Below are 144,179 nucleotides of genomic sequence, written 5' to 3' on the forward strand. Positions count from 1 at the left end.
GGCTGGATTTAGTAATTTTTAAAACGAGAGAGAGAGAGAGAGAGAGAGAGAATGTGCCACTCTCAAGGCCAGGAGACAGTGCCAGGAGATAGAGTTACAAGTGGTTGTGAGCTGCCTGGTGTGGCCGCTGGGAACCAAACGTGGACCTTCTGGAAGAACAACACGTATTCTTAACTCCTGAGCCATTTCAGCCCCTGAATTTTTAAAACTGTTATTATTTGATGAAAGGATCCCACAGCTAAAAGCCATTAGCTTAGCCCAATGCTTTCATCTGGAAAGAATCTTGTGTACATGCGCCTTTGTGCTCTATCCGCTAGTGGCCAGCATTGGCTAAGTCACCCAGCAAGCAATACAAAACACTTTCCACTTCCCTTTGAATTCGAAAACCTTAAATTTAGCAAACACGATGACTTAGTTGATTTTTTTCCATCTTAGGTATTTTGTTTGTTTTAGAAGTGAACTAATAGGGTAATGGCCACTTGGGTTACATGCGTGGCACACAGTAGGGAGTCAACTGGTGCCCGTTGGAAATAGTGTTTGAACAACTGATAAATACGCACACCTGCATGTTTCACCGCACAGATGGTCAGAGCCCTCAATCACTGGGAGCAGTGCCACAGCAGCATCTGTACCCAACCTTCACTGATTCAACGCATCTGGAGATGGGTGGCGAGTCTGTGGCTGGTAATGCTAGAGGCACGCTGGAAAGGACGACTACAGCATCACAGCGTGTTGCAGGGAGAACAGGGCATGTCCTCCTTGCAGAACCTGTCTTGGGAAGGATTTCGGCAGTATGCCTAGGGACGAATTACTGTTTTTAAAAGTACCAAAAACTCAAGGGCTGGAGAAATGGCTCAGGAGTTAAGAAAATGTACTGTTCTTCCAGAAGGGCCAAGTTTGGTTTCCACGCCCACATCAGGCAGCCCACACTCAACTTTCAGGAAGCCTTTCACCCTAAAGTGGAAGAAGAGAAGCGGGCGGCTGGGTCCTGACATTGTTCAATCCAGGGCTAGTAAAAGGTTCTGAGGAACTTTAGGATTTCCTTTTCGTTTCATTTTGTTTGTCTTTGAGACAGGATTTCTCTGTGTAGCCTTGGCTGTCCTGGACTCACTTGGTAGACCAGGCTGACCTCGAACTCACAATGATCCGCCGCCTGCCTCTGCCTCCGAGTGCTTAGATTACAGGTGTGTGCCACCTTGCTCAGTTTGGGATTTCCTTTTGTAAACAGAACTTACAAGTTACCATTGGGCAAGAACATGCTAATCTCTTTATTATTCTAATTTTAGTATATGTTCCTAGAGTATAGACCATGTGATTTCCTGTGAAGACAGTTTCTTTATGTAGTCTTAGGTGGCCTGGAGTTATGTAGACCAGGCTGGCATGAAATGTAGAGATTTACCCACCACTGCCTTCCCCCCCACCTCTGCCTTTTAAGCGCTGGGATTGGATCTTATGATTTCTAAAGTTTCTCCTAACTACTTAAGTCCTAGTCTGCATTCCTATGTTGGAAAACAATTTCACCCAAGAAATTATCTGTTTATGAGAAAATTGATGGGTGTGATTTCAACCAGTATTTATGAAGCCTCTATTATATTGCAATAGAGCCATAACAATGAGCATGGAAAATGTGGGATATGATGGAGAAAATAATTGAGGGCAGTGCAACACAGATTGCACTGGGAGGCTGTCACGTGCCGCTGTGGAGAGACAGCCCTGCCTGAAAATCTCTCCATCAGAAACCGATGCGAGGTAGCTGGACCTCATCATTGAATGCTGTAAGCCTCCACCCTCATGTCTCTCTGCCTGCTATTTGTGCTCTTACGTTTGTTTGCTAAACACTGAAATCTGCTCATTCAGAATTGAACGGTAACACAGATTATCTCCCCATACGCAATGTGTCTTTATACATTTCTAGATGCCAGGTTAATGCTTCTTAAGTAATCATAAATAAAAATACTGTGAAACATGAAACTTTCTTAAGTTAAATTTAATTTTACGTGTATGGGTGATCTGCCTGCATATCTGTCTGTGTAACACAGGCACAACTGCTGCCCAAAGAGGCCAGAAGAGTCTGGGTCCTCTGAAATCTGACTTATAAATGGTTGTGAGCTGCCATGTGGATGTTGGGAATTGAACCTGGGTCTTCTGGAAGAGCAGTCAGTTCTTTTATCCACTGAGTCATCTCTCCAGCCCCCTGAAACCTAACTTTTAAAGAGGTAGCTAGCGTAATGTGACAGACTGAGTCTGGATGATGATATAGGAAATTATATTCAATAATATACTAATGACAGAAAAGAGAACAAATTATTTATTTTATTAAAAATTTCCAATTTATAACCAAAATATACAACCACTACATTTAAAATCAGTTTTTACACTCACAGTTAAAGTGCTAAGAAAAACATTTACAAAACTGACATCAGTCTACTGTAAACAAAATAAATCTACAACAGCAGAGTGCAAAGCACGCCCAGCGACCGTGAAAGTACAGTCCATGCTCTCGCTGGGTGTGCTCGCCCTACACAGACCCCAACAACAGCAACTTTCCACTCAGTCTGGAAATGAACAGTTTCAGCCGACGTATGGAGAAGAAACATGAAGAACTAATGCCACAAGATACAAGTCTTTATCACAAACACTTTCTAACTAGATGTTTGTATGATAAAACAAGGTAAGAGTTTTAGAATTTAGAATCACCTCAGCAATTTAGTTCAAAACAGCATTTTAAAAACTAAATTGCTAAGTACCAGTTATTTAAAAGTTAAGTTTCAGAAGAATGAAAAAGGAGTTTTTCTACCTCCATGTCCCTTGAAAAACTGTTAACAGAAAACAGGGAAGGTCTTTTTTGAGCAAGCCTGGACAGTGTTCACCTGTAAAATTTCTATCTCTGACCAGAGCTGTCAATGTTGATGTGTTTTCTCTTTCAGCAAGACAGTAAAATTATAGACACTAATAACTTTATATGAACTGTCTGAATTTCCTACTTCCTAACAGTTGAGGCAGGTCACACTTTGGACATACTGATTAGAACAGCTGGAACTAGAAGGGAACTAGAAAGGTTTCAAGGTGAGCATTTGGGGAGCAGGTCAGATAAAGCAGGGCTCACTCAGGGTATCACTTGAGGGAATCGCCTAGGAAGAAGCGTACCAAGGCTCACAGAAATCAAAGTACCTTTCTCTAGCATAAGAATGCATCAAAGACAAAGACACCCGGAGTGCCTCTAAGAGTACCGAGTACCCAGAGTGCCTCTAAGAGTGTACTGGGTACCAAGTAACAATTGCTAGCAGCTATCTTAATTATTCACAACAATATGGAGTACTTTAGTCCGAGTATGAAATAACTTAGTTTATACCTTTTTGGAGCATAAAACTGGAGATTTCCTGTACAGGAGTTTAATATTCTTACATGTGTATTTATATTCATATAACTTTGTTCTCATAACCGGAAATCTAAGTATAAAGGAAATCTTTAGACGAAAGCTTATGGGAAACATGTTGACTCTGTAACATGGTAATCACTACTGTGCAGTGTCTATCAGAGGATAAACTCAGTAGTTAGCAAAAATGGACTACATATCACACTGGGGGATTATTCTGCCTCTAAATGGTATTTATCGACTACTCCTTTGACATTGTGACAGTAAGTCGGTTTATAAAAGCTTGAAAATCAAACAGAGACTTAGTGAAGAACTTGTGTAACTTAAGTGTTCTCAAAGGCATTTGCTTCAAATTGATAAAATATCTTTAAAAGCAGGAACTGGGCAACAAGACAAAGTAGGAGCTCTTGAGATGACCTAAGAGTTTATGTATTCTCCTCTTCTGGAAGCCTGGGAAGAGCTTGGATGAAAAGTTAACATCTGTTCTAAAATATCTCTGTTTGGTTTTTCCTTTAATACACACCGTGAAATTGCTAACACACGGTTACATTTTAACCCTTAAGCTAGCAATTTCACATGTTTCGGAGAATATTTTCCAACTATTCAGACAGTGAGAGCCTTGAGCCGGACTGTCAGAAAAATCACTGAGCAACAAAGAGTTGTCTGCTGAGACAAGAAAGTTAAGAGCCAGCTCCTTAAATAAATATGGGACTTAAATAATCTGTATTATAGAAAATGAAATAACTATTAATCATAATACATATTCATATAAAACCCCAAATTAACCATTAGATTAAAATATCAAAAACTATTTTATTTTCTCTTTTGGAGACAGGGTCTTATGTAGCTCAGGCTGGCCATGAACTCCTGGCAATCCTCTGGCCTTGTTTAGCCTCCTAAATGCTGGGATTATAAGACGTGCATCATCACAATGAGGCTGAAAACAACAAGTTCTTAATTAAAATTTTTAATTTTGAAGAATTAGCTTTTATAATAGTTCCTACAAACAAAATAAGCCAATGTGATGCTTGAAGTTGTCAGTGAACTTTTCTTTGAAAGTTGGAGGGGAGAATCTTTATCATGATGAAACAAAAATTTAGACTTCAGTGAGAAAATAAAAGTCAAGAACAAAATCCAGAAATTGAAAATAAAAGCAGAAAATTAGTTATAAGTTGGTATCTGTATTTAAGGACTGCAGATACTGTTCAGTGGCAGGAGGTCTGGATAATGAAGGAAAGGCCTGGTTCTATCATTAGTGACACACACAAACACAAGTGCATGAAGGAAGAAAGAGCAGGAGGAAGGGAAAAAAGATGTAAGCTGGTGTTAGGTGTTAAGTACATGGTAAGCATGGTGGGTAGCTCATGCCTGCAGGCTTGGCACTCAGGAGGCCCCGTGCAGGAGGACTGTAAGCTCCAGGCTAGCCTGGGCTGCATGGCAAGTTCAAGGCCTTGATACTTGATACAAAACACTAAAGCCTGGTGAGTTAGAGCAGTGGCCTAGTATATGCAAGGCTCTAGAGAAAATAATAAAACAAACAAAGAAACAATCAAATATAAAACTCGAATAGCTAGATGGTTCTGGGGGGATCTGGAATACTATAAAAAGAGAAATGATAAAAATTCAGATGTGTCAACTCCCGGCTAGGATATAGAAGAAAAAATAGCTGATGTCAGGAGAACTTCGAGACTCTGAGCGCCTTTCCCTCCTCTCTCTACTTCGTTTCTGACACAGTCTATGTTGCTCAGGTTGGTCTAGAATTTACTGTGCAACACAGGATGGCCTTAAATTTATAATCCTTCTGCCTTAGTCTCTCAAAGACTGGGATTCCACTGTGAGCCACCACACTTAGCGCAGACATTTTCACACCAGAGTTCATTTTATGATTTAAAGAATCTCATACTTACATTATTTTCAAGGCATATTCATCTCAGCTCAATATAAAAACCTACTGTGAAGCCAGGCATGGTGGCACACAGCTGGAATTCCAGAACTCATGGAGGCGGAGGCAGAGGCAGATGGATACCTGTTAGTTTGAGGCCATCCTGATCTATAAAGTGAGTCCAGGACAGAGAGACACCCTGTCTCAGAGGATGCCCCCACCCCCGAAAACAAAGGAACAAACAAAATCACCTCCCGAAAAAAAATCCCAAACCTATTGTGTTGTTCTCTTTTAAAAAATGATTTCATAGTAAATGCTTCTGCTGACAAGATTAGTTCTGGGAAAATGATGTAAGACAGGGCTGAAGGAAGAAATCTGCCAGCTTTTCAAAACTGAGGGTGAAAGGAACAGCTAGAGAAACAGAAAAATACAAGATGGGTAACTATAAATCATTTTAGGATTTCTTGGTTTTTGTTACAGAACTTCTCATCAATCTTCAAATAGTCATTGAAACTGGACTTCACATTGCATACATGCAACAGTAAGAACTTGGAGAGCCGGGGAAACTGAAAATAAATGTGTTGTTTTTAGAAACAATTTAAAATTTTTTAACAGTCATGGTTAACAGCAGGATACATTTGAGAAATGGGTTGCTAGGCAACTGGGTCACTTTGTCGTATCACAGGACGCACTCACCAAATTGCATAGCTATGATGTTACTAAGTGCGATGACCCTATGGGACTTGCTGTACAGACAGGAGGTCTGAAACAGGTCTTAAGCTTGTGATCCTCCTGCCTTAGGCTGCCATGTGTTTCCTAACTAAAAATGACTAAAATGTCATTATGCAGCATATGGCCACAGGACTCTCTGAGAGACTGAGCATCGAATTTAATCACTAGAAACCAGAGAAAAGACCTAAGGCAAGGAATGAAGTGTAGTTCAGAAAATCTACCAGGAGCTTAGGATGCATGTAGCTCAGGGTAGAATGACTGCACACGCAAGGCTGTGCAGTGGGAGGGGCTACAAGGTTGACAAGGTTAGAAAAAATAAAAACCACAGCAGAGACCAGTATACCAACCTTTATCTACTTTCTAACGTTATATACTCGTCATACTTCAGACCCAACGGTGCAGTGTAAATCTATAGTCCAAAGCACTCAAGACATTATATGAACTGATGCGGACAGTCAGAGCAAAGAAACGGATCTTTTAAAGTAACTGCGTTGGACGGAGGCTAGTGGTTAGCAGCGCTGGCTGACCTTTCCGAGTACTGGGGTTGGATTACCAGCACCCACATAGTGGCTCACAGCCCTCTATAACCTCAGTTTCAGGGGATCCAATACTCTCTTCTGGCATCCCTGAGAGCCAGGCATGCAAGTGGTGCATAGACACAGATGCAGACGGAACATCCATACACATAAGATTAGAAGAAAAAGTAAGTAGGATTTCACTGATCCAGTTCTTGGAAAGCATCAATGATTCACAAGAGAATTCTGTTCAAAGGATGAAGTTAGTGAACTCTATTTTATTAAAGAATACTTTAAAAATTTCACTGCATTTGTTTTGTTTCTGTGTGTACGTGTGGGCACATGCACACACACACCACAGCCCACATGTGGAGGTCAGAAGACAGCTCTGTGGGAGTCTGATCTCAACACCTTCTGGTCTCTGGAATGCAAACCAACGTTGTCATAGACCTGGCAGCAAACGCCTGTACCTGCTGAGTCACCTCACCGGCCCTATTAGGGAATAATCAAGGAAACTTTATGGTAGTATTTTCTGCAAAGGGAGGACAAACTAACAATAACAAATCACATTTATCTCTGATAATATTTTATGAATTTTGTTTTTAAACCTGGGACTGAACTCACGGCCCTGTCTATTGCGGGGCTAAATGCCAATCCTGCTAATACTTTAAAACAGGTAATCACTTTTCTGTGGCAATCTGGCAAATGCACGTATTTGATGAATATGAGGAGGCAGTTAAAGAATAACAATTAAATGGAAAAATCCTATTCAATTTATCTGAGTTCTTTTAGATTTTGTAATAAATCCTGTGGTGGTATGTGCATACCTTTAATCCCAGCTTTCGGGAGGCAGAGACAGACAGAGCTCTGAGTTTGAGGGCAGCCTTGTCTACAGAGTGAATTCCAGGATAGCCAGGGCTTCACAAAGAAAAATGAATAGTAGTAGTAGTAATAATAATAATAATAATAATGGATTTTATAATCAGATGAATGTTGGTAAAAGCTGACAGCCTTTTAATTAGCAAAGAGGCTAGTGCTGTAACTGATCAGTTCACTAATTTTATTTTGAACACATGCTAGGAAGGTGCTCTCCCAATGAACTCACTACAGCTCTACAGATTGCATTTGGTATGAGGCCTTGACTAAATACCTACATACATAACTAAGAGAACAAAGACCACACAATATCATGTCATTTCTTTTCTGTTTATCAATGTATTATGTTGATGTTTAAGATATTTTTCATTTAAAACCATCTCTGGTACTTATAACTTCTTTTAATTTTATTATCTGTAATATAATTTTCCTTTGATAAAACAAACAAACAAACAAACAAACAAACAAACCAACCAACCAACCACTTACGTTAGGGCATGGTGGCACTCTCGATATCCCAGCACTTGTCTGGCAGAGGGGGAAAAAACCACAAATTCGAAGCCAGACTGGGATATATACCTAAGACTTTCAGGTCAGCCTGAGGTATTTTGTGAGGGAGGACACTTTACTAACACTGGGAGTCCTGGAGTTTGAGCCCTCACACTGCAACAGAGCAACTAGCAACACCTCTCTCAGTATCTGTCAACTTAAGTTCAAGTTGCCTTAGCTGTGTAAGCTGATTAAGTAAAGACTGTTGAAAGGAGAGGCAAGACTAGGTATCAGCTTTTGTGACTCAAAATCCTAGAATATTTTAAAAAATAACACAATGCATTCTTACTAGTTATTAATTAAGGCCTGGTTAAAACAAAACCACTAAGATCTAAATTTTGAAAAGCCAGTCAGCATAATAATAAAAAAACAAACACAAAACAACCCCCCCAAAAAAAAACCCCTGCAAGTTTTCAAATATGAACAAGCCTGCTTACATACCAAAAGCTTAAGGCCACAATACTACTAATAAAACAGTAAATTTGTCTGCTTTAGGAAATATAGCAAGATTGAAAAAAAATACTAATTCAATAGTTAATGAGCAGAATGATGGAACACTGAATATTTATAAATAAAATATTTATCTTTATAAATAAAAATTTGTTAATCTTTGTTTGTTTATTTGAGACAAGGCCTCTCTATATAGTTCTGGCTGCCCTGGGCTCACTTATGTAGATCAGGTTGGCCTCAACACCTTACAGAAATCCTCCTGCCTCAGCCTCCTCAGTGCTGAGATTAAAGGTGTGCATTACTACTCCTGGTAAATTTAAAAAAAAAAAATTGAAGTACTAAAAAGTAAAAAACATTTTTAACCAAAGGAAAATGGTGCTGTGTCTAATAAACTAAATTATAAACAGTTCTGCCATACCAACAGAAAATCCATGAGAAGAGTAAGTTAGGTTTCTAGGTAGCTGCTTAAAAAGCTAAAGATAACTATCTTTCAACAGGTTTAAAAAGACTGAACTGAATGGGTTTTTTTACTGGCTTGGCCTTTGACCAAAATATTAGTGAAAACTTACAAAAAGAATCTTTAAAGCCAGATTTTCTTTCTATTTCTTTCAAGATTTATTTATTTATTTATTATTTATACAGCACACCAGAAGAGGGCACCAGATCTCATTATAGACGGTTGGGAGCCACCATGTGGTTGCTGGGAACTGAACCTTTGGAAGAGCAGCCAGTGCTTTTAACATCTGAGCCATCTCTCCAGCACTTAAAGCCAGATTTTCTAATTAGGGAACACAGGAATAAACACACTTACTAATGTATGCTCTTTATAAGTTAACCAAACACCTATGTTTACTAAGATGGTTGGCTCTGGACAGGCTTTTAATATTGCTCTTTTTCCAGAAGATTGGATCTTGAAAGATAAGCATTATTCTGTATGTTTGTGTCAGAGGCAGCAAGAAGACAGTGTTAGATCTCTGGAGCTGGAACTACAGGTAGCTGTGCGCACAGGGTGCTGGAAATGAGTTGGGGTCCTTTGAAAGAGCAGCAAGCACAATGAACCACTGAACCATTTCTCCAACCCTAACCTCTTCTCAGTTGTCACAAAAAGGCTTAAAAGAATGAGTTAGCCAGGTGGTGATGGTACATGCCTTTAATCCCAGGATGGGAGGAAGAGACTGGTGGAGCTCTGTGAGTTCAAGGCCAGCCTGGTCCACAGTGCGAGTTCCAGGACAGCCAGGGCTTCATAGGAAAAAACCCTGTCTTGAAAAACCAAAAACCAACCAAACAAAAAGAATCATGAGTTTACTTATAAATCTAGGTTCTCTAAAACTCCTATTCCTTGCATTTTGTTTTTGTGTGAAGCTGAAAAAGAATTCTTAAATACACAACTGCTTAAAACAATTCTGCAAACATTCTCATGGTCTAGGTTGGGTGCCCTATATTTAGTTGTTCATTAAACATTTACTGGAGAACTCACTCTGTATTAAGCCCTGTGCCAACTGTTATTCATCAAGTGCTCTCTCAAACAAATTACTGTTTTGAGCTTAATACTGCCTTGGATCTTTTGCCTAATTACCAAATAAAACAATATTGCTAAAAATCAAAGTACTTTAAAAACCCTTTTGATAATATACTAACATTTTAGAGGGAACTATCATTTTCTTGGTAGTCAACTGAACAAAGAAAACAGTATTAACAAATGCCAATCACAACAAAATTAAAATTACCCATATGGTTAAGAAAACTGTCCAGACTTGTTCAAGTCAATTTGAGCAGGTTAAGATTTGAAATCAACTGGTCTGTGATAGTTCTTCAATGGTCTCTTCAAATTAAAAAAAAAAAAAAAATTTTAACTTGGAACACTAGCATGATAAAGAACATGGCCCAAACTGAACAGTGTTACAACATTATGCAGACTGTGCAGAATGAGGGAATGATGGCTGAAGGTGACTGTAAGGCCAACAACATTCACATACACATCACCACTGGCTGAAGCAAGAGGAGATGCAAGTACACATGAAATCTGGAAGCACAAAGGTGAGACTCTCATGGCAATGTTCACTTCACTGTCTCCACTTGGCCCATTTTAAAAGACAACTGATTAACACTTGGCAATCTGCAGTAATGCAGACGGTGACAGACGTCTTTCGAGCTCAAACTGGTACACATCTATCTTAATTTTCTATTTTTGTTTGTGGATGTTTGTTTTGGTTGCTCATGCTGTTCTACGGAGCTTCTCAGACTGAGGCTTTGTGAGTTATTGATTTGTTTATAGACAAGTTATCAGTTGTACCTTGTAAGGCTTAAGGAGGGTTTACTAATTATCAGTAAAAAGGGACTTCCAGCCTCTCTGAGTGGCCACTCCAGTTCCAACGAGAAAGATAGGAGGACAGAGGAAAGAGAAAACATTTGGGGCCAAATGCCCACATGTGTCTTATGAAGTATGGGTATTTCCTACTGATACATACTTCAAAGAAGCAACATGACACAAATAAATCATGACTACCGGAAAATTGGCTCTTCTGTCATGTGGGCGCTCTTAGTGTTAAAGGGCGAGAGATGCAGACACATGAATTGGCCTGTGTCAAGAAATGTACTGTAGTAGACCTCAAAGGAAGCTCCTTAGTCCTCAAGAATCTTAATCCCACATATTTCATAATGCTTCACAGTTTCAAAGAGCTTCCAGATGGTTGTTCTTATTTGATCTTAATTTGACAACTTTGTGAGGTAGGTAGAGGAGATATATCTTCATCTTCAAACAAGGGAGCTAGGCTCTAGGAGGTTGACTTGTTCAAAGTTAAAAACTAGCATATGGCAAAGCCAGGCCTCTCCAGAGTCTAGAAAAAAAAAATTTTTTTTTTTTTCTGAGTGTGATTCTTGGATAACCTGCTAAGAATCTTCTGTGGCATTTTTAGAAATACAGATTTATAAAATCCCACTGCCTTCAATTTATTGAGTAAGAATCTCTAGAGCTGAGAGCTGAGAATTCCGCATTTTATAATGGATTGTAATAAAGAAACAACTGTGTATCAGGTAACAACGTAAAGTGTATCACTGAATCTGGCCCGGTTTTCCCATGACTGAATGTGATGGCATCAGCCCATCGTTAGGGAAAATCGAGCTTAAAAGAATGGGCTTCAAGCCTGGCTACACTAATAATCACCTGGAAAGGTGTTTGTTTTTAAAGCATCAACTCTCATCTGAGAGAAAGGCGTTGGCTATCAAGAATTTCCAGAATGATTCATACCTGCAATCAGGGCCGAGGATCACTTGCATTTTCTGAGTAACATATTAGCATTTTCCAGAATATTTCTTTCCACTCAGTTTCATACCCAATGAAGTTCACAGTTCATATCCTAAGTCATTTAAGCATTACAAGATAAAATGTCAAGAGTTTTTACTTGATATTTTTAGGACTAATAGGTATTCACAGAAAGAGTAACCATGCTTCACTTAGCTACAGTGATTTCCAAAAACCCAAATTAATTGCCATTTTGGACTTAGATTACATATTTTTGATGTAAACAACAATAATCCAGAAACTGAAAATAGGGATGTAGGACAAAAGCTGTAGTCAATTGGCTACTGGGGAATGTGAGTGCAGACAATCAGCTCACTACAGGAGGGCCTGGATAACAAGGTCTGATGGCTTTGGCAAGGTCACATCTCACTGTAGAAAAATACAACAATGAATACAGAGAAAATATGTTGCCATTTTGTACTTTGTTTACCACTAAAAACCCTTATAATGTGTGATGCTTATCTTACTGCATGCCTCCACAGAACATATCTGAACATGAAGTTGTCTATGAATCAATACTATATCCTGGGAGAAAATGACCACAAATTAAAATTTTTCTATCATGCATATGGATATTATAAAAACATAGCCCATAAAAGCAATATTTACAAAAGTAAAAAAATGATACAACTACAGGGGAAGTGCTCATCTCTGCCTTTACTCCAGTACTAATCCAAATTGTAAATATCTCTGGGGGAAGACAGACAGACTTTGAGAGAACCTTCTATAGGCCAACCATTACCTTTTGTGGCACTGTTATCCTATTACCTAAAATACCCTTGCTGGCTTATCAAAGTCTTCTACAGTTTAAAAACAGTTCCTTTATTTTCACTCAGTGGAAATAAACCTACAAAGTCCTAGTATTCATCTGAGAAATAAACCTTGCATAGAAATTTTCTGTAATTCTGAAACTTTGTTTTATTAACAGAGCTACCAGAATGTCATTTCACAACTAGTTTATATTATATGAAAGTTCACTACAAAGCAGTCACCACACATATAGGATTTCTCTAAATATAAAATAAGTGGGTTTATAAAAATGTTTACCAGACAATCATCTCTTCACAACCTAGAAAGAATTATTTTTGTGATGCCATGACTCTTAATGATTTGGATGTGTTCATGTTCCAAGTTTGATGTGATACAAAGAGCAAAGATCTACCTTCGCAGTGGGCATACTCTGCCCAACTGAAAGCTGGGTGACAGCGAGTTATAGCAGCCAGCCATGCGAAGGCCAAGACTAACGTTTCACCTTAGACAAGACTAAGCACTGGTGCCATCCTCTTCGATGACACGGTTCATGCTAGTGCCGTGTGTGATGTGAGTCATGGGGTTGTTACTGAGGTCTCGGATGCTGCTGTGTCGTGACTGCTCGTTGAGCCGGTGAGAACTGCTGTGCCTGGAGTGGTCCGTCAGCCGTGACATGCTGCCATGAGGTAGTCTCTCCTCCATTCCACGGTAACTGCAGGGCGTGTACCTGCACACAAAGGTTGATTTTGAAGTGGGGAAGAAAACACAATAGGACCCCTGGTTTTCATTAAGATGCCTTAATCACTGACGTGCTCAGTAAGTCAACCATGAGAAAGCAGGGACTGCTTAATGGTTATCCAGAGTAACTTCTTTATGCTGTAGAACCAGCTGATGTGGCTAACAGAAAGAGATAATCCACTTAGGATCAGAATGAAGGTCTGGTCCCTACAAAAGAGCAACAGGTAAATAAGTAAGGCTGGCCTACTTGGAGCTATGTTAAGGATGGATCTTTCTCTTATTCAAGCATGTTTCAAATACTGAGGGCTCAGAGAGATGAGGAAAGGGAAGGAGGCACCGCCCTCAGACTCTAGAAGGTAAGGTCAGCAGCAGTGCAAACTCCAGTCTTACTAAAAGGCTCGGAAGAGGGAACACAAAATCAGAGGAGAAATCAACAATAACTTAAATATCAGCTCCATCAGTCATGTGTAAATGATCTTAATTATTCTCTTCAGGGTTAGAGCTGTGAAGATACTAATTTGTAAAAGTTACATCTATTTGGAGGTTGTATCCTGACACTCTACAACCAATTCTCTCATCAGCAAATTACATACACCGCTAGTTGGATTCTGCACCATCAGCTGGGCTACACAGCCTACTACAGGTAAATGCAACAGTGGGCTGTTCAAATTTTCTCTTGTTGAAATCCTGACTCACTGAGACACATCAGAGGCAAAAATTAAAAACACAAGAAATCACTCAGCCACTGAAATGAGAAATTATTAGCTCTAGGTCAGTCAAAATCATGAAGACCAACTGCACATTTTTTTATTGGTCCATTTATAGAGCTCATATGGTATTTGTCAATCTTTCTGGCTTCACAGTGAGTTCTTTCAGGATAAGCACCACATTTTATCTTTTAATCTGCAGTACCTTGAGAAATGTTTTCTAAAATACTTCTGTTCATATATACACTCTTTTGTAAAACATAACTTAGGATAAAAGATCTCAAAGAGAACTGAGTATTCTTGATGACTTTAACGAACATGCTGCTTTTGTTTGCTTTTATAGTACAGGGGCAATTGGCCCTGGGCTACAACCCCTGCCTAGATAGAATGTTTTAAGTAATGTTTCTAAAAGTAAACAGGGCCAGGAATGCTTCTTAGGCCTATCATACCATCACTCAGGATGATGAGACAAGAGAACTGAGAGTTCAAGGCCAGCCTGAGCAACAGTGAAGCTCTGTCTCAAACAGCAAGGACAAGGGATGGATGCAGTGCAGTTGTACAGTGCTAGTCTAGATGTACATCCATGGGCTTCATCACTAATACTGCAAAATAAGGGAAAAAAACAACAATAACAACTCAGAATATAGCAAACTACTTTGGTTATTATCTGTCTGATTTGCTTTTAGAGCTGGGGATTAAAGTAAGGCCTTCAGTATACTGGGCAAGGAAGCTTCCATGGAGTAATGAGCCAGTCTTGCTTGCCCTTTCCTTTCTTCCTTTCTTCCTTTCTTCCTTCCTTCCTTCCTTCCTTCCTTCCTTCCTTCCTTCCTTCCTTCCTTCCTTCCTTCCTTCCTTCCTTCCTTCCTTTCTGAAGCAAGGTCTCTAAGTAATCCTAGTTGTCCTGGAATTCACTATGCAGACCAAATTTACAGACATTCTCTTGCCTGATCTTCTCAACAGCTGGGTTAAAGATGTGTGTCATCATGCCCAGCTCATTCCCTAACAATCATCAAAATAAATCATGCTTTAAAAAAAAACATTCACCTACTATTCTTTCATCATAATTATAAAAAATTACCATGACTTAAGGTGAATCATTTGTAAAATTAAAAGTTCTGAGAGAAAGACTCACCAACACTGCTGAGGTGGCTGGCTAGTGTTACAGCAGTGCTTGACAATGGATATATTCACTCAATTACAGAGTTTAAAACTGAAAAGTCCTTTGAAAACAAGCTTTTAAAAACTTATTTTAAATGACCAGACATGTTGGTACACACCTTTAGTTACAGCACTCAGGAGAAGGCAGAGGCAGGCTGATCTCCCCAAGTTCAAGGCCCAGCAAGGCTAACATAACCCTGTCTGAAAACACCAGCCTGCACAACAACAACAACAAAAATCCAACTCTATCTTTGTTTTCAGTTTTTATTTATTTGTTTGTCCAGTTTTTAGACAGGGTTTTTCTGTGTAGCCCTGACTATCTCAGAACTCATTCTGTACACCAGGCTAGTCTCAAACTCAAAGATCCCTCTGCCTTTGCTTCCTGAGTGCTGGGATTAAAGGCATGTATTACAATGCCTGGCTTGTTTCCAATTTGAATAAAGAAAATAAAAAGATTCTGTCTTAGTGTTTTGGGGGTAATGATAAAAGACCATGATCAAGAGTAACTTGAGGAGGAAAGGGTTTATTTCAGCCTTAGTTCATTATCCAGAAGTCAGGGCAGAAACTCAAAGCAGGACCCTGAAGGCAACAAGCCTCAAAGCAGAAGCCATGGAGGAACATTGCTTACTGGCTTCTTCCCCATGGTTTGCTGTCCAAGGGTGGTATTATCAAAAGTGGACTGGACCCTACCATAATATACCCAACAGTTTTGCCTACAGGCTAATCTTAAGGAGGCATTTTCTATATTGACAGTCCCTCTTCCTGAATGGCTCTAGCTTGTATCAAGCTGGCATAAAACTATCCAGGACACACACACATTTAAATGCTTTAAAAATTTCTCATATTAATGAATAAATACTTTAGCATGATGCAAATGCTTCTAATTTTAGAAATTGGAAGGCAGAGGCAGAAGGATCAACTCAGTGAATTTCAAGGCTAACCTGTACTACAAGAGACCTACCCTGTTTCCAAACGCTTAAAAAAAAAAAAAGACATTTTACATTTAGAACCTAGAGACATTTACATTTGTACTAAATGCTTTGGTAAAATAACTGGAATGCTTGCAAATACAAATATAGTACAATGGGCTTGTTAGAATCTACTTTAAAGTTATTATACATAAAAATTATCTTTTTTTCAGACTAAATATGACTTGCCAAGTTTTACCTCTCAATTTCAAATAAATATAGCTGATAATGAAAGCAAATGTTCTAGTAATGATAGACAAGTAATTTAAAATCAACAATAACAAAAAACAAGACCTGTGCGGTGGTGCATATTTGTAATTCTACTTAGGAGACTGAAGCAGGAGGATTGGCAAGTTTGGGGCATGCCTGGGCAATGTAGTAAGAAACTATTTCCAAGAAAAGGACAGGGAATCTGGGGAAATGGCTTAGTAGGTAAAGAACTCGCTGTGCAAGCATGAGGACCTGAGTTCAATGGCCAGAAACCACATAAAAGCTGGAATGGCTGTGCACACCAGTACCCCAGCACTGGGGAGGAAGAGATACACAGGTTCCTGGAGCTCACTGGCAGCTAACCCAATCAGTGAGTTTCAGGTTCAGTGACAGACTTCATCTCAAAAAGAATGAGGACACCCAATGTTGACTTCTACATACATGTATGTATGTAGACATATACCGACATGCACAGACAAGCACAAACACCACACATAGCAAAAAGAGGTTGATGGAAAGTGAAATTCAACAGTAAATTACTTGCTTACCATGTGCAAGGCCCTGGGTTTAAGCAAGAAGGGGAGGGGAGGAAAGAAAAGGGAAGAGAGGAAAAGACAGCAAAGGGTAGAGGGGAGAAGAGCAGAGAAAACTCAGTCATTTAAAGTAAGAATTGGGGACTTAAAGAAGACTGGCGTTCAGTTCCCAGGACCCACATCAGGCAGCTCATAACTGCCTGTAACTCCAGCTCCAGGAGATCTGATGCCCTCTTCTACCTCACATTCACACAGATACACACACATACATAAAAATAAGTCTTTCCCTGGTGTTTAGACTACAATCATGTGACATTTGCACCTGACTTATGTATGCTATTGGGACTGAACTCATGCCTGACTCCCTCCATAGAATACATTTTCAAGGAAAAATTACATTATATAATGTCTGAGAAACATATGACTATCTACGAAATTCTAAAATATAAATATTCTGTTCATGGATAAATAAGAGCCAACTATACAGAAAAAAGTTTGATTATAGTGTTTAATATAATTTCTGTACCTTTCAGGAGCCATTTTAACCAATGTGATTATATATTATGCAATATGAAAATACATTTTATATATCATAGTACATAAAATACAATTTTAGTATATGCTTATGCAAAATATTAGAAGGATCACTTTGCAATCACATAAATATATTGTATGGGTATTCCAGAATCAGTAAAAAAGTAATGATTTATGTTTCATTTCTCTTTATTATTTGCTGCCATTCATATAAAAAATTAAATCAAACACAGTTTCAGTAGTGTGCTATTATTCACTCAATTGCTTTCCCTTGCCAGGTCACCTCTGTACCAATCTAGTCACTCATTCCCAAACTTCTACCTACTTACTTTCTTTTCTGCACATCCTCTCACCTAAATACCAATAACTTGTTCTTTGAAGTGGTGTTTACAGGTAGGCGCATGTCGTAGAGAGATCAGTAATTATCTAAGTAGTGAATAAAGTGAGTCCTGGCTATCTATGACCCATGGGCAGGATACCTTGAGATAATAAGGCGGCCTGAAGACAGTTCCAATGTGTAGTTAAAGCATGTTGAAGCAGAAGTCGTCATGAGATGGCCTTTTGGGTTATGGGAATCCTTGTTCAGACTTTCAGTTTCAAAGTTCGTCTTGAAGTCTCCCACACCTGCCCCACAGTTCTGAGTATGGAGAAGTCTATGGATGAATGTTCACTGACCCAGATTCTGCCTCCAACAGACTCTACCCACATCATTCTGCTTCACATGAAGATACTATACTTTTCTATAAGGTTCTATACTCCTAGAATACAGAAGTTAAAAACGTTTACTATGTATCTATGTACAGAGCCATACACCTAGACGTACTACTATAATAATGTCTGTTCAATACTGCGAAGGATGAGGTCAGGGGGTCAAATATCATCGCTAGGAGTTCATGAAGTACATTCCAAAAGATGGATTCTCTATCAGCATCTTAAATTAAGACCCCAAACTGATGGTTTCATTATACTATCCTTCTCACGCTATTGTGAAGTGACTGTTCAAAAATTCAAGTCAGACTGCATTATTCTAGCACTCAAAGTCCTGCAGTAGCCTCTCACCGTCAGAGAGAAACTAAACCCCAGCATGGTTTTGTGCCCTGAAAGTTCCATGCTCTGGCTACACCCAGCACCAGACTCTGCCTGCCTGTTCTTGCCTCTGTGCATGCTGTTCCTTGTCTCTCGTTCCTAAGTGTCTCCTCTGAACTCTATTTGAAGTAGAAGTGCCATCAGTTGGGAACCTGTTTCCAGCTGCCCGTGATGAAGTAGATGGTGCTCTTCTCTAAGATCCTAAAGCATTGGGTACACATTTTTATCACACACATGCACACATAACACGCACACATGCAATTTATGTTCTCCATAAGAGGAAGAAGGAGCTGTCTTTCAGTATCTAGCTTATTTCATTTAAAATGATGGTCTCCAGTTCCACTCATTTTCCTGCAAAGAACGGTTTTATTCTTTTTTATGGTTAAATACAACCTCACTGTGCACACCCACTACATTTTATTTATCCATTCATCTGCTGATGAAAATCTAAGCTGATTCTACAACTTGACTAGTCTGAAGAGTGGCTCAGTAAGCACAGGTATGGGAGGTCTCTGAGCATGGCGACTTAGATCCCCCTTTCTATCTTCTCAGGAGCCATACAGGTGAGTCACAAAGCAGCTCTATTTTTAGTGTGCTGAGGGACCTCCACTGATGTCCACAGTGGCTGGAGTAATTTACATCCTCCCAGAAATGCTCCTCCCATCTCATGCCCATTCTTCCAACATTTATATTTGTTTTGTGAAATAAAAATATACCTTTCAGGTTTAGCTGCTTGTCTCTTCCTAGTGCTTGTCTACTCTCTGGTAAACTCTTATTATCTCTGAAATGACATAATGTGGCAGCTCTTAAGCAGTTCCTAGTTGTAGTATCCCAACCTCAAATTTAATGAGAGACTCACAGCCAGGCTTCTCTCAAGCGCTCTCTGTAAAGCATTTTCTGAGATGCTCCCCTTGATACCTAGTCTCTGCTTCCACTGCACCTAATAAACATGGGCTGGGTCCTGGGGTGCTGGGATATAGCATGCTCAAGGCCCTGGGTTTAAACCCTGGCACTCCTACAAATTAGCAGGGGCTGAAAATGGCTTAATGACCACATCTATTACCTCCTGCTTTGATAATTAAGGTTACTGAGATGCATCTTAGCTGACTGCATACTGCCACAGCAGGATGGAGCAGTGGTTGTCACTTTAACTGGAAAACCTAAAGCATTTACTATCTGGCTCCTTAGAAAAACACTTGCACGGCCCTGGGATATATTTTGCTTTATGTTTACATTTTACTTTATGCGCTTATTTGCATTTAACAACTGAAACTTGTATCTGACACTGAGACAGCTCTGTTTCTAGTGACTAGGCACTTTATCTCAGTAAACTTTTATGACATCACTAAAGGGGTGGCTATTACTATTTTTCCTTTATAGCTAAGGAAACTAAACTTTACATTCTAGATCTACACTATTATTTTTTTCAAGACTTATTTTTAATTATGTGTCAGGGTGTGTGTTCATGTTCTTGTAAAGGACAGAGGCTCAGGTCATATAGAGCTGGAGCTACAGTTTTGAGCTGCCTGCTGTGGGTGCAGGCAACTGAATTCAGGTCCTCTGGAAGATCAGCAAGTACTTTTATTTTATTCATTTTTTACTTTATTATTATTGTTGTTGTTGTTATTTTTTTTGGGGGGGAGGTTTCAGGACAAGGTTTCTCTGTGTAGCCCTGGCTGCCCTGGAACTCACTCTGTTGACCAGGCTGGCCTCAGACTCAGAGAGGTCTGCCTGCCTCTGCCTCCCAAGTGCTGGGACTAAAATAAAGGTGTGCACCAGTACCATCCACCTCCAGCAAGTACTTTTTAATCATTAAACCAGCTCTACAGCTTCCGAGATCCACATTCTTAACCATAAAACCAGATACAATCATATTTCTAGATTGGGAACCTATGAAATGCAAAGCTCATGTCATATAATTTCTGTATTCCCAGAGGCTCACACAGCACCACTATAGGAAATGTTAACTAAATTTTTCTTCCTCCCCATTTTTTTTCAAGATAGGGTTTCTCTGTATTCCTCTGGCTGACTTAAAACTCACTCCGTAGACCAGGTGGGCCTCAAACTCAGAGATCCTCCGGCCTCTGCCTCCCAGAGTACGGGGATTAAAGGTGTGAGACACCACAGCTCAATTAAATGCATCTTTATAAACTGGCCAGTCTGCCTCCTCTTACGTCCACCTAGTACATCATATTGCTTTTGTATCAGGTCTAAACCTCAAAATCGTTTGATTGGCTTTAAGTCCCGTAATCTGGGACTATAGCTAGCAAGTTGAAAAAGCTTAATAAAGTTCTACCTCTACTCAGAATTGGCTCCTGTCTCTTAATCTGTGTGATCCTAACTGAATACATAAAATAAACTAAGTTGCTCCCAGAACTTACCTGCCATCACGTGACCTGTGGAGACTGCCATGGTAGCTGCTCACTTTGCTGTGGACACTCCCAGCTTTGCTTCTTTGATCATCCACCATGGCCAGCTGAGTTGAAGAAGCATGTGTGGATGTCCCTTGAGTGGAAGTTCCTCTTGATTTTCTTATAATAGGAGTATTTGGGTCCCTTAGGAGTGACTGAGCAAAGTCAGGTTCCTGGAGCACCTGCCGGCTCTCATTCACTATCCTAGACAATATAAAAGGAAGTTTAAGATACAAGCTAACATTCCTATACACAACATTCCAACAAACAACACTGCTCTGCAAGACTAGTTGATGCCAGTCATGAAGTTAATTGCTCCCCAAATTAAGTCTTTGGAACCAATCTGAGGTAACACTTTCGGTAGAGGGTAGAATATAACAAAATTCCCTGTCAAAAACTGGGCTTGATGCCAGTAATCCTTGAATTTGGGATATTGAGATATGAGGATCAGAAAGTAATATTATCTTCAAGTTCAAAACTGGCCTGAATACATAAGACCTTGTCTCAAAACAACAAGAAAACAAACCCAATACTTCTCTGCCCTAACACAGTGTAACAGAAGAGCCTGTGTTAGAGTAAGAAAACCAAGATTGTAGTTCCAATTCTGTGAGCACCCAGATCTCAGCAAGTCACTACCCTGTGTTTCCTTTGTTTTATCTATGAAATGAAGGCTGGCAAATCCATTTCTAAAAGGTCCCTTTCAGATAAAGACATTTATGATCCTTCAGGTTCCAAAATATTTTTAAAAAATTATAAGAAAAAAGTGTTTTCTTTCTTGCTTTACGGGTATAATAAGGGGCTCATGACAACTGGATGAAATTTTTAACTTGCAAGAGCAGTTTAAAGCTCCATCATGATTCTGTGGCAGGAACAACTGTCTAGTGCTAGAACAAACATAAGTGGTCAACCTAAGAACAAAATAAAACAAAAAATTAAATTAAGCAACTATTCAATAAAGTCCCAAACAATTTAAAGGGACAAATTATCAGAAGTAAACGTTTTAAAATGTGGCTGAGAGTGGTGGCGCACTCCTTTGATCTCAGCTCTCGGGGAGCAGAGGCAGATGGATCGCTGAGTTCAAGGTCAACCAGTCTACAGAGTGAGTTCCAGAACAGCCAAGGATACACAGAGAAATCCTGTCTCAAAAAACAAACAAACAAACAAACAAATAAAAAAAACAACAAAAAAACCCCAAACAAACCAAAAAGAGTTTTTAAATGCTATGTAAAAAAGGGTAGACAGTAGATAGATGTGCACAATGATGAACAAAGCAGTAACTGGATTAACAAAAAATAAAATTAAATCACTGTAAAGAGTCTGTGAGAATCAGCTAACGTTAATATCAAATGGCTTAATTAAAAAAACAACCTCATTATGTAAAAACTGGATCATATACTGAAAAAGTCTTTGAGAAAGTACAGAAAGTTCTCAAATTAACAGGACCATTACAATTGCTGTTATTTTCAATTCTGAGTTGAAAGGCTGGAAACTGGTATCTGATGAGTACTTTACATGTATTTTCCTTTAATCCATTTCATGTTATTCTTGATATATAAATTATAATAGAGAACCAATAGATGATGAGTAAGTTCTTACAGAGAGAAAATGTCAACTCCAAAAGCAGCATCATATTTACTGAAAACACCAAGAACCACCAGAAATATATATATTATTTTTTTAATTTGGTTTTTTGAGACAAGGTTTTTCTATGTAGCCTTGGCTGTCCTAGAACTCATTCTGTAGACCAGGCTGGCCTCACACTCAGAAATCCACCTGAGTCTGCCTCCAGAGTGCTGGGATTAAAGGTGTACACAACCACCACCCAGAAAACAAAAAATATTTTAATTAAAATCAGGAATATGACATTATTTATTACCATTACTCTCAACTAACTCTCTCGATCACTTCAGACTACAATTAGATAAAAGAAGGCAAGCTAGTTCCAGGATAGCCAAGGCTACACAAAGAAACCCTGTCTTAAAAGCAAACAAACAAATGAAGAAATTAAGGTTATAAACTTTTAATGTGCACTAAACTAGGATGGTGTAATAGTCTATCACTTCACATGTTTGAGAGACCAGGAAAAGCAATGGAAAACTTTGAGCAGAAGTTGACTTTACCTCTTATATTCAACAGTGTAGCTATGGCCAGGCATTTAAGCTGTTCTTAGCTTTCTCATCTGAAAAAAAAGATGAGAATATACACCAACCTTCACAGGGAAGTCAGGAAGGCCAGGTAAATATAAAAAGCATCAGCTTGTTTTTAGATTCAAGAAAATTATACTTTGAATGTTCCACAATGTGTAGCCTTCCTTCCAGTGTTAAGGATTAGAACAGGAATGCACTTGCATGGCTCTACTCAACCATCTTCTCAAAATCAGACTGTCAGTTGTTTTATTTATTTACTTATTTTTTAAAGATGGAGTCTTCCTATGTTGCCCAGTCTGGACTTGAACACCTAATCCTCCTGCCTTAACCTAATCAATAACTAGGATGACAGGCGTGAGCCACTCTGTCCAGCTAGTTTTCCGTTTTAAAGTCATGATACTGTGCCAAAGATACTAGTCACTGCTGATAGTTACAATCTTATTAGGATACTTCTCCAAATCCAACACACACACACACACACACACACACACATACACAAGGGGCTGTTAATACTGTGGGAACTCATGAACTTACTCTTTTTTCCTCCGACCATGGAAAAAACTGGCCCATTCAAAGCATGTCTTTTTGCTTCCAACCCAAAATACAGAGGGGATCCCGACTATGAGAGCCATCAGATACTTCATCAGAAAGAGAATCAGGTCTGGGCGACTCATCTGAGTGACCTGCAGGGAGGAAGAGAAAAATCATCTTAAATGTATGCATCTACTAAAGGCAATTATAGAAATTATAAACACAAAAGACAACAGTGAAATTATGTTACAAATTTTAGTATCATTTATAAACTTCTAAAAATAATTTTCTTGGATCCTCCTTAGAGCAGTAAGTACCTGTAACTGAGCCATCTCTCCTACCCTAAGTCTTTTACATTTTTGACTAATTTTCTATCTACCTTTCAGTTTTACAGAGACACACTAACCATTCACATGACTGTGGACCTGTCTATTCTGACCATGTCAACTGTCATTTTATATTCTGCTAGTGAGGAAGGGAGCTCTGGCCATTTGTCTTACTTTGCTAATGCTTGTTTACCTTACATTTTGTCCAACTTTAACACTATTCATCAGCTATTTTGTTACGCATATCAACATGTTTCAACGATTCCCCAACCTCTCTTCATAGACTTTCATAGACTGTTCCCTGCCCCCAAGTCATGTTTGTGCTGGCTGTACCTTTTTAAAGCAATGTAAACTCCATGAAAATGAAGGTTTCTTTGCCCTCTAAATGCTTTATTCCCAGGACCTTAAGCACTGCCCAACACATGCTTGATACTCAATAAATCTTATGTATCTAAAATACATAGTCACACTTTTTAAATATTTTGGCAGGGTTTCGCTATGTATCTCTGGCTGCAGAAGTCCCTACTTGGACCAAAGTGAGCTCAAACCCACAGAGATTCACCTGCCTCCTGAGCGCTGGGATTAAGGGTGTGTGTCACCACATACCCTTCTTATGCTTGGTTTCATTAGGGAGAAATTATAGTTAAAATTATTTAGTACCATCCTCTTCACAAGACAGCACTCTCTTCCATAGCTACTAGTTTTTTTTCCAAAGTATTCAGAATAAGTTTCACAAACACACTATTTTATCTTCACTAGCTCTGCCCAAAACTACAGATTGCTCCCTTTGGGTTCCCTTCTTTTCCCACTGACACAATGCCCTTTGGATGCCTTCACAGGTAGTTTGACAAACCTTTGTCAAAATGCATCTCTGTTCTTAACCCTGAGTGGACACACAGAACAGCGATGTCAATATTTGTCAGCACCTTGCAGTCCACTGTTGGTGATGTCCTGCTGCTGCTGGAGAAAACCCTCCCTTACTCTGGAAACTTTCCACCTCTGGTAGTCTTTAACTTAGCACTCAATATTCCTTACTATACTTGACTTTTACTTATCTCTACTATTCTCATTGTAGTTTTAACCATTAAAAAAAATTCTCTGTATAGCCTTGTTTGTCCTGGAACTCACTTTGTATTCCATGCTGGCCTTGAACTTGGAGATCCACCTGTCTCTGCCTCCCACCATTGCCTGGCTTTAACCACATTTTTAATTCTGCGAAGTTCTCAGCCATTGTTAGCTCTTAGGCTATCACTTAGCCATGCTTATAGCCCCTTCCCCAACTGAGGCTTCTCAATCCTTCCTAACGCCCAACTGTGTCATTACATAGTTTTGAAGATCTTTCTCTATTCTTTACTCAAGGTAAACTCTTCAGAACCATTTTCCTTTTCATCCACTTTAGGCTTTACTGTTATCTGTTGATTAAATCTTTGTAACTTTGTATTTCACTTCTAGTCTGCTTAATCAGTTCTTATATTCAACTGTCTATCCTGATTTCATTACACTATCATTTTACTAAGCATTGTTTTATCTGTATTCTGAAGAATCTTAAACATGCTTATTTTTAAATAGCTAATATGACCCACTAAAATGAGCCTATTAGTATTTACTTTACCTGGGAAGAGTGCCATGTTTGGATAGTTAAGATTGTCGGATGCTTTTGTAGGTTTCCACCTTGTCCCACTCAGCCCTCTGCTAGGGTCTTACTGCTTATTGCAACATTTACTTCCTAAAATGAGGGCATTCCCTGCTCAGCCCTACTAACATCATTTCTCAACAGGAGACGAACATTCTTCAATATCATTTACTACGCAGTCCATATTAAAATTTCTACAGTCATCCCAAGAGTGCCTCCAGTCTTATCCTCCCCCTTACCCTCCTGTCCTTTTTTCTTTGAGACAGGCAGTCTAGAATTTTACTTGGCAAATCTGGAACAAGATCTCCTTCTGTATGGGCACCTAAGGGTCATGCAGAACCACCTTGTCAAAGTCTACTCATCAAAACCAAGTCAAGGACTATCTAATTCAAAGGAAAGGCACAAGAGGTATGCTCTCTATTTTAGTTTTGGAGGGTTTTATTGTTTTTTTTTTTTAAAGACAAAGTCTTAACTATGTTACCTTGGCTGACCTTGTATTCAGATATTTGACTGTGTTTGCTTCCCAAGAACTAGAATTAAAAGCATGTGCCACCATGACTGGCTCAATATTTCGCAATATTTCAAATGTAAAATTGTTACTTGTATAATCAAAATTGACAAAGTGTGTAATTCAAAAACTCTTAAAACATTCTAATGAAATGCTAAAAATTCATAAATACAATGTACAACTGATCACAGCACACATCAATATATGTTCTAAAATAATAATTACATTACCGGTAGTCTGTAGTATTCAGTTTATATTGTAAAGTTTTAAAGACATAAAAACAGGTTAGCGAACAACAAGATAGAAAATTTGTAAATGAACTAGTGTCTAAGATTTATGGAATACATTTACACATATCTCCCTGTGTAGTCTAATATTCGTTTTCTGAGATGGTACAGTATTTCTGCTTGTTTCTGAGGTTCTTATTATGGTCCAGCCTATCTAGGCTATTGTGTAGCCCAGGCTGGCCTTTTAACTTGCAGTCAAGTTAGCCTCCCAAGTGCTCAAATTAAAGGCCTGAGCCACCAACCTCCCACCTTTACATTTGTTATTTTGTTTTGAGAGTTTCTCTGTGTAGCCCCGCATGTCCTGCCTCTGCCTCCCAAGTCCTGGGATTCAGGTTGTATGCCACCATGAGCAGCTTTAATATATATATTTTAAAATACATACTTATTTTATATGTGTATGGGTATTCTACCTGCATGTGTATCTGTATGTAATTTGCATTCTTAGTTCCTACACAGGTCAGAGGATGACAATGATCATCCTGAAACTAGTGATATCTGGTGTTAGGCTGTCATGTAGGTGCTGGGAACTGAACCCAGGTCCTTGGCAAGAGCAAGTGCTCTTAGCCATTTCTCTAGACATCTGAGCTGTCCCTACAACCCCACAAAATTTTTAAAAAATATTTTCTTAAAATATAAAGAACAAATGTATGTTTCATAAAAAAAAATGATACACAAATAGTTACAACAATGCTTGTACCTAGTAAGTGTTTCATGGAGCACTGCTGTCTGCTGTGTGAGGCTGGGGAGATGGCTCAGCAGTTAAGAGCATTTTCTGACTTCAGTTCCTAATTCGCATGCTGGAGAGTCTCATAAACACTTTTAACTCCAGCTTCAGGGGACCTGACAACACCCTCTTCTGGTCCCCTCAAGCACCCAGATACATGTGGCATATACTCACCCAAACATAAATACAAATAAAGCTTAAAAAAGACAGTGTGTGGTGAAATAAAACCTGAAGACTGTAATCCCCTCTTGGAGGGTTCTACATTAGTCTGCTGAAGTTTCTGAAAAGTCCTGGAGTAAGAAAGCTGTTTACCTTGTTTTTTTTTCTACGCTTGTGAACAGTACAGAGCTGGAAAAGGCAAACTCTAGGCACTGTCCTATAGTCTATGCACCTATTCATCTCAGAATTTTTTTATTTTTATTTTTTGTTCTGAAACGGTGTCTTTTAACATGGACTCCCCTTGAACGAGCAAACATTCGTTGTCCTGGTTCCACTGCTTCTGTTTTTAAGACGAGGCTTCACTTTGAAGCCCAAGCTGGTCTTGAACTGTGGCAGTCCTCCTCTGCTACCTGAGTTCATAGTACAGGGTGAGCTACCACATGCACTTGGCCTTGAGCTGCTGTTTCTCCTGCCTCAACTTCCCAAACACTAAGGTTATAGATGTGCCACCAACACCCTGGCTGGAAAAACTTTGCAGTAAAACGAGACACTAATTTTTATGTCCAATTTTGTTGTCTTCTCCATGATTTAAAAATCCATCAAACCAGTTAACATGTAACCATGGATGTATGTATCTAGAAAGAGAGATGGGAAGGGGAATCCCTACACAGGTAGAGTACAGCAAGAATGAAGCAGCTGCGAAATACGCTTCAAATCACATTTGCTTGTATCCAATGGATGGTCAAATGAGGACTGATCAGAAAAAAAAAATATTTTAACTGTAGAGGGTGATTTAATTTCAAAATACAAAGAGGCGCTGGAGAGATGCCTCACAAGAGCACTAGCTGTTCTTCCAAAGGGTCTGGGTTTGATTCCTAGCACCCACATGATAACTGGTAACAACTTATAACTCCAGTTCTTGGGAATCAGATGCCTTTTTCTGCCTTCCCTGGGCACCAGCCATACACATAGACACACATGCAGCAAAAGCACTCACACACCTTAACAATGATGATGACGACGATAATGGAATTTAAATAGCAATACAAAGAAGAGGAGAATGGATAGTGACTTAAGAAACTGGCAAAGTTGTAAACAAGGAAGTACAGTGCAAGAGCTCATCAGAGATCACATAATCACTAGAAGTGTTTCGGCTGTCCAGTACTGGCCTAGAGCACTGTGTCTTCAAAAGTCACTTAAAAAGTGCCTTGAACTTGTGACTATAAGGGAACAAAGTTGAAATGAATTCTCATGGATTTTGTGTAAGCTCTTTATTTTATAGATATGGAATCAAAGCATAGGGACGTGAAATGATCCACCTTAAGGTTTATTTATCAGCACCTGCAGTCATTTAACTTTTGAGAGCTATGTCCTGCAGCAGAGGAGTCAGAAAACTGTGTGCCCTTGTTGGATTTCCATTCTAGGGGGCGGCAGGGTAGAGTGCTGCTACTACACAATGAGGAAATCTCAGGTGCTTATAGAGCAGTGAAAGAACTAAAGCACGGCAAGGGGCAAAGAAGAGATGAGCATTTGGGGTGTGAACTGACAGACAGGAATTAGATATTAGATCAGAGTGCTCAAGTTTTCTCCACAGGAATATATAAGTAGGAGTGAGAGTGTATTTTGGAGTGCAACAGAAAAATTGATAACAATAATCCTGAGAAAAATGTATTATTTTTGAAGAAAAAGTGGCCAGTAAAGTTAGAGCTGAGCATGCAAGGAGAATGGCAGGAGATATAGTCAGAGAAGTAGCAGGAACCAAATGATATCTGGTCCTGCAGGTAATGGTAAGAACACAAATTTTATTCCAGAACAACAGGAACATTGAAGGGCTTTGTCCAAAGGGGCAACCAAGTTCACTTATGTTCTCAAAGATTATTATGGCTACCATGCTGATGCCAACTGTAAAAGGATAAGAGTGCAAGTCAGAAGGCCACTGTGCAAGTAGCGAATGCCTGGCCAAGGGGAGAAGTGGGGGCTGTACAATGCTAATGGGTTGAACACAAACTGTGAGAGGAGGCAGGGCTCAAAGACGGCTGCAAAGTAAGAGTCTGGGTAACCTGGGAATGCAAATGCCATTCAGTGAATGGGGTTAACGGGAAGTGAGATCCAGGGAGCAGATTTTAGGAGAAATATTAGGAGTTCTAAATTAAGCTTGGAAACATCTTGCAGTTGGGCATTCTGGAGCTTAGATATGTGTCTACAACATGGGGGGGATTAAGACTATCCAAAAAGGAGTAGGGGAACAGGGCAGAGGCAAGAAATCCTGTTTTCCAAGTTCTTTGATCTAATGTCTTAAGCTGTACAATACAGTCTTTTATAAATCAACACTGCTCACATAATAGAAATGGTTGAATTAAAGGGAAGGAGTATAAAAAACAAAATCCACAATAATACCCAAAGCAACCATCAAAACCCTCATGTCTGCAAGCAGCACACAGGAGATTTGAAGGAGAGCAGGGACAAAGCACTGAACAGTTTGTATCAAAAGATCCCAGTAAGCCCAAAATTCCAGGGGAAACAAGCCAGCACCTGTGGATGGCAGGGGTGAAACAAGACAGTGACTCAAGAAATATGCTGAAGTGTTAGAACAGTAGTCCAAGACACTGGGGGAGAATGGTCAGTGATAACTGTAAAAAAAAAAGTGAAGAAGAGAAAAGAAAGGGAGCTTCCATTATATGACTGAGAAAAGGAGCTAGAGTTATATGTCATAAAGAACACAAAAACACTAAGGGTAGGTAGTATATAAACATAACACACAGGGCAAAGCCCATCAAATAAGTGTATATAAATAAAAGAAACATGTTCACTTTTATTTAAAACAGCCCTATGATGAACTGAATTAATAATTTTTTAAAGAAAAAAAAACTTGAAAAACTGATCCTTATATAGTAAAGGGGGCAAATGGGAAGCACTAAATTGTTTTTTTCTTTTATAAAAGTTCCTGAAAACACCAGAATCTGATATCAAATATAACCTGTCTTAGTTTTGTTTTTGTTGTGGTGATAAAATCCCCTGACAAAAACCAACTTTGGGACAGAGGGTTTATTTTAGTTCACAATTCCAGGTTACAGCCTACCATTCCAGGAAGGTCACAGCAGCAGGACCGTGACACAGGTGGCCACAAAACACCCACAGTCTGGGCAGGGAAACAATGGCTGCATCCATGCTCGGTGCTCAGCTAGCTCTCTACTTTTACATAGCCTAGGACCCAAGTTCATGCTGTTACCCATAGCAGGCTGGGTCTTCAGCATCATTTCTTGTAATTAAGATAATTCCCCACCAACACAGGCACAGGCCAACTGGATCTCGACCATCCCAGTTGAGACTGTCTTCCCATGTGTTTCTAGAACAGATTGCATCAGCTTGCCACTAAAAGCTAATGGTCACCTACCCCTAACAACTCAAGGCATCTGATGGATTTCTTTGGTTTGTCTCTAGGAAACCAAAGAGAATCCCAGGCAAAGGAGACACTCCCTGATTACTGTCCTTGATTTCTGTAGAATAGCCTGGCTAACCATAGACAACCTATATGTATTATCTTTTAAACACCTGATCTCCACAATAACTCTGATTTTAGCCAACAGTACTGCTTTATTTAAGCATCATATGGAAAACAGTCATCTCTATCTTGTTCTCCCTACTTAGATTCACACTCTAACAAAGCCCTGAGGTTAAATTCTTTTTAAGTAAATGGAAAAAGCACTCATATTAAGGAGAAAAACCCTTCCCTAAAAAGGCTTAGGAGGTCTCCTAAGGTAGATTCACATTATTTGGTGGTCTACACTACTGTTAAGACTTTGGCTTTGAATCAGGTAATCAGGTTGATGGAGTCTTCTTGGCTCTTTTTCCTTACCAAGAAAAATCTATATTTTTCTAATGGAGATATATACTGTGTTTGATTAACTTTTATTTGTCAAAATATGTTACTCACAATATACTGATACACTTGTATCGAGCCTGCAATCTACAAAAATTACTTACTATTCAGGTTCAGGCAGTCTGTCATACAAGTAACAGAGTAGGGATTTTTCTGTTTGTTATTTTCTCGGGAGCTGACGATAGAACCCAGGACCTTCTGTATGCTTAGACAAAGGTTCTACTAGTGAGCCATACCCACAGCAAACAGTTCTTAGAAGCCTCTAGTTACAGCTTTTATACACTTCTTAATTACATTATGCTGCTTTATCAGCCTTTACTTTTATTACACTCTGAAAAGTCAATTACTTGCCCTATTGACATAAAAGCCTATTATGATGCTATAGTTAATTAAGATAAAGTAGCACAGAGAGACAAGGAAGCCATGGAACAGGGTGGCAGCAAGTTCCACTGTGAACTCTTCATGTTTGACCAAGTGAACACTACAGAACAGTGGAACAAAGAAGATGAAGTCAGGAAACACTAACTGCTACTACCTATCAGGTGTGGTTTATAAACTAGAATTTGTCCCTTTCAGGAAAGCAATGGCTTTAAGTTAAAGTAGCACAAGGTTGAGCAAGTAAAGAGCTGTTAACAGCTCACCTTTTCATAGTTTTAGTTCTCTTCTCTCAATCTTTATTCTCCCATCCTTGGACCATCAATTTATTTTGCCACTGTGAAAAATGTGTAATAAAACAGGATTTCAACCTCCAGATTTTTCGTCAATCACTGTAAGGAAATAATCTGAACAGGAGACTGCCATCTTAAAATAAATTACTTCTTATAAAATTAAGAGCAGCCAATGTAACCAACGGTAACGAAGTTCAACAACTTGGGTTCAAATAAACTTTACAATGACTGCTGTACAGTAAAAAAGTAAGTAAAAAAATGAAATTTAATGATTAAACAACAAATCTGCATCTCATTATTCAAGCTCCTAATTACTCAAGTGAGAGATCAGAGGGCAAAAAGACAAAGGAGAACAGAACTTGCCTGATTCAGAACCCATTGCCCATTAGAGTGCAAATGCTCAGATGTTATTACAAAATATTACCACCTGACAGACTTGGCATGCATGTATCAATATGTGCAGCACCTGCTGTTTTTAGCTAACCCCCAAAACTTACTCCAAAGCTCAAAATGAAAATAGAAACAATACATTATCTCAATCCTATCATTTTTTTTTTTTTTACCTTGCTGGCATTATGAAGACATTATATTTGATTAAGCAAAGGACAACATCCTAAACTTTCATCCAATTACATGTGATTGGTGCTGATCATTACCGATGTTACTAATGTCATACAACAGGGAATGTCCAGAAAGTAGAAAAATAACACTGTCCACACAGACTACACAATTATAGATGTGGCAAGAGGGAGATCTTGGTGAACATAAGGAATGATAACCCTCATACATAGTGCAATAATGATGCTCATGCAGGCAGGGAGTGCAATTTCTCTCTTGGACTAAACAAAATGAAACAAAACAAAAAAACCTACTGTTTTTCTTCCTAAAGCAAAACACACAAAAATGTAAATTATTTTGCAAAGTTTTGTCTTTCTCAAACACAGACTAAAAAAATAATCAGGAAAGGAGAACTAGTTTGTTTTCACAGAACAAAAAACAAAACAAGGACTCTTCTTTACAAAGCACTGTCATAACCGATGACATCCTCAGCCTTGTACACAATGAAGACCATGCTCATAGATGAGACCTTTAAAACTTCCCCCCAAATTGTTCACAACTTTATGACTAAAGAAACAAACAAAAAACCCTACCAGTTGTGAGCTGCAATGTGGGTGCTAGGAACTGAACCTAGGCTCTCTGCTGAATCATTCTCCAGCCCCTTAAATGCTGTGTTTTATTTTAAGGTAGAATTAATAAAACGTGTATGGAAATCTGTTACAGTTGACTCTCTAGTCACTTCTAAACTTCAGGATCCAACATAAGATTTTTTTACTCAGAGACATTTTATCCTGGCTATGAAATGCTGGAAAAATAATCTTTGTAAGCTGGCCATGGTGGTGCACTCCTTTAATCCCAGCACTCTGGAGGCAGAGGCAGGTGGGTCTCTGTTGAGTTCAAGGCCAGCCTAGTCTCAAAGTGAGTCCAAGACAGCCAGGGCTACACGAAGAAACCCTGCCTTAAAAAAACAAAACAAAACAAAACAAAAACAAATATGTGTATCTTCGTATTTTATGTTTACAAACTACATATATATAAAATCTTTGTGAACTTAACAAACTTTGTGATTTTTGCTCTAGAAACTTTAAGCTGTTTTTACTAGATGTTTCCAGGTCTGTTTGTTGTTATTCGTGTAGTTTCTCCTGGTACATGCTAAGAAAGTGTTCATTTTCTAAGGAACAAAAGACAAGACCTCACACATAATTTTGTTTTAGTCACAGCATTATCTAAATCACAGTTATTTTCTGGGCTATGAACTCCCTCAAGACAATAGCTGTATCTTAATCACTCCCATCTCTGTAGCAACCATCAACAAGTTGGAAGAGTAGAGGTATAGTAATTTTGAATTAATGGGTTTTTTTTTTTTTTAAAGAAGGGAGAATAAGTCGTGGTTATGGGAAAGCAATTTTTTGATTCACTTAAGTTTACATATGAGAAAAATTTCAGAGACCAGGCTGTGGATGTAGCTCACTTAGTAGAGTACTTGCCTAACATGCAGGAAAGCCTGGGTTTGAACCCAAGGAACACATAAAGTAGGTGTGACAGCACACATCTGTAATATAGGGACTCGTGAGATAGTAGGATCACAAATTCAAGGTCATCATCCACCATAGTATATTTGAGGCCAGTTTGGACTACATGAGATCTTATCTCAAACAAACAAACAAACAAAAGAGCTGAAGAAATTATAAACTGGCTAATCTTTCACTTGAAAGATTGGTAGATACCTCCTTCAGAACATGAGAAAAACTATATATTTACAAGATGAATCCTTCACTCTCTGTCACAGTGCAAGAAGAGAAATTCCATTTTCCTCACAATTCTTTCCTAAGTATGGCTGGTTCCATTCAAACTGCCCAGCAAATGGAACATTCCTATTAGAAAATGAAACTAAAATCACAACAAATTAGATTTAATGTCATTCTGCTATTTTTATGTTTTCTGAATATAAACAATTCTACATAAACAACAGATGGTTTGTCTTGTGTGTCTGGAAGTGTAAATGTTTTGTTGATCTATAAAAGTTATTTTTTTAGATTCTGCAAGGCTCTGATGTGAACTTGATAGTCTCAGCTAAACTGCTTATAGTACCATGGCAACATACATTCTATGACTAAAACAAAAGCACTAGTGTCAGATTCCCTGGGACATGAGGCACTAAGTTAGATGAATCAAAGACATGAGGAAAAAAAGTGCTTTTGAAAATTAATGTTTAGAAGAAAATCTGATGATTACAGTAGAGAATACAGGAAGAATTATATACTTACCCAACAGTGAAATTACACCCTATACAACATACTCAGGTAAGAGATGAAAATCTCTTGTTTAATTAACAACTTAGAAGGTAATGTATTATTTCCTTACATGAATAAATGGTTAAAACTTGATAGGAATTCAACCCATTTGATTTGTCCCAGGATGGGTAAGTATATAATCCTATTACATTGCAGGACTGAATTCTAGGACTGTTGGGGTACATTATGTAAGGGGTGTCCATGTATATTCAAATGCTGGTTTCTGTGCCAGCACACAGCTGAGCACAGGCCTGGCTGTGGTACTGTTAAGCATCACCTGTCTCAATGTTTTGTAAACACTGTTCTCTATCACCTTCTGATTGGTTGAATAAAGAGACAGGCCTATATACAGCAAAAGCTGAAGGAAAGAATAGGCAGGACTTCTGGAGAGACAGGAACTCTGGGAAAGGAAGAGGCACCAAGGGATTCACTGACAAGACATGGGAAAGTTGGACAGATGAAGCTGGGGAGGTAAAGAACCACATGGCAGAACACAGATTAAACATAGGTTGTAAAGAGTTAGCTGGGAACAACAGTAAGCTAAGGCCTAATGCTATTATAACTATAAGTCTCTATGTCATTATTCAGATAGTGTGTCATTTTTATGTCTGCATAAAAAAGTCCGTATAGTTTTATAGGATTATCAACAACTTCTGGAGAATATAACTTTCACAAAATGCTTCAAATCTTTTAAGACACACTAAATAAATAAAAGGAATTGGTATTAAGGAAAAAAATAACAACCAGAAACCACCAAAATACCTGGGAAAATACTAACATGACACCTGCTCTGTAAGTAAATGTCACTGCTTTTACAGATGTTTTTTATTATTATACAAATTTCCCATAGAAGACAGAGCTGGCTTTCCCTGGAAAGAGAGTCTATATGGGTGCTGGGAACTGAACTCGGGTCCTCCACAAGAACAATACACTCTCTTAACCATTAAGCCATCTCTCTAACCCTTTCAGTCTTTTTCAATTGTGAAATAAGCGTTACTGAGTAAATTTAGGACTAAATATTCTTCTTAATTCTGGAGACAATATGCCACATATCCCAGCCCAGACTTGAAATCTCTATCCAGCCCAGAATGACGCTGAACTTCTGACCCTCCTGCTTTGACTTCCAGAGTGCTGGGATCACACACATGTACCACCAACAGTGGGTTTACCTGTTGTTGGGGATGAAACCTAGGGTTTGGTGCTTCCTGGACATTCTACCAAATGAGATATATCCTTGGCCCTAAATAATACTTTTTTACAATGTGACTAAATACACATAAAAAAAAAAATCTTACAAAGGAAAAAAAAAAAAAAAAAACTCTGGCTGGTACAAGTGTAGGCAGTAAAATTCCATTTTCAGGAAGAACATTCATTTCAAAATGAAATTTAAACTAACTTACATTTAGCTCATTTTATTCAAATCATAAGCTTCTATAAGCATTAAATTTACCTGGTATTTTAAACAATGTGATAAATTACTTCACAAACTGAATGTTTTAGATATTAGAGGCCAACACTATAATTTTTGTTAGAAGCCAAATAGCTTCTTTCTCACTTGCTTTGTACTGTTTGGTTATTTGGGGTCTCACCATGTAGCACAGGGCGTCCTTACACACTAATGCTTGGATTTTGGGTGTGAGCCACTCCACCTGGCTTACAATGTTAGTATTAATCAAATCCATTCAAATGCAATTTAGTCTAAGTTGCCTGAGGCAGCTACCCCACTACTGCTTCGAATACTTTAAAGCTTCCCGCTAGGAATTTTCATCAGTGCTTCCTACACGTTCCTTTAGGTGTGCTCAATATTACTTCAAAACAAGAATACATTATCACTGGAGCTCAAGGTCCCTCTAAAATGAAATTCTGAATGAAAACTAGTATCTTAATATTTGGTCGTTAAAAGTTATAAAGTAGGACAAATGTAGGATTCTGCTTACATCAGGTACTAGAATAGTCACACAAAGGAGGTAGAATGGTGGGTGCCAGAGAGTGTAGGGAGTTAAGTGTGGAGTCACTCTTAAACATATAGCCTCATTTTGAGGAAATAAAAGCATTTCTGGAAAAAAAATGCTAGGGAGGGTTACTAATCATGAATGTACTTACAACGGCACACTTAAAAACGCTTTATTAAATGGGACTAAAAGTGTAGCTCAGTGGGCGGAGCTTCTCTCCCCCTTCCATCTTCCAGCAAGCACAGATCCCTGAGTTCCATCCCTAGCATTTTATAATCATTCCTGGCTACTAGATCATTCCTGGCTACACAGTGAGTTCAAGGCAAATTTGGCCTACATAGATACTATCTTAAAAAGAAAAAAAAGTAAAAGGGTGAAGGGCTGGAGAGATGCTCAGCAGTTATGAGCACTGGCTGCTCTTCCAGAGGACCCTGGTTCAACTCCCAGCACCCACATGGCAGCTCACAACTGTCTGTAACTCCTGTTCCAGGGGATCCAACGCCCTCACACGTGCAGACACAACACCAATGAAAATAAAAATAGCTAAACATTTTAAAAGTCTTTAAAAAAGTAAAAGAGCAGTATGTATTTTTATATCCACATGTGGCCAGCCTTGTAGTCACTGAACTGTAGTTTGTATAAGTTACTTTTGCTGACCTCTTAGCTAATGTGACTAAGCAAGCCACATAACTTCAAGTGCTTTAGAATGAAGCCATACTATGTACTTTATGAGGTTACTGTGCATATCAAATGGTATCATAGGCTTTTACCCACCAGCAAGTCAGCATAACTAGTGGACTTTTAACAGTACTTCATCTTCTTGAACTAAACAGCAAGTTTAATTCAACATCCATTTACTCAAGTGAGATTAAAAACCATGAAATCACAAAAGAATTTATTAAACTGCATTCTTATTTAAAGAAGGTGATTATCTAAGAAAAATTAAATAACAAAAAAATTCAATGTATCATGCAAGTGTTCTTAACCATGAGATATGAGTGTGAAAAATGTCCCCACTGAATCTTAGAAAAGCTGGAGCAGTGTTGGAGTAATCCAGGATGGCTACTCTGGTCTCTGCTGATGAGGTTAATGGAGAATCTGGAAGCTTTTTGGCTAAGGATGGGTTTCAGGCTGGCATCTGGTGTCAAAACCTTAAATGGGCAATAGCAGGTTTTAAAACCATGAGTTGGCAAGGTGTTCATGTTCCACCAGCCTTACCCAACACTGGCAGAAAGGCTGTTCAAGAGCTACAGAAAACTCAGTGAAGACTAACAGACCCCTTAAACAAAAACAACCAACTTTCACCATGAAAAAGGTCACCGAGAAGCACAAAGTTCTGTTTCTGATGATACATATCCAGAAATACAATTCTCTAGACCAGCAGTTCTCAACCTGTAGGTCAAATGACCTTTGCACCGAGGTCACATATCAGATACCCTGCATATCAAATATTTACCTTATGATTCATAACAGCAGCAAAATTACAGTTATGAAGTAACAACAAAAATAAATTTATGGTTGGGGATCACCACAACATGAGGAACTAAATTGAAAGGTAGCAGCATTAGGAAGGTTGAGAACCACCGCTCTAGACTTCAAGTTTTGACCTGCTTGAAGAGCACCAGCTCACACACCTCCCCTTGAATGAAGTACCTCTCATTATCATAATCAAGGAGAGAGAGCTTGAGAAGGTGCAGAATCTCCTCTTCAACTATGATGATGCCCTTTCCAGCAAGGAAATCAATCTGCTGCGGCCTCTGTCCAGTGCTCTCCCCACCCTGAATGCTGTTTGTTAGGATTCGGATATAAGTTCTTACTTCTTTACCATTTGTGTATGTTGCATTAATAAAACATTTGTGAGCCAGGAAGCAGTTGCACATGACTTTAATCCCAGCACTTGGGAGGCAGAAGCACTCAGGTAAGTGAGTTCCAGGCCAGTCTGGTCTACAGAGCGAGTTCCAGAACAGCTAGGACTACAGAGAAACCCTGTCTGGAAAAAACAAAGCAAACCAAATGAAAACAACCAACCAAACAACAACAACAAAAAAACCAAAACCAAAACCAAACAGCAACAAAAATTGTGTGTGAAGGGAAAAAAGTTTTAGAAAATATTTCTACGGGAAAGAAAAAATGGTCGGATTCAACGTGAAGACAAACTTCTTTTTCTTTTTTTTTCCTTTTTGGTTTTTTCAAGACAGGGTTTTTCTGTGTGGCCTTGGCTGTCCTGGACTTGCTTTGTAGACCAGGCTGGCCTTGAACTCACAGAGATCCACCTGTTTCTGCGTCCCAGAGGGCTGGGATTACAAATATGCATCACCAACTTGCTTGAATAAAAACTTTTAATATAAGAAATTCTCATTTATTTTTTTATTATTTTACAATATCTGAAAAATTTAACATTTAGAAACATTTAAATTATTTTTTCTTTTTTAATTATTTATTATAACTTATTAACTTTGTTTTCTGGCTGTAGTCCCCTCCCTCGACTCCTCCTGGTCCCACCCTTCCTTGCTTTTCTCTCCCCCATGCCTCTCTCCCCTAGTCCATTGATATGAACTCAGTGGCTGGCTCTTTAATCACCTCCCCTTGTGGGAAAGGAGGTACAGCCTTACCAGGCCACAGAGGAAAACAAAGCAGCCAGTCCATTTGAGTCCTGATAAATTAGGGTCAGATAGAAGGGGAGGAGAACCTCCCCTATCAGTGGAATAAAAACTTAAGACAAACTAACCCAAAACCAACCCCCAAAAACCTAAACAAACAAACTCCATAAATCACAAAAGAAAAATCCGAAGATAATTTTGATGCAAATAACTGAAAATCAGCAACAAACAGTGACCCACTAGAGCAGTGAACAAAGCTAACAAATAGGCAAGTCACAAGGAGAAGCCACAAGCCCAATTGGTACATAGAAACATCATCTTATTACTAATACAGGGATGTAAACACTAAAGCTGAGGTACTTCAAAGGCTGGCAAAAACTTTCATGCCTGATACCCATAAGAGGGAAACAAATGTCTGACTATAAATTAAAATAGCCATTTGAGTTGAAGCTCTTTTTTCCTACAATGCACCAATTGCAGGTTTTGGTAAACAATTTATAGAGACCAGAAAGGGATATTACAAAGAATGTGGGTATATGGATGAAGAAGAAAAGCCATTTCTAAATAAATGGAAACAGCAATGTTGTGGACATGAATATGATGTTAACACAGCCAAAGCTCATAGAGGATGAGAATGACTCTTTTGTGGTATAGACTGTACAATGCTTTCATCTTTGTAAGAAACATCAGCTACTATGTTTAAAACTCATAACTTACAAGTGAGGGGGAAAATAACAATTGAACTTCTGTTGAATTTCTTAGCAGACTTGCTTACTAAAAGGTCTTAACACAATTCTCAGACTTGAAAGTAAAGGTGAGAGATGGCTGAATCATATCAACTGCTCCCCATATCTACATTAGCTATTATACAATTCTATGTCATTTTAGGGCTGGTGAAGAAATGTTTGTCTGTGAGGCAGTCTTTTACAACATCAAACCAGGCAAACTGTCATTCTCACTGTCTACTGTGTGCACTGACTCTGTGTTAACTCATACCCACACCTCAGCACTGCTGCTGCTATTTCTCTAAGATGGCCTTTCTTCTCCATTTCTGTATTCACATCTTTACTGCTGTCATTTACTAACTTGCAGAATATGCATTCAAAAAATTTGTAAATAGTTCTTGCTCTCAAAGAGATCACTGTCTAATAGAAAGAAAAGATACATGAACAAAAGCCCTTCAGTCTGAAATGTAAACATTTTAATAGTGTTTAGAGACCTGAAAGATCTCACTGGATGCAAAGAAGGCCTTTGACAAAATCTAACACTCCTTCATGATGAAAGTCCTGGAGAGATTAGGAATATTAGGGACATACCTCAACATACTAAACATAGTTTACAGCAAGCCCAACTTAAGGAGAAAAACTCAAAGCAATTCCACTAAAGCCAGGAACAAGACAAGGCTGCCCATTCTCTCCATGTCTATTCAATATAGTACATGAAGTTCTAGCTAGAGCAAAAAGACAACTGAAGGAGATTAGGAGAATACAAATGGGGAGGGAAGAAGTCAAAGTACTATTATTTGCAGGTGAGATAGTAGTATAAATAAGTAACCCTAAAATTTCTCCCAGGCAACTCATACAGCTGATGAGTTCCTTCAGCAAAATGGCTGGACCTAAGTTTAACTAAAAAAATCAGTAGCCCTCTTATTACAAATGACAAATGAACTGAGAAAAATATCAGGGAACAACACCTTTCATAATAGCCTCAGATAATATAAAATATCTTAGGCTAACTCTAACCAAGCCAAATGAAAAGACTTATATGCTAAAAGCTTCAAGGTATTGAAGAAAGAACTTAAAGAAGATATCAGAAGATGTAAAGATCTCCCATGCTCATGGATGGATAGGATTAACACAGTAAAAATGGCCATCCTACCAAGAGCAATGTACAAATTCAATGCAATCACTATCAATATTCCAAGACAATTCTTTACAGATCTTGAAAGGACAATTCTAACTTTCTATGGAAAAACAAAAACACAGAATAACTAAAAAAATAAAAAATAAGAACAATGTCCCTGATTTTAAATTATACTACAGAGCTATTGTAATGAAAACTTCATGGTATGGCATAAAAACACACATGATGATCATCAATGTCATTGAACTGAAGACCCAGACATAAATCCACACATCTATGGACACCTGATTTTTAATAAAGAAGCCAGAAATACACATTGAAAAAAAAAGACAGCATCTTCAACAAATGGTGCTAGTCAGACTGGATATTTGCACGTGGAAGAATGCAAATAGATACATAACTGTACAAAACTCACCTCCAAGTGGAACAAAGACTTCAACATAAAACCAGACACACTGAACCTGACTAAAGAGAAAGTGGGAAGTACACTTGAATACAATGGCACAGGAGACAACTTCCTGAACAGAACACCAATAGCTCAGACATTAAGATCAATAATTAACAAATGGTACCCCATGAAACTGAAAAGCTTCTGTAAGGCAAAGCACACAGTCAATAGGACAAAGCTGTAGTCTACAGAATGGGAAAAGAATTTTTTACCAACTCCACATACAATAGAAGACTAATATCCAAATTATAGAGAGAACCCAAAAAACTAGATAACAGCAAAACAAATAATCCAATTTTTTTAAATGATGTATAAATCTAAACAGAATTCTCAACAGAGGAATCTCAAATGGCTGAGACATACTAAGAAATGTTCAACATCTTTAGCCATCAGGGAAATGCAAATCAAAAACTACTTTGAAATTCCATTTTACACCTGCCAGAATAGCTAAAATAACAACACAAGTGACAACCCATGATGATAAGGATGTGGAGCAAGGGGTTCACTCCTCCATTGCTAGTGGGAGTGCAAACTTGTACAGCCACTTCGGAAATCAATATGGTGGTTTCTCAGAAACTTGGGAATTGATCTACCTCAAGACCCAGCTATAACACTCTTGAGTATATACCCAAAGGACTCTCCATCTTACCACAAGGATGCTTGCTCAACCATGTTCATTGTGGCTTTATTCAAAATGGCCAGAAACTGGACACAACCTAGATGTCCCTAAAGACAGATAAATGGATAAAGAAAATGTGGTATGTTTACACAATGGAGTATGTCTCAAATGTTTAAAAAGTGACATCATAAAATCTGCAGGCATATGAATGGAACTATAAAAAAAAAATCATTCTGAGTTAGGTAACCCAGAGTCAGAAAGATAAATATGATATGTATTCACACGTAAGTGGATATTAGCTGTTATGAAAACCAAGCTACAATCCGTAGACCCGGAGAGTAGATAAGTAAGAGGGGTCTTGGGGAAAGATGATGATCTCCCTGGGAGTAGGAAACAGAATAGATTTTACAAGCAGACTGGAGAAGGGATTGTCTTAATAGAGTCAAGGAAGTTTCCATTGCACTAGGTATTCACACCATCCCAAATGCCCCCAACTCCAGCTGTCTCTGAATTCTCTCCTTCTACCCATCTCCTCCTAACTCCCAGGCCCCAAGCTCAGGGAATCCCACAGAAGAGGAGGCGGAAAGATTGCAAGAGCCAGAGGGGATGGAGGAAACCAGGAGAACAAGGCCCTATAAATCAACTAAACAAGATATATATGAGCTCACAGCAACTGACGCAGCAAGCACAGGGCCTACATTATCTACACCAGGTGCTCCACATATATATTATAGCTGGTAGCTTAGTATTTTTATAGGACTCCTTAGTGTGAGAACTAGTGAGTCTTTGACTCTTGTGCCTGCTCTTGGGACTACTCCTCCTACTGGCCTGCCAAGTCCAACTTTGATTTGATAGTTTTTGCCACATTTTGTATTTTGTCATGTTTGACTGTTGTCTCTTAGAAGCCTGCTCTTTTATAATGAGAGACAGAAAGAATAGATCCGGAGGGAAGGGGAAGTGGGGAGGAACTGGGAGTAGAGGAAGAGAAACTATAACCAGAATATATTTATGAGAATAGAATCTATTTTCAATAAAAGAAGAAAAAGTTGTTGCTCTCAAAGAGTTCACTGTTTAGCAGGAAGAAAAGATACATGAACTCTGAGCCCTTTATTCTGAGCTGTAAGCACTTTAATAGTGTTAAGAAGGTCTGACAAGTGTCGTGGAGCTGTAACGTACATTTAGAGGACAGAAGAACAGATGCGGTCAGAACATTCTCCTAAGAAAACTTCTTGTGAGGGAATGAGAAAACGCTCAGCAGCTGAGGGCACTCATTACTTTTGGAAAGGATTCAGGTTTGGTTCCCAGCACCTACACATGACAGCTCACAACCACCTATAATCCTAGTTCCAGGGGATCTGACACCCTTTTCTGAACTCCACTGGCACTAGGTGTACATGCAGTGCACCTGTGTGTTATGTTAGCAAAACTTTCAGACACATAAAATTAAATAAATAAGCCCTAAAAAATAGAAAAAAGAAAACTCCTTGTAAAAAGAAGAAGATTAGGAACCATGTACAGGATGGAGTACTCTGAGCTGTTCTCAGCTATTCTAAGACTAAATACCAACTGGTCACACATTAAACATGGGCAAGTCACTCAGTATTTCAAATATTCAAACAAAACAGACATGTATGAAAATTTAAATTATATACAAAATCCAAATAAATGATCTTTAAATTTTTTCTAGATCTAAAATTCTGATTCTGTGACTCTTCTAACTCAAAGGTACACAATGAAACATTCAATATGCAAACAAGAAAAAATAAGGTCAAGAGTTTATGCAACTGATTTCTACTATTCCCATAAAACTTCAAATAATTACTAATTTGACACCAGTGAAATTTCCACAGAAGACATAACCCTTTTCTCAGAGTTGGAATAGTGTTTTCCCCTATATCCTTTACTTTCAAAGTATCAATAAATATTTTGTGGTAATAGAAATAAGTTACTTATTTAAGCTCATAGTATGTATAGGTAAATCATCTTTTAAATTGAATGTCTATACAAATACAAATATAATACTTACCAATTCTCTTTACTTTAAAACTTTAATGTACATGCTTAACTGCCATGAAGAATTAGAAAGAAAACCGCAGGTAAGATTACCTCTTCATAGTAACCGTCTTTTCACTATCACACATTATGAGAATTAATAACAAGGTTCCCTTACCTGGTATGGACACGGAATGTGATATTCTCTGCAGCGTTCCTGTATCCATGTTGTTTCCCAGATGCCGCGGTAAGCTTGCTCATAAAAGTAACATCCGATTACAACCAAGAGTGGTACAAGGTAAAGAATGCTGAAAACACCGATGCGGATCATGAACTTCACTAACTTATCTTGGTTTTCCTTTTCTAATGGGATCTCAATCCGAACTCTGTTTAGGGATATAATGCCGGCTAACAGGAGAGAAACCCCAACTACCACATACAGGCAGAGGGGAGCAAGAACGAAATATCTTAATGCATCAACATCGTACAGGCCGACAAAACACACGCCACTAATATTGTCACCTTCAATTTTATTCATCGCTAAAAGGATGATAGTCAGAGTTCCGGGGATGCCCCAGGCACTGGCATGAAACAGCAATGCTTTCTTCTCAATAGCTTCACTACCCCACTTTGGCACAGCTGCTAAAAACCATGTGATGGTAAGAATTACCCACCATACACTGCCAGCCATAGTGAAAAAATAGAGTACCATAAAAAGCATGGTACAGGCTTTGTTGTGAGATCCTTGTGTCACTGTGGAAGCCTTATACTGTGCAGGGCTGGATGCATTGCAGGCTACTCGGTCCTCAAGAAGAAACCCAATGAAGAAAATTAACGACACCATCATGTAGCAGACTGCATAAAATATAATAGGTCTTTCAGGGTAACGGAATCTTGTGACGTCAATCAGAAAGGTTAAAAAAGTGAACAGCGTGGCAGAGAGGCAGATGATTGAAATCAGGCCTATGAAATAACGAGCAAATGACAGTTCTTCTCTCCTAAAGTACATATTGGGACATGGTGGTGAACAATCTCGCACGTGCAGAAAGGAATAGCCAAGATCAGGATCAATTTTCAACTCTCGGGGACACCAAAAACCATAATCCCGCTGCACTGCAACTGGGGCTCCTTCAGTTGGATCTCCAACTAAATTCAAATCCACAAGCCGGGGGTACGGCTCATCACAATCTGGAAACCTAAAAAACAAAAGATGAGAACCATATTTATTTCCAGAGAAATCTGCTGCCACTTAACAATTTCAATTTCTAAATTTAGTCCCTATCATCTATTCCTGTCACTTGGGATAAATAGAAATAAAGAGAGTGGCATGTTCTGGTGGGCTTCAAGCAGATTTTAAACGACAAAGTAGTAAAGCTAAATTTGTTTTACCTTAAAAATCAGTAATCCACTAAAACTCAAGCCAGCCATCAACAATAAACAACATATATATGAAATATGTATATAGTACAATATCTGTAGTTTCCAAATGTGAAATGTGTGTGTACGTGTGTGTGTGCAATTATATTGTACCAAAAGAATATCAGCTAAAAGTTCAAACCTAAGATTTGAAAATCTTCCTTAAATGCCCAAGGTGCTGTGAGCTAGACCAGTAATAAACAACCTCACAAATGACTTTTAAATTTCATGCAGTCTTTAATTATCTTGGGGGAGCAATGCTGGGTTTAGAACCTAGGCTTTTATGAATGCCAAGCAAGCGCTCTACCACTTAAGCGATGCCCTAGGCCAGTCTCTGCTTATACTACTGAGTAACTAAAGGGCATATAAGGTCTTTAAATTCACCTAGCTTTTTTTTTTTTTTTTTACCATCTGACAACTTCTCTCCAACATACTGTAGCCTTTAATTTAGTTATTTCTAAACACAGCTGTGCATAAAATTAAGATTTTTTTTTAAAGAAAATCCTGTGTACCTTCACCACAAAACTAATTTCAGAAAGCTAAAAAACGTCCCCCGTAGGAATGCTTTCACTATATTACATAGATTTTGATGTGTTGTGTTTTCACTTTCATTTGACTCCAGGCATCTTGATTTTGCCAATGACCTATTCATCATTCTATATGGGTTGTTTAATCTACATAAGTCTATGTATTTTGTAGTTTCTCAGAGTGTTGATTTCTAGCTTTATTCCATTACAATCAGATGGAATACAAGAAATTATTTCAATTTTGCTGAGACTTGCTTAGTGAGACTCCAGGGAAAGTGAAGAAAGCAAGAACTGAACTCTGTGAAGAACTGTAACACAATGGACACCCAGGAAAGTGATCCAAGAAGAGAACAACTTGTTCTGACACAACAGCTCAGATATGATATTCCAAAGTTTAAAAAGGAGGGCAGGCTGAAGTGGCAGGAAATCAAATGAGACACAAGTTTAAATAAATGCCAGAATCTTATCTTAAATTTCTCTCAAATATCTCAACTTTAACATGCCTAAAATTTCTTTTATTTTCTTAGTTCTCTGCAAATTATCTTTGTTTAGCTTTCATTAATCAATCCCTATATCCAGTTATTTATGAACTATGCTGCTTTCCTCTCACTGCTTTCAGATCTGTCCCATTCTCACTACCTCGTTTGGTTCTATTTTTACTTATTTTTAACATGTATTAACTATGCTCCAACTGCTCTCTCTGTAAGCATTTTTGCTCAACCTGAATCTGTCTTCCCCATTGCTCTCTGCTACCTCTTAGATTGCTTAGGCTGAGTTAAATGAATATACTCTTTGACAGGCATAAATTAAACAAATACTGAGTGTTTTCAGTGTGCCAGACTCTTCTAGATGATGAAGGCAAGCAAAGAACAGAACAAAGTCCCTGTTCTTATGGAGCTAAAATTCTATCAGCAAAGTTGCTGAGGGGAACAAGGGAACATTTCTTTACCAGGACAACTTGCTACAAATAACAAAAAGAAGAGCTATAGTTTGGAAAAAAAACTAACAGTTGGGGAAGAAACTGATGATATCCATGAAGTTGAGGTGTTGGTATAATGTTCTTTTAAAATGTATATGCCTTACCCTTGTTAATTCAAATGCTGATTTCCCCACCCCCAACTCTCTGGTTTCAATCTGGATATTGCATTGTGATACTCACTATAAGCATCCTGTCTCAACCTTGTGTAAACAGGACACAAATAAAGCAACTAGATACAACGTTGTGCAATGGGAGGAGCCAGAGGACAGGAAAGAGGGGAGGAGCTAAAGAACAGGAAGGGGCGAGAAGGAGGAGAAGCGCAAGGAGAGGAGAGCATGAGGAGAGCAGAGCAGGAGAAGAGAGCTTGGAGGACTTGGAGCATGAACCAGACCTAAGATTTCACAAAAAGCAAGTATAATGTGGGAAATCTAAATGTTAGGAAACTGAGGGCTTGGAGATTTAGGAGGCAGTAAATATCGCCCAGCATTGTGTTCTAGGTTAACTAAAAACCCAGTCTCTGTGTGGTGATTTGGTTATACAGCTGTTTAAGATTAGCAGCAAGCTTTACAAGAAGATAAAACAATAGTAAATATTAATAACTTCCTACAACATTGAGGAATGACTCCTATGGTCTGAATGCCCCCAAATCTCATGGATTGAAACTTTATTCTCACTGTGGAGGTACTAATTACAAAGGCAAAGCCCTCATGGACTGGCCTTCAGGGAGTTTGCCCTCTTGCTGCTTTCTAGCCCATCTGCCATGTGCCTCTACAGACTACTGCCAAATCAGTCAAAATTACTTTAAAGAAGAAATGAACAGTTTCTAATGAAAACTGTTCTAATGAAAAATTAGGATGCTGTGGAGCATCCTAAATGATTATCAATAGGAGATGGCTAAATAACTATAGGATAGTAACACAATTAACTATCAAATATTAACTTTTAAATCAATAAATACAAAAATTGAACCAAACTGACACAAAAACACACACACACGGGGAAAACATTTTGCTTATGGAACATGCATATATACATATATATGCAAATGTAAATTTCTATTATACATATTATTATAAAACCAAGCATAGAAGTAATGAAGTTAATTTACCATTAAGTTTACTTTATACTGGGAAGAGAAGGGAATGTGAGAAAGTCAAGGACCAGTAAAACATTGAATTGTAATACAGAGCCCTCCAACCCTACCCCACCTCACCCCATGCAGGGTTCTCACTGTGTAGCCCAGGCTGGCTTCAAACAATCCTCCCGCCTCAGCTTCCCAAATGCTGGGGTTATAAGCATATGCCACCAAGCTCAGCTTGCATCTACAGTTTTCTCTCTCTCTCTTTGGTTTTTTGAGACAATTTCTCTGTGTAGCCTTGGCTATTCTGACTCGCTTTGTAGGCCAGGCTGGCCTCCAATTCACAGAGATCTGCCTGCTTCTGCCTCCCCAAGTATTGGGATTACATGTGTGTACCCCCATGTACACACATGGCTCTGTTTTCTTTCTTTCTTTTTTTTTGTTGTTAATTCTTCAAGACAGGGTTTTTTTGTGTAGTCTTCCTTTGGCTGTCCTAGATTTCAGTTTTATTTCTTAAAAGAAGATTACATTACAAAATGTTGAGACAAGAAAAAGGCAGATCATTGTAAGTACATAAGATTCCCTTATTATTCTTTTTCAAATATTTCAGAAAATAAAAAGGTATATTACATAACATTCTATTTTATTACTATTAACAATGCTCACTCCTACAAAACTACAGGTGTGTCTGCTAAACAAATCCTTAAATCTTCTGTAACAGGCCCCAGTCTATGTGTTAGATGAGATGTGAAAGGCAGCCAACATTTTCTCAACTGGGTGTTAATATGTGATTGAAAAAAGTGAAAAGACAAAGTCAACACAGCAGCCTTAGACATCAGCACATGTATACCAGATGCATTTACGCTTCTATAATGAAGTCATGAGTAATTACTTTCTTCTCTATATTTTCTAACTTTTCATGAATAGCATTACTTCTAAAAACAAAAGTGTTTTAAAGGTAGGAAAAAAAAACAAAAAACAAAACCAAAACTCCAAATGTCCTGTTTATATAATTCTAAATTCTTTTAAATTTCTTCATAAACATTTTTCCTATATTTTCATTTAATTCTTCCCAATTTCTACAAAAAATGATAATGAAACAGTGCTCAACATTTTTATACACACCCATACATTTAGAAAAATAAACAACCCTGCTTTTTAAAATAGATTAAAGAGAAGATACACATCAGCATTAAAAACGACCCATACCTACTGCATTCCATATCTTCAGGCCAAGGGACACCAAACATCTCCATGAGCTTTGAACACTCGCTATACGCACGCTGACACAGCCTACGACAGGGAAGTGTGACACGCCCATATTCCATACAAATAGGAGCATAGAGTGCACAAAGAAACGGCCGAAAATCCCGAGAACAATCCAGGTTCACCATAGGATGGAATGGCTAGGAAAAAGTTAAAAGTTGAATTAGATACAGAGCTTTAGACAAGTTAAGTGTTTGTTAATAACTCATTTCTTTTTTATCTTTTTAAAACTTTGAGGCTATTAATATTTCTATGATTTTTAAAAATGTTTCCTGAACTGTCTCAAGAGTCTCATTTGGCTAAATCCAAGAACTACAATAGAACTGATAAATCCCTGTACATTTTTAAGTGTTACAGGTGATGTTAACGAAGAAGCAGGCTGGGAATTACAATACAACTCATTTAATGTAATAATAATACAACTCATTTAATGTTGGAAAAGAAACTATACAAGATATGCACTAAAGCTGAATGCTACAGTTTTATTATTTGGTGGTGGGACTGTAAGGGTTTTTTCTTTTATATATTTCAATTTCAGCATTTTCTTCAATTATCACCTATCAAGAAGAAAAAAATTAGCATCAGCAAGGAATTCTGGGGGAAGACAGGTAGTTACACTGTAAAGGGTAGGGGTGGGAAAGGCCTCTGGATAGTGGCACACCAAAGTTGCACACAGTAAAAGGTTCTGGTAGAGAAAAGTTCTCTCACCTTTGGCTGATTGAGTCCTTACTTAATTCTTATTTGTTTATTTACTGAATGTGTGTTGGTGTTCTGTCCATATGTCTGTGTGAGGGCGTCAGATCCCCTGGAACTGGAGTTACAGACAGCTGTGAGCTGCCATGTGGGTGCTGGGAATTGAACACTGATCCTCTGGAAGAGCAGCCAGTGCTCTTAACCACAGACTTCCCAGGAGACAGCTCATTTAACCGGGAGGAACAAAGACTACTTAAACCTTTGGTGGATGGGCAGGGGCTTTCAGGGTAAATGTATGTTATTGGTCATGGCCAGGGTGCTGAGGATGCCTCATTCGCATGAGGAGGAATTCCAGGTGCTACTGGACATGACCTTATAAGGAGAGAGGATGTTTAACTTGTCTACCAGGCTACATGACCTCCTGGTGTGGGTTAAAGTTTGGGGTGCATGGCAAAGTGCACCTGGACATGCAGGCTTGGGACACGGGGGTAATGGTTCTATTCCTGCCCATCTCAGAATAAGATTTCCAGGGTTTGGACATGCTTCAACCCTATTCTTCTGGCTGGCTCTCCCAAGTCCCACAGCTCTAATCCCAGTCTCACAGTTCCCTGGCCCCACTGCCGTGCAAGTCTGACAACCTGACCTGGATACCCAGATGAACATAAAGTTAGGTACTGTGACATACCATCATAATCCCAGAATTCCTACAGAGAAATAAAGAGAGACCAGAGAACCATCAGGAAGCTCAAAAGCCAGCCAGCCTGGAGTACATAGCACTGAGAAACAGATCAACAAGAGCCCTATCTCACCATGGTGGAAGGCAAGAACTGATTCTTGAAAGTTGTCCTCTGACCTCCACACCTATGTTATGGCACATATGTACCTGCATACACAGACATATTAGAAACTGGTGAAAAGTAACAAGGTCTAAATACTGAGCCAATGTTAACTAAAAGCATACCTATGTAACATTAAGACTGGAGAGGGAGGAAGGGAAGGAGAGAGACAGAGAAAGAAATGATAATACGGTTTTCAGAACTGGGCCAGGTGAAGGGTTCTTAGAAATGAAACCAAAACATCTATAATGTGGGGGTAGTAGTAGTGTTACTTGGGCTGCATTAAAATAGTAAATTCCTGGGCTGGAGAGATGGCTCAGTGGTTAAGAGCGCTGTCTGCTCTTCCAAAGGACCTAGGTTCAATTCCCAGCACCCACATGACAGCTCACAACTGTATGTAATGCCAATTCCAAGGGACCTGACACCTTTACAGTAATGCACATAAGATAAAATTTAAATAAATTACTTAAAAAAAATAGTAAATTCCTGAGGTGGAGAGATGGCTCGGCCATTAAATGCTAGTGCTAGTATCACAACTGAAAAGACATATAGAAAATTCCTGTTCTGAAGGCTCTGCTAAAAAGATGGAAAGACAAGCTTTAAACTAGGATCCATTATTTGCATATCTTATACCCTACAAAAGATCTGTTTTGTTTTAGCTGGGTTAGGGCTTTTTTTTTTTTTTTTTTTTGACAGGATCTTGCCACACAGTCCAAGCTGGCCAGAACATAATCCTGTCTCAGCTCCCAAGTGGTGAAATTATAATTACAAGGGGTTCCTATCCAGAATGTATTAGTAACTCGGGGGTTAGCAAGATGGCTGAGCACATAAAGGCACTTGTTAAACCAGCCTGTAACCTGAGCTAGAGTCTGAGAATACATATAAAGAATTGATTCCCAAATATTGTTCTCTGATAGTCACAATCATACTGTGGCATATCCCACTATATACAAAATAATAATAATAATAAAAAAAAGAAGAAGAAGAAGTTGTTGAAGTTGTTTAACTTAAGACTCCAAAGTAAAATTCGGGGAAACCATAAGAGGGGGTCTAAGTGGTTGTAGGAGGGCAGGTAATGAGTCATGAAAGTGGAAAGGTGAATACTGGAAGAGTAAAAGGATATGAGGAGAAAGAAGAGGAGGTTCAGCAAAAACAGTAAAACCTGTTACTTTATAGCTAATTGAAATGTTTTTAACAAAGGGGGAAATCTAGTTGGAAAATAAGCATAAAGCTTAAACAGTTATTTTGACAAATAAAATGCACGTGAATTAGTACTACATATATACCTTTACTGCTAAAGACAAAAACAGTGGCAATACCAAATGGTGGCAAGAACGCAGAGAAAAACAGATACATTATATCCTACAGGTAGGAATGTAAAATGGTACAAACACTATGATTTCTTAAAACATATTTAGCATCTAACACTGTGATCACATTCCTGGTCATTTATCCCAGAGAAATGTCCACAAAAAAAAAAAAATTGTCACGGATGTTTTATTTGTAATAGCAAAGACTTGGAAAAATGCATACATCTTTCATTGTTAACTAATATCCTAATCTTATAAAAATAGGTTAGGGCAAGAAATAGAAAAGAAACATATGTAATCTCTGTGACTGTTTTTGCAACTTCCTAAGAGCCTATAATTATTAAAAACTAAAGGCAAAGTTAACAGCACTTTGGAGGCAGGCATGTAGATCTCTGTGAGTTTGAGGCCAGACTGGTGTACATGGTAAGGTCCAGTCATAGTAAGATTCTGTCTCGACAAAAAAGTTAAGGATTACATTTACATGCTGATATACATAATTATGTGACAAACATGCACATATATGTATGGTAATAAGCAAGCTGTAAAATACCATGATGGGGTATCTAAAATGTTAATGTTGCCAAAATCTCTACCTATGAGCACCATCATTAAGTTATAAAATTTATTTTAATGGCTATTTTATGTGTGTGCACTGAACTGTAAATACTCTGAGTAGATTTCAGCTGAAATTTATTAGTACAGTAGGGCAGGCATTGTTCAAAGTGCCTCAAATACATTATTTCACTTCAGCCATACAATTTCATACAACAGACGTAGAATGCTAACTTGACTAAGGTCATGCAGCTATATAAACATGAATACAAGTGTCAGTCAAACTTTTGACATTTTTACCCAGATCCCTTGTACTTAACCAGTTTGTTTCACTTAACCTCATGTTTTTGTTTCCCATGTTATAAAATGGTCTTAACACACACAGAACATAACTAATAAATAATACCTATAAATAAGATAGGGGATAATTTCAAATATAGTAGGGCTATAGCAGGCTCATTTGGTTTCCTGCTCTCAATTGTCATATGGGAAACTGTCAAATGGGAAACTGTAATATTTTTTAAATGCCAAACAAAGTAGGTAACTTCAAAATCACGATGACAGGTGAAAGAATCCAGATAAAAAAAAAGGTAGATGCTGAGGACCCGGAACGATGGCTCAGCAGGTTTGTACAAACTGCTATTGCAGAGGACAGAGTTCAGTCTCCATCACCACACCAGGCAGCTCACAACCGCCTGTAAGTCCAGCACCAGGCAATCTGATGACCACTTCTTGACTCCATGGGCACTCTGCTCATGTGCATAAGCCCACACTCGGTCACACACACACACATAACTAAAAATCTAAAAGGAGCAGATGCTGTAAGAGCCCATGTCTATACACCTCTAGAACGCACACTACTCCAGAGGACAGAGAGCACATCTGTGAGGCTGGAAGCATGAGAGGGGTGGGCTGCAAAGGGATGTAAGAAGGCTTCCCAAGTGACAGAAATGTTCTATACTTTGATAATGGTGATGGTGTCATGGGAGCGGTTAAAAATTCATCAAAGGAAATACTTTAAATAAGTATAGTTTATTACACATGGTACAACTCAAGCTGTTATAAAAAAACAAAGTATTAATACTTTTAAAATAAAAAAAATCACCTTGATCTTAATCTTAATTTCTAACCTTAGCAAAATAAAAATTAAATGGTGTGGCCTTGACACTGAGGTTGAGAAAACATGAATGAGGAAAACATACATAAGGAACAGTACTGACAATTAATGAAAGCAACTTGGCTGATTAAATTATAAATGATTCTTCCTGAGTGTTTCTCCAAACAGCGATGTTTTTATTCCCTACATCAAGACTAGAGTATAGGAAGTTTACAAACTAGAAAGTAACTTTCTAAAACTACATTTCTGATTTCTACAACAGAGGTGCACTGAATGGAACCTTACATTCTTTGTTTAAATTCAAATCACCCAAGCCTCTGTGCTCCCATTCTTCTCTCAAATTTTCATTCGTTACCATAACAACCTGCTAACTGACAAGCCTTCAAGCATAGCAACAGTCCAAGCTTAGCAAGGGTGTGAAAAGGGGACAGTGTCAGAGGCCAAAATCTGACTCAGGAGAATCAGAATTCCAACCTTTGTCGCTGTACAAAGGACCTGGTAACCATAGAAACTGTGCCATATTAGATTTGGGAATAGCATGATTAAATTCACTAAATGTGAACCAATGTGTGAACCACTATGGAACAGCCTTGAAAATTTAAAATGCCCTTCCATAGCTTCTTTAGATCAAATTGGAATAAGAAGTTACTCCAAACAACTTATAAAAATAATTTTATATAAGTAAAATTATAAGAGACTCTAAAAAGCAAAACAAAGCAAAGCAAAACAAACAAAACAAAACAAAAAACACAAACAACCTCCCTTTCTGAACAATAGTTTCTTATAAGGTCCAAAACTTTTAAAGAATTTTTTTTGTCTCTAAAAGAATAAACCAAACCAAAAAAATCTCTAGGTTTAAAACAAAACAAACAAACAAACAAACAAACAAAAAACCTCCTTCAATTCAGTAATATTTTTTTCCTTTTCAAAAATTAATTTTCAAAATGCACCACAGTAGTCTACTCACTGATAATAGCCTGGGAAATTGAATAACCTGTTTGGAAATTTGCAACTATCACAGAAATCTATTCACTTTCATAAGTCAAAGTGGAGTTCCTAAAACAGTACATAAGACTCTTCTTTGGTAAATAAACTTTTACTATATCCACTATTGTGGACAGTGCTGGATTATGGCATACTTAAAAAATAATACTTTGCAAGCCAAATTCTACTCCATGTAATAATCTGATTTCAAGGAAGAATTTCAAGGGATCTCTTTAATGTAATTTATCATAAAAAATCCAATTCAAAATTTCTAAAAATTGTTATTTTTGTTCTTAAAATCAGAAATAACTGCAAACAATTCTCCACTATATGTATGCACATGTTTTTGTTGTTGTTGTTATTTTGTTTTATTTTAATTTAGAAAGTTCTTGTATTAGCCTCTGTCCTAGTTAGGGTTACTACTGCTGTGATGAAATGCCATAACCAAAGCAACTAGGGGAGAAAAGGGTTATTTGGCTTAAGTTTCCATAGCACAGTTCATCACTGGAGGAAGTCAGGACAGGAACTCAAACAGGGCAGGAACCTGGAGGCAGGAGCTAATGCAGAGGCCATGGAAGGTTGTCTTTCCTGGCTTACTTGCCATGGCTTGCTCAGCCTGCCTTTTTATAGAACCCAGGAGCACAGCCAGGAGTGATGACACCCACAGTGGGCTGGGCCCTCCCCCAACCATCACTAATTAAGAAAGTGCCCTACAGGCTTGCCTACAGCCTGACCTTGTGGAGGCACTTTCTCAGTTGAGGTTCCCTCCACTCTGATGACTACAGCTTGTGTCAAGTTGACATAAAATTAGCCAGCACAGCATTACATGTTTCAGTTAAGACACACACCCCTTGCACTTTTTAAAAAACTGAACAATACGTAAGAACAATAGAATTTAGACGGGTAAAAGTACACTTAAGCAGAAGCAAAACAAGATCCTAGGAAAAGCAAAGTTATGTTGCTTCATGTTTTTTGCTAATTACATTATTTATAAAATGCAAACATAATGCTGAAAGCTTCAAATCCCTTTCAACAACAATGAAAGAGGGGGGGTTTAATAACACTAGTGTTCACAGGCAGGTGGCAGCTTCGGAACTGTGGTCAGCATAACTATCCCACCAAACCGTTTCCAACCAGGAGAGCAAGAGTTTAGGTATAGCAGTGAAACATAATTGTGATTATTGCCATTGCTAGGGAATTTACTGTTGAATTCAAACGTTTATTTGGTAATTACTATGTGTGAGGCTCTGGATTAATTACTAGGCATACAAAGATGAGGAAGGACAAGCTTCCAAATAAGCGGAGTGGGGGGACAAAAAGTAAACACTGTAACAAAATAACATATATATATATATATACACACACACACACACACAACAGGGATGAACAAAGCATACTGCTAAGCATGGAGGTAAGGGGCACAAACTTTGGTCTTCCTAGATTCTACAAGGAAATCAGACCCAAGCCAAGCCTTGAGAATAAAGTAAGATCACTCAGATACTGGCAGAGCCTTTTAAGCAAATGTGCAATGGCTTGGCAAGGTCAAATGCAAAGAACCGTGATGAAAGTCTTCTGAAGACCACCGAGACTAGTCGTTAAAGTAGAAGCCATTTACAAACGTCTATTATGCGTCAACTGGATACTCTGGCACAGAGTAATTTTCATATTTTGTTTGATCTTTGTAACCAATTCCATTCTCCTGGTGGGAGAGTAAGACACTTAGTCCCAGCTACACTGTAAGCTGCAAAACTTGGTCTTGAATCACCGTACTCCCAAACTTCTTACTCTTATCTCTTCATTACAAACTCTTCAATATAGTATAATTAATCTTCACTGAAGTACTTTTGCATATGATGTAATTTCTGTCTCTGTGTAGTAAGTGCTAAAGATCAATGAGATGCTATTTTCCAGCTACCAGATTGGTTTAATACTAGTATTTAATATATGGCTTGAATCTGAATATCCTCAGACTCCTGTTTTGAACACTTGGTTCCAGTAGGTGTGGCTCTTTTGGAAAGCTGTAGAGCCTTTAGGAAGCAGGGCTTACCTGCTGGAAGTAGTTCCCACTGAGCTGTGTATTTGAGGGTTAAATTCAGCTGCTGGCTCCTGTATACTCTTTGCTTTTGAGCTTACTGCAGTGTGAGTGGCAGGGTCACAAATACCTACTATGAACTGAGCCACTCTCTTACAACGTCCCCCAAGAGGCAATGGAAGTCCCTGAACTGTGGGTCAAGATAAAGCTTTTCACCCTTATGCTATTTCTGTAGGTATTCTGTCAGCAACAGTCTAATAGAGACAAAGAGCAGATTCTACTGCTAATGGTGAGAAACAGGTACTCTAATGCATTGCTGCTGGACAAAAAACACTGTACAACTTCTATTGAGTTTAAAAATATCAATGAAAGCATTTTTCTTTGACTTGAATATTTTAATTTCATTAAAAACATTAGCAAAAGTATGAAAACGTGTGGCCCTTTTTGTAAGAGCAAAAAAAATAGAAAAAAATTCCAAATGTTTATAAGTATCAGGTGAAGAAATGTTGATTATCCAACCCAAAGTAGCTCTAAAAACTAAAGACATCATAGCCATAGCTATTACAAACTTTTTTAAAAAGTAACATAACTATTACAAACTTTTTTAAAGAGGAAGAAGTGCAAGAAAGGAAAGTGCTGGAGAGCAAGGGAAGACATGAAGAATCCTAGTGTGTTATACCTTAGCTGTCCTGGACTTGCTTTGTAAACTAGGCTGGCCTCGAACTCACAGAGATCCACCTACCTCTGCCTCCCTGAATGCTGGAATTACAGGCATGGCCACCTCACCTGGCTAATCTGTCTATTATTATTGGCCTTATTTTATGTTTTTTGAGGCAAGGTCATACACAGTCCAGACAGGTCTCCACTTTATCCTATAGCAAAGAACTGTCATGAACTTCTGATCCTCCTGCCTCCACCTTCTAAGTGCTGGGAGGCTTATATCACCACCACCACCTAGCTATCAGTGTTTTTAAAAAAAAGGCGCTACACACAGTGTACCACTAGAATGCAAACATTGGGCTGCCCAGCTCCAAAGACCATATTCTTTTTTCTCTGTGTAGCCCTGGCTATTCTGGACTCACTTTGTAGACCAGGCTGGCTAATAGACACTTTTAAACCTATGACCAACCATATCCATTATGTGGACATAGTTTCTGAAGCAAAATTATTAAAAAGTACCTGAAAAATTACCATAAGAAAAATTTAAGACAACAAACTTCCATAAAATTCACTTAACAAAACCTTTTTCATTGCTCAAAAATTACCCTTAAATTGATATGAACATGACATGACCAGGAAATCACCTTGGATATTAAAAAAACAAAAAACACTGTAAACCTAAAGAACAAAAGAATTCAGTCTTTAAAACATCACACTATGCCAGGTGGCAGTGGCCCATGTCTTTAATCCCAGCACTCAGGAGGCAGAGGCAGGTGAGTATCTTGAGTTCAAAGTCAGGCTGGTCTACAAAGTGAGTTCCAGAACAGCAGGGCTACACAGAGAAACGCTGTCTCGAAAAACAAAACAAAACAAAATCACATTATATTCCATACTCAGCTACTGAGCTAAATGTGTTATTGTTATACTCTGCTATCTATATAAAGTTATTACTTAAATAACAGAGATGTCATCTCTGAAGAGCCGTCATCACCTATGTTTCAGTGTTTCCAATTTCTTTATAAAAACGTGTCTAAAAACAAATCCAAGAGCAGAATTCCGACAAATATGAATTCTTCAATCTATTATAATATATACCAAGCTATACACTTTTTCAAATGTGTAAGAAACAGTTAAAAACAGCAACGTTTTGCTACTGTTTAGATCAACACATTAGGTGAGTATCAGGGCAATGTAGGTTACTTTCTGGACTGTCTTACCTCCATTGCTAAAGCTGCTGTCTGTTGGTCATAATGGTTCAGAAGATTAGGCATGAAGGTAGTATTATAAGGCAAATCTTGGCACATCCTCAAGGTTATAGGTTCACAAGAAAACAAACTGTGCCCACCTATCTGCCCCACAAACACAGTCAAGAGCCAAAGACAAAAGACAATCCAGCTCATGGCCATTCTTCCTGGGGCTGAATGAGGCTGATCAGATTTACAACATGTGTGTTAGATCAGTATACGCCTTCAGGTCTCAGCTCGAAAGTGCCCCTTCTGTATCTGCTGGGCTCCGCAGTTAGAAACTCCTTGTACTGTCAGAGGTCTGTTAACCTGGTCTCACAAAAGGCATTTGTTTTTGGTTTCACAATACGGGAAAATGACATCATCTTGTATCTTCTTTTCATTTTATTACATGGGGCACATCTGGCCAGCATATCAAGTCGATCAACCACATTCCCAAATCACAGATTCCATCTTAGGAGGAAAGTGATTTCTTCCTTGTTGAAATATCTGAAAAGTATTGAAAGTAGGAAAGTTAATCACTTGTTTTCAAAATATTGCAGACTTGACATTAAAATAATTGATGAGACACCATACTGATTTAATAGAGAAAACACAGGGGTATTCACAAAGTAACAGTTTTTCTATTTTATCACGGATGATAATATATATATGTATATAAACACACATATATATTCACAACACACACTAAAAACATATCCTAAGTTGCATATATATATATTTATATATATATAAAATACATGGTGTAGAATTCTGTAACAAGATATAATTAATCCATTTTGAGTGTTTTTTTTCCTTTGCACCAAAAATAATATTTGTTGTAAACTAGATTACAAAATTTCAAATTTATTTTATGTGTTTTGGTTGTCAGCAGTACACTTTTATATTAACTGACTTGGTAGAAAGCAGCCATGGAAGGTCTGGGAAAAGATGAAAGAATCTTAAGTAATTCTACATTGTAAACACTGTCACTAAACCCTATTTTTCCTTTTCTGAAAATGATTTGAACATCACTTCTTGAACATGAGAATCTGTGAAATAATGTATGCAAAATAGTAGCATCATGTTTTGAGCACTGAATTGCAGCTGACAAGGCTACCTCTATCAAGCAATGCTGAATTACCCAATAGAAGGTTCTAGAAGTACCACCATCCAGTTTTGCCAAACTGCTTCATTTTAGATAGCACAAAAATGTAATACCATATATATTGCCCTGGAATCCTAAACACATGACCAACAAATGGTCAGCCCACAGCCTGGCTATGCAGACAAGCCAGAGCAGAACTAGGAATGATCCCAAGTTAGTGGTAACTCTCACAAACTGAAGAGAGAGACACTGCCTAAGGAGAACTGTCTAAGGACTACCTCCTAACGATGACCCTAGGCACAAATGTCCTTTAAGTTAGGTCTTAAGAAATGCTATGTTAAAACAGAATAAGTAAAAGAAAAAGTATTTTAGTATATAATACTCTACACAAAATTAAGAAGTAAATGGATATAAATAACTAACGGGGCTAAAGAGATGGCTAAAGGGCTTAAAACCACCTGCTATTGCAGAGGACTCAGGTTTGGTTTCCAGCACCCACAAGGTGCTTCACAGCTATTTATCTATAGCCTCGGTTCCTGGAGATCTAATGGACTCTTGTGAGGACACCCTGTATGCACATAGTTCACAGACATCATACAGGCAATTACTTATACACATAAAATAATTAAAATAATTTTTAAAAAGGAGTAATAGAAAAAGTATCATAGGATCAAAGGACAAAAGAAATACATGGCCAATAAACTCATGAAGTGATGTTTAACTTCACTAATAAAAAATTCAAATGAAGGTCGGGCGTGGTGGTGCATGCTTTTAATCCCAGCACTCAGAGGCAGAGGCAGGTGGATCTTCATGAGTTCAAGGCCAGCTTGGTCTACAAAGTGAGTCCAGGACAAAGCTATTACACAGAGAAACCCTGTCTCAAACCACCCCTCACCCCAAATCAAATAAAAAGGGCAAACAGAATACTTTTGCTAATCAGATGTACAAAAAAATAACAATGACAGATCAAAATGTGGCACAGATTATAGGGAGGAAATTATATTCAACACTTTACAATGTTTTACATTAGAACTAGTTCATAGGGTTTTTTTTTTTTTTTATGGCTACTTAGAGGGCTGGAGAGATGGCTCAGTGGTTAAGAACACATACTGTTCTTCCAGAGGACCTCCATCTAATTCCCAACCTACAGGTGGCTCACAGGCATCAATAACTCCAATTCCAGGCGATTCCACACCCTCTTCTGGCTTTTTCAGGGACTGCGGGTTCATGGTACACATACATACATATAGGCAAAACACCCGTATGTATAAAATAAGTAAATAATTTAAATGGCTTCTTATATCAAAAGCCTACATTTGATCCAGCAAACCTATTCATAACTTATTTCTGAAGCATACAAGTGCATGTGGTATACAACTGAAATATCAGCGTAAGTAATTTATAGCAACTAAAAAAAAACCCTCAAAATAACTTATAACCTAAAAAATTACCAACAGAGGTTTGGCTAAATAATGTATTATAATCACATGATGGACAATTATATAGACACTAAAAATAATAAACATGACTGAGAGCACATTACAGTGGTCCTGTGTTCTTAGCTTGCATAAAGCTCTGTGTTCAATCCCTGACACTGCTCCTCCCTCCCAAAAGACAAGCAGGGATTGTACTTATTAACATAATAACTAGCATAACAATAATAATAAAAAATAGGAATGGAAAAATGTATCAGTAGGCAAAGCACTTGTGATGCAAGCATGAAGACCTGAGTTCAAAATTTCAGAAGCTACATTAAGCCAGATATAACAGCACATATCTGTAATCCCAGCATGCCTACAGAGAGAGGAGAGGCACATACAGGAAAATCCCTGGAAGCCTGAGAGCCAGCTAGCCTGGCACATATAGCAGTGAGCAGAGGACTGTCTCAAACAAGTTGGAGAGAAAAAACTGACATCCAAAGCTGTCTTGGCCATACATATGTCACTACACGAGTACTCTTACATCTATACACACACACTTATTATTATTATTATTATTTTTTTAGGTAAGGTCTCACTATTTAGCTCTAGCTAACCTTGAACTCACAGAGATCCACCTGCCTGTGCTTCCCAAGGACTGAGATTAAGTGTCACCACATACAACCTATCATAAAGATGTTTAAGTCAGTTAAGAAAACAGTATGTACATACAAAACTCACTTCTGTCAGAAAAACATACATGCAAACAACACAACACAGCTAGCTATTTCAACTAGAGGTCATGGTGCACCCATAACCCCAGAACTCAGCAGAAGGATTACAAATGGAGATTAATCTGGGTTACAAGGTAAACTATCTTTAAGAGTGAAGGACAAGCCCTGTGTGGTGGCTCATGCCTGTAATACCAGCACTCAGGGAGGCAGAGGCAGGAGGATCACAGTGAGTTCAAAGCCAGGCTGGTCTACACAGCGAGTCTAGGACAGCCCAGGGGACAGAGAAAAACCCTGTCTTGAAAAACAACACAAAGAGTATTTCAATTATTTAAAAAATAAGTGTTCTATATAACTTTATAAAAGACCTGATTTTACATTATTTTGTGTATAAGGTAAGTAACTTCAAATCTATAAATGTGTGCTGACAGGCAGATGAGAATACATGCTGGTGGAACAGTTTATTGGCTGGTAATTAAAGCAACAAGCCAAAGGATATACTGCTTGTATTATTGCAGTAATAAGAAAAGCAGAGAAGTGATAATTTAGTATGATTCAAATAGATTTTTCAGGCCAGCCAGATAGCTCATCAGCACTTGCCACTGGGCCTGGCTGACAGGAGTTCAATCCCCAGAATCTACAGGGCAGAGAACTAACTGCCAAAAGTTATGATTTTCACATGAATGCTGTGGTGTACACATGTACACATACACACACACACACACACACACACACACACACACAATAATATGCCAAACCAAAAACACCTTGATTTTTAACAGTAAAAAAAAAAAAATCAGGTTACCCAGTAGCTCAATCAAATGTTGTGTGTACTTTAAAGCATCTTGCACATATTACACATCACACTTAGACAATGAATTACTTGTACATATGTACATGTACACACATACGCAAGTGGGGGCTGGCAGTGTAGGCTCAGTGTCTTTCTCAGGAGCATCCACAATGTTTTGCTGAGATGATCAGGTCTCTCACCAAGGGCTCTCTGATTCAGATAGGCTGTCTGGTGAGCCAGCCTCAATGACCCACCTGTCTCGGAAGCTGGGATTACACCCATGCACCTTACACAAAGGGCATCTCTTTTATGTAAGTGCTAATGATCAGGCCTCATACATGTATGGCAAGGCCTTTACTGACTGACCATCTCTATAGCCCCTGAACTACCTGCTTCTAATCAGAATCATGAGAATGAGCCACTTTTCTCAAGGTAGGTTCATTCATGGAAAAGCTCTAATCTAAAGATTAATTAAATGTTGAAAGACTGTCTTCCAGACTGGCTACCAAAGCCAGATCCAAAGAACTTGGGTGGAAAAAGCGGGAAACAGGTAATTCTGGACTCAAAAAAGCTTGACAAAAATATCAAAACCCATTAAATAAGGGTTAACAGTTACTTGAGGCATTATTTTTATTATTTTAACTTTATTTTGTATGTGCAGGAATCTGTAGGATTCCAACAGAGAAAAAGAAGCCTATTGTGCTAACAGATAAGCAGTCTGGGACACCAGCGTCCAAGCAAAAATGAATGCTATGACAGTTCATGCACTGTGGGGAAAGAGGCACTTTCACCTCGCCATAGAGCACAAAATAGTTGGAAAATTGATTTTTAAGTGCTCCATAGCATTCTAGACTAGGGCTAGGGACACAGCTTGGTGGTAAAAATGCCTTCCTAGCACATGTGAAGCCCTGGTTTGAATTTCTGTACCAGGTAGAACATGGCAAATATTTGAAATTTATACATTTCTAGTTTTATGAATATAGATCATCAGGAATCTGATTATTTTCCAGTTGTCAGTTTTAATGATAAAAAAGTAAAAGTTCTTAAAATAAATTTAGCTGAGCACAGGTTCTGAAGAACAGCAAGAAAAAGATGACTGAAATGTTGAAAGACTGTCTTCCCAGGCTAGCTACCAAAGCCAGACCCAAAGAACTCAAGTGGAAAAAGCAGAGTGACCCCAGAAGCAACCAAGAGAAAAGTATACCACAAGGGCTTGTCAAAAAAAAATAGCAACAAAAGACTGTGTTCAGAAATATTTTTTCATCACGTTCTCCACAGACAGGGTCCATCTCACCATTCATAGTTTACATCTAATTTTGACCCCCTGTAAATACAGGCAGTTCAGAAACATCATCCGTAAGTTGTAATGTTGGATACACTAGCTACAGTGTGGAAAGCTAGGATAGTCTCATCTTTCAGACACACTTTTCAAGAATATTTCACAAAGGATTAGCAATGGCTCCTCTAAGTCAATCTCTCTGAAGGAAAGCCATTGTTTTCCTAGAAAAATATTCCTACAACCTATTCCAATATCACTTCCCCTTTCCTTTGTCCTTCCCCCTCCCCTCCCAAGACAGGGTGTCTCTGTGTAGCCTTGGCTGTCCTGGACTTGCTCTGTAGACCAGACTGGCCTTAAGCTCACAGGCTGCCTCTGCCCCCAGTGCTGGGGTTACCATGCCTGGCTTTTCACTTCCCCTTTCCTAAAGACCACTTTAGCCTGTTATTTTCCATTCTTAACCTGCAAGCCCCCAGGATCTTTCTGTTTCTTCTCTGGCCAGCACTGGGTTACAAGCACCCACTGCCACAGTAGGTATGGAAAACCCAAACACAGGTCCTCATACACACACACACAGCAAACACTCTAACAACGAGACCACCTCCCCAGCCTTCTATCTTACAGTTTAAAAAAAAAAAAAAATCCTCGCAAAATTGCCTCTTAGCTATTGGAAAAAAAAAAGGCTTATATAACATTGTAATTCACAGATTCTATATTTTTACTAATCTCAGAGTAATTCTTTTCTGATCTTTTCAACTCTACCAATCTAACTTTTACCTGAAGCGAGGGGTGAGACAGCATCTCCTGTAGCTAAGGTGACCCTGACCCTGACCCTCCTGACCCTCTCTCTCAAGTGCTGAGGTTACAGGTATGTGCCTCAGTGCCCATCACCTCTCTCAGTTTTAGATTTCGTTTTGCCATCTACTAATTACAACAAATAATCTATCATAGTGCTGAGTGGTATTGCTTTAAAACAAACAAACAAACAAAACAAAACAAAAAAAGCACTTCTAGATTCCTAATTTAAAGGAATAGTAGGCATCATGTTTCAATCAGATTTATAAGCTATGAAGTTCTAAAACTAAGAGAAGCAGACAATCTTTCAAAATTAACCTGCAAGTAAAACTGAAAATTCAAAGACAGATTCCACTTGCTTGCTGTTTTTTGTTTTGTTTTGTTTTGCAGTACTGAGTCCTGGACTCAAGAGTCTTGTAGGTACCAGGCAAGCACTCTACCAGCTGAGCTGTATCCCCAGTCCTAAAGTTGGATGGAGTCTGGCACGTAAATAAAAAAAGTAAAAGTGGTCAGAAACTCTGAACTTCTGTGAGGAAAAAGCAAGTCCCTGTGTTTTCCCATTACCAAGACCATAGGCTTCTTATGCTTTGACTAAAGTATTGTTTCAATGACACATAATGAGGGGGAGCCTGGAATGTGTTAAGATCACTCCCTGAGTTACAGACTTCAAAAGCTTCATTTACAGTTCATTCCCTGGATCCACTGAAATTAGTGGTTCTCAGAATGGTAAACTAGAAAGCTGAGAGTGAGTCTATTTCAAAAAAAAAAAAAGTTAAAAGTCTACAAGTCTTTGTGAGCCAATGAAGAGTTGTTATTCCCAGCTTTTCAAGTACCATCATTGAAAACTCATTTTCTTTCCTCAGAACCTTACTGTCTCTGCCCTGATCTCTACCAAGTAAAAGATAACAATGTGCTGAGAACTGTTGCCTACCATCTGTCTCCTAAGAAAAATCAATATACTAATATGCTCAGAAGGCTTTGTCTGCCTGTCTGTTTTTTAAGACAAGGTCTCTCTATATAGTCCTGGTTGTCCTAGAACTTGCTATGTAAACTAGGTCAGCCTTGAACTCACAAAGATTCTTCTCTGAGTGCTGGGATAAAAGGTGTGAGCCATCACACCTGATCTCACACTCAGAAGTTTTATGTACAAAATCACTGCAGAGTTTTAGTAGCAAGCATGAAGTTGGGTAGATTCCCAACCCCCAGAGGTCAAGCTGGGAAACAGACAATCTTTTGTAAGCAAAAACCCCTCCTCTCTTCTTCCTAGATGATAAAGGTTTCATGCTGTATTATACAAAGAAAGAATGTGCACTCTGATTGCTCTCAACCCTTTCTACTTCAAATATCTCAAGCATGGAACTCCCAAGAAAAATTCACCTAAAGACCAAAACAGAAAATAAAGCTCAAAAAATATGGGAAAAGAATAAAAGGGATGAGGAGCCCACAGTCCCCTTTTCTTCCAGTAATGGAACCTTGGTAGCTTTTTAGGAGATGAGATGCACATTATCACAAGATGAGAGAGAAAAATGGGAAAGATGAAGTGGAATACTAGACTTGACTAAAAAAAAATATATATATACTGCTCAAATATATATAAACAGCTTCAAAGCATTAGGGGGCAGAGAGATCAACGCTCCAAGCTGTTTTATTAAGTACAGGGAAGCATGGTAAGAGCTGCAACTGGGTTATAGTTTATCTTTAGTTTTATCCTTCCAAATATTTACACTTCTTTCCATGGGTCCTCAACTCTGAATCTTTTTACCTTCAGGCTGGGGTTTGATACAACTCAAGTAAATGTGTTCTGTTTCCCAGAGGGCGGGGGACATTGATCTGTTTAAAGGTAAAGAGGGAACTGGAAGGCATTATCGCCTAGAGAAAGGGGGAAAAGGGGTCCACAACGTAGCCTATTCTGGCCTAGAACTTCGGGTGATTCTCCTGTGTCAGCTCTCTGAATTACAGGCATGCACGACTTGAGTACCGGCTTCTTAATACACTACTCAGGATTTATCTAGTCCTCAGCATATCACAGAGGACCAAAGAAGGCTGAGGAGGGTGGTGACATCCTTAAGCCCAGCTGGGTCTTTGTTTCCTTGCTCTCATGTACTGGCTTTGCAAAGTAACCCAATTCCCATCCACAAACATTCCAGATGTACTGAAGGACTTTTCTACCATGAGATTTTGGGCTGGTGTGCCCGTTCGGCAGCCTGAGAAATTCAGAAGGGAGTTAAAAATTGTGACTTTTTTTTCCCATGTACATTGGGTGAAAGCCTGGACCATCTAGAGTCATGGGTAATTGTCAACTTTAAGTCTCTTCTGCCTAATGAATGGCATGCGCTTTTTTTTTTTTTTTTTTTTTTTTTTTTTTTTTTTTTTCCTACCCACAAAAGAAAAGGGAGGATAGAAAAATGAAAGAAAGCCCTCTTCTCTTCCCTTGAGGAAGCCCCTACCTTCAAGAGTGCCAAGATGTAAGAAGCCTATACGGCATGTTTACAGTCTTAAGCGTTTCCCGCATCTCGGCGCCTTCATCACAGAGGCTACGGATTCACCCTCCAGCCGTCGCATCCCAGGGCAAATCCACCGACCCCGAGTCACCACCACGGGCTTAAGCGGGAAGCGCACGGCGCCGGGAGCCGCCGACTTTGCAAAGTGATGGGCAGCAGGGGACAACTTTTGGGCGTTAGGTGGCAGGGGTCGGCCACAGGCTGCGGGGGAGCAGCGGCGCGGGAGCCGGGCGCCTCGTCCTCCCGCCCACGCCCCCGCGGCGCCGAGCGCAGAAACCGGCTGGGGCCGGCCTCGCTCCCCGCAGGCGGCCGGCGCGGGGGACCCGCTGCGTCCACACTCGCACAGGTTGCCCGGCGCGGGCGGGACGCACCGGCCCCGCCGCCTTCCCCAGGGCATCCTCGCCCGGCGCGGCCGCGGCCCCGAACTCCGACCCCGCTCGGGCCCGGCCGCTCGCCCGCCGCCGCTCCGCGCCCGCCTCAGCAGCGCCGGCCTCGGGCTTTTGTTCGGCCGCGACGCGAGCGGCGAGCGCCGCCTGACGAGGGGCGGCCGGGCTGGAGCGGGCGCCTCGGCGCTCTCGGCTCGCCCCGCTCCTCCGCCGCCCTCCCCGCTCCCAGAGGAAGCGTCGGCCGCGGGAACTCACCTCACCGCCGGCCTCCCGGGCTCTCCCGGGCTTGCACCGCTGGCCCCGCAGGCGGCCGCGCGTCCCGCAGGTCCCCCGAGCGCCCGAGGACGGCCGGCGCGCCGAGCCTTCGCGAGCGTCGGGGCGCGCGGCCCGGGAATGAAGGTGCGCGCGCACGTGCCGCGCATGCGCGCTGCGCCCGGCCTCCCAGCCCGATCCCTAGCTGTGCGGTGCTGACCCCGCGCTTCGTTGTTCTCAGCTTGGCGTCCTAGGTGATGGTGACGCCTTGAGCTGTCGCGCGTCAGCTTAGAGGTTCCCGGCGCTGGAGGCGTTCATCACACGTGCCCGGTCCTCCATACAACGCCCTCCCGAGCCAAGCTCTCGGTTCGGGTCCTCTGACACCTGCTCTGACAGCCAGTGTGCCAAACTCAGGACCCCGGAGGCCGGTCAGGAAGCGGGTCACCCACGGCGGAGGTAGCGGGGAACACCCGGCCTGTTGCAACTCTTGCACTCTGAGCAGAGAAGCAGGTGCATGCTTTGCGTCCTTTCCACTGAGACCTTACTATAAACAGATGGAGCTTGTGCTGACTGGCGACATGCCTCATCTTCTGCTTCCTAGAGACCCCCCCCCCCCTTTGCTACATCCACGACTTGAGAGCCGAAAGATTTTTTTTTAGAGGTCATCTAAACACTATTTTATTTTATTTTTCCCAACAGGGGAAAAGAACGCTCAGAAAGGTTGGATATCTTAAAGCCACACAGCGTTTTAACGGAAGAGCCTGGATTCAATCAATCGTGATTGTTTTTCTCTTTGCTACAGCGTTTTACCTATCTTTCTCTTTTTCCATCTTCAACTTAAGAGTTGGTGGCATCATTTGGGTCTCTTGGTAGCTCACGGGCAAAACTGGGCCTGTTGCAAGTGAATGTACTTAATACTGCTGACCCGTATGCTTTTAAATGGTTGAGATGATGACATATGGGCTGGAGATACGATTCTGTTGATAAAGCACTTGCTATACAAGCGGAAGAACACAGTTACATCCCCAGAACCCACAAAGATCCAGTCCTGAAAGGAGGCATTTGTAATCCCAGTGCTGGGAATGTGGAGACAGGGTGATTTCTGGGGCTAGCTGGTCACTCAGCCTAGGCCATTCAGTGAATCCCAGGCCAGGGAGAGCTTAAAACAAAGTGGAGAGGAACTGGTGACTGCAGCTGTGGTTCACCTCTGGCCTAGAGGGAGGGAAGGAGAGAGAGAGAGAGAGAGAGAATAATTTTTTCAGATAATGTAATGAATGCTGAAGAGCCTTGTGCTTGGATCTCATATCAGATCATATATCATATATCAGAGTCTCATATCAGAAGGTGGCCGTGTTAGACAAGTATAATAAATGGATTCTGAAACAACAGTCTCCATTTTTCTTACTGACACATGTGCAGCAACATTTTAAGGACAGTGATTTGAATCTTAGAGCCACTCTAGGCAAGCCAGCATGTCCTGGGGACCCAGTGGTGTCTCGATGAGAGTGAGTAAAGAGGCCAGTAAGCATATGGGGGAAGCTTTGTGACAGATTTATGTATTACCCAATCCTCATAGCTAAAGCACTGGAAATGCGCCTGCCAGGAGCCTTCTCATCCAGTGTACCCATCATGCTTTAAAAACAGACACATGCCACGCCATTGCTCACCTCAGGAGATGGGCATGACACAGACACAATTACAAACATATCAACATGATCAAGCCTCACAAATATGATACTTAGCAGAAAAGGAAAGTACAATGTATAAGGGGTGGTGCATCTTTAAAAGCTGGCAAGAATAAATCACTTATGAGTGAACATCTATATCTAATGAAGCTATCAAAAAGGAACAAGAAGGCTGCACACAAATGGCTTTCTAGACATAGAGGGAGCATTGGGATCTGTTGGAAGAACTACATGCCTGGTAAATACACACACACACAACACATGCATACACGCACACAGCAAATGATTGAAACATCTTTGTGGAGATACAGGCATTCATTTTGAAAGTCTCCAAGCTTTTCCTTATGTGTGATATGTTCCACAGGGAAGTAATGTCAGAGTATCACAGACACTGGATTATGCGTGCATGCTCCCTAGGAACATAGTGGGAACGGGGTGACTCACAACAAACAGTAGGAATGGGGTGACTCATTCCTTTGGGGGAACAGTCAGTTGGAGGAGCTGTAGGACATGAGGAGACCCAGAAGGTACTGTCAAGAACAGAGACGAGAGTGATCTGTGAGGAATAAAAACATTCAGATCCCACGGGGATAACTCCAGATGCTTTCTGTGTCCCATCTCCCTTTCCTCCCATGTTGTAACCACTAATAGAAAGCTTTTTTAACAAGCGGGAACTTCACAGAGAGACTCAGCCACCCAGGCATTGTTAAAACTGGTCCCTTCCTGGACGAACCCGTTCTTTGAAACCATAAATGTTAACTGGTAATGCATGGTAATTTAGTATGACATCTCTACCTGCCTCCCCAGGCCACCCCCTCACATCCCCCAAAGGCTTTGTTTATTCAGTTATGTACAAGCTGGTCATTTGGAAAAACCACTAGGTTGGAATCCAGATAACCTAGGTTCTAATTTTAGTTTGGCCACTTACTGATCCATTGTTAACTTAGGAAAATCACCAGCCTCCATGAGATCCACTTTCCCCTTTTCATTTAAATACACAAATGCTGCCTATTTAAAAATTACGAAACGTAAGTCTGGCATGATGGCTGGGTGGGTAAAGGCATTTGCTGCCAGAGTCTTAGCACCTGAGTTTGAGCCCTGGATGCAGTAAACCAACTCCCGAAAGGTGCTTCTCCACCTCCTCTACACATAGACACACACAAATAAATAAATGTGAACTTAAGGCTACACTATTAAAAAGCGAAAATAGTGAAACGTGTAAAATTTCCAGGACTGCCTAAGTTGGAGGAGAGCCCGTTGTTTTGACAAGCCAAGAAAGCAGGAAAGTTGTTTTTGTTTCTGTTTTAGGTCCTGGGGTTAATTTTTATGGTTAGCTGGTGCTCATCAAAATTGCTTTGCACTTTGGATGCAGGCATGGAATTTCAACTCCCTGAAATTCTCCAGACCTTGCTCTCACAGCTACCAGAGCCCTCCTGAGCTTTATGTTGGTTACTTGCACATTGCTCGTTCAGTTTCTCTCATTGGATTTCTCATGTGTTTTAGAGTGGTTTAGAGCCTAGGCTGTTCTCCAACTCCCCATGTAGCCAAACCTCTCTGGCCTCCGCCTCCTGAGTGCTAGGATTACAGGTTTGAGCCGCCACGCCCGGCTTCATATTTCTTTTTTCTTTCTCTTTCTAATCCTTGCATTCTCTGGTTCTCACTGCAAGGTGGGTGCTCAGTACATTTAACTAATTAAATGTGACTGGGTTTTAAGACCTAAATTCGGAGTTATTCTTACAACGGCGTGCCATCTGCTGGTTCCCTGGTGTATCTGTCACTGAGCTTGGCGCAGTTCCCCCACGACCTCCCTTTTCCTCTGCAGGTGCTCTTCTTTCATCCTACCGATTGCAAATTTTTATTTCCTCCTGCCCTCTTCCACCGTCTTAAAACCCGGCACAACGGAGTTTGCGTTTTGGAGCTCCCAGAGTGACCAGAGCAACATAACTGGGCATGCTCAGTAGGGAAGGGCTGTTTTGGAACACAAACGCAGCAAGTCTTGAAGGAAGATTTTTCAAGGCTGCTGGTTTCGGGATTGGATACAGCTTCCTCCCAGCATTCTATCAAGATGTTACGGCTCCTCCCACTCACCCGACAGCCACACTTTCTCCTTTTATCGCTGTGCTCAGTTTTTGGAGCCAGCCCTCCTTGGATGCCCTAGCCAATCAAGAAACCACACACTGTTGCCTAAGAGACCCCGGATGCCAGCGACAGGATTTATAGATGGTGATTGGGCTGCTAGAAGCGGTGAGGTGGGGGCTGGAAGGAGTCGAAGAAAGCTGTCCTAGTGGAACGATGGCAACCCCAGAGCCAGAGGCTTGAAAAGGAGGCGAGCCGCTGAGGTGAGAACAGTGGGTAGGGCAGGAAAAAGATGGAGATTCTGAGAGAGCGCCCTAGCTTCCCACAGGCTTGCCGGGGCTCTGGGGATTGCAGTGGCTGCTTGACACCTAAGAAATTATCAACCAACAATTAAGTGCAGGTCAAGTGTTAGCTTTTAAAACCATGCATTACAGTGCTTACTTAGTTTTTAGCTGGTTGAATATAAGGTGAATTCGTACTTAAAGCTACCCATCCTCTATTTCTGATACTATGTGAGATTCCCCTTGTCTGGCGATATCACAGTGTACTATGGGTGAATTGTGTGTTAGCCGAGAAACACAATCCTAGTCTTCGTTGTAACCTCCAAATCAAACCCTGTCAACACTGAATGTATCCACTGTGCCAGGTTCATCATGTTCTGAGTTTCAGCGTGCAATCCCACAAGGTTTAATTCTCAGATTTCCCCTCCCCCTGCCCCACCATGACATTTCTTCCTTCCACTGGATAACACATACTTAGTGAGCATCTATTATGTACATCTGTGATTGGAATTGAGATAGGCAGTGTCAGAAGAACACGTGAGCCCAAAAGTATCAGGGTTTCATGGCACTGTCCTTACCGTGGGCAGGTTGTTAGTGGATTTGGACACAGTACAGGAAAAGACAGAACCAGACTGAGATAGTTATGGTGAGGTGACCCAGACCTCACGTCAAGGAATTGGAATGCCACAGTCATTAATGAAACGAAAAGGTTTTTGACTTGAAAAAGTGATTTCACTGTCTGGTCACCTAACAGACAAACAAAACAGTTGGGCGGGGCAGCACAGGCACTGGGAGGCAGAGGCAGGTGGATCCTTGTTAGTTTAAGGCCAGCCTGGTCTACATAGCAGGTTCCAGCCCAACCTGGGATATGAGCTAGGACTCTTTCTCAAAACAAAAACAAAATCAAGACAAGGCACACCAAATCTTAGGGCTGCGACTATAGTTCCATTGGTAGAATGCTTATCTGGCATGCACGAAGCAGGAATCCAGCACTGTGTGTGGTGAGCACCTGAAACCCAGAACTTGGGAGGTGCAGGCAAGAGGATCAGAAGTTTAAGGTCATCCTTGGCTGCACAAGCAGGCCTGCCTGGAGTAGATCCTTAGTAAAATTACCGTGTAGTGGTGATGGCGTGAACAATGACTGAGAAGATTTAGAAGGCCAGACCAGAAGTGTGAGATCACTGGGACCCCCGCTTGGCTGTTGAACATGAGCCCGAAGCCATATGTAGGGGATGAGGGCCCTGGGCCTTCTTTCTACAGTTTTATCCCAAGGAACATGAAACATAATGACAGTCAGTCATTAAAAGGAAAAGAAGTCATGAACGTACCTGCAGCTCGTGTCTGTGGAAGAGGGTAAGACAATCTGTTTTGTCTTGGCAGACAGGGTGCAATTGTTTCTTGTGTGTGCTGTGTGAAAGATTCTGTGTTTCGAACAGTAGCCAGTGGTCTCTTCTGTGAACTTGTGTATGCACACAAGTTCATCTTCTGGGACTAAGGGAGGAGGGGGGAAAAAGCTGAAAAAGGATAATCACAAAAGACAGGCGAGACACCCCCATCGGCATGCTTCTGCATGATTGTCACCAAGAGCTGTGCCTCCTGGCCAAGCCCACCTCCTGGGAACCACAGCTGCTTTGAAGAGAGCCTAATCCAAAGTGGTTTTCAGACCTGAGGAACCAGGAGGAGAAAAACAGCCTGTGCAGACCCTGAGGTGTCTTGAGAAAAGCTACTTTATCTTCATTCAGAAATGGTACCCAGAATACATCAAATGGCTTTCCACACACCGCGAAGCGAGCGAGCTCCCCAGCTTAATGCAGAGATTTTTAACCTTGGGGAAGCAGCATTTTAGCTTCCTGTGTATTTTTCTAGGAAGAGATTCAAAGCTTTTGTCACAGAGGCTGTATGACTCTCAAAGATTTCTAAAATAGCAACTGTCTTAACAGAAGAAGGAGGGCTGGGCATGGGGACAAACCCCAGCAATCCCAGCACTGGGAAGATTGAGGACGGGGATGAGTTTGAGTTTGAGGGCAGCCTGGACTGCACAGTAAGACCCTGTCTCAAAATGAAAAAAAAAATATAACAAGCAGTATACAATTTTTACCTGGACAGATACGATCTTGGTGGCAGGCTTTGTAGCCATAGTTGGCCTGCTCGCCTGTGCCCGTGTTTCTGGCTGGTAGTTAATGATGCTGCAATGAAACCCATTTCCTATGCCTTTTGTAACCCAGCTGAAAATGTAGTGACTTAGATAATTAAACAGTGGGAGCCGAGGAGAGGTGATGGGAGTCCCTTCATACCAGGGCTGTGGCGGCAGGACGAGCCCTGGAGAAGGCATTGACTATTGAACATTTGTCAGCATGGTGTGGAGAAGAGAAGGGTAGAACCACTTAAGGCAGGTACTGACACTACTTTCTATTATAGAATATTCCATTATGGCCTCCCAAAGGACAGGTTTGGAGCACTCCGTAGCTGACAAGTTCTAAGAAAGACTGAAGGAGGTTACTAGTTATTCAGGCCTCCTCCCCACCAGCTACCTTGTCAAGACTTTTTTTTTTTTCTCTCTTATCTTCCAAATGTCATTTTGAAGGTATACAAACATAGGATTAAAAAAAAAAACTGCACAAAGTGGGGCTGGAGAGATGGCTCAGGAGTTAAGTAAGGTGCTTATTGTTCTTGTACAGGGCCCAGGTTCAATTCCCAGCATTCACATGATGGTTTACAACCATCCATGACTCCACTTCCAGAGGATCCAATGCCCTATTCTGACCTCCTCAGGCACCAAACATGCATGTGGTGCGCATACATACATGCAGGCAAAACACTCACACACAAAAACAAAATTAATAAATCTAAGAAAAAATAAAAGAAAAAAGAAACAACTATAATAATAAATAAAAAAAAGAAATAGAACTAGTATTTTAAAAACTTCAAAGGTTGCAAAAATAGAAACCGTGTCTCTCTAAGAAATGCAGAAGAAAAAAAGGGCATGCACCTTCTAGGGGACAGAAGAGCAAGGCCGGCACTGCAACCTGCTCAGGTAACAACTGTTACCCTCGGTGACCACCTCATGCAGAAAAAGGTAAGCCAGGAGCAGTCCATCTGTAGTTTGATCCAGTCACCCACCACATGTGGCCTAGAGAGGGACTAACTCCTAGCCCCCAAATGAAGATGGAAACCAGCAACTGGACACCTCTAAAATCAGCCAGCCAACCAGCAGACTCCACACCAGTGAAGGAAAATAATTCCTCATGGAAATTAAGCTACTTTCATTAAAAGTAGGCAGACTGTATAACCAGATAACCAAAACTAGCAGATTTCTCCCCAATAAACACATCTGTCCTTCTCCAAAGCCATGGCCTTGACATGTCTGCTCCTTGCGTATGTCTTAGGCTGGAACTCTTTTGGCTGGGACTAGAGGAGAAGAGTTAATGACACAAGGACAATTAGGTGTTTGTTTTGAGTCAGGATGTCACTGTGTAGCCATGGTTGACCTAGAAATCTCTTTGAAGACCAATATGGGCCTTAAATTCAAAGAGATTCACCTACCTCTGACTCCTAAATGTTGAGGTGAAGGGTGTTATGTTGTACTGTGACTCTATATTTGAAGCCAGTAGAGAGCTCAGAATGACTCTGAGCTTCCGCCATGGTCCAGTGGTCTGATTCCCGTTCCACTCACAGTCTATATGATCATGGGCAGGGCGTGTCACTTCAGTGAGCCTCACTTTCTTCAGTGATCTAAGGAACTACACCACAGCCTCACCACAAGCTCACTGTAAACTTGCATTGAACATACGTGTGAAGTCTTTGACATAAACAAGGCTCTCAGTAAATATTCTGTCCACTCATACCTCATTTGTTTGTTTCTCACAAGATTCAATGATTCATTTCTCCTGATAGGTGTAGTCTTTTTATGGAAAAATACCAGGTCATTTCATGATGGCATTTGCACCTCCAAAAAGCATCGATGGCCCCAAAATGCAGACAAAGATGAGCACCTGGACACCTCTAAACCATCAGCTTCTGAATGACCAGGTGAGTGGTCAGAGGTACTTTATCATTTGGGTCCTTGAGGGGTTGGGGGAGTAAAATTCTGATAATCAGAATATGAACAGGAATTGTTTAAGATGGTACAATCTATGAGCAAAAGACAAAAATAGAGGTTTATTTAAAACAACAGCTTTATTTGTGTCCTTGCTATGTGGCCAAGACTGAAAATAGATCAGAAAGGGAAGAATTGTTGTTATTTCCTGCATTGTCTATCCCGGGTGTCTTCTTTTTCCCATCACTGGTTCTCCTTGGAGCCAACAGAATTTGGGGAGGGGAGGAAAGATGTCTAGGAGAGATTTCTCAAAGAGTTGAGGTCACTAAGCAAATACATCTCAGCCAAGTACTCATGATAGTGGGGTTCTCCTGGGAAGAAGCCTACTTCCCAGCTGAATTCTGGGGAGACACAAGTAAAATACACCCAAGAAAGGGTTGCAGCAAGTGGCTGGAGTGTAAGAACGGCGGGCCTCTGGGATATTGCACTCCTGCTTCTATGAGTTGCCGAACTCTGTGATCGGTCCCCTAACATCAGGACCACATCACCCTGCCAAGGAAACAGTCATTTTCATGGTGTAAAAGTGACCTCACCATCTTCCCTCTCCACTACAGTCCTGCCAGGAGAAAAGCCCCACTTTATAGCGTCCTGAGGCCAGAAAATCCCCTTTTTTCAGTCCCTTGTCGGATGTGGGATTTGATTCTTCACCCCAATAGGTTAATAGGTGAGTCTGTTGGCAGTGGAACAAAAGACAGTACTGTTTGATCATCGTAAAGGACACAAGGATCTGGGCAGGGACAAAGAACTTCCGCTGGCAGCAGAGCTGTCATTGAAGCTTCGGCCTCAAGCCTAAACACTAGTTCTGCTGGTCGACCTTGACCTGCTGAGTGACGTGGATCACGTAACACGGTAGGTTTCCCAGCAGCTGAAGAGCAGAGAGCTCAGGGAATCTGTACTACACGGTAAGCAGTGACCGTACAACCCTCCTCTCAGCGCGCTCCCAGACTGTAGGATTGAGAAGCCTGAGAAGCCTGTGGGGAATATCTCTCTCCACACCCTTGCCTCCGTGTCCCATGTGCTCTCTGAGTCTGTGAATCTTAGTAACCCCCTGGCTCTTGTCGCTGCCTCTAACCTGCTTGCCTATCCTCTGTTAAGGCTCCAGAAACATCTTCCTGAAATACCAATCCTATTAGGTGAGGCTGAAAATCGGACCACCCCCAACAAGTACCTACCCTTGAGGTCCCTTCAGGCCCTGATCCCCAGCCAACCTCCCAGCTCCCACCCTTCCTGCCACTCCCTGGCACTTGAGGCCAGCCAGGTGAAGTCCACAGTGCCACAGCTGCTGCCCTCGTCACCTGTGGGTCAGCTGCAGTGTCCCCTCTGTAGCCCCACCACCACTTTCTGCCTCCCTTTTGCTCTCACTGGCTTTCCCGGGCAACTTCAACCCATGGAGACTGACATGCTCTCCTTCTCCCACTCTCTCAGAATACATAAGTCTGGGTGTGGCTTCCAGAACCCAAGTCCAATCTTCTCACTGTTCTTTCTTGTGTGTGTGTTGCGTGCATGTGGGTGTGTGTGGAGGCCAAAGGGCAACTTCTGCTGATATTCCCCTGTTGTGATTTACCTTGTTTTTCCCACAGGGTCTCTTGTAAGCTTGGATCTCACTGAGTAGGTGATGTGGGCTTCCTAGTGAACCCCAGAGATCTGCTTGTCTCTGACTCTCCAGCCCTAGGATTTTAACACAGCACAACTCTTAGTGTTTTATTGTTGTTGTTGGTTTTGGGTTTGTTTTGTTTTGTTTTGTTTTGTTTTTTTAGTGTCAGTTCTTGGGGATGCAGTCAAGGTCCTTGAATCTGCAAAACAAGTGTTTCACTGACTGAGCCCTTTCTTAGACAGACATTCACTTTTATCTTTGGGTCCTTCCAGCTCCTCCGTTGGCCGGAGTTGGTCCATTGTTTCTATAATCCTAACCAAATATTGATCTCTTTTGGCAGAGCTCATAGTCAAACCTGGCTCATCTTAGAATTAGAAACTTTCTCACTCTGATGTGAAACTTGAGTAAATGGTGTGTGTATAAGAGCCTTGAATCCCAAGCAATAAAATGGGGAGAACCTGAAGCTATAAAGAAAAAGTATACAGAAATTACGTAAGAGGGAAGAGAAATGGAAGAAAGGCATCCTTGGGAACAAAAGGACAGGCAGAGGCAGATGGAGCCTGGCCTCACAGTGCCAGATGAACGTATGGAAATCTTTTTCAGCACAACAATTATTTATTGAGCACCTGTTATGGTGCTCGTAGCTCTCCAACAGTTTATGTAACAGCTTATTCCTCCAACTTCAGTGTCAAATTTGGAAATCTGTTTTCTCATTGAATTGTGAAGGTTTTGCACATGTGTGAAAAAGTGACTTGAGTTAAAATACAAAGTTGTTGAATGTCTTGATTTTCAGAAAATTTCCTAGAAAAGTCTTGATCAATTTGGACATGTGAAGAAAAAAAAAAGTATCTTCTTAAGCTAGGCATGGTGGCACATGCCTTTAATCCCAAATTGAGGAAGAGGCAGAGGCAGAAGGGGGAGAGAGGCAGAGGGACAGAGAGGCAGAGAGAAGCAGAGAGGGAAGCAGAGAGGCAGAGGCAGGAGGATGTCTGTGAGTTCAATGCCAACCTGGTCTATATAGTAAGTTCCAGGCCAGCCAGGTCTACAAAGCAAGACTTTTGTCACCATTTTTACTTACTTATTTATTTGTTTGTTCGTTTTGAGACAAGGTTTCTCTGTGTACAGCCCTGGCTGTCCTGGAACTCTTTGTAGACCAGGCTGGCCTCTAGCTCACAGAGATCTGCCTGCTTCTGCCTCCTAAGTGCAAAGATTAAAGGTGTGTGCCACCATGCCTGGCTTCCTGGTTTGTTTGTTTGTTTTTAATTGGTGGCTGAAAAGATGGCTCACAGTTAAGAGCACATATATTACTCTTGCGGAAGACCATAGTTCAATTCCAAGTACCCACATGGGGTGGCTCACAACTAACTTCCTGTACCGACAGCTCCAAGAAGATCTGATACCTTTGGCTTCTTGGGGTACCGACTGTCACGTACATGTATCCACACACAAACACAGTTAAAATTAAACAAAAACTTTTAAAAAGCATCTTAATGGTCCCCAAAGTACCTGGGTGCGTGTTGTAGGTGGGATGATAAAAAAAGGTCCTTTGTTAATTATTGGTGGGGCTGTATTTGGTAGTGCTGGGGACCAAACAGGGCCCTTGCACGTGTGGACCAAGGACTCTCCCATTCGTGTACATCCCCAGCTTTGAGAAACAGATCTTGAGATGAGCATATGAGAAATTAACCCTAAAGAAGAGGTGAGAAGGTGTGATGGCTATTCTTGATTGTAAATTTGACTATGTCTGGAAGTAATTAAACCCAAGAGGCTGGGAACACCTGTGCGGGGGGGTTTTTTGTTTGTTTTGTTTTGTTTCTTAATTAAATTATTTGAATTGGGAAGATCAACCTTTAATCTGGGCCACACCAGAAGGACAGGGAAGAAGGAAGCTCCCTCTCTGCCTGCTTACTCTCGCCGGCAAGTGCATTCCTTCACTGGCTTTAGAGCCTTCTTCAAGATACTGGCAAATACTGAAGGCCAGCTGAAACTTCCAGCCTCAAGGACTGAACAACTACTGGATTCTTGGATCTTCCTTTGGTAGACAAACATTGTTAGACTAGTTGGACCACATCTAATAAATAGTGTTTATGAATGCAAGTTTTGTTCCCGGAGAGAACTCTGACTAATATAGAAGGGAAGGGTATAGGTTTGGGGCAAGGATGAAGGTGAGCTGCAATGCAGTCTCCATGATATCTCTTCTGGTCCCATAGGGCACCAGCTGTTACGATCTGTCAGAGTCATCTCACGACTCAGCAAGCAGGCCTGGTCCTTATAGATGATACTACCCTTCAGTGACCAGCTGCTCTTCCCTCCAAGGTCACCACCTTGGCCAAGGCAGCTCCTTTGAGCTTCTGGCTGTCAACCAGCTGCCTCCCAACGGACAGTAAATAAATCCCCCAGTTTTAGAAAAATCAATACAACATGGCAAACACGGCATGGTCTTATCTTTGTTCTTTAATGGTCTTTGTCACATTTAATGATAATTTTTAAAGAAAATACTCATCATTCATAACTCCAATATTCAAAAGTATCATTTAGTTAGCTTCCTGTTTCACATGAAGTTTTTAAAAAATGTAAATATGCCATTGTGAATTCCTTTTTAAAGTATTTATTTTTAATGTCATTTTGTGTCTGTGTGTGTGTGAGAGAGAGAAAGAGAGAGAGAGTGAGCACATGCAAGCAGAAGTGCTCATGAAGGGCAGAAGAGGTCATCAGATTCCCTGGAGCTGGAGTTACAGACAGTTGTGCCCCGCCCTACTTGGGTGCTGGGAACTGATCATAACCACTGTGCCATCTCTCCAGCACCCATCTCTCTTCTGGGATAGGTGGGCCCAACTAAGTGTGTAGCCACAAATAACCTTGCACTTCTGGCCCTCCTGAATTTACCTCCCTAGTCAAAGAGTTATAGGCTTGTGGCTCTAAGCCACATTTATAAAGAGCCGGAGGTTGAACCCGGGGCATCACACATGCTACGTAAGCAGTCTGCCAACCGAGTCACGTCTCCAGCCCTCCATTTTGTTTTTTTTAATTTGTGTTTTTCCTCTGTTGGGTAGTAGAATGTAAAGTGCGTAATAACCAACTCGGCCTGAAATGAGAGACTTGGGGCTTTAACTTCACAGCAGGACTTCAGCAGAGACACTGAATTCAAATTTAGATAACTTAAAAAAAAAAAAAAATAAAGCATCATCAAGGTAGGCAAATGCAGCAGATTACAGCGCAATTTGGGTACTGAGAATTCCTAGGGAGAATGTTGAAACAGTACCTGTGTTGCCAGCCAGTGCTGTAATTAGAAGGTTGGCGTGGCCCCCCCCATGCAAAGTTAACCTTGGACAGGGATGGACAGGAGAATTGCTTTGACTCTAGCGATTATTTCTTTCTTGTATATGCATCCCAAAACATCATGTTGCACACCTTAAATATATATAATTTTGAAAAACAAAATGTGCACATCCCCATTCCTTTGGTGCATGATTCGCACCCATGCACCCCAGTACCCGTGAAAAGGGTATTCCGGGAGATAGCACCTCTGTTGCCATCCATCGATCATAATTTAGGATTTTCAAAATAGCTCCACCCTCCACTGTAATGATGTCACATGAGGAAATATGTAATTGCAGTGTCAACAGACTAAAATACAACCAAGGGATTTTTTGACTTAACAGCAGGCTGTGGGTAAACTGTGATATAAACAGACTGCAGCCGTCTGTGAAAGAAGAGCCATTTTAATACTGCCATTTCAAAGAGCTATTCTGTTCTCCAGCTTCTTAAAAATGAAGACCCTGATTGCACATCTTTAGAATGAAAATTCACTCTAATTCAGGGAACCTAAGAGTACAAAGCCAACTGAGGACTGACAACAAAGTGGTTTTTCCCGAATTTATATATTTGTGAAGGGCAGCCTCAACCAGATTGGAGCCCTCTTGACTTTGAGTCAGGATGTATCAAACAGGAGAGACTGATACCTGTCTGATATTTGTTCATTATTCCTTCTTGCCTCCTCTCTTCGGTGGTCTGTTTCTTTTGGGTGGGGATATGACTGTGAATTCCTGGGCTTGCTTGGAGTCTGAATAGATGTCAGTTTTACCTTTTCTTTTCAGCGCTTGGGCTCAAACCTAGGGCCTCACAGAGGCTTAGCAAACGCGCTGTCAATGAGCTGTGTCCCCAGCACTCCTCTTTACTTTGTGAGACATTGGCCTTACAAAGTTGCCTAAGCTGACCTGAATTCACTCACTCTCTAGCCTAGGCAGATCTTGAACTTGTGAGCCTCCTGCCTCAGTCTCCTGAGTAGCTGGGATGACAAGCCAGCACCACTAGGTCTAACTTAGACATTACATTTGCTTTAGCCTGCCGTGTGACAGAACCCACTTCCCGCCTCATTTCTTTCCTGATGCCTTTCTGTAGTCTTCTCCCTTCACATCAGTGTCCCTTTGTTCCTATGCGCCACACTGCTGGGGAACACCAGGATAGTGCAGCCCAACCTCCTCTTGAGAACTCAGTTATGATGTCAAGACCCAATCTTCTTATTGCTAGGTAGAGCCCTGGCACAAGTTTCTTAAGAATGTGGGGCTACAGGGTTGGTAGTGTTCACCTATAATCCATGCCCTCAGGAAGCTGAAGCAGGAGAAGTATCAATTCCAGACTGTCTCGGCTACCTAGTAAGTTCCAGGCAGTCAGGATGGAGAAGAGCATGATCATATGAAAGGCCAAGAGACCAAGGACAGAGGTTTTGTTGTTGTTATTGGAGAACTTTTTAAAAAACTTTAACATTTCTTATATCTTTTTCTTCCTACTCCACCCCAACACCAGGTAGGAGAAAGGATTAGTGGGAGAGGGGGCACAGTTCTTTCTTAGCCTGTTCTTTCTTAACCCTGTTGGTTAGGGTTGTCTGGTTCCTTGGAGCCAATCCAATCCTCGTTTCAGGAGATCTCCAGTTCTTGTCTCACAACAGCAACCAGGAGCTGTTCTTTCTCTGATCCCAACTCTCTGGGCTCTGGCAATTATTTCTTCTCCAGTCCTCAGATTTATTTTTTATTTTTATTTTTTTGAAAACAGTGTTCCCATGTTTATTTTAGATTTTGGCCCCCACATAAAGTATTATTTGAGTTTTTTGATGGACAATAAATAGCTAATGTAGTTCACTGTCAGATGAAAACACTACATACAATATCCTTACTGAGTTCCAGCTACCCTTCCTCCCAGCTCTTCTGCAGATGGCAAAGAGCTCCTCTCAGAGCCCCCATGAGGCAAATAGTCTGTTGCTGTGGACCCTCTGAATCAGTCCTACATCCCACACCAGGGACAAAAACAAAACCATGTTTATATGCATGTTTTGTTTTTGTTTTGTTTTGTTTTTGATAGTGGGTCTCATTTAAGCCAGGCTAGCCTTAAACTTGTTACGTAGTTGAAGATAAATTTGCATTGCTCCTCCTGCCTCTGCTTTCCAAGTGCTGAGAGTGCAGGTGTGTGCCCAGTTGTGCCTCAAACTCACTATCTTTCTGCTTCTGCCTCCTGAGTATTGGGACTAGAGTCCTGCACCACCATGCTAGACACCGTGACTTTCATGAGAGGCCAGGGGTCCTATCTAAAATAAAGAAATTGAGCAAAAAGCTCTTTAGGGTTATTATTTACTTATTTATTATTTTAAAGTTTTGTTTATGTGTATACGTTTGTGTGGGTATATTCACATGAGTGCAGTGCCTACAGAGCCCAGAAGAGGGAGTCAGATCACCTGGAGTTGGAGTTCCAGGTTGTTGTAAGCTGACAGGTGTCCTTAACCCCTGAGCCATCTTTCTAGCTCCTTTTTAGTATTTCTTTCATCTCTGACCTCCTATGGCTTCAGAAACTTTTTCATTATCATTGCTTGACCAGCAGTGTCATAGGGAGTCTGCTATGGGACCTGTTCTTACTGGTTCTCAGAAGCATGTAAGAGAGAGGGGTTCTCATCTCTATGGGGAGGTAAAGTGATCAGAAACTACTTGAGACAAAACCAGGCAACTCTCAACTGGGCACAGTGGTACATACCTTTAGCTCCAGAACATGGGAGGCAGAGGCAAGTGGATCTCTGTGAGCAAGGGCTACATAGAGAGATGCTGTATCAGAAAAAAGAAAATTCTTTAACCCCTGTAGAGCAGGAGAGTAGAGCAGAAAGGGAAGGGCCCCTGGGCATCAGATTGTATCATCAGTGATGGTTTGGCTTGGGAGGAGGCATTGGTAGAGGAGGAAGAGGCCCAAAACAGTTGAATCCACATTGAGTTTTGTCTCCTGTATTTTCTACATTCTCTTCTATTTGCATGTGAAATCCTGAGTTTATCTGTTGCCATGATTATAGGACCATAACATCCCAGTGGCAGTAAGTGGGGTGGGTGGAGGCGAGAGTCTTTTCTTTTTCTTCTTTAATATGCAAAAAGTACCAACGTGTGGTGCAGGAGGTTCCTTGGACAGGACAGCAAGGACTTCTCCTGGCACTTGGTGAAGCCCCCACTTTGCTAAGGCCTCTGGCAACCGGAGTGTGAGCGACTGAGAAAGAAAGGAAAAGATGACCTGCTGGGTGTGAAGCCAGCTTGTCATCCTCCACGGTGAGGAAGGAGCAAGGTCTGCACTGCCTCTCAGCTGAACATTCCTGCAGGGCTGCTCGGGAGCTGTGGCATTGATCCCCATTCAAAAGCTGACAGAGGGTGTCTGCGTTGGCGCTGCGGAGACAGGCACATATGTTCATTATTCGCTTCTCTCTTTGTAACCCCTCCTCTGCCAAATATACCCACGTTGGTTTTCTCCTCTTCGATTGCTCAAATCCACATATGCTCCAGGGCTCAGGAAAATAGCAACATATACGTTCACTCACACTGTATTACAACTCCCAGAAGGCCATCAGTTCTTACAGTCGCATCCGCTAGATTCTGCTATCTCGGGTACCAGCATTCTGCTTGAATGTGCCAAATGAGTAACACTTAGTTTCTGTCCAAAACAGTATATAAGAACAAACCCGTGCAGACACAAAGTTGCAAGCTCAGGGGTACATGTACAGAAATTACTAATTTTTATAATTAGCAAGCCCCTGGATGTCCATGTATACTGGTGTACACTGAAGGACAAAAGCGGAGCTGGAGAGATTGCTCAGTTAGTAAAGTGCTCTCTCGGCAAGCGTGAGGACCTGAGTTCAATGCCCAGCACCTGCACAAAAGCTGGACCCAGCAGCATGCATCTATAGCTCAGTGTCCAGGAAGCACAGACAAGAAGATACCTGGGGCTTGCTGGTTAGCCAGGCCAGCCAGCCTAACCAAATTGATGAGCTCTAGGTTCAGTGAGAGGCCCTGTCTCAAAAAGTAAGTTGGAGAGAGATTAGGGAAGATACCTGATATTGTTGATCTTTGGCCTCTACAATACATGCGAGAGAGAGATAGAGAGAGAGAGAGAGAGAGAGAGAGAGAGAGAGAGAAAGGAAGGAAGGAAGGAAGAAGAAGAAGAAACAGAATCACTCATTCCTGTGTTTTACAAGTTCAAGTGGTTAATACTGAAATTTTCCAGGAGCTCCATTTTCTTATTTGTCTGTGTTAGTTTATGACATTTCTAATTTGAGACTTGAATACTCCTTACAATTCCTTTCTCCTTCATCTTTCATTTCTCAGAGAGGCATGGTGGTACACACTTGTAACCCCAGCACTTGGGAGACAGAGGCAGGGGATCAAGCTTGTTGGACCAGCTTGGGCTATGTAGTGAATTTGAGGCCAACCTGGACTATAGAGTGAGACCCTGTCTAAAAGGAAAAAAGGAAAAAGAAAGGAGGATAGGAAGAAAGAAAGGAGGGTAGGTTACTTCTTTTATATGAATTATTCCATATACAAAAACTAACGTGAGAAACCTCATCTAGGTTAAAAGTAAGTAAAAATGGGCTGGTGTTACAGTTTAGTGGCCAAGTGCCGAGTGCTTTCCCAGAATGCACAGAGCCCTGGGTCTGATCCCCAGCACTGCATAAGCCAGACATGGTGTGGATGCAGTCCGTAATAGAACTCCCTGGAAGTAGAGACAGGAAGACTGGAAGGTCAAGGTCACCCTTAGCCTACAAAGAGAGTTCAAGGTCACTTAATAAATAAATAAAGTGCCCTCTGAGAAACTCAACCTGTCTCTTCAGAGTCAGTTGAGATAGTAAATACTTACTCACTGATCCTTTAATGATGTTATTTATAATGGATACGTTGAGCCATGATGTACAAAATAACCTTATTTTCTTTTATTTGCTGTAGGTATTTGAAGAACGAAGAGCTCTGCTTGGAAAATGGGTAAAATATTTATTAAAAATAAGGGCTGGGGATATCTGAGTCTTACAGTACTTGGCTAGCATGCACAAGGCCTTGGGTTCAATCCTCAATTCCACAAGATAGATGGATGGATGGATAAATAGATAGATAGCTAGATAGACAGACAAATAGATAGATAGATAGATAGATAGATAGATAGATAGATAGACAAACTGACAGATAGATAGAAGACAGATTAAAATGTGCCTGTTTCTGCACCATGGTATATTATCAGTTTTAGTCTATTCAAACTACTATCATGAAAATAATAGGCCAAGTTGCTATTTATTTCTTTTTCTTAGTTCTGGGGTTTGGAAAGTCTCAAGATCCAGGTTCTGTCATGAGTGTGTGGTGAGAGCCTTCTTGAGCTGCCATCCTGGCAGAAAAGGGGAATGAGGTCTCTGTTTTGATCCTGTTGGGAGGCCCACCTCCCAAAGGGCCTACTTACTACCTCCATCACTCTGCAGGTTAGGATTTCACGTTGCTTTAATTTTCTTGTTAAGATTTGTTTTATGTGTATGAGTATTTTGTCTGATGTGTGTATGTGTACCATGTGGGTACCAGATGACTATGAAGGCCAGAAAAGGGTATTGTATCCTCTGGAACTCGAGCTATAAATGGTTGTGAGCCACCATGTGGGTGCTGGGGATCAAACCTGGGTCCCCTGAATCATTTCCCTAGCTGTGACTGTTATTGTTTGAGTCTGACTCACTCTGGCTGGCCTGGAACTCACTAAGTAGCCCAGACTGACCTCAAATTTACATACTTTCAGGGACCCTCCTGTCTTAGTTTTCTAAATCTGGGATTATGAGGGTGGGTATTCCCGGCCCCCTAATGTGAATGTTTTAGGACACAAACATTAAGTCTGTGGTATTTATTATCTTGGTGCCTGTGGAATGTGTACCTAAGGCAATGCTGGCTCTTTCCTGGGAAACATGACTAATGATTTCCATTTAGACTCTACCTGGAAAACAGAGCTCATCCATTACTTTAATGGACATAATTTAATCAAAAGGACTGGTGAACAAATATTGAAAAAAAGACTCAGGAAGGGATTGATGAGGGTCTGTGGAGACAGAACTGGGCTAATGCCAGCCTCACTTGTACTTTGGAGGAAAAGCTCATGCCCAGCAGGGGACCCACACTCCTGAGAATGAAGTAGGCGCCACAGCCAGTTGGTTCTGATATACCCAAGGAAGCATGATGATTCTAAGTTGTCTGGATTGGAAACTGGACCCAGGACTCAGGGTGAAGAGGCAAGGTAGTCCTGACAGAAACAACAGTCTCTTCTTCCTCGGTTTCTGTCTTACTGCCTCCCTCTTCACAGGCAGCATTTAGCAGAGCTGGCTGTCCAAGAAGAAATAAGGAGTCTAAGAGTTCCAGCCTCCTAGACTCATGGAGTATAGTGATATAGGTTTGGATCTGAGAGATGGTATCTTAGTAACCAATGCAATTCATCCATTGGGCTCTCAGCAGCCAGGTACGTGCTTCTGTGTAGACATGTGAGAACACTAACGACTTCGTGCTTTTGCCTAACAAGATACAGCTACCCTTCATCATCAGTGGGGACTCTCTCCCTAACGAGGAGACAGAGTCCCAAAGGTCATTATCCATTACTGAATAATATCAAATTATGTGTTTCTGAGCAACAAATTACTTGTTGAATTACTCTACAGTCTCAACTAAATATTTGCTGCTACTCAAGAGAATTGAAAACATATGCTCATATAAAAACCTGCACATTAGTGTTTATAGCAACAGTATTCAAAATAGTCAAAAGCATAAATAATCCAAATATCCATCCATACGTATGAATAAACAAAATATGCTATGCGCATATGATGGAATATTATTCAGCCATAAGCTGAAAGTATCTCTCACACGTGATATGACACGGACAACCTTTGAAGGCATTGTATGCTGAGGGAAATAAGCAGGTAAAGACAGACATTGTATAACTCCATGTTACATGAGGTACTTAGAACTTCATAAAGATAGAAAATAAAATAGAGGGTAGCAGGGGTTGGGGAGCTACCATTTGATAGGTACAGACTCTTGGTTTGAGAAAGTTCTGGAGACAGGTGGTGGAGGTAGTTACACTGTAATGTGAGTTTATTTAACGTACCTATACACTTAAATGATTAAAAGAATGAATTTTATAGTTATTTTACCAAAGTTAAAAAAAAAAAAAAGGTAAAAGGTCAGGTATAGTAATAAAAGCCTGTGATCCCAGCACTTGGGAAGGAGAGGCAAGAGAATCAGCCCAGGGGTAGCCTCAGCTGCACACCAAGTTCAAGGCTAGCCTGGGCTCTTGAGACCCTTTTTGCATAAACCAGTCCTCTCCTACCCTCCATCTCCCCGACCAAAGAAGTGTAAAATAGGGTGAAATGCTTATGTATTCTTCTTTTCAAATGATTTTATCTTCAATAATGGTAATTTTAGTGGTCATTTTTTAATGGTAACTGCTTTAATAATAGGGATTTTATGGTAATTAAAAAATATTTAAAAATATAGTGAAGTTGTTGCCTTTATGGTGGCTGCTGCTGTGAGTGCCTCACCCACAGTCCAAGGCGAGGATGACACTGGATTCCTAACCCATGGATGGGAAGGTGACTTCATGGCTCTCAGACTGACATATTTGGTTACTGAGTCTCTGAAAGGTAGAAGATAAGAAATGAAAAATAAATTTAAGGGACACTCAGAGAACAGGGTACCATTTCTGGTGTGTGTGTGTGTGTGTGTGAAAATGTGCTGAGATTAGATAACGGTGGTAGGTTTGTGACCTTATGAATATACTAAAAATCAGTCCATTGTATACTTTACTTTTTTCTCATTTTCAAATGTGTGTGTGTGAGACAGAGATACCTGTATAAGGGCACACTGCCACAATGCTCATGTAGAGGTCAGAAGACAACTTTGTAGAGTCTGTTCTCTCCTTCCACCTTTACCTAGATTCCTAAGATGAAACTCAGGTCATCAGATTTGTGTGTGCTCCTTGTCCCTTTAACTGCTGAGCCATCTTCCTGGCCCTCCACCTTACTTATAAAGGCAGGGTCTCTTACTTAACCTGGAACTCATGGATTTGGTTTAGACTGACTGGCCAGTAGCCATAAGGACTCCCTTGTCTCAGCCTCTCCAACGCTGGGATAACAGGTGTGTGCCACCACACCCAGCTTGAAATGGATGCTAAGGAGCCACATTCAGATCTTCCTGTTTGCAAGGCAAGTGCCTTTCCAACTGAGCTGTCTCTCAGTCCTTTACAGTCTTGGCATTTAAAAATGTTTATTTTTAATTCTGTGTCTATGTGAGGGGTCAGAATAATCCACAGAACAGTGTCCTCCAGGTGACACCTTGAGACAGTAGAATAAGAAAGCTCTAATGGCTCCCCAGTCTCACAAGCTGGCCTTCACTTTTGTGCTGCAGGATTATGCTGGAGAACTGATGAGAGAGATAAAGGAGATTATTAAATTCCTGCATAGATTATCTACTTTCTGGTTTAGCCTAACACCTTCTAAACTCCAAAGGGATTTTCCCCCCTGCTGCTCCGTATTCTGAGTCATCCCCCTACCTTGAATTGGTAGGGGTTCAAGGAATGTAAATTCATTTGCTATTAGCTTAAACAAACACAATTAGAAAGGAAAATCCCGGAGGCAAAAAACACCTATCCGAGCCAAATGTAAATTATCCTGGACCTTCTTGATTAGGGAAACAAATGAAGAGCCCATGTAATTATCTTTTTAATCTCCAGGTAGAGTGTTTCAGTGTTTTCTTTTATAGGTTTTTATGATCCTAATGTTCTTTTATATTCATTTTAAGTCACATTATAATTTGAGTTCATTTTCTTATGTGGCATTAAGGAAATCTGGTGTGCTTAACTGGCCTCATTCTTTTCTAGGCACAAACATGACAGCTTCATGCTTTTAAAGCTTATGTATATCTTTTTTTATATTGATTTAATCACTTACATATTGTTTTTAAGCTCTCCATGGCATTTTAGAATAATGGTTGTCCTTTGTACAATTACATGCACGCATATACACATGTATGCATGTATGTAATCCTCATAACAACCCTACAATAGAGATATAATGACTGCTAATGTATTGATGAGGACATTTTGAATATTACAAACGGTAGAAAATTAAGAGTAAGACACTGAGTATTCACTCCTGTCAAACAATCCAAACTCAGAATGTGTAAGCAAATTTTATTTAACAGTCTGGAAAACTGTAATCCGGAGACACTGGCTCTAAATAGCTCCAAATCAGTGTTTAGAAGGAAATAAAGAAAGTGGGACTTTCACAGACAACAAGTTCTAAAACCATTACAAGGTAATTGAAATCCTTTAAAGAAAGACTCTTTTTGAAGTTGGAAAAGAGTTCTGGGGACTGGAAGGACACACACTGAAGTGGCATTTCTCTTATCTGTATCCCCAAAATGAATTTACACACATACTGTGAAGGAAAGTTTTAACTGTCAGTTTGCCACAGTCTAGACTCATTTGAGAAGGGAGTCTCAATTCAGCGACGGTCTAGACTGGGTTGGCCTATAGGCATGTCTGTGGGGAATTGTCTAGAAGGCAGTACCATTTCCTGAGCATGAGTTTCTGAACTATATCAGATAGGAGAAAGCTAGCTGAGAGCAATCAAGGATAGTTCATTTCTCCCTGCTCTACACATACACCTATATGTCTGTCTGTCTATAATCTATCCACTTATTATTATATTTTCCTAGTTACTGTTACTTTGATAAAATACCACAACAAAAAGCAATTCATGGGAGAAAGTGTTCACCTTAGTCCACAATTCCAGCTATAGTCCACCGTAGTAGAGATGTCAAGGCAGTAACTTAAAACAGCTAGTCCCATCTGTAGTCAAGAGCAGAGAGAAGCAAGTGCATACAAGTACATTTGTGCTCAGCTTTGTCTCTGCGCTGAGAAAGTCCAGGATCCCCTGCTTAGGGAATGGCACCTCCCATACTGGGCTGGCTCATCCCACATCAGTCAACATAATCAAGACAATCCCCCTAAAGGCCAACCTGACCTAGACCATCCCTCAATGAGACACTCTGCCCAAGTGGCTCTAGACTGTGTCAAGTTGACACTTGAGTTGACTAACCATTCCCTTATACACTGAAGGTCTAGGTCAGACGCACTCCTGCGTTACAGTCTGGTCGCGTACACAGAAATGTGAGAAAGAATAAGTAGGTGGCGAACTGTGGAATTTACCGAGCTGAGACAGAAACAAATACATGCTAGGCCTTAGCAATGACTTACTAAATTAACTTTCTGTGACATTCTCTCCCCTCCCAGTGATTGATCGGAATACACATGGGGCTCTTTTGTTCTGTTTCCTCAGTTTGACAAATGGACAGACTCTCAAAGGAGAAGAATTCTTACAAGCCTGCTAGAACGCTGCTCCCTGTCCCAGAAGAAGTTCTGTTGTCGAAAGCTGCAGGAAAAAATCCCAGCAGAGGCCGTGGACTTTACCACCAAGCTTCCACGGGTGTTATCTGTCTATATCTTTTCCTTCCTGGATCCCCGGAGCCTTTGCCGCTGCGCACAGGTAAAGGCAATGCCACATGGAGTTTTGTTGGGACAACATTAGGAAACTCTGAAAGTGCAGTATCCCAAAGACTAAACTCACAAATGTGTTCATAAAGCCAAGCAACAGATTTTATACTCTGCAGAGTTTGAATGACCCTTAACCTTTTCTTATGTCTAACTCTGTAGGCCCAAAGGTGTGTGTGTGTGTGTGTGTGTGTGTGTAAGACACTATGAGTGTCAGGTGACAAAAACAACTAGCAGTTACACACATATAAGTTGTTTCTCAGCAGGACAGCATTGCTCACAGCTACAATAATCCCCAAGATCTGTGGCTCTGAACCCTTTAATACATTTCTTCATGTTGTGGTAGACCCCCAACCACAAAATTATTTTCATTGCTATTCTATAGCTGCATTTTTGCTACTGTTAGGAACTGTAATGTAAATATATATCACTGATGGTCTTAGGTGGCCCCTGTGAAAGGGTCATTTGACTCCCCAAAGGGTTGTAACCCACATATTGAACGCCACTGCCCTAGACTGTGTAGTGCGGGTACCTGTCAAGAGAAAAGCTCAAAAGAGGGTGTTTATGGGATGTGTAAAAAGAGGATGAGAGTGAAAGATATCTAACCTAAGCTGCATGACTGCAAACTCAGCACTTGGAAGGCTAAGATAGGAGAAACATTGTGAGCTCAGGGCTACCCTGGGCTACAGAGTGAAATCTTGTCTCAAAAAAATCAGAAAGAAAGATAGGTATATCTGAATGTGCCAGTACTACCTTTATTCAGATGGTGAGAGCTTGGGGAAAAAAGAGGCCAATGTTTCTTATAAGTAATTTTTTTACTGTATGGAACTGAAGTTAAGGAGCTGGAGAGATGGCTCAGCAGCTAAGAGCACTTGTTGCTCTTGCAGAGGATCCAGGTTCTGTTCCCAGCACCTATGTGACATCTCACAACTGTCTACAATTCCAGTTCCAGGGCATCTGACTCCCTGTTCTCTTTTGCATACCTATACATACACACAGGAAAATACTCACGCACATAAGAGTAAAAATAAGCAAATGTATACAGAAATAAACTGGACTTAAATTAAGATATAAACCTGTAAAGCAGGCATGGTGGGGCGTACCTGTAATTCTAGCACACACAGGAGGGTCGGGAGTGTAAGTTACTGAGCTGTGCCTTCCAGGAAAAGGACAGACGTTATCTGGGACCCCAACAAGGCAGCTCAAGCAGCAGAGGAAATGAGGATGTGAAGTGAGTAGGCTGCTTTGTTTCCTCAGGTGAGCTGGTACTGGAAGAGCTTGGCTGAGCTGGACCAGCTCTGGATGCCCAAGTGCCTGCGCTTTAACTGGTACATCAGCTTCTCCCCAACACCCTTCGAGCAGGGTGTCTGGAAAAAGCACTACATTCAGATGGTGAGAGAACTTCACATCACCAAACCCAAGGCAAGTTCGAGACAGAAAGCACACTCCTAGAACTGTGAGTTCATGATCCAGTCTGAATGTAAGAAAGGGAGTGGGCCAAAGGACATACCCCATGACTTCAAGCTTCTCTTTTGAGGCTATGCAGACTCTTCGCTATATTCATGTTACCAAGAGTTCTCACCTGACACCCTCCAATCACAGCTACCTTTAGAAGTGAGTACCGGAGGGTGCTTCTCTCTGGACCCCATCCTTGATTTCTTCGCCACTCCCTCAGACACCAGACAACTCTAACACAGGAATTCTGCAGTATATTCAGTAATCGTCAGCAAGGGCCATTAGAATTTAAACATTCAGATTTGCTACGGTTCTGTAAGATGAGCTGGAGTTTGTTGGTCGGTCAGTCAGTTGGTTGGTCAATTAATTCATCACCTATATATAAAAAAAAAAGCCAGACATGGTGGGACACACTTGTAATTCAGTACTGTGGAGATGGACCTCACTGGACAGCTAGCTGAGACAAATGGGAGAGCTCCAGGTCCCAGGGAGAGACTCTGCCCTCCACAATCATATCCACACATGTATGCACACGCACATACACACACACACACACATACACACACACACACACACACACACACACACACATACACACACACAATCACTTGATATTAACACTCACAGAGTAAAAGAAGAGATACAGGATCACTTTAATACAGATACGCAAACAAGTCATCTAACAAGATTCAGTATCCAGTCATGGTGACAGAATTCCAGAAAGACTTCATTCAGGCTGAAAATACTGCTCAGCAGTAGACAGACTAGTTGCTTTCCTAGCATGTGTCAGACCCAGGGTTTAACCCCAGCACCAGCACAAGAGATTTTAAATGGTAAGAGCAAAACTTGTATACTTCATTGTTGTAGATTTCATCATTGCCAATTTGTTAGAGTACCAAGCATTTTGTGCTTTTCAGAATCAATGATTTTTTTTCTATATGCTACTATTATATTTAAATACTTCCCTTATTTTTTAAATTATCGTGTATTATTTGATTTCCAATAGTGGTGCATTGTTTTTGCTTTTTGTTGCTGCGACAGAATACCTGCCAAAAGCAACTCAGAGAAAGAAAGGTTTGTTTTGGCCCACAGTTCTAGGGTACAGTCAACAATGTTGGGAAGTCTCAAGGTGGCTGTCACGTTGCATCCAGTCAGGAAGCTGAGAGTTGAATGCTCGTGTCCAGTGTACTGTCTCCTCTCTATGCAGTCTGGAACCTCAGTGCACGAGATGCTGCTGCCCCAATTAGGGTGGCTCTTCTCACTCCAGTTAACTCAGTCTGGAAACTCCCTCACAGACATGCTCAGAGGTTTGTCTCCTAAGTGAGTCTAGAGCCTGTCACATTGACAACACCAGCCATTGCAAGGATTAAAGTAGAACTCCTTCAGCAAAAAGACAAGGGTTTATTTCTAAATAAGCTAATAGAAATGAATGTCCATTCTAGATAAGACCTGTATAACATACAGAATTATACAAATATTAAGTGTCTTCTTAATATTTGTATAGTTGGCTACTGGGCTACAGTGATGGGTAATCTTGACTGTCAACATGCCTGTGAGCAGCCTGTTGTAAGGCATTGTCGTGATTGTGAATCCATGTGGGAGGGCCCAGTCCACTGTGGGCGGTGCTGACCCTAGGCAGGTGGTCCTGAGCTGTATAAGAAAAGTAACTGAGCATGATCCTGGAAGCAAGCCAGCAAGCAGCATTCCCCCATGGTTTCTGCTTCACGTTCCTTCCCTGACTTCCCTTGATGACGGTCTGTAAACCTGTAGCATGAAATAAACCCTTTCCGCCCCAAGTTGCTTTTGGTCATAGAGTTTATCATAGCAGTAGGCAGCAAACGGATACAGCCATAACCAAGCTAATAAACACTTGCCCAACACTGTCATGTGCTGGGTGCTAAGAGTGCAGGGATCCTAACCAGGTCTCCACAGAGTTCAGTCTAGCAGCCACGACACACTCAAATGAACGCTGTAATGCTGAGGATAATCCTGGAGTAGAGGTGACTACAATAAACGAGGAGTGGCTCAGACGATGAGTAACTATCTTGTCATGCTCGGGGAACTAAGGTTGCTTCTCCCTCCTTCCTTCTTCTCTTCTCTCCCCCTCCCTCCCTTCTTTCCTTCTTTATTTTTGGTGGTGGCACTGGGTGTGGGATAGAAGACCCTAGGAAAGACTCTACCAGAGAGCTACACTCCAGTCTCACCTGGGGAAATTCTTGATTTTTTTTTTTTAACTCACAATTGAAGCAAGCCAATTTACCAAGCAAAGCTTCCCTAATCTCTTAATGAACAAAAATTGAGCTCTTAATGGCTTCCCAACATACCAGTACCACTTCCCTTAGGCTAAACCTACACTGAAAACACTTTATGAACTGAGCACACAAAAGACAGACTTCTAATCCTGGAAATGAAATAGAATTACTCTTAGGGAGTTGCTTGGCTTCGGATAATTGACATGGCCACAGTCAGGGCAACTTGAACTTGTCTGTCTGTTAGGTCATTAAGGCTAGGACCCTTTCTGTGTCGGGGGGGTGTGGAGTGTGTGCGCCCTTTTTGTGAATATACTAACTGCAGTGTGACAGGTAGATAATGGGGGGTAAGCAGAACGACGGGATCAGATAAGGAAGTTTGATGTGTGGACTTGAAGCACCACAAACTTGAATTTGAATTTTGGGTTCAAATTCAAATTCTACTTATCTCCTTGTGAGCAATTGAGCAGTTTCTTCTAGCTTGAGTTTCTGCCTCTGCAAACTAGAGCAATGATGTGAAAGGCAGGAAAGGTGCTCACAGCTACAATCTAAGCGCTTCTGGGGCTGGGGAAGGACTACAGTGAGTGCTAGTTACCTAGTTCTAGGCCAGCCTGGGTCATGGACTAAGGACTGTCTTTCAAGACAGAAGTAAGGCCGGTAATACAGCTCAACTGGTAGAGTGTTTGCCTGTCAGTCATGAAGCCCTACACTCACTCCTCCTCAGCACTAGATAAATCAGGCCTGATGTTACATGCAGGCCTGTAATCTGAGCAGTCAGGAGGCAGAGGCAGGAAGAGCAGGAATACGAGGTCATATTGGGCTATGCAGGGAGTTTCAGGTGAGCCTGGGCTACACAAGACCCAGTATACATAAATAATAAATAAATTATTATGAAGGTGGAATAAGAAAATGCAAAGAAACTTCTGTGCACATCCAAGTACTGTCACATCCTGGGACAGTGGCAGTGATCCTCACCACCATTATCTCCATCGCCATTGCCGTAGTGATGACGAGGGTGAGGATGACGGGGAAGACGGTTAAGGTTCTCGTGTTCTTTGTCTACTGGTGTTGTTATTCTGGCACTCTGGGAGTAGAAGTAATACCTTTTCTTCCTCTAGACACCTCCAAAGGATGGCTTCATGATTGCTGATGTTCAGCCAGTTCCTGGCAGTTCTCCAGAGGAAAAGCAGTCCCCTTCCTTAGCTTTGCGGTCCTCCTCCTCTTTGAGAAAGAAGAATAACCCAGGGGAGAAAGAGCTTCCACCATGGCGGTCGTCAGATAAGCACCCCACTGACATCATCCGCTTTAACTACCTAGACAACTGTGACCCTGAGCACCTCTGGAAAGGGTGAGAAGTTCCGTGCCCCTCTCAGCCTATCTGTTTCAATAGGTGGATGCGGACTAACTATTAACAAGTTTGCCCTCTTCCCCGTCATCTGCTCCTTACAGCTACGAGTCAGCGGTACAACCCACTTAACATTTTAAACACCGTGACTACTGCGTGTGTGTGCATGTCACGACACATGTGCATGGGGGTCAGAGAACAACTTTTAGGAGTTGATTGTCTCCTTCCACCCTGGGTTTAGAGGATCAAACTCAGATCATCAGGTGTTACATGTGTAGCAAGGGCTGCTACCCACTGAGCCATCTGGCCGGCCCATTGCTTAGCGTTTATCCATTTAAATGTTTTATTTCATTACTTATTTATGTGTATATGTTGTGTGTGCATGTGTGTGTTGGGAGCGGGGTGGCTGTCTGGCCTTTGAACTGGCGTTGCAAGTGGTTGCTGAGTGCTGTCCAGTCTGGATACTGGGAACTGAACTCACGTCCTGTGAAAGAGCGGGAAGAGCTCTTAACTGATAAGCCATCTCTCCAGCCCCAGCTATCTTTTAATATTTTCTTCTTTTATTTTATTTTTCCAGGACAGGGTTTCTCTGTGTAGGACTCACTTTGTAGACCAAGCTGGCCTCAAACTCACAGAGATCCGCCTGCCTCTGTCTCCCCGTCTTTTAATATTTTAATACCATTTTCAAGCCAGCACTATGTGGTACATTCTAGCTTTTTTTTTCCTTTTCCTTTTTTAATATTTTCTTCCTTTACTAGTGAGTAGGAAGACAAAGGAGGGAGGGACTGTGATCCTCCCATGGAGAGTATAAGGTAGTAAAAGAGCTACTGACTTTTCTGTTGAACTCATGGCCAGCAAAACTAGGCTAAGTAGGGATGGACTTGTCAAAGGTCAGACCAAACTCAAGGTAGCAAGCTAGTTAATGAGACCCTGTCTCAAAAGGAAAAATGATAGTTGAAATATTGGTGATACGTACCTGCGATCTTGGCACTGAGAAGACTGAGGTAGGAGCACAGCACATTCAAGGCCAGCCTGGTGTACATGGAGCTATCTTGTCTCAAAAACAAAAAATTCAATAAGTGCTCTATAATAAAGAAAAAATTAAGGTATGTAGAGTAAATATCATCAGTTATCGAAATGAGATGGAGAGAGTATGGTTCATTACTGTGCCGTTAATCTCTCGACTTTCCTGCCTTCTATAGGCTGGTTTGTTTGTGGTGATAGAGTCTCCTTTTGTAGCCCAGGCTTGTCTTGAACCTGTGCTCCTCCTGCCTCAGAACCCTGAGTGCTGGGATTATAAATGTGTGCCACCATGCCTGGCTCTCCTGTTTCTCTATATTGAATTATAATTATAATTTGGTGGCTCCCCATCAATTTATAATTTGGTGGCTGCTCATTTTTCCTACAGGTGGCCAATCTGGATAGTGTGACAAAGTCAGCCAGACAAAGCTAATTTAAAGCAGTTTAGCCATTGTCTGGAAGTTACCTTCTAGTCCTGCCCTTGAAATCAAGAGACTGGGGGATGAGGCTGGGCACACAGGGTCCACAGTGTGTAGCTAGCTCTCCTTGGGGCACGAAGAGGATTGCAAGCATACCAGAAACGGAAAGACAAGCCAGATGGACACCTGACAGAGAGGAAGGCAAACATTTAAAAATTAGCAAGAACTTGGATTTGTTTGTTGTGTTTTTGCTGGTTTTCATGTTTCGTTTTTTGAGGCAAAGCCCCATGCTGTGCCCTGAATAGGCTGTTCTTGAACTCACCATGTAGAGCAGGCCGGTCTCAAACTGGACACAGTTCTCTTGTTTTGCACCCCCGCCCCCTCCCAGTGCTGGAGTTACAGGTGTGAGGTACCAGGCCTGCTGAAAGTTTGGAACTTAAAAGTTCTCAGGGTGCCAAAATAGCATTACAAAAATTACACACTAATTGGGAGGATTAAAAAAAATGTATCAACACAGCTGAGAGAGCCAACAGTCAGCTCATTAGTTATGTGATCAACGTTATCATCACTAATAGCCGGAAACCCCTGATCATCAACTGTCCTGATAGATTACAAGACTAAATACAAACCTTCTTGCCCAAAGTCTTTGATTGGAAACTAATCGTGTCTCTGGGGGAACTGTCTATTTTTGTAGAGCATAAGTAACAAAGAAACAAATAAAAGATACTATAAGGGAACAGTGAAGGGAAGCCAGCTGTGCTAAATTCGCTGGGATGTCGTAGATTCTGACTTCCTAAAATAAATCTAGGTACTGAGGGGAGGAGAGGGGAGGAAGTAGGGTCCTATAACCAAATGTAGCCTGAATCTGGAGGCTACTGGGAGAGGGAGAGAAGAGGGAGGGAAGGAAAAAAGAAGCATCAAAAAGTATTCTTAGAACAACTGCAGGAATTTGTGTCTGGCTTGTGTACTAAATGATATTAAATAATGTTTATTTCCTAAGACATATTGGTGCTAGTGTGACCGGGCAGACAAGTGTCTTCATCTTAGGGGAGGAGTGTTGAAGTATTAAGCCGGGTGTGTCTTTTCGGTAACTAAGCAAAGAACTAGCGCCACCCTAAAACCCAATCCCGTACCTGTGAAGGTGTGAAGTGAAGCCCAGAACCGCCAAGGGCTGTTAATATCTTCTTATGGCTCAGATCCCTGCCCCAGTCTTCTAGCTCTTCTGCTTGAGACTCCACAAGTAAAACTTGGGAGACGTCTGGAAAATGACGTGGCAAGTAATATTTGGGCAGACACATTCTTTCTAAATAAAAAGCTTCTTATGGCAGATGTTCAAATAGATGATACAGATGGATGGATGGATAGATGGATAGATAGATGACAGAAAAGCAAAATTAACCCTTTGTGGCTAATATCAGTTGTTAACAGTTTTTAACCCATAGCCAATCTTGAGTCATTATTTCTTACCTGTTCTTCCCCTCCCCTATATGATGATGCTGCTACGATTAAGAGAGGGTCTTACTCTGTAGCCCAAGGTAGCTTCAAATTCCCAGTCCTCATGCCTCAACCTTCCCAATGTGGAGACCACAAACATTCATCACAGTCTGGATCCCCTACATAGTTATTTTTATTATATTTAAAAAATAATTTATTTCATTTTTTTTCTCTGTGCATTGGTAGGAAAGTATCAGAATCTGTGGAACTAGAGTTATGAGCTGCCATGTGGGTGCTGGGAATTGAACCCAGGTCCTTTGGAAGAGCAGACAGTGCTCTTAACCACAGAGCCATCTCTCCAGTCCTATTTTTGTTTGGTCTTTTTTCAAGACAGGGTTTTGCTATGTAGCCCTGGCTGTCCTGGAACTCACTCTGTAGCCCAGGCTGGCCTTGAACTCACAGAAATCTGCCTTTGTCTGCTTCCCAAGTGTTGGGATTAAAGGTGTGTACCATCACTGCCAGCTTCTAAATTATTTTTTAAAAATAATGTCATATCATTTCACATATGACTTACTTCATGTCATATACTTCAACCTGTATTCTTAAAAGGTAAGGACCCTTTATAAAATCATAAGCTGACAGCCATCTTCCTGTAACTCAATGAGTAACTTAATACAATGACAGATCATCAGTGTTCCAGGTCCTTTGACTGTCACACAGATGCTTGACTGTTTATGAATGCTTTGTTTAATCAGGTTCCAGCTAAGATCTAAAGTACATGTCGTATTTGCCTCAGGTGTCCCTTCTTGTTCTGAACTGTGAGTTAACCTTCTGGTCGACCTCCACCTCTTCTGTTGTTCTTCGCCCTCCTTCTTACCCCACCCGCCTCTTGCAATTTGTTGTAGAGATCGGGCATGTGTCATGCTTCTCATATTCTGAATTCTGTGGAGTGCCCCTACCAATGTGCATCTTCTCGTGTCCCCTGTCCTCTGTCCCTGGCCACGCTGACAGTCAGAACTAGAGGCTCTAGAATATGTGAACAAAGACATGCACCTCCATTTCTGGTTCTTTCTGTGTTGTTGGTAACCATGGAAGCTCATTACCTAATGCACTCTTTTAGACGAAGTTATTATAAAGGGCCAGATGGGAGATATTTTGGACTTTGTAAGACATGAACTTTGTGGTACAACGGCTCAGCTCTGATAGCATAGTCTGAAAAATAGCCTAGACAATAGACACACATCCAAATCACTGTTTTCTGATACAGCTTTATTAACCAAAGTAGGCGGCAGGCGGGACTTTCCTCTGGGCTGAGGATTGATGGCCTCTGCCTTCTCTTATTGGTCTTTACTTTTATCTTTGGGAGATACTCTGCTAAAGAATATTCAGAGAGGCTGGGCATGCTGGTGCATATCTTTAATCCTAATACTCAGAGGCAGAGCTGTAGAGAGAGGCAGATGGATTCCTGTGAGTTTGAAGCCAGCCTGGTCTACGTAGTGAGTCCCAGGCCAGCCAGGACTACATAAATAGACCCTGTAAAAAAACAGACAAAGACTATTCAGACATATAATGGTGTTAAAGGCAAGAGAAAAAACTGTACTGCATGTAGGCAGTGCCACCAACTTTACGGTCAAGATCGAACTTTTTCATTTTGCATTTTGTTATTTCTTCTCTTTCTCACACTCATACTCTGGAGAACATTCTAGATCATTCCAAAGTCAAGTATACAAAAGAAGATTATGTTTTTGGGAGTCAAGCTTTTGCCCCTAAGTCCCCAAATTGTTTCTGGTGGATTAATATGGGAATCTTACTTGCTGATAATGATTTCTCAATTTTTTGTATAATTCTTCCTTTTTAAAAAGTTCAAGGAGTTGAATAGGGTGGTGCATGCCTGTGACCCAAAAGCTTAGGAGGCAGAGGCAGGATGAACAGCAGGAGTTTTAGGGCAGCTTGGCCTACACTGCAAGTTTCAGGAGCAGCCAGTAAGGGTTATATGTAAGACCCTGTCTCAAAAATAAATAGATAGGACTGGAGAGATGGCTCAGTGGTTAAGAGTACACGCTGTTCTTCCAAAGGTCCTGGGTTCAGTTCCCAGCACCCACATGGCAGCTCCCAGCTGTCTGATGCTGTCTTCTGGTATGCAGATGCAGACAAAGTACCCATACACATAAAATAAATACATAAGTAAATAAATAGCACAAACAAAAGTAATAATAAGATTTAACAAACAGAAAGTACAGGGGTGGGCTGGAGGGATGTCTCAGCAGTTAAGAGCACTGACTGCTCTTCCTGAGGTCCTGAGTTCAAATCCTAGCACCCACATGGTGGCTCACAGCATCGATAACTCTACTTCCATTAGATCCAATACTCTCTTCCGCTGTGCAAATGTACATGCAGACAAAACACCTATGTACATAAATAAACCTTTTAAAAAAATAGGAAGTACGGGGTCTACTGCTTTTGCAGAAGACCTGAGTTTAGTTCCTAGCACCCCCACATGGCAGCTCATAACTGCCTGTAACTCCAGGGGATCTGACACTCTCTTCTGGCCTCCAGAGGCACTGCTCATATATATGTGTAGGCAGAACACTCGTGCACGTAAAATAAAAATAATGTTTTTAAAAGTTCTAGCCAACAGTAGACATGTTATGTTTTCAGAAGTCTCCCAAGACGAATGGCAGCATACGGTATGTCTGCCTTTCCTCTCCTGATTTCCTTTCTCATGTGTCATTGTATCCTGAGGCTCATTCTGCAGTTGTCTATAGAAATACTCTGCCTTCCTTTTTACAGCTCATAGCTCTCCATTGTGTTCCTATGCCAGGGTTAATTGAACCAGCAATCTGTAGACAGACATTTGATTTATTTCCAGTGGTGTGCAGGCGGTCTTTAAATCACCGCACCAACAAAAGTCAAAAAATGAAAAATAACTATGTGAACTGCCAAAGACTTAAAGTGATCAGTTATAATGTTCCCATTACTTTGCAATTTTGCAGAAGAAGAAAAAGAAACGAAGTGAACCCAGACTTCAAGCGGCAGTTGCGAGATAAGAAAAATCAGCTTCAGGGGAGAGCCAGGCTCAGGAAAGCACGGTCCCTGGTAAGTCTGCTTGCAAAACACCCCTCCCGTCATCAGGAAATTACCCTGATCCCTAATCCTGTTTGTGAAATTGAATTCGTTTGCTAAATCAGAATCATCAAGTGGTTGTTTAAACCTTGTTTTCTGGGCCTGGAGAGGCTGCTCAGTTGCTAGAGCAATTGCCAGCATACACAAAGTCCTGGCTTCCCTCCCCATCGCAGCAAACACCTCACAGTGGCACACGCCCAGAATCTCAGCTCTTGGGAGATAGAGGCAGAAGGAGCAGAAGTTTCAGGTCATCTTTGGCTACCTAGCAAGCTCGAAGCCAGCCTGGACTCAAAAAGAAATGGATAGAAGTGATTCCAAAATGACTGAATTAAATTTTTTTCTGTCTCCAGTCAAAAAGCAGTTAATCAGCAATGCAATAATGTCAGTAACTGTGAGTAGTGAACACAATTAATTTGTAGCAGACTTTCCCAAATTTGTGATTTGGACCACAGGGGACCCCTTTTTATCATATTATGAGAGGTTTTGGAGTAAAGTAAGGATGAATACTGGTGGAATTAAAAGTGCATGTAATGTAATAAGAATTGAGAGAAAAGCGGAGGACACACTCCAGGAAAATTAATAGAGAATGGATATCAATTGACGGGATAATCCGCACCCACTTGGGAGTAAATCTTTTTCACAGCTCTGCTTGAGAACCTGCTCCTTTCTGCTGAAATGCATTTTCAAGGGTTATGTTAAGGGAGAGAGGGAGTGAGGGATGAGCTTCTTAAACTAGACCTGCGGGTGTGCTGCAGACCAGTTCTGCTGCTCTCAGGGAGGTTCCTGTAGACACTTGCCGGCTGTGAAGCTTGAACCAAAGCAGTAACGCTGTCCACGAATCTGCTGCTTGCTAACAAAACAAACAAACCACAGCCAGTATGAGCCTCACCACACAGGCCAATATGAGCTATTCTGCCTCGTTTCCATCAGAAGCTGGGTCAGATGTAGTGGCCTGCTCAATTCCAGCACTCAACCAGCCTGAGTCTGAGACTGGACTCAAAATACCAGAGAGATAGAGATAGAGGGAGGGGATGAGAAGAGAGGGAGAGGGAGAGAAAGAAACACACAGAGAGAGACTGACTATGAATCTATAGATAGTAAGAGTTGGTGGCCATGCATGCTTTAAAAAAAAAATCAATGAAATTGAATGTTTCTCTTACTTAAAAAGCACAAAAATCTGTGGCTTTGACATTAGCCATCTATCAAAGATTTGTTAAAGTATTTGTTAGAATTCAGAAGTGGAGGTTGGAGATGTAACTCAGCTGGTTGCAGTGTTTACCTGTCATGCATGAAGTCGTGGTTCATTCCCCAGCATTGCACAACCTGGTTATGGTGGCTCCCACCTGTAAACCCAGCCCTGGGGAGGTGGAGGCAGGAGGATCAGAACTTCAAGGTTATCCTTGGCTACATAGCAAGTTCAAGGCCAGTCTGAGCTATGTGAGATCCTATGCCCCATCCACTAATGAAGAAGACATTAAAAAGCATCTGTGGATGCCTTTAATCCCAGCACTCAAGAGTCAGGGGCCGGATGAATCTCTGTAAGTTTGAGGCCAGTCTGGTCTACAAAGTGAGTTTCAGACTAGCCAGAACTAGCTATAAGACATTGCCTTAAAAGCATAGGTAAATAAATACATAAATAGCCATGAAGAAATTGTGCTAATTAGGGCTAAGAGGGAAACCCAGATGAATTAATGATAGAGAACAATTAGCTGTTACTAAATATGGGATTGTTATATCTACTTGTTTTGGCTTTGTAAGTGTACTAATTACTATATACGTTTGGTAGTTCTGACAAAGAACATGGAGTATAATTTGCCAACCCCCCCCCCAACAATGTTGTGGTCTTTGACTCATGCCTGTGATATGCTGGCCTGTGACAAGCCTGGCTGTTGAGGCTGCAAAATGATGGTTCGGGACCCCTCTCTATAGAGTGGTGGTTTGCCCTGACTATAGGCTCCAGTCCTGGGAAGGAAAAGCCAGGCAGGTGATGCAGGACCCCTGTGATAGTGAAGAGATGCCGTGGGGAGCCTGCAGAGGGGAGAAAGTGGCCGCTGGTGATGGTATCCCTCCTAAAGAGGGGGACACTGTGACACATGGGAACACATCCCAAGTGATTCCAAGGAAGAACTTTGATAGAAAGTTCTAGGATCCTTTCAACAGGTTTGTGAGGGAAGAGAAATGTATGTGGGGGGGGGGCAGCTGGTGCTAACAGCACAGATGAATGTGGTGTGCCTCCATCAACTAACCAGAGGACTACAGTAATTTTGGACTTGTTCCTCCTGTGGGAGACGGATGTGTGATAGTTGGAGAAGGTAAGGTGTTGTTAAATGGGAAGGTCTGGGGAGAAGGAAGCACACAAGAACTACGAAAGAATACAACGAGCACTCCATAGCCTACTCTAGGGTCCTCGCTGCAGCTGGGGAGCCTCGCTTCTCTTCTGCCTGTCACTCCTCAGAGCGAGCTGAGATGGGGCTCTGTCTAAAGAGAAACATCCCCGGGGCACCAGCTTCTAATTTTCACACGGAGCGCTGTGAGCTTGCCCAATTCCTGCTTAACAGGTATGGTTTGGAAGTCGGCTTTCTCTGTGAGGTCCCCAGGGGCTGCCTGAGATGTAGCCGATTCTCTAACATCTGTTAGAGGATGGGAATCAAGCTTAGATCTGATTGGGGATGCTTCAAAATTTCCAAGCCTTCCTGGGAAGTTTTCATACATATGAAGAAATCCGCATTGCTATTAGTTATGACGGTATTCCACACCAAACAGAACAAGGGAGAAGCACAAACACCACAATGCCCTTGTCCTCTTTAAATGTCAAAGCTTTGGTTTTTTTTTAAAGTCTGGTATCAAAACACACACACACACACACACACCATTTTTTTCCCCCACATCTTGATAGTTGGCCTCCAAAAGCCATTTAGGGACGGAGGGAGTTGTCTCCCCTGCAGAGAGGAGTTGATAAGTTTGTAGAGAGGAATGGTACTCCAGGGCCATGGTCGTAACAGACACCAGGATGCAGAGGAAGGATAACCTAAGCCTATACAGTACTTGAGATCAGGGAAAGAAGCTGTGGTTTGTTACTTCTGTCTGGGGAAGGGAAGGGAAAGGGGAGAGAGGACGGGAAAGGAAGAAAGGGGACGGGAAGGAAAGGAAGGATGAGGCCAGGGAATAGAAAGGTGAGAGGGGGAAGAGAGGGAAGTTGAGAAAGGTCAAGGTTGACCCCTCATCCCATTTAAAGTACATATGTTTGCTAGTATTGGGGTATGAACCTCCTTCCATCTCTATGTTCAGAGATAGGTACAGAAGGAGAGAGAGATTTTATTTATTTTCATCAGTTTGTGTGTTTTGCCTGCATGTATGTTGGTGCTCCATATTGTGCAGTGCCCACAGAGGCCAGAAGGAGGTGTCACACCGTCTGGAACTGGAGTTGCAGGTAGTTGTTAACTGTTCCGTGGAGCTGGGGCTCCGGGTCCTGGGTTCCGGAAGAGCAGCCAGTGCTCTTAACCACTGAGCCATCTCTCTATCTGTGCCCCTGTGCCCCTGTGCCCCTGTGCCTGGCCACCAACCCACCAGCTGACATCTCATTTTGATCTTTCCTTTCCACCAGGTTGAGTATAAAACACACACCTTCGTCTCTATCGGACTTTTCCTTGGAAGTTAGTCCTTGCTTTCCAGGCCTTGTCTGGGCTGGGGATTTCAGAAATCTGTTGAGCCTTTAATTACCTGCTTATACTCTCTAATTGCCTTAGATAAGACCCGCAGCTAATTCCAGCCTCCAGAAGGCAATTACCTTCTTCACCTCTTTTCAGGATCACTTTACTCTTAGTATCCTGTCTTTTTCTTTTCTTTAATGTTTCTTTTTGCCTTGCTAAATCAAATAGGAGGAGAGAAAAAAATGTATGCCAAGTGATTCTGGGATGGTGTGGCAGAAAGAATGGAAGAAGCCAAGGTTCAGTTCGGTTTCAACTGTAACAGTCAATCTTTTAGAGTTTCTGTCTTCCTGTGTATGAAATGAGAATTTGAATGACAGCATTGTTAAAGAGTATACTAGGCCGGGGGATAGGAAAATAATTCATTGATAAAATGCTTGTCATGCAAGAATGAACCCCTCAATTCAATCCCTAGAACCCATAGGGCTGAGAGGGGGTGGGATGAGCCAGGACTAGGGGCATGTACTTGCAATCCTTAGAGGCAAAGATGAAGGGATGTCCAAAGTTCACTGACTAGCCAGCCTAGCCAGATTGCTAAGCCCTCTGCAGGTGGGAGACCCTGTGTCAAGAAACAAGGTAGATTACACCTGAGGAGCCACGCCAGAGGTTATCTGGCCCTCAGCTGCAAATGCACACACTTGCATAAGCACAGTCCAGGTGAAATCCTGACTCTGCAGGCTCCCCTGGGCTTCTCTTGGATGTGTTCGTGCCTCTCTTTCCCCTTTTCTGGAGGCCACAACTGTGATTAAAGTGACATTAAATAGAATACCAAAGGTAAGCCATTCCGTTTATGAATCCAAAGTTTAAGCCAGTAATTCTTGTTTACTCTCTCATTGTCTTCTTTGAACTTTGGAAAATATGATTCACTAAGACTGAAGAAGTTACAAAAGAGAACTTAAAGTGGTTTCCTTGCCAACTGTCTTCAATAACTGCTTTCAAATTCCAGCAGACTCTCCCAGTTTGTTCTATAGCATCTATTTGGTTTGGATGTGCAAAACTACACATTTCCACAAGAGAGATTTTAAGTAATTTCATTCCACCAAGGAAACATCTGGGGATTTCATTTGGAAAGAAGTAGAAAGAATATGCCATACATGGAGATGAAATTGGGTTCTTTTGCTAAGTGGCATGACTGTGGGTGAGTTAGTCTCTCTAAGCCTCATTTTCTCCATCTGTAAAATGGGATATGCTGTTTATCTCACAGGGTTGGTGTTCACTCATAAATATAAAGTATAAATCAAGAGCCATATTAGTTTCTTTCACTACTGTTGTGATAAAAATACCCTCACAAAGGCAATTTAAAGAAGAAAGCATTTATTTGACTCACAATTCCAGGTAACACTCCATCTTGTCAGGGCTCACAGCATTCAATGGTTTTTCTAGCACAAAGTTTCAAAGTCTTCCATAGTCTTCCCACAAAACAGTTCCAAAGGCCCTAGGAGCCACACAGTCTGGCTTATAAGAGCAGCAAAAACACACCTCGCTACCAATTTCTGTCTCTTTTTTTGTTTTTCTGATACAGTGTTAAAATACTCTGACAAAAGCAACTTATGGGGAAAAGGCTTATTTAGCTAACAGTTTTGGGTTATGATTTATCACTGTGGGGAAATCAAGGCAGTAGGAACTTGAAACAGCCAGTCACATTACATTCACAGTCAAGCACAGAAAGCAATGAATAAATGAATGAATAAACTTGCGCTCAGTTTACCCTCTCCACACTATACAGTCCAGCATTCCTTGCTCGGAATGGTCTCACCAACAGTCAAAACAGGTCTTTAATTATTATATATTATTTTATATAATAATACAATAGATAATTAGTTAACTTAAGACAATCCCTCACATATAGGCTCAGAGACCCAACTCCCAGGTGATTGCAGATTTTGTCAAGCTGATGACCAGCATTAGCCATCATGGGCACCTACAGTGTGTTTGTTTTTCTTGTTTACTTTTGCTATTCAAGAACACAGCGTAGAACTCAGGCTAGGCTCTAATGCCCAGTATCACTATTTGAGTATCTTGGAAATTTAACCCAGGGCATTTAAGCTTTCTGGAGACTATTTCCTCATTTGGAAAAATGGAGACGGTTAATAGGACTGTATACAGGGTTGGGAAGAGGTAAGGCATTTAGCATAGTCCTTAGCTCAAAGTGGGCACCTGCCAGTAGTTGCCAGTTGTGGTAATATGCGTGGCACATCCCTAGAGTCTGGAAAGCTCTGTGTCCTCCTTTAATTTCTGTTTGCTGTATATCACTCTGATGTTAAGCACCTTACAGGAGGCTAGGTTTATTTGACTCACGATTCCAGGTTCCAATCCATTGTTGCAGTAAAGTCAAGACAGATACTAGAAGCATCTAGCCATGTCCAATCGAGCAGAGAGAGAATGGATGCATGCATGCTTGCTGGGAATCGGCACCTCTCTACACTTACAGAGGCCAGAACCCCAAAGCCGTGCCATCCAATAACAACAGACCCCCACAGACACGTCCATAGGCCAACCTGATCTAGACAGTCTCTCTGAGACTCTTTTTCCAGGTGATTTCAGACTGTGTCAACAACAACACCTAAACATCACACTTTCTGATTGATACCAAGGGAAAATTCTATACCTGATCTCCTAACATGGGTCACAGTAAAAATTAAAGTACGTTAAAGTACTGATCTTCAGGATACATGTATGAGGTGTACACAAAACATCAATGAATTTCCTTTGTAGACTCAGGGCTCATCCCTAAGGTATTTCATCACCCATATTCAAGTATTCCAAACTCAAATACCTCTGCTCCCAAGCATTTCAGATAATGATTGCTAGCAGCAATAATGTAGTAGCAGCAGCAGTTAAAAAAAAAAATTCACACCTGCGACCACAAAGCAGGTGTGAGGGACAGCTGCTGAGAGACAGGGGGAACTGGAGGAGAGACCAGCCCTCCAGCCAGAAGGTAGTGGCCAGGGGCTCCAACCAGTCTCAGCAATGCTGGGACTATTCCCATCTTCCCCAGTTTCCTTTCCTTCCTGCTCTGCTTTCTGAAGTAGGGGAGGCTGTGGCTATTCATGTGCTGGCTAGCATTTGGGAAGCCCTGGGTGCAGCCCCCAGCACCGCGTAAGCTGAGCGTGGTGGTTGCAGAGGAGAAGCAGAAGTTCAGTGTCAACCTTGACGACGGAAGTTAAAGACCAACCGAGGCTAGAAACCCTGTCTCAAAACAGAGGCAGACTGAAGTGCGAGCCGTGTTTTCTTTGCGCACACGCCTCTGCCCCACTGTGCATCTGTGTACACATGTATCTGTGCACATTCTCCGCACTGTGCCTCACTCCGTCTTCCCAAACGGAAGCGCAGAGTGTGCTGAATACACCAGCCCCAGTTCTGGCTGGCAGCTTTGATGCCTAAAAGGAAAAGGCCCGGGAACCTTGTCTAGAGCCTGCATTTCTCCCTTGCTGCGAAGAAAGCTGAGCGTACATTCTGTCTCTTTGCCTCCCGGGTCGGCATATTAGATACAATGAATGAATGACCTTGGCGTTGCTCACTAAAAGGAGGCTACGTGCTTCTCTATCACCAGGCATTTAGATAGGTGCCAAATGGCTGTTTAAGCCAAAACATTTGGCACAGAGTAGCATCTACTTAGGATCTACCAGAAAAGAATTTTTGCTTGTGAATTATATGTTATTAGTTATATGCATATCCATGATGACGGGTTTAAATCACGGCTACCATGGTGTTTAAGCTATGTATGAATGTGGATAGTGGGAGGGAGCATCTGGCTGTGCATCTGTGTTTATGCGGTCTGTGTACGTGTGTGTGCATTTGTGTACACGTGCGTGTGTGTTTGGATACGCAGATGCATGCATGTATATGATGTGAATGAGTGTATATGTTACATGTGTGTGCGTGTGTATGCATATATGTGTGTATGTGTATGCATGTGTATATGTATATATGTGAATGTATGTGTATGTGTGTATATTTGTGTATATGTATATGTTTGTATGTGCACAGATGTATGTATTGTGTTACTATTTGTGGATATGTTTTTATATGTATTGTGTGTATGCACGTGGGCTTGTATATGTGTATTACAAGAATTTTTTTAAGAGATCTGAAGTGATTTTACTTTTATTTCCTTCACCTTAAGCCAATCATGAAATTTCATGGTGATTTCTGGGGTGGGGCAGGACAATCAGGCCGTGGCCTGGTTGGCCTGGTCCTGAAGCAGGGAAGCCTCCCTGTGGACGCTGGAGGAGCACGGACTGGCCTGCTGGCAGGCAGGCGATGTTCCGAGAACGGGAGAGCTGGTAAGCAATGTCCTCCGCAGCTTCCAGCCTGTGCAGCTCAGCCAGGCCATCACCTGCTGTGGCCAGTGAGTTGGCCATCAGCTCAGCTGCCTTGGAGTCACCCTCAGCAGAGATGATGGCTGCCTTCATCTGATGCTCGGCCTCTTCCACCACGAATCTGGCCCTTTCCGCTTCCTGCTGAGCCACCTGTTTGGCCTCCACTGCTTCTGTGAACTCCTTCCCGAAGGTCAGCTGTGTTGGGGACACACCATCCAGAATGAGCCCAAATGTGGCTGCTCTCTCTGTGAGGTCATCGCTGCCTGGAGACCAGCTCTTGCTGGGTAATCAATTCTCCAGCATCGAAGCAAGCCACCACCGACTTGAGGATCTCTGTGGTGACAGATGGCGGCACCTGCTCGTCCTAGTCCTCGCCGATGCTGGTGTAGACTCGAGGAAGCTGGCTGGCCACTGGCTGGAAGAGGATACACACGTGATGCTGACATTCTGCAAAGTCTTCACTCCCAGTGGCGACCGGCATGTTCTGTGGTCGAGCGGCAGTCAAAGATAATTGGTTTCTGTACCGAAGAGATGAGAAAGTGAGTCCCCTCCCCCACCACAATGTCCTATACTCCACGGACTCGGTCAAAGATGACAGCTGTGTGCCCAGCATCCACATTATATAAGGCAGAGTTCACCACGCCTCCTGCAACTGCTAAAGCCAGGCCGAACTCTCTGATGGACTCAAACGCTCTGGCAGCCATGACTCTGTCTGTTGCGTCCACTCACACCCGCTTGCACTCTGACCTCCAGGTGAATCTCCCTAGCCTTGCATACCGTGCGTGCAGATGTGAATGTTCTGAAGCAGGAGTCAGCACACTGTCCGGGATGTATGGCCTGTGCATGTTTTGCAACATATCTGCTTTATTTCACCTACTTGGAAGGCTGAGTGGTATAGACTTGAAGTCTTGGGCTAAAATTTCAAAATCCTGGCTACATTGCTTCATCTTCCTTCCTCTGCAGCTGACGGTTTTGCCTCAAGGAAGCGAAGAATAAAGCCATGCTTGAGGCATCTTTGGGTCGTGCTGATGATCTCTCCCTAATGGAGCCTTCCTCTCCACTGACAGTCCCCAGCCGATGCTCAGATCATCACGGACAAATAATAATAATAACCCCCATTTAGACACAGCGTTATATGTCACTTGAACTGGGAGTCACAGTGCTATATGTAAGAGATACAATTCCTAGACGCTGAAGGGGGCGGTGAGGTCTTCTACAAAGTAAAGATTTGCCATGTTCCACCCCCACCTCTCTGACATGGAATCTCATTATTGGCCTCAAACCAATGAACTCAACTGATCCTCCTGCTTCAGCTTCCCAAGTGCTGGCACTGTAGGCCCATGCCTACGATTGGCTCTGCCAACTTTCTTTTCTTTTTCCCATTACAGAAGTGCTGGGAAGATTAGGTGAACTAATGGATGCTTGATTCCAGGCTTACATTGACGACCATTTGCTTTCTGGAAGAACTACGGGCACACCTTCCAAACTCTCCTTAGTACTGTATTTCCTTATTCTCCATACTCACTAAGTACATTACCTGACTCTCTTAACTGATTCCTGGGCTTATCCAATGGTGTGGTTCATATGGCTGATCATTTCCAAGTGGCTACACATAACATGAAAAAAAAATTTTTTGTTTTGGATTTTTTGAGACAGGGTTTCTCTGTTTAGCCCTGGCTCTCCTGGGTTTTGGACCAGGCTGGCCTCAAACTCCCAGCAATCTGCCTGCCTCTGCCTCCCTAAGTGCTGGGATTGAAGATGTGTACCACCCGGCTGATTTTTTTTTTTTTTAAATCAATTACAGGATGGAAAAATGTAGGTCTGTGCACCAACTTCCTCATGTAGACTGTTTCCTGCTTGCCACTTTCCCAGGGTACTACTATGGGTCACCAGCTTCAACAGCCTGCGGGTCCCCACTTTTCCAGGATCCAGGCTATAGCCAGCATTTTCTGTCCTTATTTCAGAGTCTACCTGCTGCAGCCATTGCCCTGTAATAAAAGAAGGCGCCACTAGGATGGGTCTCACTGATCCAACAAGTATTTTGCAGGCAGTGAGTGGACTAGGCACTAGGACACAGCTAGGATAAGACACAGTTCCTGCCAGGCGGTAGTGGTGCAAGCCTTTAATCCCAGCACTCAGGAGGCAGAGGCAGACAGATCTCTGTGAGTTCAAGACCAGCCTGGTCTACAGAGAGAGTTCCAGGACAGCCATGGCTACACAGAGAAACCCTGACTTAAAAAACAAAACAAAATAAGACACATTTCCTGCCCTCAGGTTGTTTACAGCCTCGCGGGGGAAACCTCCCAGCTGAGGAAGAAATAATTATCTGGGGTAGGCAACTGTACCAATGTTCACTCACCGAGGCCAGAAGCTCAGCAGACATGGCAGGTCTGAGGGACGTGTGGACCCCATTCTGAGGAGGTCTGAATGGAGGAGCTAGAATTCAGAAGGAAGAACAGGTGGAACAGTAGATCCAGCTGTGACGATCTAGGTACCAACTGCCAGGAAGGAGGCCAAATCCAGCAACCCTACTGTGGAAAGGCTGAATTTATAGCAGCTGTGGTTAACTGCACAAGTCCCACAGAAAAAGGGGCCAATCAACATTGCGTGGTGAGTGGGGGATGGGTTTGCTCGGTCGCACCTCTATCGAGGAAGCTGCTGGCACTGATGACTGCTGGGGGAGCAGGAGTCATTTTTCTTCAGTGGTACGGCCACTGATAAGTTGCCCACGTTCCAGTGAGCACTAATTAAACTCAGAGAGTTATAATAATAAAAATGTAAAAGCCTTGAGGTTAGGGGGGAGACACTGGGAGAAAGGGGTTTCAGAGGGAGTAGGAGGTAAGGAGGGTATATGGGGTGAATATGATCAAAATAAATTATATGCATTAAATTGTCAAAAAAGAAACAAAAGCATTTTTGAAAGAGAGCAACAATATCTGACCATATGTTTATGTGCTGACATGTGTGTGTTCCTATGGACGACGCTTGTATTTTACATGTAGCGTAAATTTGCACTTAGATTTATTGTGAACACTGTGACTTCACACAATACCTTCAGAAGGATATAAAGTAACAGATAGCCTTGGTTGGCCTTGTAAGGGGGAACATAGGAAATGAGTGGGAGGTTTAATTGAGCCCTTTCTCATCTTTTGAATATTAAATTATGCAGAAAAGTGGCCTTTGAGAAAAATAAAGAAGTTCCATTTACAGTGAGGGAGGAAAATCTCCAAGGCCCTGTTGGAGATGCCTGTTAGGGAAGCAGCCCTGTTTAGGATGGAGGGTTAGTGAAAACAGAATCAGCCTCAAGTGTCCGGGGCTCAAAGGAACCACTTGAAGTTAGGAGTTCTGTCACCTTCCTAAGATTTTCCTTGTTGCCAAGTTTATTTTTGAGAGGGTGAACATTTTGGGGATCTTACAGCAAGGTAGCAAAGATCAGTAGGAAAGAGGTTTGGGGAGCCCTGGTGTTGGGATAAAGGACATTTCGACAACAGTCAGGTGTTGCAGACCAAGGCCCAGCCCTCTAAAGCTTTTACTCTTTAATATATCTTCCCTGTTTTTTCTCTTAAATCGTATGGCTTGTGCTTGTAATCTCTTGGGTGGCTGAGGCAGGAAGATTGCCATAATTTTAAGACTAGCCTGTGCTATATTGCTAAGTTCTAATTCAGCCTGGACTATAGTGTTAAGACTTTGTCTCTAAGACACACCACACACACACACACACACACACCAATAAAAAGCAGACACTAACATCTTAGACTGGGTCTAGGGAGATGGCTCTATTGGTAAAGTGCTTGCCTTCCAAGCATGGAGACCTGAGCTTGATCCCCAGCACCTATGTAAGGTGTATGTGGGGCAGGGCTGGTCATGGTGGTGGACACTGTAATCCTGAAAATGGGGATGGGGGTGTTAAGACAATTAATAGGGGCTCCCGGGCCTCTCTTGCTAGGCAAGTGTTAGGCCATTGAGAGATCCTGTCTGAGAAATCACATGGGTGGTTGTCCTCCTTCCACACAGACATCCACACACCTTCTTGCACCCACACGTATGGACTCTTGCGCACACATGTGCACTTACATACCCCCCCAAAAAACCAAACAGACAAACAAAAACCCAGTCTTACACTGGAGAGGTCTGTAACTGTTTTCTGGGACGAGAGGAAGAACAGACATAAGAAAACCAGCTTCCCAGAATTCCTCTCAGCAGGAAAGAGAAAGCCAACTTCTGGACAGGTGGTGACAGCTGAGGGAGCGAGGCAGTGGGAGCCCCTGGGACCTGCCACCATGAAGAAGGAGAGCAGCGGCAAAGAGCCTGCCTGGGCCTGTGGCTGCCCAGGGCTCCGGAGCAAAGGGTTCCTCAAATTCAGTGACAGATAAGCAGGGCTCAGTAATAGGATTAAACCTGAGAGTGTTACAGGTGAGGGGAGACTAGCCCGTTCTTGTTATCAGACAGTCGGGCCTCGTCCTCACTCAACAGGCAGCAGCGCTTTGAATTGTTCCCTCCCGACAGGGCACAAAGGAGATCTCCAGTTTATTCTTCAGCCTTATGTGGATCTGAAAACAACTGGCAACAGTAGCTCTATGGTTTGTTTGGTGGCTTTGTTTTTGTTCTCCTTTTTGGGGTGTTGAGGATAGAACCCAGAGTCTCGTGTGTGCTCAGCAAGTGTTTTACTATTGAGTGTTCTCTCTTTCTCTCTCTCTGTCTCTCAGTTTTTTCAAGACAGAGTTTCTCTGTGCAGCCCTGGCTGTGCTAGAACTCACTCTGTAGACCAGGCTGGCCTTGAACTCACAGAGCTCCACTCTACCTCCGTGTCCAGCTTTATTTTTCATTTTTGAGACTAGGTTTAGCTAAGTTCCCCAGGCTGACCTAGAGCTCTTTCTGTCGCCCAGGTAGGCTTTGAATTTTAACCTTCCTGCCTCAGGCTCCTGAGGAGCGTGGATCACAGGCCTGCATGAGCAGGCCACCCCTTACAGTGCTCTTAAAACAACACTGAAAACATCAAATGGGAGAAGGCTCCATGCCCTCATCCCCTTGCTCCCACCCTCAACACTTACACATTTGACCATTGGAACTTAGCTACTGGCTACTTCAGCCCTACTTCTGTCTACCTTTCTGGGGAGAAAATCACCATCCATATTCTGGACCTGTATAGACACTCCTGTAGAAAGAAGCAAGCAGTCAAGGCCAAGATGGATGACTTGGTGATGGGATTCCGCTGGTGGAGAAACCCCAGAAGATGAAAGCATTCACGATAGGCAGATTCATGCACACGTGCAATCCCAGCATTGGAGGCAGAAGCTGGAAGACTGCTGCAAGTTCAAGGCTAGCTTGGGCTGTTCTAAAAAAATCTTATCCCAAAACACAAAGACAGGGCTGAGGAGATGGCTCAGTCAATAAAATGTTTACCATACAAGCATGGGGACCTGAGCTTGATACCAAGCCAGTAACCACGTAAAGGTTGACCATGATGGCACATGACTGCAATCCCAGCTCTGGGGAGATAGAGACAAGAATGGTGCTTCCTGGACAGCCAGAAAGCTGAATCAGCAAGCTCCAGGCCAACAAGAGACCATGCCTCAGAAATCAAGGTGGAGAGCAACTGAGGAAAGCATCTGATGTCAACCTCTGGCCTCCACTTGTACATGTGTGTGAAAACAGATATAATACATTAGAATCTCCAAGTGTACTGACCTTGCATGCCTATAATCCCAGCACTCGGGAGGCAGAGGCAGGAGGATCAAGAGTTCAAAGTGGCCAACGGGGCTATATGAGACCTTGTACACTGAAGCCTCTAGGAGGAGGTGGGCCTTGAAGGATGAGTTAACTGTTAGGAATTCAGTGCCTTTCTGCACAGTGCATCCTTGAGGGATGGTGACAGGACAAGTTAGCTGGGGGGAGAGCAAGTGACAGCAACCACTGACTAATGAAGCAAAGAAAATAAAGAGTGAGATTTTTTCCAAGATTTAGAGGAAACCCGCACACATGAGTCAGAGCATAAGATGGATTAATAGTTTCACGTGATCTGCACCTTGCCTGTCAAGACAGAGTGGAGAGGGGCAGGGGGCTGGGATGCTGTGAATCATCTTTCATCACTATGCAACTGAAGCCAAGGGAAAGGCAAACTGTTTGCTTTGGGTTTTGTGTTTGTTGGTCATGTTTTGAGTCAGGTAACCTAGAACTATGTAGCCCAGGCTGGCCTTGAACTTTTCAGCAGTCCCTCCTTCCTCTAAGTTCAGACAGCTGGTAGTTAAGATTTATGCCACTGTGCTTGGCTCAAGGGCACATTTTTTAAGTTTAATTTATTATCTGAGATAGGGTCTCACTATGTAGACCCACTCTGGCCTCAAATCCACAGAGGTCTACCTGCCTGGCTTCAAAAGCAAATGTTATAAGCACATTGCCCTCTCTTGCCTCAAGCTCAGATTGCCTCATCTTTTTACTCTCTGCTCTTCCTCTTCCGTTTCCTGCACACGGCCAGATGTCAAGGAGAGATCTGTTGTCGCTGTGAGTTGGGGTTGGGAGGTCAACCTGGGCCATTTGCCTCGTTAGAGACGGTGCATGCAGAGGCGTAGGGTGAAAAGTGCGGGGACCGTGCTGGCACTCCCTGGCGTAAGATGCAGAGGTTTCCAGTGCCAGCTGTGACACGGAGCTGTGCACTGTGGACTGTAGCAATCATGCTTATCCCTCCCTTTCAGTTACTTGAAAGTGGAGATTGTGAATGCCGCCCTCCCTCCTTTCTCTTTCATGGTTTTCTTAAGGTTCGTGTAAATTGTGGTGGGGATTGGGGAGATAGCTCAGTCTCTAAAGTGTTTGCCTTGCAAGCTTGAGGAACTGAATTTGACTCTCAGCGCTCATGTAAAAAGCAGGGGACGGTGGTATGTGTTTATAATCTCAGCACTTAGGAGGTCGAGATGGGTGGACCCCGGGGCTCACTACCCTAATTGATGAGCCCCAGACCACTGAGAGACCCTGTAACAACAACAACAACAAAAAGGTGGGTGGCTCTTGAGCAATGAACTCAGTGTTCTCGTGTGCATGCACACACACACAGAGTTTGTAGGAGCTTTTATGAGGGTAAAAATTTGCTGGTTGTAGTTCAAAGTGAAGACTGCATCGGAGTGATATAGAAGGCACTGGGGAATTCCAGAAATCCCCATCTTCCTTATGACTGCATTACGTTACATCGTATCATTATAAGAAGCGTAATTGTGTGGCTTCCTTTGGTGCTTTAATAACCTTCCCTCTAATGGTGCTTTTTCTTCCCTAGATGTCCCTGAGTTCCCCTCCTAAAGTTCCAGTTCGTCTCGCCTGGCCTCTTCATCTGCCAATGGAACTCTCAGATCCTGAAGCAGCAACTAATATTCTCATGGAGCACTTTCAGAAACACCCTGGGCTTCAGTCATCCCCCTCGCAGGTTCCAGAGTCAAAGCTGATTTGAGGGTAGAAAAGGGCTTTTCTAGAAATGACCAGGTATTCATCACAGCTGAGAGTTGGATTCTAGCTAGTCCATTAAACTCTTTTGGTTTCAGTACCTTGTTGTGAATGGACCTATGAGTCTGTGCATCTCAGGAAAAGAGACTGAATGGCAGAAATGGTAACCAATGCAGAACCTTGGAAATACGGCAGTAGAACCTTGGGTTTGATGAGGGGACATCTGATGGTCTTATAGGTGATACTACTGGGAAAGTCAGGGTCCTGGAAGGGAATGACACCCCAAGGCTCCTTGAACAGTTGGTAAAGGAGATGCTTAGGGCGTTGGGCTGCAGCACCGACCAAGAGGTTTCAACAACAGAAATGTATTAGCTCACAGTCTGAAGCCTGGAAGTCTGAGATGATGGGTCAGCCAGTGACGCTGAGCTCTTTCTCTTCTGGCTGTCTTTTAAGTCAAATGCAGGTCCTTTCTGAGATACCGGGAGTTAGGAGTCCAGCATGTGGATCTGTGGGGAAGATGATTCAGCCAGTAACATGGGCAGGATTAGGAGAATCAAGACAGGATGCAGAAGCCCCAAGAACTGGCAGCAGGGAGAACCGTTATCATCCTTTGGGCCAAAGAGATGGAGGGAGGGTGAAAGTCTTAGAATCCAGCCTCAGCTGTGGCCCTGGGAGAGAGGCTGGCAGACTGGATGTGTGGCAGAGGAATGTGGGGAGGGAAGCGGCTGATACCCACACTACTGAACAAACACCCTTCCACACTCCTGGCAAAACCTATCTGGAAGTAAAGGCAAAGATATTTGTGGTTTAGCCCTTAGCTGCCAGCCTTCTGAGGCACGAGAGCAGAGCTGGCAAGGCTGAGCAGTAAGCCTGGGTAGGTCCATGGAAAATAACCAGCATCATGGAGGAAAAGAATACAGGGCTGGGACCAGTGAGATGGCTCAGCCAGTGAAAGCTTTCTGGTTTGTTTGTTTTTGTGTAGGGTAGGCCTGATGACCTGAGTTCAGTCCTCAGAATCCATGGTGGAAGGAGAGGACTCACTCCTGAAATGTGTGCCCTGGCCTCCACACACATCAACTCCCACCCCAACAGTAATAGGACACATGTCTGGAGGAGTTACAATTGTTATTTAAGCCATTGAAAAGAGCTCTGGAGTAACTGGAGAACATAACAAGCAAACAAAGTCACTTTGCCACAAAGGTAGGAGTGCTACTGTAACAGGCCCCCAGACCTTAACACAATGGACAACATGTTAGAGGCACCATTCTGACCTTAAAACCTAGCACATGAGTCCCAATGGCTGTCCATATGGAAACAAAGACCTAACCCATCAAAGGCCTAGGCCATACTCCCTTGCTCTCTGGCTTCTGTAGTCCTGCTCCTTGCTAACTAAAGTGTGACAACCAGGATGTGGGTTTTGTGCATAATTGGGGCAAGTTCCCTGTGCAGTGACCGGCCAGTAATAATGACTTTCTTTTCGACTTGAGTGTCGTGCAGTGGTCTCTGGTGGGCTTACCTTGTAGCACACCTTCTACGCTAAACCACGTATTCATGCAGCCATCTCAGCGCCCCACAAACTACTGTTCTATGACGCGGTTTCCTGAGTGAAGTGGAGCAATTTATGGAAGGGCAGTGTTTGCTGTGGAAGTCTGAATATGAAGGACGAACCCATCCCCACCAGGGGCTGATGCGCTAAAGGATCGGTCCCCAGATGGGAGGTGACTACATCATGAGAGATTTCAGAGACGATCAGTGAGTGAGTTGATTCCCTGCAGAGTTTACACTGAGCGCTCTTTTAGGACATGGGGACTGGCTGGAAGCAGCAGTTCCCAGAAATCATACTTGGAAGGGTCTGTCTTGTCGTTGGCCCCTTCCTGTCTTACTCTCTGCCCTGTCTGGCACAAGGTGAGCAACTCTGTTTTCTTCCATGCTGTTCTGCCTTGCCATGTATGGGCCCATAATTAACGAAGCCAAGTAGCCACGGACTGAAACTCTGAAGCCAGCAGCCAAAATGAATCCTTCCTGCAAGCTGTTTTTTTTTTTTAAGTATGTTGCACAGTATTGAAAAGGATGGCAAATGTGGATGTCAGTTGTGATACCAGACAATTCTTCCTAGAAATACACGTGTGCATGCACACACAGACACACACACACAAAGTGGTTCTGAACAGAGGTTTGGAATGATGGCACAGAATGAAGGAGGAGGGGAGCCAGGCAGTTGTGGCACATGCCTTTAATCCCAGCACTCAGGAGGCAGAGGCAGGTGGACCTCTGTGAGTTTGAGACCGCCTGGTCAACAAAATACATCCAGGACTGCCAAAGCTACACAGTGAAACCCTGTCTCAAAAAACAAAAATAAACAAACAAAACAACAACAGCTAATAATAACGGAAGTGGGTAAGAGATGGAGAATAGGATAGAGGGAAAGAGGAGAGGGAGGGAAAAGAGAAAGAAGGAAGAGGACAAAGATGAAAACTAGAACCATCTCCAGGAAACCCCTCATAGTTGTTCATGGTCCACGAGAGCTGGAGTCCACAGGAGTCGGTCTGAAATGCCATGACGAGAAAGAGGTGGAAAATTAGTCGAGTCCAAACAGGAAGCCGAGCCCTTCCAGGAAGTCAAGGCTTCACCCTGGATACTGAAAAGTCGATAAGGGACTGTTAAATAGGAAAGGGAAGACTTGCATTTATAGACTCTGGTGCTTGTGTCATGAGAAAGAGGGGCTGTGCAAAAGACCGCCCGTCACAGAGTCCCCACCTTTCTCCAGGGAACTGAAGTGGTGGAGGGAGATCAAGGACCAGAAGGATAAAGACTCCGAGCCACAGCAGGACTTGGAGATGCAGAGAAGTTTGGAGAGACAGGCCCTCACGTGCCTGGCATCAGCAATTGGAAAACTCTGGGGCAGTAACAAGGGTGGGTTAGGAAGGCCTTCCCACGCCACCCTGCCCTGGAACGCAAACAAACGGTTCCTTCCCCTGCAGCTTGTGTTGATTCGACAGTCATCTTACTCGGCGTGCCACTGTATTGGACATCCCAGGGACAGGGGAAGCTCATGAGAATGGCAGGCCAGGCAGGGGGGCTCATCTGGAGCAGTGTGGGGGGGGGGGGAGAGAGAGCCAGCATTAAACTACAGACTTCAGAAGCCACTTGCTTACTCCTGTTTCTACTAGACCTTGGGGGGGGGAAGGAGGGACTGGCACCCTCATTTTATAGTTGGGGAATTTAGGATGGAGCAGCAGCCCAAGCAATGACTGTAAAACAGCAGGCCTAGACTGTGGCTATGAGGGGTTTGACTCCTGTGTGACGTTGTCCCGTGTACCCCCACCACCACCACCACTGCCACAAGGGCCTCTTGAGTGGATAACGTCTTCACTTCTCCTGCTGTGCCTCTGATTGATCCTCATTCAGCATTTGGGCCAGAAAAGGGGTTCTTCCTGGCATGAAGAGGGGAGAAGATGCTGGTGGGGAGATAGGAGGGTTAGAGCTATTGCTCCCATGGGCTCTCAGAGAGCAGCTGAAGGCTGCTGACAGAGCTGGAATTGGCTGGGCATGGTGCTGCCACATGCCTTTAACCCCAGCGCTTGGGAGGAAGAGGCAGGCAGGTCTCTGAGTTTGAGGCCATCCTGGTCTACCTAGTGAGTCCTAGGACAGTCAGATTTACATAGTGAGACCCTGTCCCCTAACAAACAAACAAAAATGGAATTGTTAGATAATTTCCCCCTCTTCTTTTTCATATTTTAAAATATTTTATTTATGTGTATGTGCAGGGGGATTGTTGTGAAAGGGGGGTTAGACTGTCTTAAAGAGACACAAAAATAAGATGAAGCTGAAGCCTTCAAAGAAAGCCCAGTGTCATCTCAAGTGTCTGAATCAGACATTTCCATTCCCACACGAACCTTGATATCTGTCCTTTCCAGTTCTGACTCTTCTGTTTGTGGCATTCCAACATTTCTCTCCATCTACCTTCCATTTCAGTCAGTCCTGCACAAACCTCATCTTCCCACCCTCTAGAATGGGAACCCTTTATAGCACCCCGCATTCATTCACTCCATGTTTCCAGATTTGTTTCACTCAACAGGCACATGACTGGTGTTTGACAGTAACGCTGTCATCAGAATGCCATCCCAAATTGAGAAATTCGCATTTCTCAGCCGCCTTTGTCGGTTCCGGGCTCCAGTAGAGAAGGGACACTAGAGGGCACTCTCTCCCCTCTTTTCTAAGCCTAGGTTGCAGCTCCCCTTCTGATCATACGGGTCTTCCTAAGTTCCATCCCTCATTTGCCTAGAGCACATTTCACCAGCATCCGGAAGCTTTTTCAGAGTTTTGACTGTATATACCAGCACCTTCGGAAGATGCTCATTAATTCATTTCAAGTCTTTTATTTCATTCAGGTTACTTTTTTAATGCCAGTTTTAATTTTTTAAATTGTATTTGTTTGTATATGTGTAAGTGTTTTGCCTGCTTCTGTCTGTACCCCATGTGCATGCAGTGGCCATGGACGCCAGAAGAGGGCACCAGATCCCCGGGAACTGGAGTTAACTGCCAGTTTTGAGAGGCTGTGTGGATGTTAGGAATCAGACCTGAGCCCTCTGGAAGAGCAGCCAGTGCTCTTAACCGCTTAGCCTTTTCTCCTGTTCCTAAAGCCAGTTTTAGACCCAGACTCATCTTTTCCCACTGTGCCGCCACGGAGTTCAGAGAAACATCCCAGCTGGAGCTCCAAGTCAGTAGAACGGGCCGTGGCTACCGATAAAGACCACCCCGCCCCGCCCCGATCCTGACCCCGCCTTCCTCGTGCTTCTCAGAGTCTTTCTCAGTTAAGCCTCTTTCGCCAATGTCTTACAGTCCACATACTGTCATTTTGGGGCAGATGAGCAGGGGTGAGACAGTCTATTGTGACCTAAGCTGGCGTCAAACTTCCTGTGAAGCTGAGGCTGGCCTTGAGCTCATCCTCCTGCCTCCATCTCCCAAACGCTGTCACCACACTCGGTGACAGCCTACCCTTTCTCATTCCCTCAAGAATGCTATTTGTTGCTCCGCTCCTTGACGGCAAGATGTTTTCTGTGCGTCAGCCACTACCCTTTTATGTTCATCGGCATCTGCCCTCCTTAAACGAGGAAACGTGGCCTCGGCCTGCACTGTGGGCCAACTGCCTTCTTACCTCTCACTTCATTTCCTCTCGGGGGCTCCTTTGGTCACCTCCGGTGGCCTCTCCTCTATCTTCATCCTATTTGATCTCTCTGAAGCATTTGATGTAGTTGAGTCAGAAGCTTTTCTCTCCTCCATCGACCCCCTTGGCTTCTAACTGTGTACCACTGACTGCTCCAATCCATATTCCCGCCCCTCCTGCCACTGGGGCCTTACTCTAAGTCTGTAGCGAGCCTCTGCTTCCTCTAAGGACCCTCCTTCGCCTTCTCTGTTGGCTTTAAGAGTCTGCGATGATTCCCAGGTCTGTAGCTCCAGTGCCGACCCCCCTTCTCACTTCCTCTCATTTCCACTCTGGGCGGTTCTGTCATTACCTCAACGACCAGGCATCTTCAGGGACCTTACTTTCTCCTTTGCCCCATTTGTGCATGTGTGGGCTTCATGTGAGTGTATGCATGTTTCTGCTGCTTGTATGTAGGATAGTGTGTGTGTGTTTTAGTGAATGTGTGTATGTGTGAACACACACGTGAAGGCCCAATCATCCTCAATCCCTTCCTCTCTAGTCATTGAGACAGGGTCTCTCCATCAAACTCAGAGCTCACTGATATGGCTATAGTCCCATTAGCCAGCTTGCTCTGGGAACCCCATGTCTCTGCCTTCAGAGCCTGCAAATGCAGAAGGTTTCACATCACCCACCATTTTTGTGAGCTTCTGGGGCCTCTTATGTATACATATACCATAAAGAAAAAACACACTGTTATCTGTTGGTCTCAGGCTCCCAGGGGTCAGGACCTGCAGGCCCCTCTGCACAGAGTGCCCGAGTGTCTGTATAGATTCTTCATGCAGCCACTCGGCCTTCACTGAAGTGAGGTTGCAGACACAGCACTGAGAAAGGGCAGGGCTCAGGATGGCCTGGGGATGCTGGTGCCTGGCTGTCCGATTCCATCATGCCTCCCCTCCCAAGATAGACTGAGCCCTGTGAGGCCACCAACTAAAACAATCCTCTCCTCCACTGGGTTGTTTCTGTCGTGTATTTTGCCACAGTGCGCAGGAACCAAGTCAAACAAAGCAAAGAAAACTTGATGAGTTTCTCAGACTATTCCACAAGTGACTTGTAGATTTTGATAAAATGGGTTTGGGCTGGGGAGATGGCTCAGTGAATAAGAGTGCTCACAACATAAGCAGGAGGAGCCTGAGTTCGGGTCTCCAGTACCCACATAAGAAGCTGGGCATGAGCGTGTGTGTGTGTGTGTGTGTGTGTGTGTGTGTGTGTGTGTGTGCGTGCCTGTAACTCCAGTGATAGGTGAGAGCAGGAGCTGGAGGGTTTCTGAAGCTTGCTGGCTGCCAGCCTAGCTGGAAAACGGCAAGATCCGGTTCAATGAAAGATCTTCCTCAAAGGAATGTGACAGAGCATGAGAGAGGGTACCAAACTTTCTCCTTGATCCTCTTCCTATTTTACCGCTCACCTGTACATACCTATGTGCACACACCTACACATACAGTTTCTAGTCTTGAGTCTTGATCATTTCATTTTCTATGCAGTTCCCATGTTGGTCAGCTTTCTGTAACTATAGTGAAATGCCTGAGATAATTAACTTATAAAGGGAAAAGGTTTGTCTTTGTTTTAGAAATTTTAGCTGTAACTGATTGGCCATCTTGCTTTGGGCCTGTCAGAGAGGCAACACGTCATGGTGGAAGCACATGGCAGCACAAAACACTCACCTCAGGACTTGGAAGGGCAGCAGGAAGGGAAGGCTGGGAGAGTAGTGCATGTGGAACTTGTATCTAGTGTATGCGACGCTCTTGGGTTGCCCCTTTGCACTAATTTTTAAAATGAAGAGAAAGAGGTCGGGATCTTACACACACCCCTTGAGGGCTGAAGGTATGTTCCAAATGACCCAAATGCCCCCCCCCCACACACACTACTCCTTCCAACTGTACCATTGTGGGGGCCACACCTTTAGCACATGGGTCTTTAAGAGACAATCAGCCTCAAAACTCTGGCATTACTCCTTCAAGACGGACAGTCTCAGCTGGGCGTGGCAGTGCGTACCTTTCACCCCAGCACCCCAGAGGCACAGACCAGAGGATCTCTTGTCAGGCTGGCGTCAACCTGATCTACACAGCAAGTTCCAGGTAGCCAGGGCCACATAATGCACTATTACCTCAAACCAATTTTTTCTTTTCTTTTCTGTTCTTTTGTTTTGTTTCTCAAGGCAGGTTTCTCTGTGTAACAAGAGCTCTGGCTGCCCTGGACGTGTTTGTAGACCAGGCTGGCCTCGAACCCACATAAATCCATCTGCCTCTGCCTCCTGAATGCTGGGCTTAAAGGTGTGTGCACCACATCTGCTTCAAAACATTTCTTAATAAATGATTAGTGTGAATGTGTACGTGTGTGTATGTGTGCATGCATACGTGTGTGTGTGTGTGTGTGTGTGTGTGTACCTGCATGCGTGTGCACATCTATTTATCCATGCACACACATGCCACGGTGTGTCCACTGAACAGAAGTCAAAGGACAACTTTTGGAAGTTGGTTCACTTATTCCAAAGATTCCAGGGGCTGAACTCAGGTCATCAGACTTTCATGGCATGAGCCTTAACAGGCTGAGCCATCTCACTTCATAGGCCCCTAGCATGCATAGATAGATAGATAGATAGATAGATAGATAGATAGATAGACAGACAGATAGAAAGTTTTAGATATATAGATGGTCTTGAACTCACAGAGGTTCACCTACCTCTGTCTCCGGAGGGTTGGGATTAAAAATGTGTGCCACCACACTCGGATAGCATCTAGGTTTTTAATAAATCCAGCATGGTCTCCATAAAGAATTCCAGACCAGCAAGAGATACATAGTAAGACTGGATTTCACAACCCCAAACACTCTCCGCCAGCAAACATGAACAGAGACTGAACAACCCCGAAATGGAGGGGAGTGATGACGGAAAGGGTGGGGAAACCCTGGACACGTGGCTCTGGTGTTTATTGGGAATACATGTTTCCTGTAATTTCTTCCTGATGAAATTCTGATGTGTTTCATTTCATCTTCAAAAACACAGGAATACTTTCCAAGAAGGAAACTGACCATAGAATTGACACAAATTAGGGAAATCACAGCTACTAACGCACGCCCAGAAGGAAACCAAGCCTCGGAATGAATCTTCGTCTGCTATTGGCAAATACTCATTCTTCATCTGCTGCTGGTTCAATCATTCTAGAGTCCACGAATGCTAGTGGATCCACACGTGGCTCCTCACTACTAAGGGAAAAACAAGAATGGGTGTGGGAGGTCCTTCAAACCCAGTAAGTCTGATCCACTTGCTCTTCCTTTCTCTGTGAAGTGGGGATACAATCTGTAGTCAGTCATTCGATAGGAGGGCAGACCACCCCCATCAACTCAAGGAACACAGTGTTCCCAGAAATCACAGCTTAAGTCTGGGCATGGACCATGGGAAGTCGGGTCCCCAAAGGATGAACGAGTGCTTTTAAAAAGATGAGTCTGGTAACCGAATACAGGACAGGTTGGCGGTGGGTGCTGAGAAAACCAACTAGGGGATTACAGTAGAAAATAGCTGTAATCCAAATTGGAAACACTGTAATCGGACCTTCTGTCTACACAATCATACACATTCCTTTTATAGACCCTCCTTAAAAACAATTATGTGAGCTAGGCTGAATCCTTTTTTTTTTTTTTTTTTTTAAGAGTTTAGAGGTTTAATTTAAAAGGCAGGTATTCGAGAGATTTTACAAAGCCAGGAAGGGCAGGCTTCAGGGCCGGGGTGAGAAGAGAGGCCACCCCAGGTGTTTAAGTTCGGGTGCCTAAAACACTATTTTCTACTCACGTGAGAAAACTTAAGACATAGCGAAAACGCTGATGGGGGAGGGAGTTTGTGATGGTGAAAAAAAAATTTAAGGATTTGTTTTTATTGTATGTATATGAGTATTTTTACCTGAATGTGTGTCTGTGCAACCGCATGTGTGCTGTGCCCACAAAGGCCAGAAGGTGGCCTCAGATCCTCTGGACCTGGATTAGAAAGAGTCTCCAGCCACCACGTGGATACTGGGAACCAAACCCAGGTCCTTTGCAAGCCAGGGTTCATAACCACTGAGCCACCTGTCCAGCCCGTATTTATTCTTTTTGTCCTGAGCCTATTCAAGGTTTATTTGGTTGGTTGGTTGGTTGGTTGGTTTTTAATTTCTGTTGTTTCCTGGCTTGTCTCATAGCTTAGTCTGGCCTGGTAAGTCCCTGAGGCTGACCCCTGTTCCTGTTCTTCCTGCCTCTGCTTCCCAAGTGTTGTGACTATAGGCATACACTACCACACGTGGCTCCATGTAAATGCTGCCTGTGGTCTCAGTGAGGGCCTTTGTAGAGGTCACGTGTTGCACCCAGTCACCATATGTGTCAATTCTAAGCAGTTCCTCGAGTTACCTCTGTGTTCGCAGCCATGATTTCTTGGCTTTGCAGGCTGTCTTCAGTTTTGAGTTGTTCCGTATTCTTTGTGGTTAGACTCAGGTTATGCTTCTTTGAGTACAGTGTGAAGACGCACTCTGAAGGTGCTGGGGAGACTGGCACGTTCAGCCGGGTATTTGCGAAGCATCTTGTAATTAGAAGGGCCCTGGGCTCTGTCTACTTTTTTGCTCAGAGAAGAGAAGAAAGGAAGAAAGGGGGTGAGGGGCGGTAGAGAAGCAGACGGAAGGCATACATTTGAGCTGGGTACATAGCTCAGTTCTAGCACATTTGCTTAGTACACATATGGCCCTGGGCTCCTGCCTCAGTGGGTAAAAGCCCTGGGAGCTAGGCCGGAGGACCTGCGCTCAAGCCTAGGGCCCACACTGTAGAAGAGAGCCAGTTCCCACAGGTTGTCCTCTGACCTCCACAGCAGCCTGACGGCAAGAAGCGCCCCCTACTTACTGCACACCCCACCCTGGCCTCTGCAGCCAGGAAAGGGGCTTGTACCAACCAAGGCTGAGTGAGCCTTGCCAAGGCTTCAGTGACAAGTGAAGAAAAGCCCTTTGGGTCCAGAAATGAGGCCCAATGGAGAGATCGTTTGTCTATCACCGTTCACTAGTGCCCACCTGAGGGTGGAAAATAGACTGGCAAAGTTGACTTGCTGCCTCTGAAGCAGGAGCAAGCGTCCTCGCCTTGGAGGGTTCTGGGTTTGAGTCAAGCGTTCTGCTGTCTCCTGCTAGGAGTTGAGGTTCTGAGCAAGAGACCCTGCCTTGCATTTTGCACTGGGCCCCGTAAGTTACACAGCCGGCCCAGAGGGAAGGCACAGGTGTGGACTATTCTTGGTCTTGGGAATGTTTCCTGCTGACACAGAGAGGGAGGCTCAGTGGGGAGGCGCCGAATGTTCTAGCAAGAGCCTGTGAATTTGCAGATAGCAGTAAAGGATGGGTTCAAGGCCTCCAGAAGGCAGATTTAGCCTTGGGCTGGCAACAAAGTGGAGACAGAAACCGGCCAGGCAAGGGGGGTGGGGGAGCAGCCCAGAAGAAGGAAGGCACTGAAAGAAACCGGGCCTGGTGCCCAGTCCCAGGGCGGCCTTGGGCGATTGGGATCTGGAAGCCTGGGAGTCCCTGGCCGTCCGCACTGACGCCCACGTGTGGGCACAGGGCGGCGCAACAGTCGGGAGTCTGGAACGTGCAAGGCCGCTTCTGGAGCCCTGTATTGGCCCGATATCCCCTAGCAGGGCGGGCCTGGAGCAGCGTAGGGGCCTCCGTGGACAGGGGCACGTCCGCGCTCCGCGCCCGCCTCCGGCGCACCGAGGTTGGCCGGCCGGGGAGGGGCCTCCAAGAGGCTCAATAGGCCAGGACCATGGGCGGGGCAGGGAGGGGCGGAGGTGGGGGGGGGGCGTCGTGTTGCAAACCTGGCCAGAGCTTGTCTGGGGACGGGAGGGGACGAGGTTTGCAGGCCCACCGTGTGCAGAGGAACGCTAGGGACCCGCGTGATCCCGCCTGCCTCCCCGGGGTTCCACGTCTTCTCCAACTGCAGCCCCAAAGGGTCTGCGTGCCCAAAGGTCCTGCCCCGCCTTCACAACACTTGAGATGGGTCCTGGAAAATATTCTGATTCAGTGAACTGGGAAGGAAGCAGGAGGTCTGAGGACATTTCCAACCTCGACCACCTCCTTACGAAGTGAGCTTAGGGTGTAAACCGGCAAACAGGAAAACGTGAAATGAGATTCCCCCCGCCCCCCAAAAAAGACCCAGAATCCACCACCCCAAAACAAATCCTTCATATAATGGAATGTTTCGTGTTTTGACTTGTCTATTTTTCTTTACAGACTTGATAATTCTGCATAAATCGTTTAGTTTCTTGCTTTTTATTCTCTCTTGCTTTTACACCATTTTAAATTAATTTACCGACGGGGTAGCCTGTGTGGCAGTGATGGGGTAGCTTGCAGGGCTCGGTGCCTTTTTGGCCAAGACTCAGTTTATCAGCCTTGGGGGCAAGCACCTTTCCTGGCTGAACCATCCAACTCTCCCTGCCCTTCCTCGACTCCGCAGCACGTCTCCTGCCTTAACTTCCTCAGTACTAGGAACTCACGCCCGAGCCACCCCGCACCGAGCGAGCTCTGTGTTTTGTGCGAATGCTCTGACATCTTCCATTTCTTTAAACACGTCCTAAATATGAGTAAATGGCTCTTTGCTCACAGTGTACAGAAAGACTGCCTGGACACACTGTGCCACTTGGCGGTGTTGCCGTGGATACGGTAAGGAAAAGATCTCAGAATAGCAACCAGGCCTTTGGTAGGTCCCAAACCTTTCCTTCTTCGCCTCATTTTGAAAACAAAACAAAACAAACAAATAAACAAAACAGTTAAATTCATGTGTTCTGACTATAGCGACCTTTGATCAGTTTTGGTTTTTCAGTTTTCCAAGCATTATCTATTCCCCCCAAGCTTTAAAATCCTATCACTAAATCAATACTTTGAAGAGTCCCAGGAGGATTCAGTACACAGTACGACCTTGATCCCAGTTAGACTCCCTCCCAGGTTCTCCCAAGTAGACTCAGCAAGCTGCTGGGCTTATAGGCTCAGCAGCCCCCATGGGATTGGGCACAAAAAGAAGTCAAAGATTACAGGCTGAATAATCATAATAATTATCTTATTAAGAATTCCGTGGAGCCAGGTGTGCCTTGGTGGCAGTGTTTAGTCCCAGCATTCAGTAGGCAGGGGCAGGCAGATCTCGTAAGTTTGAGGCCAGCCTGGTTTACTTAGCGTTCCAGGATAGCTGGAGCTCTGCCTCAAAAAACAGAAACAAAAATAACAACAGAGTTCTTTAGAGTCCTGTGGTGGCTCTCACCTATAATGCCAACACTTGGAAGGCTGACACAGAAGGATCACAAGTTCAAGGACAGCCTGAGCTACAATGTGAAACTCTGTCTCAAAAAGGATCCCTAGGGGAGCCAGTCCCAGACTGCCACTTAGTACAGGGCCATTGAAAATCATGGCCCAGAATCTGTTCTCCAAATTTGAGTGGCCAAAGGGACTCTGAGTTAGCATCCTTGCCTTTAAGATTTTTTTTTTTTTGTTTAGCCAGGCATGGTAGTGCATACCTGTGATCCCAGCACTCAGGGAGGCAGAGGCAGGCAGATCTCTGTGATTTCAAGGCCAGCCTGGTCTACAAAGCAAGTCCAGGACAGCCAAGGGTACACAGAGAAACCCTGTCTCCAGAAAACAAGAGAAATTTTTTTATTTTATTTTATTTTTTTTACTTTTTAAGGTTGTTTGTTTTTTCATGGGGGAGACTTTGTGTTGTTGTTTTGGCTTTTCTTGGTTTCTCGAGACAGGATCTTGCTATGTAGTTCTGCCTAGCCTGTTACTATGTATCCGAGGTTGGCCTTCAACTCCTAACATCCTTCTATCTCAGTCTCCCTAAGGCTGGGATCACCGAAGTATGCCAGCACGCTAAGCTAGCATTACATTAGGCTGGTCTCCTGAGCACCAGCCTGCACATTCCTGGTCACTAATGAGGTCATACCAATCCTAGGTGCAGGGACACTGGCGCCCATTTTACAGCGTAGGAACTGAGGCTGGTGGGCTGATTGCCGACCTTCCTCATGTTCTGCCGCTGACAGCAGGTGCTGGTGCCTCCTCTCTGTCAGTGGAAGGGGCGTGTCTCGGGGAAGCCCTCATGTACTGTGCCCAAATGGCTACAGCGCAGCTTACTTAAGAGCACCCACTTTTGTCAGTTCCTTCTGTTTGCCTGTGCACTCGACACCCCAAGGTTTTTATCTTAAGTTACCCCAGACTCCGGCCTGCTTGCTCAGAACCACAAACTCAGCTCCCTGGCTAGGTGTGGAGCCCCCTTTTTGCTCTGATCTTGAAATCAGTTATATTCATGTATTGGACAGGCAGCTCCTATCTAGGTCCCTGGCCCACTGACTGCTATGGAGCTAGAGAGATGGCTAATTGGTTAAGATTGCTTGATGTGCTTATAAAGGACCTGAGTTCAGTTCTCAGCACCCACATCACACAACCATCTGTAACTGCAGCTCCAGGGGCCCTGACACCTCCCACCTCCTTGAGCACTGCACTCATGGGCACCTCCCCTGGCTCCTATGCATAATTAAAAGAGGAAAAAGAAATAACTTTGACCATCCTTTCTGGGTGGGCATGCTGTTTCTTCTTTTAGACTCTTCTGTGCTTGTCAAATCAGGAAATGATAGGGTTTTCAAGCTATAAGGACTATCTACTGCCCACTCTGCATTTCACAGAAGAAGCCATTTGATCACCCAGCTAGTTATGTCACTGAGGCTAAACCACCAGGATCCTTGAACTCAATCTGCTACAACATGCAGCCTCAGGATCTGGCTATTTTCTTGGCAGTCCTGAGGTTGACTTCCTGATAGAAGCAGATAAGTTTCTGGAGCCCTAGGCTAGGCAGGGGCAGATGCTTCCTGCACTCTGGTTATTTGGGGGATCAAGAATCTTGCGTCTGTTTATTTTCTTGTTTTGTTTTGTTTTGAACTTGCAAGCTTTCCTCATAAACTGACATTTTAATGGAAGTGGATGTGGACTGGCTAATCAACTGATCCTTGACTGTGAGACAGGGAGAAAGCAGTGTAACAAAGGAAGTCTTTCGGAAAAATCAGACTTAAAAGAAGTGATGCAGAGAGAAAGAGCCCTCTGCCTTCCTGCCCCAACCAAAGCTTACATATAGCTGGGATCCCAATTTTTTTCCAAGTTATTTAAATTTTAAGACATTATTGCAAGCATATAGCATGCTCACACTGCTGAAGTTTATTTTCAGTGCTTCAAATATAATAATATTGGAATCAGAGAGACGTTTCAGTGATTAGGAGCACTTGCTGCTTTTGCAGAGGCCTTGGGTTCTCAGCACCCACAGGGCAGCCCAAAACTGCCTAGAACTTCAGTTCCGAGAAGCCTGGCATCCTACCCTGGCCTCCTCAGGTATTACACACATGGTGTACAAACATGTATGTAGGCAAGCATTCAAACACATAAAACAAAAATCAGAAAAGTAATATTGTGTAATGTGGTATTTTATAATTTCAATATTACTTCAAGTCTACAATTTGCTTGCTGACTTTTAAAAATTACTTCTTTTGTTTCGTTTGGGATAGGGTCTTGCTACATAGCCTAGGCTGACTTGGAGCTTGCTGTGTAGACGAGACTGGCCTCAAGCTTGCTATCCTCTTGCCTTGGGCTCTGGAGTGTTGTCAGTACCAGTCTAACCCACTAGAGCTGGCTTCCAATTCTTTTAAGACACAGGTGTGTGGTCTATATACAAAGAGAGGCAGTTATCATAGAAGTACAGTGTGATGGACTTTCCCAAACTGAATCACCTCAGATCAGCAGGTACTTTCAGGACCCTGGTGCCAGCACCTCTCTGTAATAGTTCTTGTCATCGCTGTCTCTTCCTTCTTTTCAGAAGCATGCGTTAGAACTTTCCCTGGTTGAAAGACAGCATGAGGACGTACATCTCAGAAGAAACAGTATCTTCCTTCCCCACTTCAAGGAAGCTGGGGTGAAATCAACCACATAAACCTTGGCTCCTGAGAAGAGAGTCTTGAGAGCAGATGTGCACATTCAAAGACATTTAAGACTGGAAGAGACTTTGGAAAGAGGTGATGGCCAAGGTTCGATACGACCTAAGTGGCAGATCCAGGATGCAAGTCCAGGCCACCAAATAATCCATCATGTTTTTTGCTTTGTGGATGTTGTGTAAATATACCTAACCAGAGGTGGCAGGATGTACCAGGAAAGAGACTTAAGGAAGATATGCTATGTAGAGTTGAACAATGGACATTTTTTATGTGGTTGCCATGAAAAATGTGTATACAGTTGCATCTCTCCTCTACTCACCCATCTAAGTCCCAGACCTGGTCCAGACATGGTAACTTCCAGGATCAGATGAGAGGGAGCACGCTCCGGGCAATATGGCAGTGGTCTCTCCTGCTCCATCCTGCTGGAGACAACCAAGGTGTCCTTTAGTTGCTTTTGAAATAATTTCTAACCTTTTCTGAATCAATCTTCCACACATTGTGAGATGCCCTAGGGCACTACAACAAAGTTATAAAGGTACCTCAAGATTTTTTTTTTTTCTTTTTGAGACAGAATCTTATATGTAACCTGGCTGTCCTGGAACTTGCTATGTAGACTAAGCTGGCCCTGAACTCAGAGATTTGTCTGCCTTTGCCTCCTTAATGCTGGGATTAAAGGCATGCACCACCATGCCTGGCCTTATGTTTTATTTAATTAATAAAAAAGTTATATTTTAATCTAATTAATTCACAAATTAAAACATCACACAGCTGGTTTTAGGGAGCCACTCAAACACTTGTCCAGTTAATTTCTCTGCAGTTAGGATGGCTGTTCTGAGCCGGGCAGTGGTGGCAAGATGGTGACAAGTCCAGCCTAGACTACAGAGTTCCAGGGCAGCTAGGGCTATACAGGGAAACCATGTCTTGAGAAAACAAACAAACAACAAACAAACAAACAAAGAATGGGTGTTCTGAAACCATGGAGCTTCACTTAGGGTTTCATACACTATTAATCACATTTGTATTCACTTATCCAATGGGCAGATGCACACACACACAATGACTGAATTAAAACTAGAGAAAAAGGTTTTATGTCCTCTTTCATGACTTGTGTTGCTTGCAAATGGAATTTAATGTTTTTAGACAGGGTTCAAAAGTTCCTATATTCCACGGGATGACTGAATCCCTCATCATCTTGTCTTTCCCATGCCTGGGGTATTTTATAAACATTCAAGGCAAGCACAGTGATACCTGATAGCTGCTATAAGGGGCATGGACTAGTTAAGGAAGTGCAGTTTCTGATTTAGCCTGCATTTAGTTCAGTTTGATGGTGTCAAGTCTTTGAAGAGTTAAGTCTTGGTAAAAGCTATGTTAAAGCTACGTTATACATACAAGCACTGTATAAGTCTGATGGGGAATAGGAGATAAGGGCCGTTATGTGCAATCTGATTGTAAGGTTTGGGAAATTGTGTAATGTTCAACAGATGCACACATCCCATTAGAAAGTAATTGCAGTTACTGAGAAGCAAAACAAAAAGATTGCCTTCTTCTTATGTACATATATCATTTTTGTGAAGACCTTCTAACCTCCATGGTTTGGACTTAACTACTAAAGAAATAGACAATTCAGAAGTTTCTTTTGTCCTTGGGGCTGTGTGAACTTTGCCCTGGCCTCCAGCTCTCTGAGATCCAGTTCTTCAGGTTATTCTCAGTGTCTCTTAACACTGTCACTAACTGGTTGTTCAGCTGGTAGACCAGAGCCTGGGTTGTGAAAATAGTGTTGGAAAAACTCCGTGGAGGCATTTCGTCCACCTGGGGCAGTTCCAGAGGTCTGGCTTCTCAAGCGTACACAATTGCTGGAGACTAAAACAATAGTGCAAAATGAGAGATCTGAGGTTGGGTAGGCAGCTTGCAAGGGGCTTGTGAGGGGTTCCTCCATTCGGTTAGCCTCAGGAACTAGCTGATAAAAAGCAGAAACAGAATTCCAACCTTGTCTTGTCTGCCTCCCAAGAAACAAGATGTGGATTTCCTCTCACAAAATGTAAAAAAGAGAAAAACTGGGGTTTAAAGACAGTTTTAAAACTGAGAGCCTTTGAGGGCACTTTGAGGTGTGCCCTCCATGCATACAGCTGCTGACATGCATTTCGTGAGCGGAAAAACTCAAGTTAGGCATGATTTACAAGTGATAAAGTGTAGAGTTGAACAGCTTTCCCTTAAGCAATACTCTAGGATACTCTGCCAGTGAGATAAGCCCTAGCTCTCTGTTTGTTGTGAATGTTGGGCCCAGTCCGGCTTCGAACTTTCAGCCCATCTGCTCCTGACTCTCAAGGACTAGGATTATACGAATGCACCAACACGTCTAACCTAAGAAATAATTTTCAACAACTCTGCCCAGCTGCAACCCCTTGATGGCATGCCATAACCAAATTTAATCAGAAGAGACATCTGTGGAATTGTTGAGCTCAATTTTCTTTTCTGGTTTTTTTTGTTGTTGTTGTTTGTTTGTTTTTTGAGACAAGGCTTCTCTGTGTAACAGAGCCCTGGTTTTCCTGATCTCACTTCGTAGACCAGGCTGGCCTTGAACTCACATAGATCTGCCTGCCTCTGCCTCCCGAGGGCTGGAATTAAAGGTGTGTGCCACGGTGCCAGGTGAGCTCAGTTTTCAACCCACCCATTTGCTGGTAGTGAGAATGAAGATGATGGGCTGGACAGACAACTCGGTGGCTAAGAGTATTTGCTGCTCTCACGGGGGCCCTAAAGGTATTTCCCAGCACCCCCATAGTGGCTCACAACCACATGTAACTCCAGTTCAGGGGATCTGACACCCCCTTCTAACCTCTTCAGGTTCCTATGTGCATGAGGTACCCATACATATAATAAATAAATAAATAAATAAATAAATAAACAGAATGAAGATGATTACTAATCAGCCAATAGGCTGGCTTTGTGGGAGTTAATGAGGCAGTTGCACACCGCCCCCGCCCTGTCAGAAGGTGGGCATTAAATGAGCTATCACAATGAAGGTACCTCGTCTTGCAGGCATACCGTTTCTCTCCATCACCCTCTCTCTTCTCGGCTGCCCGGCAAAAGCATGCTCACTTGGAGTTTAAATAGATGCAAGCTGCTTGGTAGAGTTTCCTGTGGGTGGGGGATGAACATAGAGCAAGCAACCGTCTGCAAAAGATGCAAATCAGGGCAAACTGGCAGACCTCCCTGTTGGCTAAGAACCTAAAAGCTCAGGTCTTCTGGTGGCAGGTGAACGGGCCTTTGGTACCCATAGGCAAAGGGCAAAACTTACTCCATAAACTGGAACTTCTCTAAATCTGGCCTCAACAACCCTCCAGACATCTCGTCTTACTAAAATCCAACACGAGCCTCTCTTCTCACCCACTGGTTTCCTTGCTCACGTCTAAAAACATCCGTTACAGCCTTAGTAAAAAGCCACTTCCCCTCTCAAGACGTCTCTTTCCCGAGACCCAAATCTTGCTCATCCCTGGACTACTCAGGTCCTCTCTAGTATTTCTGATGTCTGAATGACATTCTCTCAGCTCTTCTAAGTCCCATGGACTGTACAGGTTTGCAGGTGTTCCCCGGGGCAAGCCCTGGGATCTGAACTCAGGTCCTCAGGCTTGTGTAGCAAGCACTCTTACCCACTGAGCCATCTCCCCAGCCCCAGCTCAGTTCAGGAGGTCTGAGCATTTCCCCACCCACCTCCTGCACGATGGCAGTAACAATCAGCTGAAAAGAAGAAACTTGGCTCTGTGTCTCATTTCCTGCATACTGACAAATGTCTTTCTTGGCTTCCAAATTCTGGAGTTGAGAAAGGAAAGTTCCTTTAAGCACGCCTAAGATTTATCTTTATTTTATGTGTATTCGTAGGGGACTGCATGGGTACGTGTAACATGCAGGCAGGAGATCACAAGGCCAGAAGAGAACATTAGATCTCCTTCGACTAGAGTTACTTGTAAGCTGTGTGGGTGCTGGGACCTGAACTCAGGTCTTCTGGTAGCAAGTGCTTTTAACCTGTGAGCCATCTCTCCAGCCCCTAAAACCTCAACCACCACCTTCTCTTCCTCCTTCTCCTTCTCATCCTTCTCTTCCCCCTCCTCTTCCTTCTTTTGAGATAGGGTCTCTTATATAGACCTGCATATTCTAGAACTCACTGTGTAGACAAGTTTGGCCTCCAACTCAAGAGATTCACCTGCCAAGTGCTGGAATTAAAGGTGTGGGCCACTATGATGGCTAAAATTCCCTTTGGAGGTGGGGTGGTGAGACAGGGTTTCTGTGTGTAGCCCTGGCTGTCCTAGAACTCACTCTATAGACCAGGCTGGCCTAGAACTATGAGATCTGCCTGCCTCTGCCTCTCTGAGTGTTGGGATTAAAGGTGTTCACCACCACCACCCAGCTAAAACTCTTTTTCTTATGATAAGGCTCTGAGCCGGGCAGTGGTGGTGCATGACTTTAGTCCCAGCACTTAGGCAGAGGCAGGCAGATCTCTGTGAGATCGAGGCTAGCCTGGTCTACTAGGCTAGTTCCAGGACAACCAAGGCTGCACAGAGAAACCCTACCTCAGAAAAGAAAGAGAGGGGTCCAGACGGTGGTGTACATAATTTTCATTTAATAAACATTGAAACATTTGTTGGCCACTGACACCCACAGAATGGGGTTTGAGACTAAATACAAAAAGGGCTGGATAAAGGGGAACAAAAGTCTCTGTTCCGAAGAAACTAGAGCAAAGACAAAACACAAACACTCACTTGTGGGATTTATTGAATAAAGGATCAAGAGTAAAAGACCAGGGGCCGGTAGTGTCTCACTACTCTTTCTGGGCCTATGGCCAACTTCTTTCTCAGAACCCCATCTTCCTCCTGTTCCAGCATCCCACCATCGGCTCCTATCCTACAGGGCATTCCTTACAAATGTGTTGGTGCTTGGTCAGGTAGCTCAAGACTGTAATCTCAGATGTTCAGGAAATTTGAGGCAGGAGAATCACAAGTTCAAGGCCTGCCTGGGTGACACTAAGTGGCCAACTGAGTAAGGGCTTGTCTCAAAATAAACCGTAAGAAGAGGAACGGGGACATAACTCAGATCTGGGTTCACTCCCACAAGATTTCAAATGTTATTAGTCATAAGCTGCATTTGCTTTAGCCAGTATGGTGACCCTGTTTGTCCCACTCCCATGGTAACCTTGGCTTCAGGCCCCCAAAGCCTGACTGCTCCAGGTACTGGCAGGCATCAGGAAGAGCGTTAAGAAGGAAACATAGGGCTGGGGAGATGGCTTGGAGGTTAAGAGCACTGGCTGTTCTTCCTAAGTTCAATTCCCAGCAACCACATGGTGGCTCACAACCATCTATAATGAGATCTGGTGCCCTCTTCTGGTGTGCTGGTGTACGTGCAGACAGAATACTGTATACATAACAAATAAATCGTTTTTTTTTTTTTAAGGGCAACACAGAACAGTGAGTAATCCTGAGTGATTTTTTTGATTAGCTTGGATGCCAAGCCCTATTCTGAACACCTGACCTCCAGGCACTAATCTGTGCGGCATCTCTGTTAGTTACTGTCACCCCTCCAGGTTATAAGTCATCTCTGGAATTCGGCAAAGAGAAGTCAAATGACTTGCCCAAGATACAGGTAGGTGGAGAAACGGCTGCGGAATTCTGGCCTGCCCAGTCCTTTCTCCTGTCACAGGCGCAACAGAGTACTGCTGGTAAGGCTCCCCACCTCTCTCTGCCAGCTGTGCCTAGCTCCTCGAAGGTGACATGCTGGCAGACATGCCGTCCCAGAATGAGGCCTGGGCGAGGCTGAGCGATGCTGACGGGAGACTGGGCTGCAGGTTTGGAGTGGTCTTTTGACCCCGAACTGCAGTAAGAGACCAACGGGAGGTCGAGTCGGACCTGGGATCTTCTCGGTCAGTCCCGAACCTCAAGCTCGCCCATCTTCGAGGAAAGGGCAAAGAGCGCCACCCTGACCGCGCAGGAGGCGTGTTTACGCAGCCGGAACGCGTACGTTCAGAGACCGAGAATTCGATTCTGGGGGCTCGGAGGCAGGAAGGTTAAGAGGCTCGGCCTAGCGGAGGCTGCAGGGAAGACGGAACGGAGCGCGCGGCGCCCGCGGAAACAGGCGCTGCACCCGCGCCGTCCACACGGCCAGCGCGGCTCGCGGGCTGGAGCCGAGCCAGGCCGCACGGGCCGCGGGGCGGGGTGGGGCGGGGCGGGACTTGGCCACGCCCCCGGCTCCTGTTTCTCTCCCGCCCAGAGCGCGAGTCACGTGGACGCGTGGGCGGGGCGGTCCCTCGGGATGAGGTTGGCTGAAGGCTGGGCGCCTCTTGGGCTCCGGGACCCGGCGAGAGGAGGAATGGAGGGAGGGGAGAAGGGGCGCGGGGCGGGGCCTGTCGTGGGGGGCGGGGCCTGTTGCTAAGGCTAGCGCAGGAAACTGGGCTCAGGGGCCCGGCCTACTGGCTGCGGGATCCGGCTGCTTGTTTACTCCTGGCGGGGGAGCAGTAACCCGGTGTTGGGGGGCGGGGAGGAGGGGGGGAAACCAGCGGGAAAGCTAGCGCGAAAACGCGGCCCGGAGTTGCAGTGCGGGAGCGAATAGGGCTGGGGGCAGGGGCTGGGGGCTGGGGGCGGGGGGCGGGGGCCGGGGGGGGTGGGCCTGGAAAGGAGCTGGACGGTCAGGCATAGCGCAGGCTTAAAAACGAGTTCCTGCTCGCTGCACAGCCCTCCGCCAGGGCGCCTTCCACCCTGCGCACACACAGTACTGTAGCTGGCGAAGGGTGCATACACAGCGCTTTTTAGGCCCTGCAATTCTTAGATCCTTTAGGGTAGGGCTGTGGAGTGTTCCTAGCGTTGCTGCCCGAAGATGTGGACGCCTGCTGCGTGCTGTTCCTGAGTGGGTCTCTGCCACTTTTCTTAATCCAGGAAATGATTCATTTGCTCGTCCTCATGTGGTTCACATGCTTGCATGTGGCCACAGTCGAACAAATAAGCCCTTTTGGGGTTGTTTTAGACAGTTGAACCTCTTGCGCTTGTTTTCCTAATTTATAGGCTGAGCCGGAGGGGGTTGCTCATACATCCTGAAGTGCTCCACAAATGAATTCGCAAAAATTAGCTAACACCAGGCGGTTGAGTTTCCCATCATCTGAAAAATACAAAGCACGGGAGAAACTGTAACACGCGCGTCATTTGGTACTGTATTCATCACTACCATGTAACCGTTTTATATCCGGGGACTTGAAGCTCATAAAGACACTAGTTGGTCAGAAGTCACAAGACAGAAAAAAAAGCCAAGGAACACCAGGGAACAGGAGGCCTTTGACTCCCCAAAGGCGCTGACCCCATTGTGTGAGAATGTAATTTTCTGTCACTAGTGTCTCTGCTTTTGGGACATCGCTCCTCTATTCCCTGAGGTTAGTTATTAAAGATTTATTATCTTAAATTGGGTATGTGCGTGTGAGTGTAGGCTCCCGTGGAGACCAGGGGTGCTGGGTCCCCTGAAGCTGGAGTTTATATATGTAGGCTGCGGTGGAGCTACCCAGTGTGGGTTCCCCCTGGAAGAGCAGCAAGCCCTCTTAACCCCTCAGCCAGCTCTCCCTGGGGGTTCTTTTGGCTTCTTGACCCCTTTCTGGCCCAAAGGGTGGGGCATTTTATTTCAGCAGTCGATTACAGCCTTTCCCCATGACCAATAGGAGAACGTTGGAAGAGGAAAGGCTGTTTTCTGCTAGAGTTGCTAAGTTGAGACGTCCAGTTGGGAGTTGCCAACAAACCGTGTTCCCAAGTATATAAAGGAAGTCCCTTTGGGGGAAAGGGAGGCGCTTTTGAGGTAGGAAAAATAAATGGAGCTACTAAGAGCAAACAGACATGAGAAATTTAGAAGCTAAATCATTACAAGTTAATTTAGGCTTGAGCTCTCAAGAGCAGGGTATGGGTCTAGCTCTATGTTAGAGCTCTTGACCAGTGTCCACAAGGCCCTGGGTTCAATCCCTGGCACTATGGCTTGATGTGTTTCTAGATTGCTCAGTTAAGCCAAAGTTTGCTCTCTCTCTCTCTCTTTTTTTTTTTTTTTTTGCTTAAGCTAGCATAAACCGAGTTCCTCTTACTTATCTGTAAAAAGAAGTCTGACTAATAAGTTTGGCACAGAGTTTATTTTTCCCTCCGAGAATAATGGAAGTTGGGTGCTGGCCACAACTATCACTTCTTAAGTGTTCTACTTCCCGTATTGAGTCATGCCAAGTGTGTGTGTCTGTCCCATGGATGTGGGTTAGACAGAAGCAAGTCCAATTCTTCAGGAAGTATTACTTCCATTGCAAACAGGACACACTTTAACAAAGCCCACATTAAGGGTTACATAGATAACACTTAACCTTGGGATACCGCACTTGTCCCAGTCGTGAATAGAATATAAACTGAGATTCTAGACTTTTTTTTTTTTTAATGCATTTTTTTAAGCCTCTCACTGTAAGTAGCTCAGGATGACCTGACACATACGATCTTCTGCCTCAGCCTCCCCTGGTACTGTATTTCAGGCACATGCCACCACACCTTGCTGAGACTGCTAAGGCCAAGCTTATTTATTTATTACATCTTATTTTATTGGCACGGCTTCTCATGTGTCTCAGGTTGACCTTGAACTGGATTCATGGCCGAGGACAATGACTCGCTTCTGTCTCCCAAACGCACCCTAGGTGCGCACCCTCACAGTTGGTTATGTGGTGTAGAGAGCATCCAGGGCCTTACGGACACTAAGCAAGTGCTCTGCGGAGCTGTCTCCAGTCTAAGACGGGTTTTAGTGACAGAGAGAGAGAGAGAAAGAGAGAGAGAGAGGAAGGAAGAAAGGAAGGAAGGATGGGACTGAGGGAGGAAGGGAGGGGGAGAGGGAGGAATTCTGATTAACAGTTATGAGCTGGTTATAGCTGAAGGATGGATAGGAGCAGGGACGTTTGCAATCACTAAATCGTAGACACCAAGAACCACTAATGTGTCATTCTCCTTTCTGAATAGTTCCAGTTATAAGGAACTGAACAGGTCACTGAGGAAATGGTGTCAGTGATGCATAAAGAGCATGGGTAGATGGTCTTTTCACCTTCTTTGTTGGCATTGGCCGTTCCGAGGGCCTGGCGGGCCGGGGGACGAGTGGGCTGTGCGTATCTCTTGGAAACACATCAGAGATATTGGCATAAAAGTTTAAAAGAGAAAACAAAGCAGAGAAGATGGCGCTTGAGAGATGGCTCAGTGGTTGCGAGCACTTGTTGTTCTTGCAAAGAACAGGGGTTCTGTTTCCAGTACCTACCTACATGGTGGCTCATAAACTTGGTTCCAGGGGATCTGACACATGTGGTACGCACCTACACATGCAGGCAAAGCAGTCATACACGTGAAATAAATAAATCTAAAATTAGTGAATTAATTTTAACGCCGTTGATGTTTAAAATACTAAGCCCTGTGTACTCCTTGACTCCCTGACTCCTCTGCCTGGTGTGAGTAGGCCACCAGGTCCTCAATAAAGCGTGTCTGCAGAAGTCAGGCTGTCCCTGGAGAAGAGGGAGAAAGTGAGAAGAAGAAGGCTGGGGACAGGAGGAGGAAGGGAGGAAGAGGGGCAGAGAGAAGCAGCAGCTGTGGGAGTTTAATTTTGAGGAGAGGAATTTGGAAAGAGGAGTTTTGGAAGCGTTGTTGTGTGTTGTGCAATAGAATTCCTCCTTGGCTTCTTCCCATCAGAGTCAACAGAGAGGCTGGGTTTGCAGCTCTCTCGGTGGGGTGCCTGCCCGATTGGCACTAAGCCCTGGGTTCTAGCGCTGGGACTATGCAAAGCAGGTATGATGGTGCGTGTCCATAATCCCAGCATTCTGGAAAGTGGAGGCAGGAGGAACAGAAGTTCAAGGCCATCATCCTTGGTTACATAGAGAGCTGAAGGACAACCATGATACATGAGACTTTGTCTGACTAAAGGGGTACGAGTGAGGGGTGGCGAGATGGATTAGCAAATAAGAGGACTTACCCAGGAAGTTTGATAACCTGAGGGCAATCCCTAGACCCCATGGTAGGTGAGAACTGATTTGTGAGCGTATTCCTCTCACCTGTATTCATGTGGTGGCATGTATGTGCATGCGTGAACACACTCACACACAAATAAATAAATAAATAAATTAAAAAAAGAATGCAATATGCTACACCCAGTCTTTTAAAGAAAGCCTCACATATTTATTATTGAGACAACCAACTAGAACAGATCAAGCAAAAAGAAAGGTCAGATTCCCAAATATGTCAGCTGTTGGGGCAGTCGTGACACTTTCAGTGTCATAACTGGTAAATCATGATTATTTTGCCAGCTCATGGAAAGTCCTTATAGGCCCAGTTTGCTTCTCCAGTGTCTCCTCTTAGAAGTGTACCTGGTTTTAGTACGAGTTTTCATCTGAATCCATTGGGGAATGGAGCAATTTGCTTTTTTGTCTTGGCTTGAATCAATCCTCTGACTCAGATACTCTTGTGAGAGAAACCTGTAAGGAATAGTCCCGTAGAGTCAGGCGTATACCTTGATGGTGGAGTAAAGCGCTCTATCTATCCATCTATCTATTTATCTCAGTCTTTTGAGATAGGGTTTTTCTGTGTGTAGCCATGGAATTTGCTCTGTAGACCAGCTTAGCTTTGAACGTACAGAGATCTGCTTGCCTCTGCCTTCTGAGTGCTGGGATTAAAGGCATGGGCCTCCACCTGGCTTGGTAAGGTGCTCTTAACTGCCTGGCCATCTCTCCGACTTCAGCAGATGAAGTTTTCCGTGCCAGGAGAATTGTGCTGTGCCATACCAAGACACATAGGAAGACATTAATGACTTGCCAAGTGGTGGGTTTGCTTGTTAGAAATGGGCTAGCTGATGTTAAGGTAAATAACAGTCGTTTCCCAGCTTTTAGTATTTGTTGTAAACTTGCTGGCTAGGAAGCCTTAAAGGTTGCCTTCAGGTGACTTGTTTTGGCCACGAGGCAAGCTGTAGGAGCTACAATGGGAAATATGAGAAGGATGACACCCTAGAACCATCTGGAGTG

At 42.6% G+C, this 144,179-nt stretch overlaps 2 protein-coding genes and 1 pseudogene across 6 annotated transcripts; 1 reads left to right on the forward strand and 2 right to left on the reverse strand.

Annotated features, from left to right (window-relative positions):
- Positions 1-2,316: 2,316 nt before the first annotated feature.
- Positions 2,317-68,052, reverse strand: Fzd3 (frizzled class receptor 3). 3 transcript variants are annotated; one of them, XM_021654442.2, is made up of 8 exons: positions 67,902-68,052; positions 58,633-59,148; positions 49,175-49,371; positions 44,144-45,161; positions 23,458-23,606; positions 20,747-20,980; positions 16,761-16,773; positions 2,317-13,158 (listed from the first exon to the last, which is right to left on the reverse strand). In XM_021654442.2, the coding sequence occupies exons 2-8, from the start codon at positions 58,819-58,821 to the stop codon at positions 13,018-13,020; spliced, it is 1,941 nt and encodes a 646-aa protein (XP_021510117.1). In that variant the 5' UTR covers positions 58,822-59,148; positions 67,902-68,052; the 3' UTR covers positions 2,317-13,017. The 3 variants fall into 3 exon arrangements, with proteins under 3 accessions (XP_021510117.1, XP_021510108.1, XP_060247318.1); XM_021654433.2 differs by lacking the exon at positions 16,761-16,773; XM_060391335.1 differs by lacking the exons at positions 16,761-16,773; positions 58,633-59,148; positions 67,902-68,052 and having other exon boundaries at positions 49,179-49,309.
- Positions 68,053-71,578: 3,526 nt separating this feature from the next.
- Positions 71,579-118,095, forward strand: Fbxo16 (F-box protein 16). Of its 3 annotated transcripts, none has more exons than XM_060391338.1 (9): positions 71,579-71,922; positions 75,835-75,969; positions 85,871-85,906; positions 91,282-91,488; positions 92,751-92,915; positions 96,316-96,545; positions 102,409-102,511; positions 117,043-117,068; positions 117,832-117,974. In XM_060391338.1, the coding sequence occupies exons 2-9, from the start codon at positions 75,871-75,873 to the stop codon at positions 117,839-117,841; spliced, it is 876 nt and encodes a 291-aa protein (XP_060247321.1). In that variant the 5' UTR covers positions 71,579-71,922; positions 75,835-75,870; the 3' UTR covers positions 117,842-117,974. The 3 variants fall into 3 exon arrangements, with proteins under 3 accessions (XP_060247321.1, XP_060247320.1, XP_060247319.1); XM_060391337.1 differs by lacking the exon at positions 117,043-117,068 and adding an exon at positions 73,201-73,293 and having other exon boundaries at positions 71,591-71,922; positions 117,832-118,095; XM_060391336.1 differs by lacking the exon at positions 117,043-117,068 and having other exon boundaries at positions 71,593-71,922; positions 117,832-118,095.
- On the reverse strand, positions 110,372-111,271 carry LOC132656494 (prohibitin 1-like; annotated as a pseudogene).
- Positions 118,096-144,179: the final 26,084 nt, after the last annotated feature.

Source organism: Meriones unguiculatus, chromosome 9 (assembly GCF_030254825.1).
Source record: "Meriones unguiculatus strain TT.TT164.6M chromosome 9, Bangor_MerUng_6.1, whole genome shotgun sequence".
NCBI lineage: Eukaryota > Metazoa > Chordata > Mammalia > Rodentia > Muridae > Meriones > Meriones unguiculatus.

Bases quoted from the DNA above. Each gene is read 5' to 3' on its own strand.
- Fzd3 (XM_021654433.2), bottom strand. From the start codon at position 58,821: ATGGCCATGAGCTGGATTGTCTTTTGTCTTTGGCTCTTGACTGTGTTT. The intron at 49,372-58,632 runs GTAAGACAGTCC...ACTTTTTCCTAG, and splicing joins CAGCAGCTTTAGCAATGGAG to CCATTCCATCCTATGGTGAA. The intron at 13,159-20,746 runs GTAAGTTCTGGG...CTTTGTGTGCAG, and splicing joins CACAGGTCACGTGATGGCAG to GTACACGCCCTGCAGTTACC.
- Fbxo16 (XM_060391337.1), top strand. From the start codon at position 75,871: ATGATGGCATTTGCACCTCCAAAAAGCATCGATGGCCCCAAAATGCAG. The intron at 91,489-92,750 runs GTAAAGGCAATG...TTGTTTCCTCAG, and splicing joins GCCTTTGCCGCTGCGCACAG to GTGAGCTGGTACTGGAAGAG. The intron at 92,916-96,315 runs GCAAGTTCGAGA...TTCTTCCTCTAG, and splicing joins TTCACATCACCAAACCCAAG to ACACCTCCAAAGGATGGCTT.